The sequence below is a fragment of the Mobula birostris genome, chromosome 14, assembly GCF_030028105.1.
Source record: "Mobula birostris isolate sMobBir1 chromosome 14, sMobBir1.hap1, whole genome shotgun sequence".
Taxonomy (NCBI): domain Eukaryota; kingdom Metazoa; phylum Chordata; class Chondrichthyes; order Myliobatiformes; family Myliobatidae; genus Mobula; species Mobula birostris.
In genome coordinates, this window is record NC_092383.1 from 21,180,642 (window position 1) to 21,295,744 (window position 115,103).

The 115,103-nt window shown below is 40.3% G+C and overlaps 1 protein-coding gene across 2 annotated transcripts; it reads right to left on the reverse strand.

The window, feature by feature from the left end:
- Window positions 1–10,104: 10,104 nt before the first annotated feature.
- Window positions 10,105–79,629, reverse strand: tmod2 (tropomodulin 2). Of its 2 annotated transcripts, XM_072278202.1 has the most exons (11): window positions 79,427–79,629; window positions 59,611–59,721; window positions 42,890–43,044; window positions 40,702–40,858; window positions 27,461–27,583; window positions 25,660–25,731; window positions 23,735–23,865; window positions 19,620–19,727; window positions 18,085–18,228; window positions 17,404–17,548; window positions 10,105–11,811 (listed from the first exon to the last, which is right to left on the reverse strand). In XM_072278202.1, exons 3-11 carry the CDS (start codon window positions 43,013–43,015, stop codon window positions 11,777–11,779), a joined length of 1,041 nt encoding a protein of 346 aa, XP_072134303.1. In that variant the 5' UTR covers window positions 43,016–43,044; window positions 59,611–59,721; window positions 79,427–79,629; the 3' UTR covers window positions 10,105–11,776. The 2 variants fall into 2 exon arrangements, with proteins under 2 accessions (XP_072134303.1, XP_072134302.1); XM_072278201.1 differs by lacking the exon at window positions 59,611–59,721 and having other exon boundaries at window positions 79,427–79,628.
- Window positions 79,630–115,103: the final 35,474 nt, after the last annotated feature.

Here is a 115,103-nt window from a genome sequence, read left to right on the forward strand (position 1 = left end):
CAGTTGTTGGAAAGCTGTTGGGAGTTGATTAAGGATGAGGTTCCAGGGTACTTGGAGCCACACGATAAAAAGGGCCAAAGTCAGCATGGTTTCCTTATGGGAAAATCTTGCCTGACAAAGATGTTGGAATTCTTTGAGGAAATAACAAGCAGGATAGACAAAGGAGAATCGGTGGATGCTGTGTACTTGGATTTTCAAAAGGTCGTACATGAGGCTGCTTAGCAAGCTAAGAGCCCACGGAATTACAGGAAGATACTAGCATCGATAGAACATTGGCTGATTGGAAGGAGGCAAAGAGTGGAAATAAAGGAAGCCTCTTCTGATTGGCTGCTGGTGACTAATGAACTGATTCTGCTCGGGTTGGTATTGGGACCGCTTCTTTTTATGTTGCATGTCAATGACTTGGATGTTGGAATTGATAGCTTTGGGGCCAAGTTTGCAGACAATATGAAGTTAAGTAGAGAGACAGATAGTGTTGAGGATGCAGGGAGGCTGCAGATTTGGAGAATGGGCAAAGAAGTAGCACATGGAATAAAGTGTTGAGAAGTAGACTGTCATGGGCTTTGGTAGAAGGAATAAAAGTGTAGATCATCTTCTAAATGGGCGAAATTTCAAAAATCAGGTGCAAAGCGATTTAGAAGTTATGCCAAGGCTTTATGAAGGCATTGGTGAGGCATCACTGAGTACTGTAAGCAGCTTTAGGCCCCTTATCTAAGAAAGGATATGCTGACATTGGAGCGAGTTCAAAAGAATTTCACAAAAGTGATTTAAGAATTTAAAAGCTCATCAGATGAGGAGTGTTTAATAGCTCTGGGCCTGTACTTCTGGAACTTAGAAGAATGAGGTGGGGAGTACCTCACTGAAACCTGTTGAATGTCAAAAGGCCCAGATAGTGGATGTGGTGAGGATTTTTCCTACAGAGGGGGAGCCTAGGAACAGAGGGGTGCCCTATTGGGGTGGGGGGGGGTGCCTTATTCTGTTTGTTGAAAGTCACTTCTGTTGTGATTGGTTAGTTTTGAAACTGCAGCTGCTTTTCCCATTGGATAGCTGTCTGGTGTCCGGTTTCAAATATCCTAGGTGTATAAAATAGCATGTGGAATGGGCTTGCTTTTTTAAGGCACTGTTGCACATGAAGATTGGGAAGGTATACTCTGCGCACACTTTTAACCAAGTATGTTTTTTGAACGTGCATAGGTTTGTTGAATATTCAGCTTTGTAGTGTTTGTAATTTGGGGAACATGAATGTTTGCTTCAATCTTTACTGTTTGTAAATAAATTAATATACCTATTTGATGTCAGTTCATTTCCTGTCTCACATGCCGGACCCACACATCTGATTCTGCATTACGAGGGCACACCAGAAACGAGGAGAAATTTAAGCCAGAGGCTGATGAATCTGTGGAATTTCTTGCCAGAGGTGGCCGTGGAGGGTTATTGAGTGTACTTAAGGTGGAGTGCAATAGGGTGTGAAAGATTACAGGGAGAAGGTAAGAGAATGGGGTTGAGAGGGAAATAGGTCGCCTATGATCAAATGGGAGAGCAGACTTAATGGGCCGAAAGGCCTAATTTTGCTTCGGTGTCTTATGTTAAGATGCAATATAACAAGTGCAAAATAGGGGAATTTTAGCTGGAAGATCATTATACAGGTTGACCTTCACTAATCCGGCACCATTGGGACCTGAGGAGTGCCGGATTAGGAAAAATACCAAATTACAGAAGGATCACATTAAGCAAAACTAACCGCCTCATCATACCTTTAAAATATCATGTAAATCAGTGCAAGTTAGATGATGAAACAGAAATATTAAATGAGTAGCAAGTGAAATTTTAATAAAGTAATATACTTTACAGGAATAGATAAAAAAAGGGTACAGGTAAATGTACAGGAATTAATTTATACAGAAAAGTTGAGCACCTCCGCCTCTAAAGTGAGACGTTTAATATACCTTCAGGCAAAGTTACATGTCTGCAAGTATGGGGTTGTCACCATCATCAACATCTTCATCTCGAAAAATGAGTGAAACATCAGGAACTGGTGCTGAAACTAGCACAACAGTTTCTTCAACAAACTGATGTTGGTGGCAGCACATCTGGGTGAGTTGAAGTTGATGGCACTGGATTTTGAAGTGTTAGCTCCCCTCTTGCACTTTTTCTAGCAATTTTTTGAACATATCTTCCAAGGTAAGCTGTTTCATATATTTTGGTCTCTCTCTGATTAGCTTATCCTACAGCATATAAACACCCATTATTTCTTGCTCAGTTATAAAACATCATTGCTCTAACCCTTTCGGCAATTCACTTGTCAACTTAGTTAGCCTGTCAATAGAAAGTCTCTCTGCTAGCAAAGCCACACAATCTCTCGATGCCTTATACCCTGTTAGTGATTCTGCATCTGCTGCTGTTAGTGTTCTTCTTGGTGTACATCTCCAATACAAAGCAGTCTCATCAGCATTGTACACCTGCTCGGAGCTTAATTTTTCATTGGAGACCAACTTGGCAAACTCGTCAACAAACTCTGCTGCTGCTTCCTTGTCTGCTGAATGTTTTTCACCACACACTGCACGGAACTGTAAGCCATGATGCTGCTTGCACCGATGAAGCCAGCTTTCACTATAGTCACACTCTTAATCTAGTCTTAGTTCTTCATGAAACACTTTTGCTTGTTCCTTGACCATATCCCCAGATAGTTCAATACCTTCACTACACGAAGATTAAACCATGTTATCAGCACTTTATCTAGTTCCAAATTTCTTCTGTTTTTCATTGTTTTTCTTACACACATCTGTTTCTTTGAGCCACTATCAGCAAAAAAAAAAGTAGTTTTTCTTTCTGTTTCTTTATATCGTACACTGTGGAAGAGCCAATGTTGTAACACTCGCACAAGCTTTTCACCAATACACCACTGTCCAGTTTTTTCAAGAGTTCAACTTCATCTTTAATGCATAATGTGTGGTGTTCTTGCTTCACAGCACGAGGTGCATTTCCTTTACTCACTGGGGCCATAATTGGGGCTAAAAAAGAGCCAATGATATTAATAAATGAGGGAAAGCAAGCAAGAATCGCCTGTCTGTGCTTACATGTGCATGCCAACACGTGAACAGATCTAGCGCAACCAAAACAATGCACAGCAGATTGGTACGGTGGCCCAGGAAATTTGAAATAATAGTTGCACAGAAAATTTGAAATCAGTGCCAGATTATCGAAGGAACCAGATTACAGGTAGTCGGATTAATGAAGGTCAACTGTATGTGGGTTGTGACCCACAGATCCAATTAGATCAAAAGCACTAAGGCAAAATACACCAAATGATGCTCGTGTAACATAACGTGAAGAATAAGAAAGTCTAAAAATATTTGAGCCTCATTGACAGTGTTATTCAGTTGCGGGTACCAATTGTCCCATTAACCTGGCGATTCTTGTGGTATATTTCTGATAGTTGGTGTTGGAGAAAACATCTGATAGCAAGTGGAAATATTTCTGTGAAAGCATGCTTGCTCTTCCAGCATGTCCAGAAATTGCTTTGAAGTATAGAAATTATTGTTCTAGTAATCCTGGAGAAACAGACAGCCTTACTGATTCTGCCCACCTCCCCTATCGGTGTTACTAATGTTACAGATGAAAAGCTCTGCTAAACCAAACTGTCTGCGTCTTTGGTTGGAATGATACCTAGTTGTCCGAGGTAATGCCTGGAGGTTGTTTCAAGGAAAGGCTTAATTGTTAGTTGCTTATGAATGGGTTTGCAACTTCCACACAATGTTTTCACAGAATGTGTGGGTTTAAGAAACAAAATTAATATAAACAATCAAGGATAATCTAAAATAAATGAGTTTGTAGCCAAAGACAAACTTTAATCATATTGAAGTGCATTTTCAGAGGGGAAGGCATTGAGGTTTTAATAAAAATTGTGTTCATAAAATAAAATGCTTTGCTTGTTTTATCTAGGTCCAATTCACATCAAAATATACAGTCAGCATTTCTACTTGTACCTTTACTGAAGATAGTCATCTTGCTATTTAAGCCACAATCTATTAATCCCATTAATTTTATCACTGGTCCTGTGGTTATGCATTATCAAGGGTAACCATACCACGGTTCAGCAGACTAAGCTCATTTATAGCACTGTAGTGGCTATGTTACTGAACTAGTAACTCATAATTCTAGAGTAACTGTGTACATACACCTATTGATGCTTCTGGACACATCTTCAGTGATGTTCCTGGAATCATCGGGTGTTTCTGGTCTTTCAACATCATACCAGCTTGTGTCCAGATGCCTAGCTACTTATGACTCCATGGCTCCCCTCTTTTGAGCCACAGCCATCTTGAGGCCCTCTCTGCCGCATCGGTGGTACTGCGGATGGTTCTCCTCTTCCTCTCTCCCTCGGTGCCCAAAATGCTGAAGGCTCTAACTAAGGAACGGGCTACAAACCCCCTACAACCAACCTCCACTGGGAGACACCTCGCTCTCCATCCAGCCTGCTGACAGTTGCTGACCAGTCCTGCGTCCCTGAACCGTTCAGTTGCCATACTGACAATAATTGTTGTCATGGCTTGCAGCTTCCTATCAACCCCTCCCTTTGCCGTTGCCTCCAGAATTTGGTTAACATCTTCATCAAACTGCTTCCACAGTGAAGTCGTGTTAGCTGCAGGCCATTTGATCCACCTCCTGTTAGACTTCATGTTAGAAGGATTAGTTTGCAACACTTGGAGGTTCCGGGCACTATGGGGTGACTCCGAGCCTGGCACCTCCTTCGTCTCACCAGGTTGGACACCTGCGCGTTGTGCTGCTCCTGTCAAACACTTCATCCTCGCTTGGTGGATCTTCAAGCTGCGATCGTTCTTGCAGATTTTGCCACATGCACACTGCTTCTTCATCGCCGTTTGTTCATTGCCTGGGTCTGATGTCGTTGCGTCCATCCGACTGGGGTGCTCATCCTCCCCCCCTCTCGGGCACCCCTGGGGGTATCTCAATCTTGCTGTGAAATTTAAATTCAGTAGATTTAACAAATTGGCTATTTAAAAATAGTTCAGTTGTGCTGACCATTAAACAGAATTATTGTAAAAACCTACCTGGTTCATTGCTGTCCTTCAGTGGAGGAAATCTGCAGTCCTTACCCAGTCTTGTCTATGCAATTCTAGACAATAGATTCTTAACTGCTCTGAAATAGTTCAGCAAGTTATGATATTAGTTTTCAAGGGCAATTAAAATGGGCATTAAATGTTGGCCTAACTAGCAATGGCCTCTGCTTTAAAATCTTCCCATACCCATTTCAGATTAAAAGGCACCAAGTGCAGATCAAAACTATCTTACTATAAAAATTGCATAGGTCATTTTATTCACATCAAACAGATTAACAATGACCAAATATTGAGCAAGAGATGATTCAAAGTTTGGCTGGTACACTGCCACGAGATCCTCTCCTTGCCCCACATTCATGTGAAGTATCTGATAGGGCCCTGGGTTCACATCTTAGCACAATGCTGGCATATCCAACAGTGCAACAGTAAAAGATGCATAAGAGTAGGCTGCATTATCTTGGTTAAATCCTTCATGTTTGCCTGTGACATCTATTAAATTTCCCAGAGGATAATTGCTCTAAAGAATGATAACTTTATCTGACTACACGAGTCTCTAATCTGATTAGAGTTGGAATAGTTCACAATTAACCCTTCAACATTCAAGTTGAGAATACATCCTTCAGGGCACTTATTCTTTTGCATACTTTACCCTTTTCTGGAAAAACTTAATGACATTGAGGCACTTGTTCTTGGAGTACATTCAGCCTGCATAACTGGGAGTAGGCAGAGTTACCAGAGCTAGGAAACGATGATCAATGAAGCAGAAAAGAAAAATACCATACTTGGAGAAGTACAAACTTGAAATTGTGTGTGTGAGTACACAAATCACATTAGACACTCCAGTTCATACTGTGCAAGTGTAACATATCAAGTAATGACATGCCCAGTTTTAAGACATTATCCCTGCAGTTACCTCATTCTCAGAGAATCTCAGTTGAAACAGAAACCAGTGAGGTCATCAAATTATTTGACAAACCATACAAGGAACTATTAAATGTGCAGTCTGATCTCCGTATTGGGGTATAATAAGATTATATAGGCAAAGTGATTATTCTCACAAGCTGTAAAAATTATATAAATTACTTCATAATATAGCATTAAAATGTAAAACTTCAATCTTTTCAAGTTCCTCAACAAGGATGAAAGCATTATTTAGACCCACAGTCAAGACATCTGACTGCTACTTGTTTCAGATTGATACAAGTATTTCTTTCATTTGTATGATAACAGAATTACCTATCATACCTCACCCAAAAGATGAATTACTGCAACACATTAGCACTTCCTTTAATGCTTACAGACGTATGACCTGTTTATACTTTATAGTCGCCAAACAATTGGTACTAGAACGTACAATCATCACAGCAATATTTGATTCTGCGCTTCACACACCCTGGATTACAAATATTAAATATTAAAAATAGTTAAAATTAGTAACTATTAAAATTTTAAATTATAAATCATAAATAGAAAATAGAAAAATGGGAAGGTACTGTAAAAAAAAACCCAGAGGCAGGTCCGGATATTTGGAGGGTACGGCCCAGATCCCAGTCAGGATCCGTTCAGCAGTCTTATCACAGTTGGAAAGAAGCTGTTCCCAAATCTGGTCGTACGAGTCTTCAAGCTCCTGAGCCTTCTCCCGGAGGGAAGAGGGACGAAAAGTGTGTTGGCTGGGTGGGTCGTGTCCTTGATTATCCTGGCAGCACTGCTCCAATAGTGTGCGGTGTAAAGTGAGTCCACGGACGGAAGATTGGTTTGTGTGATGTGCTGCGCTGTGTTCACGATCTTCCGCAGCTTGTTTCAGTCTTGGACAGGACAACTTCCATACCAGGTTGTGATGCATCCTAGAAGAATGCTTTCTACGGTGCATCTATAAAAATTAGTGAGGGTTTTAGGGGACAGGCCAAAATCCTTCAGTTTTCTCAGGAAGTAAAGGCACTGGTGGACCTTCTTGGCAGTGGACTCTGCTTGGTTGGACCAAGTCAGGTCATTTGTGATATTATTATAAATTAGGAAACATGGGAAACCTCATATGATGTAACTTTCTGCATGCAATGATAATAAGCTTACATTTTTATTCCGATTGCCCATAAAATTTTAAGGTTCAAATGAATCATTTTGGGAAAATTAACTACATGTTGCATTTTATAATTACCTAATCACACTTACCTAATGGTCGCACTTGATTAAACAGTGGAATGAATTTGCCAAGAATGCAACATGTAATAACAATCTGCTTATGTCAGCTGGAATGATTCAGAATGAGCCAAGACAATAACAAAACATGAATAATTGAACCTTGCATGTAACCTTTATTTTGAGCCTGGATAGCTGAAGGCAAGGGTTCTTTAATTTAGCGGAGTAATTAAAGTTTTATAATGGCAAATAGCCAAGTTTGAAAGAATAAAGATCAAGGATTATAAAGCCTGAAATTACATAGATGGAAACTGCCAAACCTCCGAGGGGATTTGAGAACCTGTATGGTTTAAAAGATCTACTCTCCATACCAGAAGCCAAGATCTGGTGTAACAAGGGTGCAGGATGAAAACCATGCCAATGTCAGACATGGTTATATATTACTGAATATACATTTGGTGTATTGTAAGCAGTTTTGGGCCCCACATCTAAGAAAGGATGCCCTGGCATTGGAAAGGGTCCAGAGGAGGCTTACAAGAATGATCCTGGCCGGGAATGAAAGCAATAATGTACAAGTGTTTGATGGCTCTGGGGCTGGACTTGGAGCTTACAAGAATGAGGGGGATTGTATTAAAAATCTACCAAATATTGAAAGGTCTAGATAGAGTGGACGTGGAGATGTTTCTAATAGCGGAAAAGTCTAGGACCAGAGTGCACAGCCTCGGTAGGATGGCCATTTAGAACAGATGAGGAGGAATTCTTTAACCAGAGGAAGGTGAGTCGGTGGAAATAGTTGCCACACATTGCAGTGGAGGCCAAGCCATTGGGTATATTTAAAGCAGAGATTTATAGGTTCTTGATTAATAAGAGTGCCTTAGGTTATGGGAAGGTGGTAGGAAATGGGTTTGAGAGGGATAATAAATCAGCCATGATTGGATGGCCTAATTCTGCTACTATGTCTTGTGGTCTTATAGTCTTATTTTCATTTGTATTTCTTCGGTATGCTGCAGTCAAGAGTTCATTATAGGAATTCTAAGTTGTTCACTTTAGCACATACACCTGTCATAAGCTTTGAGGCAAAGTCACCTTCCATTTGGAAGCTATCCAAAACAATGATTTGAGCCAACACCACGCAACATAAATAGAACCATTCTCTAAAAGGACTGCAGCTTTGGACCATAAACTATTTCTTCCTTACTTGTAACTTTTTTCCTGAACACATACAAAGCACATTTTCTTTACAAGCCTTCCATTGTACCTTATCTAGGCAACCAGTTAACTGATAGAAAATGGCAATTTAAATCATGAGACGAGGTACAAGTTCTGAAGGGCTTTGTTCCGTAACAGTTCATTTCTCACCCCGCCCCCCAACCCCCCCAAAAGGTACCGCTTGACCTGGTGAGTTCCTCCAGCATTGAGTTTTACTTCAATCCTGAGGGTACCCAAAACCAAGGTTTTGCTAGGCTCCAAGTAACTCACCAAGATGGTAGACCTCCAATTACCTAGACTTGCCAAGTTAGAACCTGGAAATTATTACATTTATTACAGGATGCATTCTATTACTACACAGAAGTGCTGCTTAAGAGTCTGATGCTAGACCACTTAATATTGAGTTACATACACACTAATGTAAAGATTTATAACTGGAATAAATAGCATACTTGCTGCCTAAAGCTTAATCTTCAGAAATTAACTTAACATAAACCATAACTATCTCAAAAATATGAAAATCCAGACAAAAATTAAAATGAATAGAAGATATAGAATTTAAATACACATCTGTGGTGTACAATTTCCGAGGTATAAACAGCAAGTGACTTTCAACAAGATGTAAACATTTTTTTTCTATTTTATCTGTATAACAGGTGGTGAAATCATGTCATAATTACTCAGCATTTCATTGATGACATGAGAACTAGTTCATTTCCATGGCAGGCAAACCCAAGTTGTCACTAAAATCAATAATCCCTTGAAAGGAGGCTCCTTGACATCACATGCAGATGCTAAAAGTAAAATTTCTTCTTAGAAACAAAGTTCCATGAAAAAGATGTGGAACCAACAAATACCCATCTTTTACAGTTAAGTCATGTTAATACATTGGTACTGTTGCCAGAAATATAGTTTAGTTCATTTATTAAATGTTATATCTTCCCAAAGCAACAGCTCTCAAATAAAAGTACATCTAGTTTTGACTCTTAATCAGAATTTATCTTAAAAACTTTGCCCACCTGGACTTCTAAAATTAGGATTGATCTATATGTAAACTGAGAATTGGGAAATTTGAACAAGAGTAACAGGAGCGGTCAGGGCCTTCTGAGGTCTACACATCATTTCACGTGGCCACAACAGGTGTTTCACAGGTTTACTAAGATTTCCCTGGGTTTTTAATCTTCCTTTCTGTTAAAGCCAATATTCTTTGCTGCTTGCTGAACCTGCCTGCTAGCTTTGTTTCATTTATCAGGACACTTTGATTTGCTTGGCAAATTAACATTCTACAGCCTCCCTCCAGTTAAACAATATTGTGCATTTTCTATTCTTCCCAACATGCACCCACAAACTCCATTTTCCATTTCTTTTCATCCTCCAAGCCTATCGATATTCCTCTATATACTTTTCATCTTGCTTTCCCCCATCTTTGCGTTGAGACGTGAAGGAAAAGGCACATGCTAATAATGTAGATTGTAAACAGTTAAGCACTAGTATTGATCCACTTGTAATAACTTGCCCATCTGATGACATGGCACACTTAACACCCAACTCAGTCTGCAAGTAGCTAGCTAATCCTCTTCCCTACTAATTTTGTCAACCAACAATATATGCAGTTCAGTATTATGGTACTTATCAAATACCTCCATATTTAACATAATTGAACAAAAAGTGAACAATAGAGTTTAAGTATCAACTTTATTACCATTCAGGTTTCATTGTAGAATGCTGTACATTTTAAATACACACAGCACTGTATTTTACATAAGCTTTCCTCCTTTAACAGATTAGCTCTGATATGCATTTTACTTAGATTGTAACCAATTATTATTCAAGAAACAGAACAATCCTACACCTTCTGTAAGGGCATTTTGCCAGTTCAGAAATAAGGACACGTGATAAAATTACGTCAAACGATCCATTTTTAGTTTGTGAGCAATTACTACAAGTCAGGTTCCCAATCATGATCAATGTGTTTTATATGATTAAGCTTAAATTTCAAACCGTTCAGTTAACAAATTTCTTTATAAAATCCCATTAAATGTATGCTTGAAAGAACCACCATGTCAATGCAATGCATCAGCTGACAGAAAACATTATGCATGGACTTACAAACAGTGACATAGCTTTTTATTTGTCATAACATAGCTTAACAAACACTTAAGGCCCAGGACTTAATCAGACAGCATTCACAACTTGGTCCTTTAAGCAACCTACCACAAAATGCAATCATGTGCATAGATTTTCTAGCATTCAAAATATTTCCTGTAATATTAGTCATGCTGCCACAGGTTTTATTTTAAATATATACACACATTAGACAAACCTTAAAATAATCAGCATATAAAAATTTAAGGGGGCATAAGGTAATTGTTTTCTGCACAGAGCTTTCAGTGCAGGTTGGCATGGATCTTGGCGTTTTCTTTAAACAAACCATAAACACCTGATGTGGGCATTTTGCAGATGTTTTCCGAATACTATTAGCTTTTGTACTTCATAGAATCTCACTTGCCTACTGAAACTGTATGCAGGCTTCAATACTTAACACATTAGGAGAATAAAACTGTCAGTCAGATTTAGATCTTTGGTTAAAATTATGACTAATGCCAACTAACTTAGTCCATTCAGATTATCTACAAACATTTCATTACTTTCTAACATTTTCCAAAGCAAATCATATTGGTAATAAAATTAATTTGCAGCAGAGGAATATCAACGAATTTAAGATTTGCAAGCAGCATTTTTGGCAGAAGTCCGAAGAACTGTATATTAAGACTTGATTTGAATTGTTCTTCCCACATTAATGTGAAAATTCAGATACCTTTAGTGGTCATGGTTTAACTCTGCACAGTATGGCCAAATCAAAGTCCCAAGACAAAATTCATTATAGCTTTTAATTAATACAAAATTAAAAAAAAGTATTTTGTCTAAGTTACATTGGAAACAAGTGCAGCACAAAAATTACATTTAACTGCACAAGGAACTACAAATTTAGCACAACTTTAATTAGTTTAAAAAAGATTAAAAACACGATGTTGGGCACAGTGCAAACTTCAAGTTAAACGTATTTCCTGTCCTGGAGATTTTAGTTTAACATTTTTGCATATCAAGATAGTTTGGTGCAATTCACGAGACCTCTGGGGAAAAAAAAAGTTAAAATGATGTTTGTGGATAAAAGTTATGTCAAACTACATTTATTACTAACAGTTTAGGAGTTAAATTCCAGTCTTTTCCCTTCTACCCAGACAGTAAATGTATGAATGCCTTGACCTAGGCTTGGCAACTTGCCCAATACACTGTAGTGGATCTTCCATAGGATGAAATACAGCACCAGGCAGACAGGCTCCAGATTACTGTTAATATGCATCTTTTTCAACTCGCTTCTTGCGAACTGTATTAAAAGCAGAAACAAAAACATGTCTGTAGAGGCTTAAAATAGTCAAACTTTTAAACAGACACTACAAAGTTTTGGAAACTTTGAATTTCTCTGGTCCACTAAGTATTAGAACATGCATTCAAACATCATCCAGACTCAGAAATTTTGAATGATAAGAAATAGGTAAAGCAGTGAAGTTAAGATGGCGTAAAAAAGACACGATATCAGTTAGTGCAATGCCAGAAAACGTGATTAGTTCAGCAATTCCAGTTTCTCCGTGCTCACACTTAATACCATTTGAAACTTCATGGCCGAACAGCTGGAAAGGTGCCTGAGTATAATTAACTCATATCCCAGAGAGGAGAACCAAGATGACAGCAACTATCAGGAACAAAAATAATTTAGCATGTAAGCGTGAATTTTTGAAGTGTGATTTCAAGGGGAAATCTCAGTTACATATACACCATTAGTTCATATGAAATGTTTTCAGGAAAATTACATTGTAGAAAATAGAAATGTAAAAGAATAATTTCATAGGTACATTATAATAGCAAAGATTCCTCCCAATGAAAGAAACAGAACTAATGAAACTCTAAAGGATCTTCAATTTTATATTTAAGGCCAAATGAACTTCACTCAACTTGGTATGTCAAGAAAGCTTCCATGATGAATTGTGCTAGAGGTTTACATTGTCACTATGCAGGAAATAACCGCACCATGCTATTTTAGTTGTGTATTTGGCTTCTTTTATTTTGGCTGTTTGGGTTAGCTGTGATTGTATAAAACACGGTCCCAACTGTTACTGACGAGATAAGCTTGAGACCCGAATTTCTGTCATGGGATCTGTTCAATTCATTCTCACATATGGATATGCCTGGAAATACCAAGATGCCCCATGTCAAATGAGGTGTCAATATGTTCTTACATTTCAAGATTACATATTGGCCAACTACTGTAATGTATTTGAGTCAATGGACTGACCTAGTGATATGACAGAACATGACCAAAATGCAAAAAAAAAAATACAAATAATCGCAGGGATGGACAAAACAGCAATGGTGGGTGTTTACTTCAAATGAAAGATGTACAATATCTGAAAAAGTGCAGGTAATTCCAAAATCTGACAGCCCGTCCCATTCCCTCATATTCTGAAGCTACTAATTTCAGTTAGAACTACACCAATTCTGAATATCCATGTCAATAATAGCAAGCACAAGTCTGTACACAGGTGTGAAGTCAGTACCCAATCTCATCATTTGACATAACACAGCAAGGATGACTGAACAGAAATTCAACTTTTATTTCCTCTGCTCCATTTGAGATCAGCTGATGCCAGCCAACCTACTGGATATAGCTGGGTTTTAGGAGAGCCTTGTCATTTCAAGTCAAGTCAAGTTTATTGTCATTTCGACCATAAACTGCTGGTACAGTACACAGTAAAAACGAAACAACGTTCCTCCAGGACTATGGTGCTACATGAAACAACACAAAACTACACTAGACTATGTGAGACAGCACAAGGCTACACTAGACCATGTAAAACAACATAAAAACTGCGCTAGACTACAGACCTGCACAGGACTACATGACGTGCATAAAAACAGTGCAGCAGTAAATAAACAAGACAATAGGGACAGTAGACGGCAAATTACAATAGAATAATAAATGATGTAGCTGTCAGTCTAAACTGAGTATTGAGGAGTCTGACGGCTTGGGGGAAGAAACTGTTGCACACAGTCTGGTTGTGAGAGCCCCAATGCTTCGGTACCTTTTGCTGGATGTCAGGAGGGAGAAGAGTTTGTGTGAGGGACGTGTAGGGTCCTTCACGATACTATACGGATACAGCGTGTGGTATAAATGTCTGTAATAGCGGGAAGAGACCCCCCCGCCCCCCGATGATCTTCTCAGCTGACCTCACTATCCGCTGTAGGGTCTTGTGATCTGAGACGGTGCAATTCCCGAACCAGGCAGTGATGCAGCTGCTCAGGATGCTCTCGATACACCCTCTGTAGATTGTGGTGAGGATGAGAGGTGGGAGATGGACTTTTCTCAGCCTTCGCAGAAAGTAGAGATGCTGCTGGGCTTGCTTGGCTATGGAGCTTGTGTTGAGGGACCAGGTGAACACCAAGAAATTTGGTGCTTTTAACGATCTCAACGGAGGAGCCGCCAATGTTCAGCAGAGAGTGGTCACTCCATGCTCTCCTGAAGTCAACAACCATCTCTTTTGTTTTGTTCACATTCAGAGACAGGTTGTTGGCTCTGCACCAGTCTGTTAGCTGCTGCACCTCCTCTCTGTATGCTGACTTGTCGTTCTTACTGATGAGACCCACCATGGTCATGTCATCGGCAAACTCGATGATGTGATTCTAGCTGTGTATTGTTGCACAGTCGTGGGTCAGCAGAGTGAACAGCAGTGGACTGAGCACACAGCCCTGGGGGGCCCCCGTGTTCAGTGTGATAGTGTTGGAGATGCTGGTCTCGATCTGGACTGACTGAGGTCTCCCAGTCAGGAAGCCTAGGATCCTTTTGCAGAGGGAGGTGTTCAGGCCCAGCAGTTTCAGCTTTCCAATCAGGTACTGAGGAATGATTGTGTTGAATGCTGAACTGAACTCTACGAACAGTATTCAAACGTATGTGTCTTTTTTTGTCCAGGTGGGTGAGGACCAGGTGGAAGGTGGTGGCGATGGCGTCGCCTATTGAGCACTTGGTACGATACGCAAACTGCAGGGGGTCCAGTGAGGAGGGCAGCAGGGTCATCTGAATTCCATTCTGACATTGCTGGAACAATACTTACTGATGACCATCAAGTCTGCCTTATATTTTTAATATACTTGGGTCAAAGTTAGACAAATCAGTCAAACTTGAATTGGTCTCATTTCCCCTGCAGTTATACACTTTGTTACGTACCCCGTAACTGGGTTGCCAAACCAGCAGAAATGGATCACTCGGTTGGAGTCTGGATTACTAGAACTAAGAAAGTTTTATTAAAGAAACAAGCAACATAGTACTCTAATCAAAAGGATAATGAATGCAACAGTTCAGCAATGATAAACATACATGTACACAGAATTAAGATAACAGGATCAATCAAGCTCTATCGTTGTCTAGGGGTAAATGACCAGTTTCAAAGTGACGCAAAGTTCAGTTCAATTTAGTTCAGTTCAGTTCGCAGTAATCGCTGCCGTGGCGATGGACAGTGGGGGAGAAGGAAAGAGAGAGCAAAACGAATGAATATTCAAAGCTTCCACACAGACCTTCGCAGTCAGCTTTCGGGCGAGTCCTTTGTGATGTCATCTGAGGTCACCGACCGTGACCCCTCCGTTTCCAGATACGATCGTTTCCCTGCGGTGAACTTGGCACCCAGGCAAGGGTGGACACACACCAGGTTCACGCCGATCGTGCCTTTCCACCCTGTGTGCTTATGGCCCGGTACTTGCCACCGACTTGTGAGAGATAAACCGCTTCCAGGGTCTTGTTACCTCGGGTGTCGTGTGTGTCCTGCCTTAGCAAACCTGTCCCTTTTTATCCCCCTGCTGGGGTATCGCCTGTCCATCACTTCAAACAGTTCAGGGTTCAAAGGGGGAGCTGATCTTGACAGCTCTCCTTCCTTCATTAACATCTCCAAATGCTGCTCCATTGTTTTCCTTATCTCTCTCTCTCCTGAAGACAGGTGGCAGACCAACTGCTGATTCCACTGGTGCCAGCCCAGCACAGCTACATCTTTATCTATGTGTATTCTTGCCACAACTTTAAAAGAGAAGAATGACTGAACACAAATCCTATTCTTCTCCTCCTGGTACACAACCTTCAACATACACCAAAGTTTAAAAAAAACAAATACTCAGCTGGCATGGTAGTGTGAAGAAAAGTAACATTCATATTTCATATTGATGAAAAATTCATCTCAGATTTTGTAACAGCCAAAGATTATTTCCAATATTTTGCTTTCATTTCACATTCCCAGCATTTGCAGCACTTAGCTTTTATCACTTGAGATGAATGATCATTTCGGCAAGAATCCAGAGGATTCCCAGCTTTGGATTTGAAATATTAACCATTTCTTTCCACATATACAACCTGACCTGCTAAGTTTCCAGCATTCTGCTTTTAAATTAGAAGATGACAGCAGACCCTAGAATTATATCCCAACATGTACCATAAAGGTCGTTGGCTGCAGTTTACCATCCATGCAGGACTTGTACTGTATGAGTACAGGACAAGGAAGTGGGCAGGAAATATTGTTGACACTACAGAATCAGCAAACTACCTTTTCCAGAAGCTCCCTTCTGGAAAGCACTATTGGGCTACTAAAGCAAAAACTTCAAAGTTCAAAGTATGTACACTCTACACAACCTTGAGACTTGTCTTCTTGCAGGCAGCCACAAAGAAACACAGAACCCATTTAAAAAAAAGCTGTCAAACACGCAATGTGTGAAGGAGAACAAAATTTGGCAAACATAAAACAAATAACACAAAACATGAACCACAGAGTCCCCAGAAGTGAGCCTACAGCCATGGAGATGAGAGGTGGTGGTGCAGGAACCCAGTGGCTACAGGACATAGCCACAGGGCCATTTCAGCACTGAGGTGAATGACAATAGTTGCAGGCCACAGCTGCAGTCAGTTCAGCACTGAAGTAAACCTCTGGGAGTAAAGAACTGAACAATGGTTTGTCCTTTGCCCTCAGCCTTGATCAAGTTACGCAAATAATCAAAGTAAAGAAAAACACATGGAACATGAATTGCAGAGCCCATTCAGTGCTGAGGTGTGTGAAGCCCATCCGATAGCTACAGGGCCAACAGCTGCTCCCAAACCTGGGGGCAAGGGACCCAAGATCCCTACATCTCCCACCCAATAGCAGTAGTGAGGAGAAAGGAGGACCAAACAAATACAGGCAGACGACGCTGAACATCTGTTTACTGCTCTTATTCTCGATGATTTAAATCTTGTTCAATGTTTTAAATGGGACAGAATAATGGAGATGGCTATGGGTTTGTCTTCCAGCATCAGGCCCCGACACAGTGTCCACCCCGGCCGTACCTATACTCTTGGGAGTTTAGTTTGGTTGAATCCACCAGGGGACTGCAAAAGCGCTAGATTGTTTAGTCAATTCAAAAGAACATGCTTAAAAGGGAAATTACAAACTGCAGTGATCACAGTTCAGAAATATATCTACAAGATTATCTAGCAGTTTTGTAAGCTGTTTTCAAAACATCACTGTTGGTCGCTGGTTCCATCTTAAAAGTTTCTTCCCTCCAGACTGTTTGTGATCAACATTCTAGTCATCCCATCCCCACTCCTCTACCCCAGTCACTGCAACGTAAACATACTAAACTACTTTTTGATAGTGCTGTTTACACTGAATACACGCTGGTATGAATGCACATTTTATTCCACATCCTACATAACTTGACGTTTATTTTCTTCTTTGATTGTCGAAACTTTTTATTGCATGTAATGCCAATGCAACACAAATTAAATGTATATGCCAAATAAAGTTGATCCAAAATTAATAAGTACTGGCAGTTTAGAGTAGAGAAACAGAAAATTCCCTTCAGGAATCAGTCTACTATGATATAATCAAAGGTGACTGTCGTGCTTACTTACCTAAATCATTGTTTTTAGTTATGGCTGCCGCTGCTCTTGACCGTGGTCCTTGTTGCATAAACTGATACCCAAATTTCAAGATTGAGGTGTTTGTTTCCAACATTTCTGCTATTTCCATTTCAACCGTTGCACCTAGTTGCTGGCGCTGTGAGTAGAAAGACATCTGATGAAAGTTGTTCACTATGCCACTCCTCTACTGCTGTAATGTGATAATTTTAGGGTTCAAGTAAGCTGACGGGAAGATTTAAGAGAGGAAACTGAAGACTTGGAAATACATTTGAAGTACTTCAGACATGGTATTGTACATTATTCATACACAAGTTAGCAATAGTTTTTCTATATTGTAACCATAGGACATTTTTTGATACATAAAACATTCAAACTCATTCAATTTCTATCTTAAAACTACAAAATTATGACAATGTACTGCATACCTTTGCAATTCCTCATACAATAAAATCTTGAAAGGGTTCACTGAGGAAGATGGTGATGCAAAGTTTATTTCTTGGCAGAAAGCATAATTAAAACCAAAACAAAGTTAAATGTGTACGAAATGTAACCAACGAAGGGTATTATTGTTTTGGCTTTAAAACAGTATTTTGGGCTACTTCAGTTAAGATCCAAGAGGAATCATGCAACACTGTTTTTACTTCAGTGTATTAAAGATGTGAAGCAGCTCACCTGATTATCAATCTTGATCTCCATTAAGGTTTCATTTTCTTTCAGTGCATCTATGATTGCCTGTATACCAGCACCAGTAATGAAGTTTGACTCAATATTTAAACTTCGTAGTGTTGTATTTACTCGGAGCATATCTGCTAAGGCCTTTCCAAAACAAAGTTTGATTAAGTGCCATAAAACAAAGTCTCAAAAATAAAGATTTCAATTCTAGTGCATAGGAAATACAGATCCCTTTGATTTAGGGATCAAGCATCAACCCAAGGTTTAGCATGCTCTTATTTGGATATCATTCTTTATTTTCCAAGTAAAATGAGAAATTTCAGTTTCCCAAATAATACTCCATTTGCCAAACATTCGCCCAATTCAATCTGCATCTCTTCATAACATTCTTCATACATATTTGTATCATTAGCAAATTAAGCATCTATACAATCGACGCATTTATATACATTGGAAAAATGAAGCCCCAACAGATTCCTTTGGCACCCCTATTGTGTCTCACCAATGAGAAAAGGCCCTCTATTCTGACCGTTTCCCATCAGCCAATCAAACTTATCCAAGTTATGCTAAAATGGTGCTTTCTATATTGTGAATATTAATGCTGCATTATGACCTTTGACACCATATTTTCTAGAAAGTCAAGTACTTCCATATTGACCAGGTCAATCTATACACAGCAGGCACCACTTGCTTAAAATGTCAAACTCCAGGCAAGCACATTTCTCATTTCACAAAAATCACATTGACTTTGCTTGATTGACTTGAATGTGTAAGTGTTCTGCTACAATGTCTCTGATGGCTTCTGACATTTTCCCTGCAATACAGATAAAGCTCTTTCTTAATTCAATGCCCATCACTACAATAAACCTTCCCTAAATTGGCTCCTTCATCATGAATTACAAACTGTATGCATTAATTCAGATGCAGTCCAGCAGCAGCCTGCAAAGTTGCATCAAAAGTTACCAACTCTTGTAATCCACACATCTTGCAACAGAAAAAAAAACAGTCCAATAGTTTTCTTAATTCCTTTTGCACCTGTGTGCCAATCCTTAGTTGTTTTTTTTGGGACCATGATTTTCAGTTCCCTTTTTATTGCAACATTCTGAAGTCCGACTCAAATGAAATCATTTGTACTATCCTTCCACTGGGCTCTTATTCCAACAGCCAGTTTCCTGTTTGTATTCAACACTCAGTCTCAATAATTCAGACCAAGAGAATACTGATACTACACTGCAGTTTTCTTAAAAGAACCCACTATCTCTGGAGTGTCTAAGAAAAATTGTTAAAAACAGATCAACTGCTGATATTTTAGCGTAAAATATTCAACTAAAATCTTTTTAAAATTATTACAGTTGCCTTAGTTTTGACCAGCTGTGGCTGTTAGCAGGCCAATAAAAAGTTGATAATACAGCATTGCTGAGTGTAGGCAACAATACACTGCCAAGATTTTATATTGTCATCTAGATTTTCACATTAATCCACCATTATAATAAATACTTCTTGTGAATATGCAACTACACAAAAATAAAACTTACAAAAGCAATGGGATCATTACTCCGAGTAGCTGCCAAGCTAAACTTCTTCAGATGAGAATTTTTTTTCAAAGCTTCCGCAAAATCCTTTAACGTTGGAATTGGAATATTCTAGAGGACAAATTCAAATAATTGATGAGATTTACCTTGTTTCTCTGACCTCACTGGTTGTTGTCAACAAGTCAGATTGATGGCCAACTGGCCCAGTTTCAAATACCTTAACTATATTTACCAGCTGTGCCCATGTTGAAAATCTGCTGAAAGCCCTAGCAATTTATTAGGCCATGATGCAATCCATTAGGATGCTCTTCGCTGTGCATCTAGATACGTTTGTCAAAGTTTTTGATGACATGCCAAATCTACACAAACTTCTAAGAAAGTGGAGATGCTGTTGTGCTTTCTTTATGATGACATTGATGGGCTGGTTCCAGCACAGATCCCCTGATATGTAAATGTCAAGGAATTTAAAGCTGCTGACTCTCTCCATCTCCGTCACAATCATTGGCTCATGAACTTACAGTTGCTTCCTCCTGTAGTCAATAATCAGCTTTGCTTTTGCTGACACTGAGTGCTGTGGCACCACAACCACATTTTCAACATCTTCCCTAAATGCCAATACACCATCACCTTTGATTCAGCCAACCACGGTAATCTTATCGGCAAAGTTAAATATGACATTGGAGTGATATTTAACTATAGGTATAGAGTAGGGCAGGAAGCTAAGCTCACAGCCCCATGCTGATGGTGAGTGTGGAGATGTTACCAATTGTACTGACTGGGTGGGACAGCAAGGAAACTGAGGATCCAGTTGCACAAAGAGGTACCAAGGCCAAAGTCTAGTGATGAATTGAGGGGATGATTGTGTTAAATACTGAATATGGAATTCCTCATAGCTTTTACAAGCCTCCGACTTAGCTGATGTTATGCTCTGGTTGTTGAAAAAGAACTGCCAGCCCTCTTTCCTTTCACCTAGTAACTTTGACTGGCCAAACCACAAATACAATTGTTGAAAGAGCTGGCATTTGAAACATCTTTTCCTCTTAGATAGTGAAGGTAAAAATAATTTTTTTTTGTTCACTGAATGAATTTAATAATTTACGTAGTACTGCAGTTTCAAGGCATCATGAGCTGCACCTGACACTGATCATTTCAGTACCTGAACATTGTACCTCTTGTGCAGGCAGGTAGCTGGGACAGCTACTTAAAACATTGAGAGTTGCTTCTGCTTTTGAACATTGCCTTAGTCCGATAGCAGTTTGTGGTGCCAAATGTGTTCTGGTGCTTTTTGTTTTAAAATATATCGCCATGTTGATTGAAAGGATGGGTTTGTAGGTTTGACAGGCTGAGCCAGCATTTAATGGCCTATCCCTTATGAAGATGGTGGTGTTGAGCTGACTTTTTGAACTGCTGTGGTTCTGGGGTCTCAATATATCCATGATGCTGTAGTGGGGGGGTGGGAGTTCCAGGAATCTTCCTGTCAGTGGCATTCTCAACTTTGGCTGGTAGAGGCTGTGGGGTTAGAATGCAAAATCTGAGGAGCCTTGGTGAGTTGTTGCAATGCATCCTGCAGCTGGTACAAATTGCTGCTCCCGTTCGCTGGTGCTGGAGTGAATGATTGTGGATGGATGTAAGTATGCCCCAAGCAGGCTGCTACATCCTGTATGGTGTCAAGCTTCTTGAGTTTTGAAGCTGTACTCAACCAAAGGGGGAGGGGTATTGTGGGAAAGTACTTCATCACACTCCTGGCTTGAGCTTTCCAGATGGTGGAGAGGCTTTGGGGAGGCAACTGATTCTCTATTCCTGGAGCCACGTTGTGTATATGACTACTCCAATTCAGTAACTAATCAATGTTAACCTCCTGGACAGAGAGTGGGGGATTCAGTGATGGTAATGCCATGGAATGTCAGTAAGTGACAGATTTTCTCTTGTTCAATGTAGTCAGTGACTAAGGGGCTGCACAGTAATAGAGCAGTCAGCGTAATACTTTACATCACCAGCGACCCAGGCTTATTTCCCACTGTTGTCTGTAAGGAGTAGGCGTATTCTCCATGTGACTCTGTGGGTTTCCTTTGGATGCTCCAGTCTCCTCCCACATTCCAAAGGCAAACGAGTGAGGGTTGGTAAGTTGTTGGCATGCTATGTTGGTATCAGAACCATGGCGACACTTGTGGGCTGCCCTTGATGCAAGCATCACAGTTCAGTATGTGTTTCAATCTACATGACAAATAAAACTATCTGGACTTAAATCTATCTGGCACTTGTGCAGCATGTATATTACCTGCAATCTATCAGCCCAGGCCTGGATATTATCCAGGTCTTGCTGCAGCTGTTTCAATAGTTGAGACATTCAGCACCATTCATGACTGTGTAGTCAAAGATATTTCTGATCTAGCAAATGAAGGTCATTAATGACATTCATGAAGATGGTTGGGTCTAGAATACTACCATCAGGAAATCCTACAGAAGTGTCCTTCTACACTGAGTAATCATGAACCAGGTAGGTCAACAAGGACACCAGGAAATCTGCAGATGCTGGAAATTCAAACACCACACAAAGTTGCTGGTGAATGCAGCAGGTTAGGCAGCATCTCTAGGAAGAGGTACAGTCGATGTTTTGGGCCGAGACCCTTCGTCGATATTACTTCCCACTAAGGAGATAAATCTGATTTGAAATGCTTTGTTCTTCTAGAAATGACTTTTCATGTTGGAGCTGGATGCAAGGCTCATTTCTAGAGTCTGGGATCAAACATACAGATGATGTTCTTGAAAGCCATCCAATCTTGAAGTTTGGAATATTGGTTTAGGAAAAGGCAGCAGCATTGACATGGTAGGTAAATTATTGCATTTGGAGGATTTTGCAAGGAGTGTTGGACAGTTTTTCAAGTGTCTCAGTGTACCTATTGTAGTTGCATTTGTGTTCGAAGACATGTGGGTGGAGAAAAGTGCCACCTTTAGATCATGAGCTTATTGTAGAATTGAAGGTTCTGAAGAGACCCTTGTTTTTCCTACCATGAACACTATCCTTTAACATCTGCCAGACGATGTTGAAGATGTTCTACGAGTTTGTGGTGGCCAGTGCTATCATGTTTGCTGTTGTGTGCTGGGGCAGCAGGCTGAGGGTGGCAGACACCAACAGAATCAACAAACTCATTCGTAAGGCCAGTGATGTTGAGGGGATGGAACTGGACTCTCTCACGGTGGTGTCTGAAAAGAGGATGCTGTCTAAGTTGCATGCCAGCTTGGTCAATGTCTCCCATTCACTACATAATGTACTGGGTGGGCACAGGAGTACATTCAGCCAGAGACTCATTCCACCGAGATGCAGCACTGAGCGTCATAGGAAGTCATTCCTGCCTGTGGTCATCAAACTTTACAACTCCTCCCTTGGAGGGTCAGACATCCTGAGCCAATAGGCTGGTCCTGGACTTATTTCATAATTTACTGGCATAATTTACATATTACTATTTAACTATTTATGGTTCTATTACTATTTATTACTTATGAAGCAACTGTAACGAAAACCAATTTCCCCTGGGATTAATAAAGTATGACTATGTCTAAAACTAGTTAATGAGAACGCCCAAGAGATACAGCAATAAGCAAAGTGAAATTTTAAAAAAATTTCTAATCACAAAACATAGGTCCAAAAAGTGCACAGATAACTTGCGCATGGATTCTTTAGGTGGTCTTAACAACACTACAAAAGGTACAAAGCACTGAGATCCATTAACAATCAATGAGTGTCACGTAAGAGCTTAAATAAGCAAAAGGTTTGCATCAATCCGTGGAAAGAACACTTGGAAAAGCTCCTCAATCAAGGCACTGATTTGATGCCATACCAGTCCATTTGCTACAATCTCAGAGCTAACCCCTTGAAGCTGAAAAGGTCGTCATTTAGCTAGAAAGAACAAGAGCCTTGGCTGCAGACAATATACAAAACATGGCAGAGGAGTACTTCTGTTAGGTTTCCAAAAGTACAGATGACAATTTAAATTAAATGGAAGTATTTTGCCAGCCCATAGCTTAGAATAGTTTATAAATGTTATTGCAAATAGAGGATTTAAATACAAATGTATTTTTCAAATAAAAATACAATATTCAACACCACTGCCTCCTACCTTAATATTATTCAGATTAACCTCCACAAGTCCAGGATCACTGGCTCTTATTCGCTGTAAACTTTCTTCTACATTTGTCGGGTTGGGAGGTTCGTCCATAACAGGTTTGACCTTCTCACCTTTGACAACATCTGGAAGGAACCAATCAAAGGAAGTCAAATGCATCTGTCACCAATTATCCTGAGCTCTTTAAAATGTTCAAAGGTATTGCTTTATGCAAGGAAAATTACTCTTCCACAATGCATTTTAAGCATTGCAATCTGAATGAAGTATTGCTTCAGACAGCAATATGGAGGTATCAAGTCAATGCAAGATTGCAACTGAAGCTGGTTTATGGCTTACTTCAATGGAGTCAGTACTATTTTCACTTTGTGTGCAAAGTTTAAAACATCTTAAGTGAATTACTAAACAAAAGTTATTCTAGTAAACCAGACTATTCTCATGTGCAATAATAAAAAGTAAACAAAAATTGTAGACGCTGGAAATTATTCCAACAAAAAGTCATTGCCAGTCAGATCACACAAAAAAAAATTAGTAGTTGCTGGAAATCAGAGTAATAGTGGAGGAACTCAGCAGACCAGGCAGCATCTATGGAAAAAAAAGTCCTGAGGAAGAGTCTCGGCCCGAAATGTTGACTGTTTACTCTTTTCCATAGATGCTGCCTGGCCTGCTGAGTTCCTCCAGCATTGTGTGTGTATTGTCAGTCAGATAACTGTTTCACTCTCCATGGAAGCCACTTGGCCTGCTCAATTCCTACAGCATTAAACAAAGTCCACAACAATAAACACCTCCATTTTGGTTCAACTTCAGGTTAAGTGAAATACGAAAATAATAGAGCAATTTGGGAGAGTTATCAGAACTTAATGAAAATCTAGGTGGCACACAGGAAAATTTTCAATGTGCAGAACACCTGGTACAGGTGTTACAGTGACCAAACAGGTCATCCTGTAATAACAAGTGCTGCACAAAGTCAGTGAATTACTGACAGTTAAAAGATTAGCAGTGATAGAATTTGCTGTGAATTAAGAAATGTCAATCTATATTAACTATATACTAATGACTTGAATGGAGTGACCAAATATATAGCAGAATTTGCTAACGAAAAGATAGATGGGAAAGCAAACTACAAAAGACATGGAATTTCAAATTTAGACAGATTATTAAAATCTGGCAAATGAGTTAAATACACTCTGGCAGGAAGAACAGAAAAGCAGAGTATGGCTTACACTAGAAGACTGCAAAATCTGGGTAAAATCTGGATCTGACATTTCAGAGGTACAGCAAATTATTCAAAAGATAAATACAATGTTGGTCTTCATTGTAAAGAAGACTGAGTACAATGATAGGAAGACTTTAAAGTGATCAGGTCTTTGGCAAGACATTTACCATCTTTAATTGCAGATATATACTATCATTCAAAGCAAATCAAAGACTCTTAGCATGCAGCTGAAGAACCGAACTGTCTATGCCTATACATTGGAAGTTTCGAAGAATGAAATTCAGTTTTGGGGTTGACAAAGGTAGATGCGGAGTGAATTTCCCTCATGGGGGAAAATGTAGAACCAAGAGGGCATAGCTTCAGAGTAAGACTGAAATTAGTAATTTTCCTCTGAGGACTGTATCACTTAATATATATTGAAACCCGAGTTTGGTCTAATGACAGTCATCAGTTATGAGGAAACTAGGTAGGAAAGTAGAATAAGGCCAAGATCAGATCTTCCATGGCTGGATTGAATGGTAGAATAGGTTCCAAAGGCTTTATGTCCCAATGCTGCAGAGATGTCTGTTATATAAAAGAACAAATTTCTTTAATACATAATGAAATCAGCATGCTGTTTCAACATGAAGTCCATGGTTTCTTCAAGAAATATGGGACAAATCAATTGAGAAACGATTTTAGATATTATTGATGTTCTCCAACTTACTGTTCAAACCCTTGTTTCCACCAACTGAATCACAGTAATGTGTGTTGCTCAAATTGTGCATTCCGAGAATAGCTGGAATTAAGAAACACTGCATTAATAAAATTTTTGATAGGTTTGATAACCTTTCGAACATTTGCCTCAAGTCAATTTTAAAATAAGCGATAGAAGCTTAAAAAAAAGCATACTGAAACCAAATTATTGTCAGTAACAAGTATAATACTAAAGTATGGAACAGATGGCTTACCTTCATTTAATTCATCATAATTTTGTATATCCAAGGTGCACAAAATATGGATTTCAAAATACAATTTGAAACAGAACACCCAAATGTAATTGGCTATCATTACTTTAAAGTAACAGGTTTCTAGAATTTCACTCTTTGCTAGGAAGTCATTGGTAATGTGAAGTCACTGCTATGCAACAATGAAGTATTACATGATTGTAGTTTCAGTAATCAAGTTTCCAAAATGTGCATGGGGGAAAAAAGAAATCAAAAAGATAATACATTGACATCCTAAAATTTGATACAATTATAAACAGCTTAAACAGTTTGAATACAGACTACATTCTGAGACTTTAAATTATCAATGGATGTAATTCCTATTCTACTTCTGCGATATTACACAGTATTATAGATTTTTGATTGAGCTGTTACCGCATGTCATTGATTTATCCTATTTGCTCTACCACTTGGAACATAACTCATTTCTAAGAGAAGCATAGATGCTTCCTTCACATCTCTAGTTAGGGTCATTTTGTCTTGTTTCTGTCTTAATTCATCTCCCCAACTCTTGTCCACTAGAAATACTTGTAACTGTAGGATAGCTAGTAAGAATCTGGTAGGGATAAGCATTCAAGTACTGTGGCATTGGATGCTGAGCACTTAATACGTATAACAACATTTCACTGAAGTTCATTGGAAAGGCTACATGATGACCACTTGTGCCACAATGCATTCAGTAATAGTGCACTCCATGTTGCTCAGTAATTAGTACAGACATCCAAGATTTAATGGAATACTAATTACCATTGAATTGAATGGCTTTTTCAGGCATTTCAGAAGGCACGAGTCAACCATAGTGATGGGCCATGAAACCCATAGGCCACAGTGAATAAATTTAACACATTTCTAGCACTAAATGCTGGTGGAACGCAGCAGGCCAGGCAGCATCAGGACGAAGGGTCTCGGCCCGAAACATCGACTGTACTTCTTCCTATAGACGCTGCCTGGCCTGCTGCGTTCCACCAGCACTTTGTGTGTGTTGCTTGAATTTCCAGCATCTGCAGATTTCCTCATGTTTACATTTCTAGTACCTCTGTGGACATTACTCATGAAGGGCTTTTTAATTGATTAGCCAAATTTAATAATTTAATTTCTGTAGCAGCCATGGCAGGATTTGAACACAAATCTCCTGATTGTTAGTTTAGGCATTATTATATTAACTTCAGTACTAAATGGATGATGCAATTTATGAAATACATTGCATCTCTGATAATCCTGCATCTGAATGATTGGCATGGCAACTGGTTTACCAGATGTGGTTATCCATACTCCCTCCAAACTCACTAGATTTTGTTTTCCAATGCACGCTTTAAACTCATTTGGCTCACTGAAAACTCTATAATACTGTAAAATATCTCAGAAGTTGGATAGGAATTACATCCATTGGTAATTTACAATTAGAACCAAACGAGATTGTGGATAAACAGAATTTTTGTCTTACACAGTTCCCCCTCCATTGCCGACCAAGGACAAAAACAAAACCTAGCAATGTACTGAAGTTCACTCAAGATATGTTACCTGCAAGATCACAGAGTTCAGTATCTGATGCACTGGTCAAAGCTTCTTCCAGTTCTGGATCCAAAATTACTTTCTCTTCCACATGCTGCTCCACAGGTTTCTGCTTGGGCTTCCATAATTTCCCTGTAACAAATTATTTGTAAGTTATATTCCAATATTCCACCTATTTCATATTACCTTTTAGATGCATACAAGTATTTTGAAATTCAACTGAACACCAAGGTACAATTGCAATTCCAAATGCAGCAGAAATTCTGCATCAGGTCACTGAAAATATTCTGAAATGGCAACTGCAGAGCTGTATTTAGTTTAACATAAATTTGGAGATTACTCATGCTTACAATATTCTATTACATTGTTTAAAGAGCTGAAACTGAGTGCAATGCATTTCATGAGACTCAGAAGTGCAGGTTTAGGAGACATCTTGGCTTGACTCAATATGCCAGCAATTCCACTTAGTTTAAAAACTCAGAACCAGGCTATTAATTGAAAGCATTCTTCAGTAATGAATAATGCCTGTCTCAAAACTGGCTATTTAAACAATTAGCAAACAAAATGAAGAATATTGCTGGGAAATAATAAATCTAACAAGCTGCAAAATGTAACAAAAGGGGATTAGCAATCTGTCAATTTGAGGATGATCACCATTGTGGCTCACTGACAGATCATGAGGTTCCATTATCTACAGATGCAGGTCCAACATTATGCATCCCTATTTGCTCTTATGTTGGTGCTGGTGAACCTCTATCCTGAACTCTTACAGTGCTTGATACAGGTACTTCCAATGTTGGATAGAGGGAAATCAAGGACCCAAAAATGGCAGTAGAAAAGACCAACTTTCTCTATCATATTATTGGAGAACCTGACAGTATTCCTTTGCCCTTCATGGCACAGGTATTAGAGATGCTTTAAATTATTCTTATACCATAGAATGAAACATTTGCTACACTACATTCTATAAGAGAAAAATACAAAATTCAAGGAATTAAAAATCTTCATGCAGCAGATGGCTTGTCACATGGGCAGACTGGTGAAGGGTTGCTTCATTATTTGCACTTCATAAGTTTATTTACTTCTGGTTACAGGTTTCATGGTATGTTACTTAGAAGTGCAAAATCATTTACATGTACTTCAAACAAATTTAACATGCTTTCCAAGTCTCAGTGTTTATCTTGACAGCCATGATTGATAGGTTTGCGCTCCTCAAAACTATCTTCTTAATAAGCAATACTCTTTCACTGTAACTACACAGTCAGCTAACTGTATAAACAAATAAGTATCTCTTCATTTTTTTTAACTGAACAATTTCTGCAACACATTAAATTACATTTGGTTGCAAGAGAATAAAAATGCAAAATCTTCAGTAAAAATTGGCATATTTTCCATCTGTAGCTTGATATTTTACCCAACTATCCCTTGATGCAGTAACTACAAAAATTGATATCAAATCATTTCCAGACGATAGACTTTAATACTAATGAGTAAACTCATGTTATCAAAAGAATATCTAATTAATGCAATATCTAGATCAATTAATTCTACATCACATTCAAGAATTAGGTATAAATGCCCATTTGTCAAACAGTACAGTGATGTGGCAACTATAGATTTTGAGTCGGCATCATTTACAACTTTCTAATGTAATACATGGATAGAAGCAATAAACTCGCCGTTCTTCCCTCAACACTCATTTTAACATTTAAAAGATACACTGAAGAAAACCAAGCAACACACAAAGTTGCTGGTGAACGCAGCAGGCCAGGCAGCATCTCTATGAAGAGGTACAGTCGACGTTTCGGGCCGAGACCCTTCGTCAGGACAGATGCTGCCTGGCCTGCTGCGTTCACCAGCAACTTTGATGTGTGTTGCTTGAATTTCCAGCATCGGCAGAATTCCTCATGTTTACTGAAGAAAACCAAATAGTTTTTTTCCCCCGTAGATAACACTGTCAATAAATGTAGCTTTATCAATCTCTGAAGCATTTTAACTAAATGGCTTTCTGGATAAAAGTGGTGCATTAGCATTGGAAGGGTCAGAGTATACACCAGACCACTTCCCCCTCCCCCCTCCCCCCACATGACCATGGTGAATGAGTATATTTAAAACAATTTACTACTGTCAAAAAGTTCAAATTACTGATTTTGCAATTGCAAAACATGGTACAAATTGAACAGGTTCAAGTGTCTCAAGTTAAAAAAGCAAAATCCATTAGCAGCTTTGGAGAACAAAATGCAGAGCAAAATCGGATTAAAATATACGAACAGGTTGTCTATTCAGTAACCTGATTAAAAAAACTACTTTTGAACCTGTGCTACTTGGCAATTGGTAAAGTTATACAATATACCAAGGCAGTAGAGTTTGATTACTGTGAAGTGTGCATCATTTGGACAAAGAATAGATTTATATTAGTTTGATCTTTAGTAAAGCAAAATATAAGCCAAATACTGGAGTCAATAAGCAACTTCAGCAGAAAGGTTGACTAGTTACCTGCCTGGCCTGCTTGCAAATGCTTGCGTGAATAATTCCAGTTTTTCAGATGCTCAGCACATTGAACAAACTTTTAGATCATGAACAAAAATTTTATACTCATTAGCAACTCAAAATAACCTGGATAAATAACCACTAAATCAAGTCAGCATCCATGATACAGGTTCTCAGACATCCTACCCTGCAAAAACTCATTTCAGGAAGGTAGCACCCCCCCCCCCACCCCGACCTCCAAGGGTGTATGTAATACTTTGATTAGTGATTTTATCTAATCTGTAAACCAAGTTGGGTATATACAGCAAATGTGACATTAAAATATGTACTTATATTATATCATGTTTATTCTATTACAACTTTAAGCAGGTCTACAGGGAGTTTGGCTTCATCATGTAGGACATCAATAGCGTAGCTACCTTAGCAGCTAGCCAGCTAGTTTAAATAACGTTAGCTATGCTGTAATGACACCTGTTAAACTCACCTCAACATGTCTTTTACATTTTAACCCACCATGGGCAATAGAAAAGTCACTGTTGCAAACTGCAGCGAGCAACACTGTCATTATTTTTGAGGTCGACTGTAAAGCCCGCCCACAGAGAAAACTGATAGGTCTACTTAGCAGGGATCCCCAACATTTTTTGCACCGCAGTCTGGCTTAATATTGACAATATTCTTATATTCTTGCGGACCGGCTGACCGGCGGGGGGGGGGGGGGGTATTAATCACGACCAGAATATAGGTGATAAGTCAATAGCATCATAACATTTTAAGTAACGTTTGGCTATTAAACACACAGCGCATGTTTTCCCCGTATGAACATATAAAATCATTGCAAAACACCAATATCGCTGAATCAGTGCGAGCCCTGGGCTTGTTTTCCTGCAGCAAGACGGTCCCATCGAGAGGTGATGGGAGACAGCAATACTTGAAGTTGGATCCAGTCTATTCCGCAATTTAGTTTTCGTTGCATTCATTGCGGAATACTCCGCTTCGCAGCAATATGATGTTGGAAATGGAAGCAACGTTTTCAGTGCTTTCGTGGCTATCTCGGGATATTTCACCTTGACTTTGATTCAGAATGTCGGCAGAGATGTTATGTCAACCATACTTCTCAGCCCGCCGTCATTTACAAGCTCGAGTTGATCTCCTTCCCGCGGTGACATAGATGACACGTGCGTAATGACCTCGCATGCATTCAAGTTCAACAGTGCGTGACAGGGAATGAGGAAAGGTGCAAATGACTCATATCGTTTCATATTGCCAAATCATATTGTTTCCTCACGGCCCGGTGGTTGGGGACCACTCTTAGCACGAAGAGAGACCAATCAGGATGCTCACTCTCCCTCTCCCTCCCAAAAAAAATCTATTTCCGGGATATTGTATATAATTTCTGGGCATCAGGGAGCCACTATCGATATGCAGGAGACTCCCGGAACTTCCGGGAGAGATGGGATGTCCGGGTTCCAGTTGCTTCCTCACTGCTAAAGATCTCTTCAAAATCTTACTATTTCCTCCAATTCTGAATGTTGTTTTGAAAAAATCCTTGGCAGTTCACACTCTGAAAATTAGCTGAATAAATACATTCCAAATTTTAACCTTATAAAGCCTACACGTCAACCATTAAGAATTTATTCATCTGACAAAAACTATCATAGACCAACTACTGTACAGCACAAAGACTTCAATGGTTGCATTGGAATCCTCAACTCAAGTGTGTAAAAATATATCGATGCCTCAATTTGTTCACGATTTGGCAAGAACCATTGGCACCAATTTACAACCAATGGCGTTGCCATTAATTGAAATCAAATTTAAAGTGAGGTACTAGTAAGAAACTAGTTCTTCAGGGGTGAAATACTACTTTTGCCAGCAATGCAGAATAGCTATTATAATCAGACCTTATATTTATTTCAAATCCAATGCTACTTTAAGTTTCATAATTATTGCTAGAAGCATTTATCCTACAACCCAAAGCTAATATACCTGCAACCTAAAATGAAAGGATAGTTTCAATTCAATACTATATTATATTGAAAAGACATTTATGGCAACCCTTCCATGTTAACAAGACATTTGGAACTTAATTTTGCAATTGCAGTTTGCTTTACACTAAGTTATGGGTAAATGAGGCATCAAAATTATATCACATTTCCAATTTAATGTTAGATTAGATTTCACACACCAAAACAAAAACAATGATAAAGTTATGGCATGAAAGGTTATGGACTAAGAAAATAAAAGCAGAGGAAAATCAATTTAGAAAACTTTACACATACCAACAACAATCCCTTAAACTTTAGGGAAATAAGATGAGGACACAGAACAGGCTCCAAAATCAAACAGAATATTCTGCATTAACTGAAGATAATTTCAGTCTGGTAACTGTAAATACCAATTAATCCAAAGTACAAAACCATCAGCTACTTCAAATGATAATCACAGGAAAATTAAATTTTATACAGCTGTTAACAATGCGCTTAAATTTTTTAAAAATCAGTAAACTCTTGCATCACTATTTTGCTTGTATCAAGCCATTAACATCTGCAATGAGGTCAATGAGCACAAATGAGGTGGAAATCAAAATGGAATGCATGACACAACCCGACTTTTTGCTATTACACACACATTGATGTGTGCTAATGCATATGATTTCAAAAGAAAACTGAATGGAAACAAAGTTTCTACTGAGGGATCTCTCACCTGAAGTAGTGGCAGCTGCTGCTGCTCCTGTGGTTGGCATTAGGATGAGCAGCAGAGAGTACTGGTTAGCAAATTAGAAAAGCCAGCAAAAGCAAAAAACAGTCAATAGTAAACATTGCAGTTTTTGAAATAGGAACTATTTTTGATGGAAATATTAAGTTTAAAATACAAGGGACAGGCTGTGCAACAATAACTAAAAAATACGCACTAATATAAAGTATATCTGGCCAAGGTAAACAGCAACAATTCCAACAGATAGCTCATGCATCATGCAGAATGCATCTATTCCTTCATTTTTCCATATACACATTCATTAGGTAAATCTACATTTTCGTTATATTCCAATGGAGAAAACCATACTGTACAAAAAATGCTTCCAATCAGCTACAGTAGGTCAAACTTCAAAGCTCTTAATCTTTCATTTAAGTAATATGTGTATTATTTAAACCTAGATTTCAAACAACTATCCATTTGTTAAAAATTGCTTCACAATTTTGATATTGAATACATGGTCTGAAAAAAAGTAAAGTTAATGGAGAAATTGAGATTATAAAATGACATTAGGAGTATTTCACACTATGAAGAGATAGAAAATTTCATAAAGCAGGAGAAAATTAAGGAATTAACACTGAAGCTGTGCTTGGAAAGGGTGCAAATAACAAACACTGAAGACTACAATTAAAAGATTGTTTTTGCACTCCTGAATAGTCAGGGCTATTAATAAACTGTTTTAATCTAGCCCAGTGGTTTTCAAAGTCAAGGTGCCTTATATTACACAGCATTTCTTGGAGACAAGGAATCATTCTTGAGCCAGAGTCGGATCCGTAATTAGAAAGATAGTCTAAAAACATCAAAGCAAATGAGTAATGGTATCACTGAAGCTACAGAGGTAAATAATGAAGCCAATTTATACCCTGCAGTATTTCAGATTAAGGAGTTGGTCAACACTTTACTGGTCAAGTCCATACTGGCCAACTTAAAATCACCTTCAAAACTCCTGTTCATTAAATGGAGCCTTTTAGATCTACTTGATCAGGCACATTTAATGGCCTGAGATCTCCAAAGGAGTACTTAAAACAATGCAGCATTCCCTCAGTATGGTATTAGTCTATCTGCTTATGTACTCAAATCCCACAACCAGATGATTTAAATTACTGCATATTGCAATTAAACCAAACATTCTACAAAACTTTAGATGCAACTAAATGATTCAGAGTGCACAGGAAAGGAGAAAAATCCAAGAGGGATAGGAGAGGATACATCAACACACTTGCGTCCCAAGTGGAAGAAGCCTCAGCAAACAGGAATATGAAACTATATGACACTACCAAGAAACTAGCTGGCAAATTCAACCAGATCAACACCCAAGTGAAGCTTAACGATAGAAATGTTCTAACTAAAGACAAACAGTTCCAACGTTGAGCACAGTACTTCAATGAGCTTCTCAACAGAGCACCTCCTGCAGAATCTTATTTAATTCCAGAAGCCCCAGACTTGGCTGTCAACTGTGCCAAGCCATAAAAGGAGGAAATCATACAGGCAAACAGGAGGCTAAAGTCAGGAAAAGCAGCTGGCCCAGTGTACCATCAGAGGCATTGAAGGCTGATATCCTATATACTTTGTTCTGCAACATCTGGGACAAAGATGCCACAAGAGTGGAAGCGAAGTCACATAATCAAGTTTCCAAATAAAGGTGACTTACAAAGCTAAAAACTACAGAGGTACATCCTTAATGTCTATAGTCCGAAAGATGCTAAACAGAATTATTCTGCAACACCTTCAATAAGCTTTGACAAAACATTAAGGGAGCTGTAAGCAGGCTTTAGGGAAGATTGCTCCTGCACAGACCAGACAGCTACCTTAATAGTCATAGAACAGTCAATCAAATGGAATAATTCCCTCTATGTCAACTTCTTCAACTATGAGAAAGTCTTGACAGCTTAGACAGAAACACCCTATGGAAAATTATGAAACATAGAATATCACAGAAATTTATCAATACATCAGGAACTCCTACAACATGTCATGCAAAGTCATACATGTGGGAAAACTGTCAGAAAGCTTCACTGGGGTGAAGCAGGGATGTTTGATTGCTCCTTTCCTGTTGGTAATACACTAGATTATGAAACAGACAATAAGTGAAAAATGAAAAGGAATCCAGTGGACTATGTGGCAGCAACTTGATGACCTAGAGTTTGCAGACGACATAGGACCTACAGACTAGCTCTGACCAACAGATGCTAGAGAAATCAACACTCTTGACTGGTAACTCCACCATGCTGAATCTAAGACCCAGTATAGATAAAACAAAAGTGATGAAGATAAACTGCACCAGCAACAGACCCACGGTGATGAGAGACACAACCCTGGAAGTGATTTTCTTCATCTTGGAGGCATTGAGAGCAGTGGAACAGATAAGGATGTCAAGGCCAGGGTAGTCTTCAACATCTTGAAGTATAAGCATCCAGTCATATAAAGGAAAACCAAAATCAGAATCTTCAACTCAAATGTTAAAACGGTACTCCTATAAGGCTCTGAAACCTGGAGAACAAAGACACTACAAAGAAATTCCAGGCTTTCATCAACCAGTGCCTGAGAAAGATCATAGAAATCACATGCACAAAGTAACCAACCAGACACTGTGGCAAAACACCAACCAGAAATCCATACAGATATAAATACACAAACAGAAGTGGAGGTGAATTGGCCACATCTCAAGGAAGTCAACCATCATCACCAGAAAGGCATTGAAGTGGAATCCCCAAGGAAAGAGGAAAAAAGGATGTCCAAAGAACATATGGAGGAGAGACATCGAGGCCAAAATTAGACAATGCGGACACTCCTGGTCCACTCATGAGAAACTGGCTCACAGAGGACGATGGACATGGGAGGTCGTCGATGGCTTACACTCCACTGGGAGCCAAGGGCCCCCAAGAAGAAATAACTCAGAAAATGGAAGAATCCAACCACCAGGGAGATTCAATTGGGAGAAGTGCGCAGACGCAGTAGCTAGTCATCGTGCAAGGCCTCTGAGAAGGTTCCGGGATAAAAGGGAGACACTGTCTAGTGGAACAATCGGAATAGTGCGAGATAGTAGTAGGGTTTTAGCTCATTGGGGCTTCGGTGAGGTAAGTTGCTTTCATATCTCTTTTTCCTCTAACTTAAGAATAGTGGGTATAACTGCAAGGCCAGTTTTCTGTTCTGGGTGTCAGATGTGGGATATCCGGGAGACTTCCACGCCTCCTTGATGGCCACATCTGTGCCAGGTGCATCATGCTGCAGCTCTTTAGAGAGCGAGTTAGGGAACTTGAGCTGCAGCTCGATGACCTTCGGCTTGTTAGGGAAAGTGAGGTGATTGACAGGAGTTACAGGAGACAGATATGTGGGTGACTGTCAGGAGAGGGAAGGAAGAGCATCAGGTAGTGGAGAGCACCTCTGTAGCTATCCCCCTTAGCAATAAGTACTCCATTTTGAATACTGCTGGGGGGGGGGGGGGGGAGGAGGAGGAGAGGGGTAGAGATACAACTTACCTGGGGGAAGCAACAGTGGCCGTGCCTCTGGCACTGAATCTGGCCCTGTGGCTCATAAGGATAGGGAATGGAAGAGGATGGCAGCAGTAGTAGGGAACTCTAGTTAGGTGAACCGATAGGCGATTCTGTGGACGCAAAAAAGCAACACAGAAGGTAGTATGCCTCCCAGGTGCCAAGATTCATGATGTTTCTGAATGCATCCACAATATCCTGAAATAGGAGGGTGAGCAGCCAGAGGTCATGGTACATATTGGTACCAACAAAGGCAGAAAGAGGGAGGAGGTTCTGAAAGCAGAATACAGGGAGTTAAGAAGGAAGCTGAGAAGCAGGACCTCAAGGGTAGTAATATCAGGATTGCTGCCTGTGCCACACAACAGTGAGTATAGGAATAGAATGAGGTGGAGGATAAATGCGTGATTGAAGGATTGGATCAGGGGTCAGGGATTCAGATTTCTGGATCATTGAGATCTCTTCTGGGGCAGGTGTGACCTGTACAAAAAGGATGGGTTGCACCCGAATCCCAGGGGAACCAATATCCTGGCAGGAAGGTTTGCTAATGCTATTGGGGAAGCTGTAAACTGGATTTGCAGGGGATGGGAATCAAAGTGAAGAGGCAAAGGATGGGGCAGTTGGCACACAATTAGAGGTAGCTTGTAGGAAGTTTGTGAGGAAGTATAGGCAGATGAGAGAGCAAAGACAGACTCAATCTAATGGTTTGAGAGTATTATAAACAAATGCAGATGGGTGGATCAATATGTGGAACTATGACGTTGTGGCCATTACAGAGACTTGGATGCCTCAGGGGCAGGAATGGCTGCTGAGTATGCCAGACTTTAGATGCTTCAAAAGACAGGAGGGAGGCGAAAGAGGTGGGGCATGGCATTGCTCATCAGGGATAGTGTCACGGCTGCAGAAAAGGAGGAAGTCATGGAGGGATTATATACTGAGTCAGTGTGGGTGGAAGTCAGAAACAAGGGGGCAATAACTCTACTGAGTGTTTCTTTTATAGACCCCCAATTGTACAGGGACATCAAAGAACAGATAGGGAGACGAATTCTGGAACAGTGCAATAATAGGGTTGTTGTGATGGGAGATTTTAACTTTCCTAATATTGACTGACATCTCCTTAGAGCAAGGCGTTTAGATGGGGTACAGTTTGTTAAGTGTGTTCAGGAAGATTTCCTGATGCAATATGTAGATAAGCCAACTAGAGGAGAGGCTGTACTTGATCTGGTATTGGGAAATTAACCTGCTCAGGTGTCAGATCGCTCGGTAGGAGAGCATTTTGGAGGTAGTGATCACAAAACTATCTCCTTCACCATAACACTGGAGAGGGACAGCAGCAGACAATATGGGAAGCATTTAGTTGGGGTGGGGGGGAATATCATACTATTAGAAAGGAACTTGGGAGCAGATGCTCTCAGGGAAATGCAGAGCAGAAATATGGCAAATGTTCACGGAATACTTGCATGGTATTCCGCATAGTCAGGTTCCATTGAGGCAGGGAAGGGATGGTAGGGTAAAGAAAAAAAATGTACAAAGGATGTGGAAAATCTAGTTAAGAAAAGCTTAAGAAAAGTTCAAGCAGCTAGGTATTGGTAGATTGCCAAGAAGGAGTTTAAGAATGAAATTAGGAGAGCTAGAAGGGACTATGGAAGGCCTTGGCAAGCAAGACTAAGAAAAAAACCCAAGGCATTCTACATGTAAACAGCAAGAGGATGAGTAGTGTGAGAATAGGACCAATCAGATGCAATAGCGCAACCTCTACCCATACAAAATATGCTCCATGTTAGAGCTTTAGAATTTTTGGACTGTGATCATGCAAAGTTAAGAATTCTAAAATCATACCATCTCTTTCACTAGTCTCCATTTGTGCAATTAGGCATCAAGTCTCTGGCTTATATAGGAGCTAGATTGGTTACCCAAGAATTTTACAAGCTGCAAAAAAGAATTATATGCCATGCATTGACCTTGTGAGGGCAGGCATGTTTTACATACCATCCAAATATTAATACTCAGTCTAATTCATTTTGGTACAAGAGTACTAATTAAATGGTTAGAAAAATGTAGAAGTTCTGTTTCATTTCTTTCAGGTTGCATAAACTCGAGTAAGCATCACAAGGGTGCAATACTAAAGTACATGGTTGTTTCTGGTTTTTTTTTATATATTAAAATGTTTAAGGAAACCCTGGAATTTTAATTAGTTTATTAGAGCAAAAACTCAGCATAAATTGTGATTTTGTAAGCTGCAGGACATGATTCCAGCAGTTCTACCCAGGTAATGTAAGCTTAGTAAAGAGCTACTTACAGGTAATAAAATCTAAATTGTTTTGGATTTTTTTCAATCCCTGGCTTCAGATTTAGAGATTTATTCTTGCAGTAATTAGAAGTTTAAGCTAGCTCAAAAAAAAATCTAACATTAAATACTGCTAATCTGTTGACTGCAAATTACAGGATCTCAAAGTAGTGAAGTTCTTAATAGGTCATCACACTGATTACTAGGATTTGGTAATGAATAGTAAAAATAGGGCTGTGCAGGAATCAGCAGTGTGTTTTATATTTTACAATTTGTATTCTTGCATGTTAGCCATTGAACTATTTGTAAATGTAACTGGGAACTAAAGTAAAACCTAAGTGGTCGCAAAGCATTTTTAACTGACTTGTACTTCAAGTAACATTCATTTATATTAAAAATACAGCTAAAGTTAATGTTTAGATGCACTTTTTCACTTAAGGAATATAGAATTATGCAGAAGGATTTGTTATTAAAGACAAGATTTTCCTCCTTAACATTCTAGCATAATAGACATTTTTAAAAAGCATGAAAAAAAGAATCAAATGCCTGATCCATAAGACACAAGAGCCTAGTGAGGCCATTCAGCCCATCGAGTCTGCTCCGCCATTCCATCATGGCTGACCCTGGATGCCACTCAACCCCATACACCTGCCTGCTCACCATAACCTTTGATGCCCTGACTGATCAGGAAACTATCAACTTCCACCTTAAATATACCCACGGACTTTGCCTCCACTGCAGTCTGCGGCAGAGCATTCCACAAATTTGCTATACTCTAGCTAAGAAAATTCCTCCTTACCTCTGTTCTACAAGGTCATCCCTCAATTTCAAGGCTGTGCCCTCTAGTTCTAGATACTCCCACCAGAGGAAATATCCTCTCCACATCCAAACTATCTAGTCCTTTCAACATTCGGTACGTTTCAATGAGATTCTCCCGTATTCTTCTAATTTCCAGTGAGTACAGACCCAAAGCTGCCAAACGCTACTCAAATGTTAACCCCTTCATTCCCAGAATCATCCTCGTGAACCTCCTCTGGACTCTCTCCAATGAGAGCACATCTTTTGAGATATGGGGCCTAAAACTGTTGGCAATACTCTAAATGTGGTCTGACCAGTGTCTTAAAGCCTCAATCATCCTAGCAAAATTCTTTTGAAGAGAATTATGAAATGAGTTTAGGAAGGTTAGTTATTACTTGCATCAAAATTCACATGAGAAAAAAAGTCTTTTCTTTATTAACTTAAGTAGAAGTTAAGTTGGTACTTAAGAAACAAAGCTTAGCACAGCCTGCAATTGTAAATAAACATGGTTTTCATCCTGTTTAGATTTTTTTTTAAAAAGACAGTACATGATAAATATTTGGTTTGCATTAAGGCATTTATTTCAAAGCCCTGAAATAGAAGTCTATAAAGATTGCTTGCTGTATACTTGTATACAAGAACAGACTACTGTCATGGGAAGGTTACTCTCAACAGCAGGCATACCTGGCAATGCTACTGGTTGAAAATGCCAGTGCTATTCTACAGTCAATTACTTGGAAGAGCATGAAATATGCATTTAAATTAAATATGCAGTTCTCTGGCATTTCCCAATTGCTCAATGTTAGATCTACTTCTGCACAAACTCATCCAAAAGCTAAGACAACCCCAAACTGCTGCCAACATTAAAAAAAATCCTAAATGAGGATTAACCACCTCAGGCCCATTATCCTTTTAAAAACACTTTCCTCAATTACAACACATCTATATACTGTAATTGGCATGCCTGATGCATAACAGGAATGTATCAAAACCCTCTCATTTGGATATTATGTACCCAAGTATGTTTTTGTTAATCAATAATTATGCTTGATTTGCAGCAGGAACTACGCAGGGGTTCTTTGTCTTAATAAAATACAAATGCCTACATTTCAACATTTAAAATAAAGAGCAAACCTTAAGGATTGAATTCTTTAAGATGTTAATTCTAACAATATTGTAAAGCAAAAATTCACAGAACATGATTTTTAGTTTCTAAATATGCTGAAATTTGACATTCAAATTTTTAAAGTTCACAAGGGAGGATTTGAATATTCTAATAAGATTAAATAAAATTCTTGAGTTTGCTCTAGTGTCTATGCTTAATTTACAGGCACAAGATTAGAAAAGTTAAAAACTTAAATCCTTCATTAAATCCCGCAAAGATGCAAACATGCAAAAAATGTCCAAGTCTGAACTCAAGTTGAGCACTGTACCTTTTTTCTCTCCAGTGAAAGGCACAAAATCTTCTCTATCTTTGTATTCCAAGGCCTCTTTCTCCAAGAATAAGAGAAGCTGTTCTCTATTAAAGGGGCCTGTTGGGGATTTAAGAGTCTGGTCCTTCTGACGATAGCCTGCTGGCAGGAGTGCATGCTAAAGTGGCAGAGAAAATAATATTTTACAAGTCTAAACAAAATACATGTATATAAGCCAAACAACATTCAGAGAAGATCAGAAACTTCAGCTTTTAAATTTTGGTGAGTGTTAGGTTATGAACAACTCTATCCACTCTTTGCTCAACTCCTTTAGCATCCTCCCAATCCTATCTCTAACTTTCAGAGTAAGAAACATCAGGATATCTGCTCTCCTATAACTTAATGTTCTCACACCAACCTTACTTTAAAGCAATGTGATGCTGAGAATAGGGAAAATGCCTACAGAGTTAGGAAGGAGTCTGAAAAGCAGGAATAAGGGTGGGAATCTCCAGATTACTCTTTGTGTTATGTGCTAATGAGAACAGGAATAGAAGGATACCACAGATCAATACATGGCTGAAAAACATGAGGCTGGGGTAACTTCAACAAAGGCAACAAGCGCAACAAATATTCTAGCAGTGAGGCACACCAGCACTGCTCAGAAGCGTTTAAATTAATTTGGTGGGGAGGAGAATGGGAACCAGAACATTAGAAACTGAAAAAAATTGAGGGAAAGGTAGATATCAGGACCAGCAAGTCTAAGGACAGGCAAAGTACATACTACACATAAAAGTTAAATGCGCTTATTTTAATTGAAGTGTTATTTATGAGCTAAGAACAGAGCACAGATCTATGCAAGGAACGATGCAAGACTTGTTTGAGCAGGGGCAGCAATATCTGCTTAACTATTTCAAGGTTTGGATGTTTCAGATGTGATAGATATAAAGGGGAGGAGTTGTAATACTAATCAGGAACAATATCACAGCTGTATTAGACAGCAAGGTAAAGGAACCTTTGATGAGAGAGGAAGAATTTAGTTAAGGTAAAAGAAAGCAGAATGAAATTTACGAAAAGATAATCAAACTGATCCCTTGAGAAATATAACACCAGAAAAGGATTCGGGGAGAGATCATGAGAGCCAGGTAGGGCCCTGACAAATCCTTGGCACATAGGATTCTGGCATCCCAAGGTGTGTTGGGGTGTCTGTCTCTCTCTGCCACCATGCTTCACAGTTTTTGATGATGTGCAGTGTTAGCCTGATACAATAGCCAGATAAGCCAGTCAGTTAACAATTGATAACACAAGTTCATTTAGTCCACAATCAATTTGTAACTGTTTATCCAATAGAGCTATCCATTGTTTACCCATCACCTTTACACTAAGAAAGAAGTGCTTGTGGATTAAGCATTTTAAGGACCATGTGCCTTATGACACTTCTACATAAGCATATCATTGGCAGGTGAAGTTTTCCTCATTGCAGCTCCCCACAATTTCAAACATTATATTGTTATTTGTAGTTCCCTCATGAACAAAGGAAACATTTTACACTGTAAACCTTGAGTTTACTTCCCCAAGCCTCCAAGCTTCTCAACTTATTTAAGGCTCATTTAACACTTTAGGGTGAGTTACATTATATTCTTCCTCCACCAAACTAATTTAAATTCATTCCATAACATTACAAATCCCGTGACACTGACGAAATGTAAAGAACCAAAAGCTGCAACTAAGTGTGGACATTTGATGGAAGGAGCAGAATTTTGGAAGGTGATCAAGTTAAGTGTATAAACAGACTAAAAAAGTTACTTGGTACTCATCTATAGCCTATATGATGGAAGTGCGCACATAATGCTCTGAATTTTTTTAAAATCACAAATACAATGTGTGAAAACACATTTGGAAAGATGTGGAAATCAGGTGGCTTCCATAGGTCAGTGACAGAATGGGAACAAATGCAATACAAATTAAATTAAAAAATATTCCTCTCCAGTAACAAGCTTGTTTTAGCATCACAAAGCACAACTTGTAGCCCTTCAGTATCCAATTGTAAAACTTCATTCAGTAGTTCAAACATGGCTTGCACTGTCGTTCAAAAGAAATTTCTGATAATGAAAGATCACAAATTTTTTCTTTCCAAAAACGTTTAGCTTTATTTCTGAAGAATCACATGGCCCAAACATGCTATGGAAAATGTCAAAAATTCCAATCCCACCTCTGGATCCAGTTCCTCAAGGGTATTTTCCAGCTGTTTCAATTCCTCCTCACTCAGTTTGCCAAGAAGTTCATCCTCATCAATATCTTTATATTTCTCCAGATCCTTTTTGAAGGGCACAGCCATCTCTTCAGTAGCAATTATATCACTTTATTCTGCAACAATATAACAATTCAATCTTTAACCAATTGTAATTTCTGCCAAGAAAACATGCAGAGATTTTAAACGGTAAAGATTTTAAACCAATACAAAGCTTCCCAGAAATGAAAATTTTAAAATTCCGAGTACAAGTGAGAGCCAATGGCACACCTTAAGCTTATTAAACCAGTCGAAAATATCTTGATTTAAAATTATTTGTGCCCTTAATTCCCCCCGAGTCAAAAGATCCAAGAAGCTCACTCGTGAATGAACATCCATGGCTTTATCAGATAGGAATTCCAAAAATTCACAAGCCATGAGATAAAAATCCCATCCAAATACCTGAACAATCTTAAAATTACAACCTCCAGTTCCAAATTTCCTTGCCAGAGAAAAGCCAAGCTCAGTGGCTATGCTGTTAGGGTCTCTTAAAGACATACAGTGCCTATAAAAAGTATTCACCCCCTTGGAGGCTTTCATGTTTTATTGCTTTAAAACATTGAATCACAGTGGACTTAATTTAGCTTTTTTGACACTGATCAACAGAAAAGACTCTTACGTGTCAAAGTGAAAACAAATTTCTACAAGTTGGTCTAAATTACAATTATTAAACAAAGTAATTGATTACATTATTAATCACTTCCTTTTAAGTCAGTATTTAGTAGATGCACCTTTGGCAGTGAGAGTGTGTGGATAGGTCTCTACCAGGTTTGCACATCTGGACGCTGCATTTTTCTCCCCATTCTTCTTTACAAAACTGCTAAAACTGTCAGATTGCAAGAGAATCATGAGTGAACAGCCCTTTTCAAGTACAGCCGCAAATTCTCAATTGGATTGAGGTCTGGACTCTGACTTGGCTACTCCAGGACATTAACTTTATTGTTTTAAAGCCATTCTTGTATAGCTTTGGCTTTAAGCTTGGGATCTATTTTCCAGCAAGTCAATGACCCCAAGTCACAGGTCTCTTGCAGACTGCATCAGGTTTTTCCTCCAGGATTTCCCTGTATTTTGCTGCATTCATTTTACCCTCTACCTTCACAAGCCTTCTAGAGCCTGCTGCAGTGAAGCATCCCCACAGCATGATGCAGCCGCCACCATGCTTCACAGTAGGGATGGTGTGTTTTTGATGATGTGCAGTGTTAAGCCTGATGGCCAAAAAGCTCTATTTTGGTTTCAGAGCATAGATCTTACCAACTAATTTCAGTCTTCCACATGCCTTCTGACAATAGCAAAGATTTCATGTGAGTTTCCCCCTCCCCCCCCCCAACAGTGGCTTTCTTTTTGTCACTCTCCCATAAAGCTGCAACTGGTGAAGCACCTAGGCAACAGTTATTACATGCACGGTCTCTCCATCTCAGCCACTCCAGAGTTCCTCCAGAGTTATAGGTCTCTTAGTGGCCTCCCTCATTAGTCCTCTTCTTGCACAGTCACTCAGTTTTTTTTTAAGGACACCTTGTTCTAGGCAGATTTACAGCTGTGCCATATTCTTTCCATATCTTGACTATTTACTTAATTGTACTCCAAAGGATATTCAGTGACCTGGATACAAGAAAATTTCCTTCTCCTGACTTTGCTTTTCAATAATCTTTTTGCGGAGTTACTTGGAGTGTTCTTTTATCTTCATGGTACAGTTTATGCCAGAATACTGACTCACCAGCAATTGGACCTTCTAGATACAGCTGTATTTTTACTATAAACAATTGAAACACCTTGAATTCACACAGGTCTCCATTTAACTAATTTATGTGACTCCTAAAAGCAACTGGCTGCAACAGTGATGATTTGGTATGTCACATTAAGGGGGGGGGGGGGTGAATACTTATGCAATCAATAATTGTGTTCTATATTCATAACTTAGATTACTTTGAGATCTGTTTTCACTTTGACACAAAAGTCTTTCTGTTGATCAGTGTCAAAAAAAAAAGCCAAATTAAATCCACTGTGAGTCAACGATGTACAGATCCCATTTCCAGAAAAGTTGGGATATTTTCCAAAATGCAATAAAAACAAAAATCTGTGATATGTTAATTCACGTGAACCTTTATTTAACTGACAAAAGTACAAAGAAAAGATTTTCAATAGTTTTACTGACCAACTTAATTGTATTTTGTAAGCATACACAAATTTGGAATTTGATGGCTACAACACACTCAAAAGTTGGGACAGAGGCACGTTTACCATTGTGTTACATCACCTTTCCTTTTAATAACACTTTTTAATCGTTTTGGAACTGAGGATACTAACTGTAGTAGATTTGCAATTGGAAATTTTGTCCATTCTTGCTTGATATAAGACTTCAGCTGCTCAACAGTCCGTGGTCTCCGTTGTCTGGTTCTCCTCTTCATGATGCGCCATTCATTTTCAAATAGGAGATAGATCTGGACTGGCAGCAGGCCAGTCAAGCACACGCACTCTGTGTCTACAAAGCCATGCTGTTGCAACCCGTGCAGAATGTGGTCTGGCATTGTCCTGCTGAAATAAGCATGGACGTCCCGGGAAGAGACGTCGCCTTGATGGCAACATATGTCTCTCTAAAATCCTAATATACGCCTCAGAGTCAATGGTACCTTCACATACATGCAACTCACCCATGCTGTGGGCACTGATGCACCCCCATACCATCTCAGATGCTGGCTTTTGCACCTTTCGCTGATAACAATCTAGATGGCCGTTTTCATCTTTGGCACGGAGAACGTGACGCCCGTTTTTTCCGAAAACTAGCTGAAATGTGGACCCATCTGACCACGGCACACGGTTCCACAGTCTTTTGGTCCATCTGAGATGAGCTTGGGCCCAGAGAACTCGCCGGCATTTCTGCATAGAGTTGATTTATGGCTTCCTCCTTGCGTAATACAGTTTCAGGTTGCATTTCTGGATGCAGCGACGGACTGTGTTGAGTGACAATGGTTTTCCGAAGTACTTGAGTATAAAAGTACGCTACTTTTATACCCAGTCATGATACCTCACCTGCTACCAATTAGCCTGCTTAATGAGTCTTCCAAACCAGTGTTACTTGAATATTCTGTGCACTTTTCAATCTTATTTTAACTCTGTCCCAACTTTTATTGAGTGTGTTGCAGCCATCAAATTCTAAATTTGTGTATATTTACAAAATACAATTAAGTTGGTCAGTAAAACTATTGAAAATCTTTTCTTTGTACTTCTGTCAGTTAAATAAAGGTTCACGTGAATTAACATATCACAGATTTTTGTTTTTATTGCATTTTGGAAAATATCCCAACTTTTCTGGAAATGGGGTTTGTAGAACATAAAAACTCCCAGAAGGGGGGGGGGGGGAGATATTCTTTTTCTAGGCACTGTACATTTCATTGCGATCAACTATTCTTTAGAGAACATGGACCTATGAAAAGCCTTTGCATTCAAAAGGATCTAAACCATAGACACAAATCAAGAATTAAAAGACAAAAACAACCAATGTACTCAGGTCCTTTACAACTGCTGCAAGACTTTTCCTTGTATATAATGGTGGTGCCTTTCTAACTGCTTGCTGTACCTGCAATAGTCAAGAATATTTGGTGAGCATGCGCCAGTCGTGCATGCAGCCTGGTACAGCCGTTCCCATCTATTCTTAGTTTCTTCTTCTTACTTTCTAATTTACGTTATTTTTTTGTATTTTTTTTCTCATGGTAACACGTTGAAGCAGCACCCTCTCTAACATGCTGGTAGAGATAGTTTTATTTGGGTTTTCTTTAGCGCTGGAAGACACGTGGGACAGAAGGTCACATTGTGTATTCCATGGACCAACAAAGACCGGCCGGCTTAGTGAACAGAGCGGTGGACACCCCTGCTGAAATCCGGAGGAAAACACACAGAGGGGGATCACAAAGCCAAGGAAAGAGGACCCGGTCGAGACAACAGAGACTTTTGGAGAAGAGGAGTTTGGTGGGTAATACCGTTCCAGCTGACCGGAAGTGCACTGAGAGCGGTAAGCGTAAAGGAGTTCAGTGCTTACTGTTCTGGCTAACAACAGATGGTGCAATCCAGGGTATATTACGATGGAGGAACATGTTTGCAGACTGGATATTGAACTTTTTACTGTTAGACTTTGGCCACATTCCACCGTGATACAACACTGGCGGCACGGGAGGTCGTTCCTGCCTGTGGGCATCGAAAGTGCAGCTCCTCCCGTGGAGGGTCAGACACCCTGAGCCAATAGACTGGTCCTGGACTTATTTTCCATCTGGCATAGTTTGCATTTTGTTGTTTGATTGTTGGAGTTTTTTGTATTGCTATATTTACGCCCTATTCTTGGTTGGTGCGGCAGTAACGAAACCAAATTTCCCTAGGGATTAATAAGGTATATCGATCTATCTATCTATCTATATTCACATTCTACCAGCCAATAATCCCTCACTTCTCCACAGTATACTCCATAGGGGAGGGGAGGAGAAGATGGCGGCACGACGCAGCGTGCGCGGCCGCTCCGAATTGATATTTTATTTATTAAATAGGGGCCGTGCACAATCCTGATTTGATGGAGACAGATGTGAAGCACAGAGGAACATCTGGAGAAACTTCTGAAATGCCTGCTTCGCTGCCGCTGCCACTGTGTGATCAAGAATCTCCGGAGGGGAAGGCCCCAAATCCTCGGCTTTGCCTATTGCTCGTTGCCAGGGTTGAAGCACTTGGCAGAGAGGGCTGGTCGGAGGCTCAAAGTTTTTGGACGGACTCAAGAGTCGGACTGTGGTCAGGGTGCTTCCAGGATGCTGCATCAGCAAATTTGCGGCGCTGGAAGCTCATGGCAGGGGGAGTTTCTCCCTTCAACCATCTGTGTGAGATGATGGGACTTGAGAGACTTTGAGCCTTTTTTTTTAAACCGTGCCAATGGTCTGTTCTTCATCAAATTACGGTATTGCTTTGCACTGTTGTAACTATATGTTATAATTATGTGGTTTTTGTCAGCTTTTTTTAGTCCTGGTTTGTCTTGTGTTTCTGTGATATCATTCTGGAGGAACAAATTGTATCATTTCTCAATGCATGCATTACTAAATGACAATAAAAGAGGACTGCGTGTCCTCATAATCTAATCTAATTTGCCATCATGTTTCTCATTTATCACTTCGTAACTTCAATGACACCCTTACAACTTACTTTCAACCATGTTTTGTATTGTTGACAAACTTAAATATTACATTCTTTTGCAAGTCTAGGTAATTAAGGATTCATCTAATCACTGACCCTTGCCACACACCACTGCATATAATTGCCATTTTGAAAGTTATTTATACTCATTTGCACGATATCCTAATTTTATAAGCCTAAAAATAGGTAATTACACCCAATTTTATAACCTAATGAGTAAACTGCCAATGCGTAACATTTAAAGGAAAATGTCAGTTAATTTCCCAAATGAGACCAATACTATACTGTAACTACTTAGCAGTAAACAAAGTTCTACAATTTAAATTACTATAATGAAGACATTGGCCTCACCCTACTACCTCCCCTCAACACAATTTCTTTATAATCTCCATAGCAGTGGAAGTTTACAGAGACAGGCTCCATTTTACCATGCACCTTACACAATACCATAAGGCTTGCAGGCATTTTCCCCGATGGCCTTCAGCTGGCTAATTCAAGAATTGCCAGAGATTAAAGCTGTGATAGAGTTGTGAGATTCAGTGCTACTTAGAGGGGGATCTTTGAATGGTATCATGGACTTTTACAGCCTCTATCTAGTTAAGAGCACTTATTGAATCTTACTCTACACAATATGGTTTCTCCTATTTCTGTACATTGTAATTAAAGTATATTATCAAAGTGTGTATACTATATACAATCTTGAGAATTATTTCCTTACAGGCAGCCACTAAACAAAAACCCAATAGAATCCATTAAAAAAGTCTGTCAAACATGTGCGGGGGGCGGGGGGGGGGAGGAGAACAAATAGTGCAAACAATAAAAGCAAGCAAACATACGGAACTGAAGTTCACAAAAGCGAGTTCACAGACACAAAGCCCTGCATCACTGCAGCCGATTCAGGAGCTCAATAGTTGCGGGCCACAGCCTCAGATCAGCGCAGTGATGAGTAAACCTTATGGAGCAACGAGCTGAACATCGGCCTGCCCCTCGCCTCTGGCCCCGACAACCTGACCTTTGCAATCTGGCCCAGCAAAATAGGCAACCCTTGGTTTTAAAACACTGGAGCATCCAAATATGAAAGGATCCATATTATTGAAAGTTCAAACAACAAAATTGTCCATTTGAGCATTATAAAACAGTATAAGGACTAAATGTTCAGTTTCCAAAGCACTGCTTTATTGAAAATATCATTTAATAATTACTTCTGATACATTTATAAACAGCTGAACTAATCTTCAAGCAAAAAAATGAAAAAAATCGTGCTCCTACATTGACAAAAGGGATAACAACTCTGCTGCTTTAAATATCGATGACGACTGCCGATTTAATCTTAAATTTTAGTTAGAAATTCAACAACTGCCAGTACCTTAATACTGAACACAACAATAAACAGGGTATAGCCTGCAAATGATTAAATCTTTGTATTACTCAATTCCAACATCTGGAATCATATCACAGCCAACTCTCACATCCCTTCCTAAAGTGTGTCAAACAAATAATTTAAAATTACAATGGATAGAAGTCCATTATTCCAAGTACACATTGGTGTCCCAGCAGGTCACGTTATACCAGAAGTTGTTCTTGGGTATTCAGAAAAGTTAAACTTTAAATAAGACCAAATTTGTAAAACACCAACAGATGATCAAGCCACTGACAAGCGGCTTTAAGGAAAGGCTTGACCAAGACTTCAAATCTGTTTGAGTTTCCACCTTTGAGCACTTCTAAGAAGCGCTGCCACAAGAAAGCAGCATCCATCATCAAGGACACCAACCACCCAGGCATGCTCTCTTCTCACAGCTGCATTCGGGAATGAAGTACAAAAGCCTAAGGTCCCGCACCACCAGATTCAGGAACAATTAACCTTCAACCATCAGGCTCCTGAACCAGCATGAGTAACTTCACCGACCTCAACTCTGAACTGACTCCACAACCCATGGATTCACTTTCAAGGACTCTACAACTCTTGTTCAGTATTATTTACTGTATTTATTTTTTATTTGCAGTTTGCCTTTTGCACATTGGTTGTTTGTCTGAGTGTGTATGCAGTTCTTCACTGATTCTGTCGTATTTCTTCGTTCCACTGTGAATGCTAGTTGGAAAATGAATCTTCAGGGTGGTATATGGTGACATAGACTCTTTGATAATAAATTTACTCTGAACTTTGCCTCTTACAGCTAAAGTCAGAGATTGTAATGAAAAGAATGTCAAATAGAACCAATGCAGGACACTGCTTACTACTTCTGTTGAAGAATATGAAAAATAATCAAACCCAATCAAGACCAACATCCGAGAAATAGTTTCACACAGTACAGAGCACCAAATTCAGCTTCGTGGCTCCAATGCTTATACAAACTTAAATTTGCCCAGTTTCATTCTGCAATGTCATTTTAATTAGCAGTCAAATGTTAATTCCAAGCAATTCCACTTCCCAAAACATTTAGAACCCATATATTCATTACAAAGCCTGCATCAGTCGCAGAACATAATATTTACAATTTATTACTCTTGTAACCACTTGTCATTGTGCCAAATCATCTTATTACATTGCAGTTTAGCCCATTAACTAGTGGGAGTATTCAAGGACATTTTCAACCTCTCACTGCTACAGGCAGAAGTTCCCACTTGCTTCAAAAAAAAAGGTAACAATCATACCAGTGCCCAAGAAGAATAATGTGGGCTGCCTTAACGACTATCACCCGGTAGCACTCACATTGACAGCGATAAAACACTTTGAGTGGTTTGTTATGACTAACAAGGACCTGGACCCATTGTAATTTGCCTTTCACCACAATAGGTCAACAGCAGATTCAATCTCAATGGCTCTCCACACAGCTTTAGATCACCTAGACAACACAAACACCTATGTCAGGATGCTGTTCATTGACTATAGCTCAGCATTTAATATCATCATTCCCACAATCCTGACTGAAGTTGCAGAACCTGGGCCTCTGTACCTCCCTTGGCAATTGGATCCTTGACTTCCTAACCAGAAGACCATAGTCTGTGAGGATTGGTGATACTATATTCTCCTTTCTGATGATCAACACTGGCGCACCTCAGGGGTGTGTGCTTAGCCCACTGCTCTACTCTCTGTATGCACATGACTGTGTGGCTAGGCATAGCTCAAATACCAACTACAAATTTGCTGATGAAACAACCATTGTTGGTAGAATCTCAGGTGGTGACGAAAGGGCATACAGGAGTGAGATATGCCAATTAGTGGAATGGTGCCACAGCAACAACCTGGCACTCAATGTCAGTAAGACAAAAGAGCTGATTATGGACTTCAGGAAGGGTAAGACGAAGGAGCACATACCAATCCTCAGAGGTACCAGAAGTGGAGAGAGCAAGCAGCTTCAAGCTCCTCAGTGTAAAGATCTGAGGATCTAACCTGGTCCCAACATATCGATGTAGTTATAAAGGTGGCAAACAGCGCTATACTTTATTAGGAGTTTGAAGAGATTTGGGATGTCAACAAATACACTCAAAAACTTCTATAGTTGTACCATGAAGAGCATTCTGACAGGCTGCATCACTGTCTGGTATGGAGGGGCTACTGCACAGGACCAAAAAAAGCTGTACAAGGTTGTAAATCTAGTAAATCTAGTCAACTCCATTTTGGGCACTAGCCTACAAAGTACCCAGGATATCTTAAGGAAGCAGTGTCTCAGAAAGGCAGCATCCATTATTAAGGACTTCCAGCACCCAGGGTACGCCCTTTTTTCAATGTTACCATCAGGTAGGAGATACAGAAGCCTGAAGGCACACGTTCAGCAATTCAGGAACAGCTTCTTCCCCTCCGCCATCTGATTCCTAAATGGACATTGAAGCTTTGGACACTACCTCACTTTTTAAAAAATCCAGTATTTCTGTTTTTGCACGTTTTTCAAAAAATCTATTCAATATATGTGATTTACACCCTAACCTTGTTATATGCATCTTCAGACTATGCGGATTCACAGTTATGTGAGGAACCTATTTCTACCAACGTCTCATTATGTGTGTCCAAAATTCATTTATGCGAGGAGCACTGCCTTCCCGCCAATACAAGTCACGTGCGCACGCTTCACAGTCTCACTGTTGGGATGAGAAGCACCGCTTTCCCGCCAATACAAGTCAGGTGCGCGCACCTCACAATTTCACTCCGGCCACTCTCACATTGGTTTTGGCAAGGTGTGGCTGCGCAATCTTAAACTTTTGTTGGTTTTACCTACGGTGCAGTGATTTTGTGCTTGAAATATTTAATTATGCCTCCTAAGCATCCGATGTCATGTCTTGGGCCGTCAGCCGAGCGGCAGAGAACCGCTTTAACACTTGAAAAAAAAAAGTTGGAAATTATAAACAGCACGCCATCAGCTGAAGGTTACACAGCTCTGGGACGCTACTGCTGGGAACAGAATCTTGCCTTTAAAGTACTTTTGTTGCTTGACAATGTGCCAGCCCATCCTAAACATTTGGACAGCATTCATCCTAACATAACAGTGCATTTCCCGCCACCTAACACAACATCGCTGATTCAACCACTCGACTGGTGTGATCCACATTCAAGGCGTACGTTTTTTTTTACGGCAAACTATCTCTGAGATGCTGCAAGCAACAGACAATTTTGAAAATCCCGGGAGTTTACCAACGGTGAGGCAATGGTGAAAGTCAGAACACTTGGCACAAATGGCAATGGACATGGACCCAAGTTTAGAATGGAGTCAGCATTTCAGTCGTTCCCTGCCGTCAACCCTTCTTCCCTACAAGCAAATTTATATTGAAAAACAAAATGCTGCCAAGCAAACAACCCTCACCACTTTATGCAAATCCCTGTAATCTTCTGCTGCCGGCAGTTCTAAGAGTTCTGAGAGTCTTCCTTCACCCCTTGCTATGCTTGATATTATCCTGACGACCACAACCATCCACCTTATCCATGTAAAGCTGCCCGACACCACAACCACTCATCTCCTGGAGCAAACACGCCTGCCACTGTTGTTGAGTACTATACACCAGAGGATGTTAACTTTCTATGATTTATTACACTGAATATTCCCTTAAATTGATTAAATATAATACAAATGTTGTCTTGTAGTACTGCTTTTGTGTCGTATTGGTATAAAAATATGAATAAGTTACAGATAAAACATTATTTAGGAAGCCCTCTGGAACGCATCCCTATTTACTCCATTTAAATAATTTTTCGCATTATGCGTCAACTTCGAGGAATGTATCCCCTGCATATAACAAGGATAGGGTGTACTTATTTATGTTTCATTTTATTTATTATTTTTTTCTCTCTGCTAGATTATGTATTGCATTGACCTGCTGCTGCTGAGTTAACAAATTTCATGTCACATGCCAGTGATAATAAACCTGTTTCTGATTACAAGACTTCAGTATTCATATCAGGCTTGAAGCCGTTTATCATCTTCCTTCATGTTTTGACAATTTTCCCACTTCAATACATATTTGCACGCTTTGGATCAGACTTTAAAAAACATTTACTAAATCTTAGAGCTCTCAAATTCACATTCCACTTGTACAATGCCAACATTTCTGACAGACATAATATTTTATGTATAATTCCTTATTAGATTGGATAATATCCCACTCAATATATAATCAGCATAGATATTTTTACTTGAACCATGCTCAGATTTTTGCTACACATTTACTATGCTCAAGTTTCTCAAATCAATTCAACTATTTGCAAACTGGCAGATAACCAATGTGTTAAATGCCACAATCCAAAAAGCACATCAGTATTTAGTTCTGAGGGTTTTAGTTGAGATTTAGTATTAAAAGATTAGAGCAGTATTTTTTTAAACCACGTGCTCATAAATGCAGATGAAATATGCTGGTGATGAAATGCACGTTGATAGAATACAGTTACATCTTGTTTATTTTGAAGAATGGAACATTGAAAAGTAGCCATGAGCAGGAATCAGCAAACTTTTAATGCTAGCATTCTTCAAAATTAGCAATGGCAAAATATACTGTATGACAATGACAGATGGAAAAAGCTTGCTGCAGGCTAAACAGGTGGAATTTAAGAATAATAAAACTTAACCACAATTTTATTCAAAAGTCATCTACTTATCCAACTTCTAACTGCTAATGTTCACACTCTTAATATTTCTGGGGTGTATGGAGGAGGGGGAGGAGAGGGGATGGAAAGAAAATTGAAAGTTGAAAGAAAAATATAGATTTATTGGAGGATCAGTTTCTTTTGTGGAAAAGTAATCTCATTGTTTTAATATTTCTAGTGGTGACTCTCCTTTAAAACATCACCCACAGAAACTATCTGCAACTGAGCATCATTTTGGAATTATGGAGCAGCCCACAAATTTTGATTTAAGAATACAGCACAGAATTTCAAAATATTAGTCACCCTTAAATTTTATTCTACATTTCAAACTTCTGGTCGTGATTTGCAAAGTTTACAAAAAATGAATTTCCACAACGCAAGGGTCCATTTACCTATTTACAACTTTAAACAGAAATAGGTCAGCTGCCAAGAAGGAGTAAAACTACAGATTAGACTTCTTTGAGGTTGGCATCAAGCCAATTAGAAAGAAACCCAATGACCACTAACCAGGCATGAAACAGATATGCAGATGAATAAAGCAACTACTGGAAAGGATTGTGCAAAGTCCTAGCCCCTGATGATTCTCTAACTTTAGTTTCTGAGCCTGACGAGAGAGCAACCTTCAGGAGGGCGAACTCACGAAAAGCATCCAGCCCAATGGGGTATCTGGCCAAGTACAAACACGATCAACTGGCTGGAGCACTAAGATTTTTTTTACCTCTTGCTTTGGCAGTCTGAGGTACCCACCTGCTTGAAGCAGGCTCTAATTATACAGAGCCCAAGAAAAATGTGGTAATCTGCCTCAGTAACTATCACCCAGTAGCACTTCACTGCACAGTGATACGTTTCATCACCAATCTTTCAAAAACCAACTCTTGTCTGAGAAGCGACTTGGATCTGCTCCAATTTGCCTACCCAAGCATTAGTTCCACAACAAATACCATTTCATGGGCTCTTCACTCAACCCTGGAACATCAGGACAGCAAAGATGTTCTTTATCGACATCTCAGCATTCAGTACCACCATCTCCTCAAAACCGATTAAAAAGCTCCAAGACCTTTGCCTCAATAACTCCTTGTGCAACTGGCTCCTTAATTTCCTTACTTGCAGACAGCAGTCAGATCAGATTGGCAACATCTCCACAATCTCTATCAGCATAGGTGCATCATAAGGCTGTGCTTAGTCCCCTGCTCTACTCACTTTACATTTACGACTATGGCCAAGCACAGCTCCAATGCTATATTAAAGTTTGCTGACTTCACCACTGTCGTAGGCAGAATCAAACGTGGTGATGAATCAGCATATAGGAGGTAGACTGAAAATTTGGCCAAGTAGTACCACAATAGCAACCTCTTACTCAGTATCAGCAAGACCAAAGATAAGAACTGATCGACTTCAGGAAGAGGAAACCAGAGGTCCATGAGCCAGTCCTCACTGAGGGATCAGAGGTGAAGAGGGTCAGCAACTTTAAATTCCTCAATGTGTTCATTTCAGAGGATTTATTCTGGGCTCAGCACACAAGTGCAATTACAAAGGAACAGCTATTACCACAGGAGTTTGCAAAGATTCGACATATCTATTACCTTTACTAACCTCGATAGATGTGTGGAGGAGAGTATATTGATTGGTGCTTCCATACTGGGCTGTGATGTAGCTAATACCCTTGAAAGGAAAATCCTTCAAAAAGGTGTGGATACGACCCAGTCCATTACAGGTAAAACCCTGCTCACCAATGAGCATATCTACATGGAGCATTGTCGCAGGAAGGCAACACACATCACAAGGAACCCCCAATCAGGTCCTGCTTACTTCTGCCACCAGCAAGGTGGTATAGGAGCCTCATGACTCACAGCACCAGTGTCAGGAGCAGTTATTGCCCTCAAACATCAGGTTCTTCAACCATGGGGACAACTTCACTCGCTCCATCAGTGAACTGCTCCCACAAACTATAAACTCACTTTCAAGGACTCTATGTTCTTGAAATTTATTGTTTATCTACAAAGTACAATTTAGTGCTGATTAACAAACCAAATATTACATGTTAGGAACATGGAATGACAAATTAAAGGACCTTCTTGAAAGCCAACAGAAACAATAGGGGGCAGGGGTAATGCATAAATCATTGAAAGTATCAAGGCAAGAAAGGATTCTGGGAGGAACAGCCAGCATACATGAACCTGGGGCGTGAGCCAATGTTCGACTCCACTTCATTGATTAAAGTGACAAGGGAGATTGAAACATGGAGGAGAATGCAGAAGGCAAGTACCAGCTGCCTGGCTTTTGATCACTGGTGGGATTGCTCTGCTGCCAGAGAAAGAAGCTGCCACTGTGCCCCGAGAACATTACCCAGGTTTTCTGCATTTTGGTTATGGACTTTTCAGTCTTATAGTTTTTAATATTCTGTGATTTTCGCCCCATCATTCGCGTTTTTTTAATGCGGGGAAGGAGGATTTGGAGGTTGTCGAATATGCTACCATTCTTCTTTCTTGGTTTCTTGGCTATCTGGAGAAGAACAACTTCAGAGTTGTATACTTTGATAATAACGAACCTTTGGCTAAAACAAAGCACCCTTTATTTTCAAGAACAGGGAAGAGGTCAGGATGATTTTCAATACAGTCACAATTAGGGTGATGTGCCTTGTCCTGAACACCATATTCCACCATGAAGGCCTTACAGTAGATGAGGTGGTTTACTAGAGTGATTCCAGGGACAGGGAACTCAGATTGAACAAGAGGCTGTGAGAAGATCAGAGAGATTTAAAATCATGTGTGGTCTAGGCAGATAGGGAGAAAATTGTCACTGGTAAAAGGATCTAGAACATGGTGAATGACAAAGCTAAAAAAGTCTTTTTCCCCTTTCTGTTGTACTTAGGCAAAAAAAAAGATAGGGTTGGAATGCATTGAAAGCAGTGGAGGCAGATTCATTGGTGATAGTCAAAAGGAATTGCACAAGTACTTGAGAGAAAAAAAAACTTGTAGATGTACAAGGACAGCTAGAAGAACTAGCTGCCTTGTACATGGGATACAGCCAAAAGTGAGTTAATGGGCAGAATTGGCTGCTTCCATGCTGTAACATTTCAATAATGTCATAACAGATAGCTCAGATTTTAGCTGAGACTGTTTGGCTGAACAGATGTCATAGCTAAGGAAATCAGATGAAACAAAGGAACTGCATGCTTCAGATCCCAAGAGAGGTTTGTTCTCAACTAGAAACCTTATCTAATATCCCACCCAACATTTCAGAAAAGAATGTTTGCCTCAAGTTAAACAATGATCACCCACTTAGTAAAAGTGACATTTCCAAACATCTGTTTAAACAATCAACTGATGGAACAACTGCCCTTCCAAAGCATTTGTTTTCCAGTGACCAAGTTTTCCAAATACAACAGCCCAATTACGAAACGAATTCTGTGAAGAGGGAGTATATAATAGATGCCACATTTGGCGAAGTTTTGAACTCCTTATAGACTGACATGTCATTGCTTTTACAGCTCAGATTTGGACAATTTCAGATATAAATTCACAATGTTCAATTCAATATCAAATGAATTACGCATTGCAAAATAATGAAAATTTCCCATAGCAAAGTCCCACAAATTTAAGATATTTAATTGAAATATTTTTTTCCTTCTAATAGTGGTGAAAGAATTGATGGTGATGCAAGCAGACTACAATCAAAGTGTGATGCGTTTTATGTCATGACTGGAAAGCTATGGACCAAGAGACACTGAAGTGCTATTTGCCTCAATATATTTGGCTTGGCTAGCACGTAGGCAGGGGTGAAATAGCACCCGTGCAGCAATTTTTGTGTATTTTCATTTTGCGTGTATTATAGTGTTTGATATTAGTATTCCATCATCTTCAAATTTTTGCAACACACAGCAGGCCAGACAGCATCCATAGGAAGAAGCACAGTCGATGTTTCGGGCCGAGACCCTTGGTCAGGACTAACTAAAAGAAGAGATAGTAAGAGATTTGAAAGTGGGACGGTGAGGGGGAGATCCGAAATGGTAGGAGAAGACAGGAGGGGGAGGAATAAAGCGAACAGCTGGAAAGTTGATTGGCAAAAGGGATACCAGACTGGAGAAGGGAGAGGATCATAGGACGGGAGACCTAGGGAGAAAAAGGTGGAGGGGAGCACCAGAGGAAGATGGAGAATAGGCAAGGAGTTATTGTGAGAGGGACAGAGAGAGAAAAAAGGAAAAAATAATAAATAAATAAGGGATGGGGTAAGAAGGGGAGGAGGGGCATTAACGGAACTTAGGGAAGTCAATGCTCATGCCATCAGGTTGGAGGCTACCCAGATGGAATATAAGGTGTTGTTCCTCCAACCTGAATGTGGCTTCATCTTGACAGTAGAGAAGGCCATGGATTGACATATCAGATTGGGAATGGGACGTGGAATTAAAATGTGTGGCCACTGGGAGATCCTGCTTTCTCTGGCGGACAGAGCGTAGGTGGTCAGCGAAATGGTCTCCCAGTCTGCGTCACGTCTCACCAATATACAGGAGGCCACTCTTGGCTCCCTTGGTCTCATCTCCCCCTCCCTCTTACTATCTCTTCTTTCAGTTAGCCCTGACAAAGGGTCTCGGCCCAAAACGTCGACCATGCTTCTTCCTATGGATGCTGTCTGGCCTGCTGCGTTCCACCAGCAGTGAGAGTGAGTGAGTGAGTGAGTGAGTGTTGCTTGAATTTCCAGCATCTGTGGATTTCCTCATATTTGCATCTTCAAATTTTTCTTGTTGAAACTAGATGTAGCATGTTTTGCTGCTTCTCAATGACCCAGCTGGCGGCTGCTCCTCCTGTGTCTGCTTGCTTTCCCATCACAGCTGCTTGAAATCCTCTCCCACGCACTTTTGCTCCTTTCTGACTTAGAAACAGTTGGTGTTACGATCAATTCTCAGAATGGAATCCTGTCATTACCTGGGACCTGCCTGCACACCACCTATAATTTTAACATTTGATTTAAAAGCAACTTCATTGTCAATATCATGTCTTGAAAAGCAGCACACAAATACCTTTGGGCTAAAAAAGTATCTCAGTACAAACAGAAATAAAATGATTAGGTCACTTCAGAATATATCATGCTAGTCAATATCCAATTTGCTCCAAGTTCTATGGTCTACAATAACTATCAAAATACACAATTTGAGGAAGTTGTCTAGTTTATTCAATGAGACAACCAGCTTTAATGCCTAACCCTTGTCATAATTTCAACTGTAAAATTATATACACCATGTGAAATGGATAGAAGTGGTAGTTAGACAATCAACACCTCAGGATACTCCAGAGAGGACTCACATTGTTGCGTTTACACTAGTTGATAAAGTATGCATTACAAAGATCAAACCACATGACTTTCATCTTTCAGTAAAAGTATAGTGTAGCACAATGAATGCAAATTACAGTACCTTTCAAAATGCACACTGAATGTTTAATGAGCAGGTTCCATCCTGGTGACACTGCACACACTTCAAATGTGCTCCAATTAGTTTTAATGTACATCTGAAAAACTTGATATTCTATTTGAAAAGAAATTGGATAAACTTCTTTATTTTCTAGTAAAGAAATTTTTGAGATATATTCCGGGTACGTTCAAATGCTTCAATCCGATTTCGGAATTAGCCACTGTACAGAGTTCACTAAGCTTGATTGGGAATCAAAGCTCTGACAAGCTAAGTTCAGTCATTATATCTGGTACTTCCTGTGGAATTTACAGGTGTTCCCTGTAATAAGTATTCTGGTTTTCCCCCCTCATGACAAATTTATGCTGACTGGTAGGTAAACTGGCTCATTTAATTACCTCTAGGGTGGCAGTAGAAAGAATGGTTCTAAAGAAATAGGTAGGGAATATAATTTGAGGCTGCATTGAGAGGTGAGAGAGACTTATTGAGCTAAATAGTTATGAAAATTGACCAAACTTCAGATAACTTAGCAAAATTAATCCAACCAATCCTATTTTGAACTTGACCAGTATTACATTTATGGAAATTAAGTGAAATCTCTTTAAGACAATTGCCATCAAGGGAAAAAAAAGCAGCTAGAGACTGCCAGAACACCTACAGCTTACTGGTGGTTAAATAAAAAATACTGACCGTCCCAGTAAGTCAAAAATTAAAATGTCAGAACCTAAAACACTTCTTTGTAATAATGTACAGTTAATGTAAATGAACACATTTAGGATGTAGACTGATTTTCCCCCTCAGTAATAAATATATATGTACAAAATCAACTTTTTAAAAAAAGTTGTAACCAACTCCTTAAAACTGTATCCATTTTTTAAAAAGTCACAATATTTCAGTCTGTTCATTTCAAAACATTATACAGCATACCCAAGAAAACAATCTGGACCTTAAGCAAATGCTTTTTAAATATGTCATGACAATAGGTCACGGCAAGACTTTGCCAAACTTTCAATAGTCCTGTGAACCCAATCTGATGCATCACTTCCCATAAAATAAACAAAATGCAAGCACATATACAGATGATTAGGAATAGAAAATTCTAAAATCCTCCAAGTGCAGGGACTTTAAATTGATTATTTTGCTATGATATTGAGTCTCTCTTTTACTGCATTCAGTGCACACATCTTCAGCCACTCCCGGCACTACTGTAAATTTTAAAATGACATCACATTAGCGTAATGCAATTTTTTATCCAAAAAGATCAGATTAATTTGCAAATTCATCTAATGGTTAAAAATGATGCAAATTGTTAGGAATAAAGTATACTTCATCCAAACCGGTTGTTGTTGTTTAAGTAGATTTAGTAATGAAAGTCCCAAGTCCGACCGGTCAGAATCAGACAATACTGGAATTATGTGCTGATATATAGCTCCAGAAGCATTTGATGATGTAGCTTACAAAATTGGATTCTTCTCAGATAGTTCCTTTACAAATTTAGGACTAATGAAATACTGCAGCTTAAAATAAGTTGAATCCTACTAACACATGGTAGTCAAAAGCAGAATGGAGATGGCAGGCTTCGACTTGAGTACAACTACTTTGATAACTCAGTTCAAGAACTAGGTGATCAGAGCACAGGAAAGTTTGTTGCTGCTGCTCGTGGCATAATTAAAGAAATATGGTGTGAACAAGTCAGTGGAAGGCTTATGCCAAGTGGCACTGCTGAAATAACTGCAGTTTAAAGTGAAGTGCTAAAATTTGTTTGAGTCTTCCTTGATGCTAAAGAAAGTCTCCTTTATCTGCAGGTGGGACATATTTAGAATATTATTGTGCTGGTCTATTGTTCATCTACCTAGACATTCATTGTACAAAGTATTTAGAAAATTTACAGGTAACCTATTGTTATCAACCAGACTACACCAGCAACTAATAGGCTGGCGCATCACAGAAGCAAAAAAAAAGGTACTTACACACATTTCTAATTGGCAGACTTGTCAATACCAATCAGAACAAAAGCTGAAGTCATATGACCTACAATGACCAACAAAACTGTATCTGCCCCAATTTCCTAAACCTTTCAATTATAATCTGCCTACTTGGCCCATGTGTTAAAACACCTAATAATGTGTACACGTCTTTACAAAACAAATGGGTTCTGGCTGGTGGATAGGACCAAGATGGCATGATTCATCTCACTCAGTACCTTACCCTAGTCAGGGTAATTTGCTTGAGTATCACTGTATATACAGGTTTCCCCCGCTATCCGAATGTAGAGCATTCCTATGAAACCGTTCATAAGCCGAAATGGCGTAAAGCGAAGAAGCAATTACCATTAATTTATAGGTGAAATTTTTTTTAGCGTTCCCAGATCCAAAAAAAACCTACCAAATCATACCAAATAGCACATAAAACCTAAAATAACACTAACATATAGTGAAAGCAGGAATGATATGATAAATACACAGCCTATACTAGACAACTGGGTGACCCATTGGGGCACCCTTTGAGAGAAGGGTAGTGCAGTCGGATGTGACCAGAATGAACATTAAATTTTCCTGAATGCTATTTCTTCAGCTCTTCTACCATTTGTTCTTTCTCTCTGATCCTGGAGTTGTGCGGCCCTGGCCTGATCGGGTTCTTGTTCTCTCCTCAGTCTGTGCCTATTGTTGTCATTTTGGAGACGTGCATGCCTGTCCTCCTCTGTCTCATCTTCTCTCATCTCTTTTGTCCTGACTCTTTGATCCTGGAGTTGTGCGGCCCTGGCCTCATCCAATTGTTGTTCTGTCCCTCTCCTTGCCACTTCCTGACGACATTTGGCGTCATCTCTTGACCATAATGTCCCCCTTCTCTTTCCATGCGGCATAATTAGGCTATCCATATATTTTTACCCTAATGCTTGACAGAAGATAGGAAGCAGTAACACCAAAGCCTCCAAGCTGCTGAGGCTGGTCGTGCGCATGCATCATGGTGTGGCGTTGCAGTCTCCATGGAAGGTGGAAGTGGCTCTGTGAGCATCTTGAGGTGCTGCTGAGGCTGGCCGTACGCATGCGTCAGGCTGTGGCGTCCCGATTTCCATAATGGCCAATCGGGTCTCGGGTGAAAGGCAACCTGTTGATTTTTGGCGAATAAGCAATTTTATACGAATATATGACCCTGAACTTTGTCTGCATTCTGTAAGTTAGCGCATTTTAATTTGATTTAGCCAAGTGCCGCTCTAATGCACCGTTTGCACTAATTGGAGGTCACAAACAGACAGACAGAGCATGAGAGTTTTAGTAGTATATAGATAAAGTAGAAATAATGTACAGTGTAGTTTCACTTAACAGAATCCGGAAGTTTGAGCCAAAATCGATTAGTCGAGAGAAAAAAAAAAATCGGCACATACACGCATGCACACGTACACGCTTTCGCATGTCATGCATGCACACACACCTGCCCGCACAAGGCTTCATGGTCATGGTGGTCTTTCTCGGAGTAAACACAAGTTTACAGCGAGTGTCTTTTTTCGTAAAAGTGAAAATCCTCTTTCGGTTAACGAAAACAGGTACTAATGTAGGAAAGAGAGGCAGCAACAACCAAAGCCCGATCTGCCATCTGGAACTACCTGTCCTGAATGCGGAAGAACTTTCAAAATCAAGATTAGACCCATAAGCCACTTGAGAGCCCATAAGTAGATCAACAGAACGAAGACCATCATCCTCAACCTCGAGGGATAGCCACGACAACGACTAATGTAAGTCTTTCATAAAAGCAAAATGTCGTAAACAGAACGTTCGGAAAGCAGGGGACACCTGCATCCTTAATTCACTTTTCTTGCTTCTCCAAATTTTTTTCATATCTTTACAAAATTTAAATACTCAGGCTCAGGTCATGCGTAGATTCATTGTGACCAGGGCAGGTTTTAACGTCATTTCTTTTCTGTAGTGTGCAAAATTATTGTCAAGGAACAATCCTATTAAACAGTTGTAAATTATGTACTTCATGAAAACCATATTTATTATTGTTGATATCATTTGTACTTTCACCAATGCCAAAAAAGGTCCTCAGGCATTAAGGGATTATGATTAGATCAGATAAGATTAGCTTTATTGGTCACATATACAGAAACATACTGCAAAAATATGTTGTTTGTATCAAGTCAATTCAACAAGGATCATACTAGGCAAGTGCAAGTGTTGCCATGCATCTGATGTCAACAAGCATGCCCATAATTCACTAACCCGTACATCGCTGGAATGCGGGAGAAAACCCAGTGCACCAAAAAGAAACCCAGATGTCACAGGGAACATATATTGTGGCAGGAACTGAAACCCAATCTTACAGCTGGCAATGTAAAAGCGATACGTTAACCAGTACACTGTGCTGCCCTACAAGAATCAAAGGATAATGATTTAGTGCTGAGAAGTGACACAGTAGTAAAGGATCAGCCACCCTTGAATTTCTTACCCAAATGGATATTCTGACATGCAAACATGGAAAGTGACTATCAATAAGATACCTGTTTGGAGGTGGAAAGAAAAATGAAGACTAAGATATGCATTTGTTGTAAAGAATAACAAACAGGGAAAACATGGTTTTCTGTCTCTTTCACCAATCAACTTCCCAACCCTTAACTTCATCCCTCCCCCTCCAGGTTTCATCCATCACCTGGTGGTCTCTCTCCCCTCCCCCCCCCCACCTTTTAACACCTACTCCTCAGCTTTTCTCCCCCTCCAGTCCTGCCAAAGGATTTCGGCCCGAAACATCAACTCTACTTTTTATCCATAGGTACTGCCCGACCTGCTGAGTTCCTCCAACATATTGTGTATGTGTGTTGCTCAGATTTCCATCATCTGCAGATTTTCTCTTATTAGGGAAAACAGGACCGGTTTCTTATCACTCAAAAGTTACTTCAATAGATTAATGATCAAACATTTGCAATGAACTAGCTGCAAAAACTGAAGTACCCATCATGGCATCTACGGCCGAGTACTTGCTACATCCAAGCCAAAAGGTGAGCTTGTCCCATTCAAAAGCCTGACCGCCTCCACAGCAGGGGCTCCCCAACTGGGGTCCATGGACCTTTCGATTTATGGTAGGGGCTAATGGCATAAAAAAGGTTGGAAACCACTACTGCAGACACAGTGAAATAGCACAATTGCTGATGGAGGAACCCTTTTTCAGATGAGATATTAAACTCAGGGCTCACTCAGATGCAAATTTAAGATAAAAACACTAAATCATGTCAAAGACTAGTTCTCTGAACTTCAATAAATATTTACAGCTCAGAAGAGTGGAAGAGTGCTTGTAACTCTTGCTAATGAGATAACATTGTACACAATCCATTTGTTGTGCAGCATTTTTTTAGACCTCTGCAGAAAGTGCCATATACGTCATTAGTATATTAGAGGACTTAGGCCTTTCACTCCATCAAGTCTGCTCCGCCATTCCATTATGGCTGATTTCTTATCCCTCTCAACTCCATTCTCCTGCCTTCTCCCCTTTGGTGCCCTTAATAAAGTACCTCTCGACTTCTTTAAATACTCCTAGAACCACAGGACTTGGGCCCTAAATTTTAATCACTCCTTACTCACTCACCCACCCCCAACAGACACTGTTCAACCCACCAAGTTCTTCCAGCCAATTGTGTATTGCTTTGGAAAAGATGTATCTGTTTCATCTTTAAGCACTCTGAGATCCAGCCTCCATTCATGAGTAGAGACTTCTAAATATCAAACACCCTCCCCACAAGACTTCCTACCCACCTCAGTTTTAAATGTCCACACCCTAATATCATATCTAAGACCCCTCCACTGGTGAAAAAGTGAAACAGTGAACACTGGTGAAGAGGAGCAAAGCATGCCCTTCAGCTCGTCTAGTCTATGCCGAACTGTTATTCTACCTACTGCCATTGACCACACCTGGACCATTGCCCTTCATACCCCTCCCATCTATGTACTTATCCGAACATCTCAATATCTACTTTAAAAACCACTCAAGATCTCAATAAAACTCCTTCTTCTACATCTCAAAAAGGAGTTTGATGGCCAATGGTGTCCCGCAAAGATCTGCTCTGGGATCCCTGTCTGTGCCTCGTTCAATATTGCAGCTACTCAGAATTGTTTTAACTGGCCATTTAGCCAGTTAAGAGTGATTCCAAGATTCATCCAAAAGGTCCCAGTTTAATGAACCAAATATTTGGAAATACATTAAAATGCTGTGCTAAAATATAATCCTTGAAACGAACTAACAATCAACAATTCAACATGAGGAACACACCCTTCTAGTTTATAATATTGCAAACTGACCACAAATCTTGCTACAGAAACATGCTTAAAGTTGCCAAATATATTTAAGTGGGAGATGGTCAATTTTAGAACAGATTTAAAAACGCAAACAACAGGGATTCTGCAGATGCTGGAAATTCAAGCAACACATATCAAAGTTGCTGGTTAACGCAACAGGCCAGACAGCATCTCTAGGAAGAGGTACAGTCGACGTTTCAGGCAGAGACCCTTCGTCAGGACTAACAGAAGGGAGAGTTAGTAAGAGATTTATCAGTTTTATCAAAATCTAGTTTTTGCTGCCTTACCACAGTGATCAAATAATTTATCCATCACTTTAAATTGATTTTACTTCCACAAAATTTGTATCTAAAATGATAACATGGTCTATATTGCTCAAAGTTATGTCGCCAGTTTCAACACGTTTTGCTATTATACACTATGCTAAAATTTCCCAAGCTGTTTTGTTATATTATACCAAGAACAAAAATATCTTCACTTCTAGAAAAGTTACTCCAGGATTAACAGTTAGACAAAGTTTGTCAATACAGAAACTACTTGAAGTGAAAATTTTGGCATCTTATGATAAACACTGAATACCATCCAAATTATCAATCACTGCTCTGCAAACAATTAAAGCTCAGTTAATAAAATGACTTGGTGCACCCTGGATCATTGCAGTTAGGTAATGGAAACATCCTTACAGAATTCACTAATTACTACTACAAAATATATGTTTTTTTATATTATAAAAACACACACACACACACACGGGGAAAAATGCAAAAAGAGTTCTGAATTTTTGCCAAGGTCTCATATTACAAATTTTTTAAAAATGCAAAATGGGCAGTTTTCTAGAAAAGTAATATTTTATTTGTAAGTGGGCTGCACTGAATTTCAAACTGTTTACAGACCGAACTTCAAAAAGAAAATTAAAATTCATGCAAACTTTTTTCAAAAATCCATGATCTGTACGCTTCTCTTTAAATGCCCAAAGAACACAGTTACAGTGCTGCTAAAAAGTCTGTGACCCCTGTAGAATGTTCTCTATTTCTGCATGTGACCTGCACCAAGCAGGTCCTAAAACTAGATAAAGAACCCAAGTAACACAAAAAACATACTTGTTCATTTATTTATTGAGAAAAATGATCCAATATTACATGTATTTGCTGAAAAAAGTATGAACCTTTGCTTTCAGTAACTGGTGTGGCCCCCGGTATAGCAATAGCTTCAACCAAATGTTTCCAGTAACTGTTGGTTAGTCTTTGGAGGAATTTAAGGCCATTTCTCCTTATAAAACTGCTACAACTCTGCGATGTAGGTGGGCTTCCTTGCATGAACTGCTTGCTCCAGGTCCTTGCACAACATCTTTATAGCATTGAGGTCAGGACTTTGACTCTGCCATTCCAAAACATGAATTTTCTTTTTTAAACCATTCTATTGGTGATTTGCACTTGTCTTTCCAATCATTGTCTTGTTGCATTATCTAACTTCTATTAAGCTTCTGATGATGAATTGCTACCCTGAAATTCTCCTGTCAAATGCCTTAATCCAATTTTGAATTTATTGATCCCTCAACAATTGCAAGCTATTCAGGCGCTGAGGCAGCAAAGCAGCCCCAAATCATGATGGTCTTTCCACCATTCTTCACAGTCGAGTTAAAGTTTTGGTGTTGGTGTGCAGGGTCTTTTTTTCTCCAAATATAGCGGTATGCATTTCGGTCAGGAAGTTCAACTTTTATCTCATCTGTCCACAGAACATTGTCCCAGAAACGTTGTAGAACATCCAGGTGATCTTTTGCAAACTCGAGACAGGCAACAATGTTTTTTTTTGGAGAGCAATGTTTTCCTCTGTGGTGTCCTTCCACAAACACCATCCTTGTGTTATTCTTACAGTGGACATATGAATAGAGACCTTAGCAAGTTCTAGAGATTTCTGCAGGTCTTCTACTGTTGCCCTTGGATTCTTTTTCACCTCCTCCAGCACTGCACATTGTGCTTTTGGTGTGACCTTTGCAGGATGCCCTAGGGAAAGTAGCAACAGTATAGAATTTCCATCACTTGTAGACAACTTCTCTTATTGCAAATGGATGAACACTCAGGTCTTTAGAAATGCTTCCGTAGCCTTTTCTAGCTTCATGCATCTCTACAAATCTTCTTCCAAGCCCCTATAGAAGTTGTTTTGTTCGAGGCATGGTGCACACAAACGTCTTTCTTAAGAACAGCAGGCTCTGTCAGTAACTTGTTTGTCTTTTTTTTATAGGACAGGGCACTTCTACAACCCACATCTCCAATTTCATCTCATTGATTAGAACACCTGACTCCAAATAGCTTTTGTAGAAGACATTACCCCAGAGGTTCACGTACCTTTTCCAAAGACGTAATATTTTTTGAGAAGTATAATTTGTGTCATTTACTTAATTGGGCTCTATCCAGTTTTGGGACTTGCGTGAAGATCCGATCACATTTTTGGTCATATTTATGCAGAAAAAGAGAAAATTTTACAGTGTTCACAAGCTTTTTAGCACCACTGCATTTATATTTGCTACCATTAAAATAAACAGACAATCTGCAATTCAAAGTCTTGAGCAATAATAAATAACATTACTAATTCTTCTCCAAGACCCATCCAGGTTATATCAATTTCACACACAAGATCTTCAAGATGAAGAGGCTACCAAGCATGCTGAAAATGAAGCTTTGTACCACTATCCTCAAAACCAAGCCTGTATTATTTACCATTAAAGGAAACTGCAGATACTCTGTGGGCAGCAACCATTAATAGATAAACACAGTTAATGTTTCAAATTGAAGAAGCTTCACATGAAGGGGGAACGATAAAGCTGGTTACAATCTCCAGAGAAGGCAAGGCAGGATGGAAAAGACAAAGAGGAACGTCTGTGATTAGTTAAGGTTTGGCGTGCTTTGTTGAGGGTGGTTGGAGAAAAATAAAAGTTGACAGGAATGTGAGGAGAAGTTACAGGGAAATTAGTGAGAAAATCAGAATGATCAAAATTCAGTAAGCCAAATGGTCTCCACCTTAGTAGTAAGGGAATATGGAATAATGGTTTGCCTCAACTTAGAATGTAGATCCATTTCTGAAGGCTCCAGAGGTATTTTAGTCACTTAAGAAAAAAGTTAAAAGCTTTGGTGAGGTCACAAACAGTTATGCAGTGATTGTTGCTCTTCCATGTATTCAATGTTGTAAAAAAAATCCTTGATTATCACATATTCTGTCACTTTTATTATATGATTATTATATCTCTGGCATGTCACTTTCTCATATGAACAAGATAATCCAAGCTTTAGAGTTTCAGAAGAAATACCATCGGCTCTAGAGGCCTCCGTTCTCATATTGCCTTTTCAATTTCAAGTCATTTCACAACACACTGGCAATGATAATGCTGAGAATGCACACGTGCTGTGAGATATGACTTCAAGACACGTATCAAAGTCTTAGGTGAGGAGATTCTTTGAAAGATTCCACACAATGGATGCAGAGTCTTTTCTGCACTCAAGAAACTCCATAGTTCCACTCTCAGCAGGGAAAGCCTTCAGTATTTTAGACCCTTCACAGTCTTAATACTGCTGTATTTGCAAATTAGTTCCTGGATCTCCTGCACTCTTTCCACCCACCATCTGTTCCTTAGGTCATAAGTTTGTAATCTTGGACCTCTGCCTTCAGGCTCCTATAAAGTTATTTTCTCCCCATGAGACCTGCAGCTTTCAAGAATGACTTGTGTTTTGCTCAGTTAGCTCACTGATGTTCTGGTCATTCTCAAAGTAATACAAGTTATCTGCCAGAGGGCAAGAATATTTTCATTGCTGCTAATTATGGTGGAATTTAGAGCAGTTCAGGTATTTGAGAGTTGACTAATTGTCTACCAGGTATAAACCGAGAAGAGCTTTCTTTGCAGGGTCCTTGAGATCATTGATTTCCTTCCATTTTTCATACAATGTTTTTGTTGCTGCTGTTGTTAGCTGAAGTAACAGAACAGATTAGGCAGTGGTTAGCCCTGTAATCTTTGGCACTAGCGATACATGCATCCTTGGGATCACAAAGTTCAAAGTAAATTTATGATCAAAGTGTATATTTATCACTATATACAACCCTGACATTCAATTTCTTGTGGGCATAGTCAATAAATCCGTGAGAATAATAACCATTATAGAATCAGTGAAAGCCCACACCAACTTGGGCATTCCACCAGTGTACAAAAGACTACAGTGTAAAACCCAAAATGAAAAAAATTGTAATAATAAATATCAACATCAGGAGATGAAGAGTCCTTGAAAGTGAGTCCAAAGGTTGTGGAATTATTTCGATGATGGGGCAAGTGAGGTTAAGTGAAGTTATTCCCTTTGGTTCAAGAGCCTGATGGTTGAGGGGTAATAACTGTTCCTGGATCTTGCAGTTTAAGTTTGAGGATCCTGCACCACTTTCCTGATGAGAGAAGAGAGCATGACCTAGGTGGTGGGGGTCCCCAATGATGGATGCTGCTTTCCTATGACTACGCTTCACATAGGCGTGCTCAGTGGCAAAGTACTATATCCACTACTTGTAGGATTTTCCATTCAAGGATATTGATGTTTCCATAGCAGGCTGTGATGTAGTCAGAGAATATATTCTCCACCACACATCTATAAAAGTTTTAGATGTCATGCCTAATCTTCACAAACTAAGCAGAGGCAGGAATTTAAATTTGCTGACCCTCTCCATTTCTGATCCCCCAGTGAGGACTGGCTCATGGACCTCTGGTTTCCTCCTCCTGAAGTCAATAATCAGCTCCTTCATCTTCCTGACATTGAGTGAGAGATTGTTGCTGTGGCATCACTCAGCCAGATTTTCAATCTTCCTCCTATATGCTGATTTATCACAACTTTGATTCTGCCTACAACAGTAGTGTTGTCAGCAAACCTAAATATGAGAATGGAGCTTTGCTTGGCCATAGTCATAAGTGCAAAGCAAATAGAACAGGGGGCTAAGCACACAGGCTTGTGGTGCACCTGTGCTGATGGAGATTGTGGAGATGTTGCAGACTGGGGTCTGCAAGTTAGAAGATTGAGGGTCCAATTGAACAAGGAGGTATTGAGGCCAAGGTCTTGAAGCTTAGCGATTAGTTTTGAGGGGGGATGATAGTATTGAATACAAAGTTGTAGTTGATAAGAACGTCCTGGCGTATGCAACTTTGCTGTCCAGATGGACCAGGATTGAATAAAGAGCCAATGAGGTAGCATCTACTATAGACCTGTTGCTCCAGCAGTCAAAATGGAGCAGATCCAAGTTGCTTCTTAGGCAGGAGTTGATATGTTTCATCACTAACCTCTCAAAACACTATTGCTGTAGATGTAGATACTACTGGATGATGGTCAATGAAATAGGTTATCATGTTTTTCTTAGGCACGTGTAAGTGAAGACTGCTTGAAGCAAGTGGGTACCTCAGATCGCTGAAGCGAGAGGTTCAAGATCTCAGTGAAGACTCTAGCTAGTTGATCATTAGCAGAGATCTTTAGTACTTGGCCAGGTACCATCTGGGTCAGCTGCTTTTCATGGGTTTACCCTCCTGAAGGATGTTCTCACATCGGCCCCAGACTGAAATCACAGAATTATCAGGGCTGTGGGAGTTTGTGATGCCTCTGCCATGTTTTGACAGTTACAGCAAGTATAGAAGGCATTGGGCTCATCTGAACTCGAAGTCCTGTAACCTAAGTCACTTAATTTTACTTTAACAGGTGATAGCATTTAAGTCCTGCCACAACTGTCAAGCATCTTTCATTTTCAAGTTTAACCCAGAATTGCCACTTCACCTGTGAGATGGCTTTCCAGAGATCATATCTGGATCTCCTGTAACTTTCTTGGTCAATGGACTTGAATGCCTCTGGCCTGCCCCTCAGCAGATTGTGGATCTCAAATTTCACCCAGGGATTCTGATTTGGGAAGGCAATGACTTTGTAGGGACACACTCACCTACAACTGTTTTAATAAAGTCTGTAACAACCATGACATTTTCATTCAGATCCACAGGTGAACTGAACACGGCCCAGTCCACCAACTTCAAGCAATCCCATAGCCACTCCTCTGCCTCGCTGACCAGCTCTATGTTGTCCCAATCTCTAGAGATTTGCTCTTTAGTCTCTGCCTGCATGCAGGTGGGAGGAGGGCAGCCAAGCAATCCAATTCACCAAACTGCTGTCTGAGCATAGAACAGTAGGCATTCCTTATCTCAGTAAAAGAGTGGTCTAGTGTGTTGGGACCTCTAGCGCCACAGGTTATATGCCCATGGTAACTGAGCAGGGTTTTCTTCAAACAAGCCTGGTTGAAGTCCCCAACTATGATCTGAAATGCATCAGGATGGACTGTTTCTAGTTTGGAGATGGCATCATGCAGTATATTCCAGAGGACTGCAAAATTGCAAATGTCACTCCACTCTAAGGAGGGATGCAGCAGAAAGGAAATTACAGACCAGTTAGCCTGACCTTAATGGCTGGAAAGATATTGGAGTCAATTGTTAAGTCTGAGATTAGGGAGCACTTGGTGACACAGGACAAAACAGGACAAAGTCAGCATGGCTTCCTCAGAAGGAAAATCTTGCCTGACAAACCTGTTTGAATCCTTTGAGATTAAAAGTAGGATAGATAAAGGAGATGCAGTGGATATTTAAAATTTGGATTTTCAACAGGACTTTGACAAGGTACCACACACAAGACTGCTTACCAAGTTAAGAGCATTGGCTGATTGGTAGGAGGCAGTGAGTGGGAGTAAAAGGATCCTCTTCTAGTTGACTGCCAGTGCCTAGTGGTGTTCCGCAGGGGTCAGTGTTGGGATCACTTTTTATCTGTGTATCAATGACTTAGATGATGAAATAGATGGCTTTGTTGCCAAGTTTGCTGATGATATGAAGATTGATAAAGAGGCAGGTAATTTTGAGGAAACAGGAAGGCTGCAGAATGACTTGGATTAGGAAAATGGGCAAGAAAGTGGCAGATGAAATACAATGTTGGAAAATGCATGGTCATGCACTTTGGTAGTAGTAATAAACGTGTAGACTTTTTTAAAACAGGGAGAAAATCCAAAAATCCAAAAAAAAAAGGGACTTGTATGTGCTTGTGCAAAACACCTTAAAGGTTAACTTGCAGTTTGAGTTGGAGGTGAGGAAGGCAAATGCAATGTTGGCAATCATTTCAACAGGTGGAGAATACAAGAGCAGGGATTTGATGCTGAGGCTTTAAGGCATTGGTGAGGCCTCACCTTGAGTTTTGTAACAATTTTGGACTCCTTACCTAAGAAAAAAATGTTCTGGCATTGGAGAGGGTTCAGAGGAAGTTCACAAGGATGACTCCAGGAAAAGGTCATTATGAGGAACGTTTGATGGCTCAGGGTCTGTACTCTCTAGAATTTAGAAGGATGGGGGGGGGGGAATCCCACTGAAACTTTTTGTATGTTGAAAGTATGTGAAAACACTTCCACCTTCTGCCTTTTCGAATCAGTACAGATGTTCCTGTGAGTAAGCCGCCTTCAGGTCTGATCGCCGTATCTGGCATGCTGCAAGTGAGCCATGTCTCGATTACATACCAAATACAACAATCTCTCATTTTCCTCTGATACAACAATCTCTCATTTTCCTCTGATACAGCAATCCCACCCTCAGGACCTCAAGTTTCCTCCCCAGTGATGAAGGTCTCATTCCTCAGTTTCATCCTGGCTTGGAGTCTTACCTGCACCCCACGCACCCCCCCCCCCCCCCCCCCAGTTTCGCTTCCAGCCATGGCAATGAACCTTCATCCACTTAAAGGTACCATGCCTTCTCGCTTGAGAGTTAAGTCCACCAAGTCCTTCAGAAGATCATGAAATCTGTAGTTCATTGTTGGTTTAAAAGTACATTGCTTACAGGGAAAATACATGTGCAGACTCAAGTGACTGAGTAATTCAAAAAGGGTACTGAATATTCAGAAGTATTTTAGGATAACATAGAATGTCACCAGTCTCGTTCATATTTGACAGGAAAACCCAGAATTAACCTTCTAGCTGAAATACCACTTCCTTGTCTTTGATATGTCTGTCTTCTGCTAGTAATATCTCACTCAGGGCAGCAATATTAATATCAAAGCATCCAAGTTCCCAAGCTCTGAGACCAATCTGATATCCAAGTCTGTCACTATTGCGATTTTCCATCAGGCTCTAACACATCAAGAGGAGTGGGTCAAAGACACTTATTCACAAGTCATTTTAATGCAAGGTGCCTGATGGAAAATCACTTAGCTCAATTTTTAGAGTGAGATCTCAGTCTAATAGCATGGAAGTCCATGGTGACTGGACACTAAACCATTGAATCCTTATTAAATGCACATGCGGAGATGGGCCTAGAAAACCACACACTTTTCCTCAGCTATCCACCAGTATCTCCACTTCTTCAACTTTATTCACCCAGTCGAAAGCCCTTTCCTCTAGTCCCAAGAGCAGCAGCAAGGAAAGGCTCCCTCCCACCCATCTCTCAACCATTCTGCCGATACTGAGTATAGAGTCCCAAATATTTGCAGACAGGAAGCTCAGTTGCTTTACCAATTTGGGAAGGTTGGATTCAGCCTAACAAGGGAGGTGTTTAACTTCTGTATAGAATGCAAGGGTAACCCCTCATCCAATACAGCCTGGAGGGACAAACCCAGTTTCTACCTGCCTGCTACCTCAATCCTCCATCTCATGACCCCTCCTGAACCTCACTGCCTGAATTAGACACATTAGTCTTACAGGTTCAATGAATTCAACAATTTCAAATGATCGGCCACTTCAATCTTTTGTGTCAATTCCCAATTCTATTTCTTGCTCCGTCACCTTTCTTGGCAATTGCCAGTTGTCTTCCCCCTTTCACTCCTTACCCACCAATTTTCCCCCCTTTAGCTTTTACATTCTTTTAGCCAGCTTCGCTGCCACCTTTACCGTTTCAACAATGTTGTCCATATTGCACAGCATATACTCCATGTTTTTGCCACCATTCCCGTTTGGGATTTTAAACATTTTTGATTGCTAACTTTTTCTAATTCTGAAACATCAGTGCAAAATATTACCTTGTTTTCACCACAGTTGCAATTGATTTGCTAAACACATTTGGACAAATTACTGGGAAATTAAACAGAGCTTGCAATCTCAATGAGAATTCAGTGCTTCACAGATCTGCTAGCTACAAATCACAAACTTAAATATTTTCCAGCAAAGACCGGATTGTCACAGATTGCAAGTCCAAGGAAACAATCCCATCAAATACACTAAACACAACATAGGATCTATTATGTACAACTGTCAGAGCTCTTTTTTCCAGATCAAGCCATCAATGGACCTAACCCTATGTAATTCTCTTCACACTTTCTCCAGGAGCATTTGATGACATACCTTACAAAAACAGGATAGGTCCTTTAGGACCAATGAAATACTACAGCTTAAAACATGTTGGGTCCTGATAACACATGGTAGTCAAAAGCAGAAACAAGATGGCAGGCATCAATTCGAGTGCAACTGCTTTGATGGCTCAATTCAAAACTAGGTGATCAGAGCACAGGAAAGTTTACTGCTGCTGGCTGTATAATACAAGAAATATGGTATGAAAAAATTAGGGGAAACCTTATGCCAAACTGCACTGCTGAAATAACTGCAGTTTAAAATGAAGTGCTAAAATATGCTTGAATCTTCCTGGATACTAGAGAAGAAAGTCTCTTTTACTTAAATCAGTTTCCCAGTGTTGAGTGATTGCATGTTGAGTTATGAATGGACAGTCTTAGCCAATAAAGCAGCTGAAAGAAACTATCGTATTCCTGTAGGATGAATCTTCCTCAATCTGCCATAACCCACCAGAACACTAGGAGACCACAATCAGGCAGTACGAATCAGTTGACTTAAACCTTTGTTTTTTCTTAGGGTCTGTATCTGACACCACCTTTAAGCACTGACAACTTGTACTTATAGATGCATCATGAAAAGAATGCAATGGGATGACGCAGCAACTGAAGTTCTGTATGCAGGAAGTATTCGACAGTCCAAAAACACCAACTACTGATAGACATTACATCCTTCCTGTTATCAAACTGTTGCTTTTTTTTTGCAGTTGAACCAGTAGAAAATTTAATCCTGTATATTTGAACTCTTAAACTACGTTCAGATCAGGCTGGCTCAAGGAGAGATGTGTTCTAATGCATGATTCTTTTTTAAAAATGCACAATAATTGTCAGGATAAAAATTGTATGAGTTCACAATGATGCTATAAACTCAAGCATGTGGGGAATATTTTTAGTCCCATGCTTTCTGGAGTCCAAAAATATATAATTTGATTAATATCCATTGAAATACAAAAATAGGCCTGGTGAACTCTGACCATCAGAAACAGCAAAACTCTAAATACTTACCCTACTTGTTTGTTGACATTTACTCGTGTGTTTACAAAGATCTAATAAAAGGAGATGCAACACCAGTACACAAGGGTAACAAGCACACAAACTGTTTTTAAAATATTCTATAGTCTTTCAAGTTACTACAGCAAAATTTAGCAAGTTCTAAGTTGAACACAAAGCTGGTTTCCCTATAAACCACCAAAATTTGATCCACAATGCAAAGCATTTTCTGAAGCAGCACGCAACCTCACAGGCCTGCATATTGCACCACAAAAGAAAAATTCATTGTTATGGACCTACTTTAGCCAGGCACAACCTTTCAACAGAAAAACTACTAATCAAATTTTAACTAAAATGCAAGATATAACCAGAGAGCAACTTAAAAATAGCTCTTTTAACCCCTGCAGTTAGTAGAAGGGGAGCCATGTGAATATATGTGAACATAACATGGCACAACTCGTATCTAATTATCCTTCATGCAACCCACATATTCACCTTTGCTGGATCTCAGGTGCCATACTGAATCCGTTCCTCAAAGAGCAAGTTGCCGCCAATTGTTCCCCCACCCAGAATTTTCTGCTTCATTGAAGAGGCTAAATTCTTCAATCCTACTGGTGTTGCTGCAGCACTTTCTAGCTGCTAGCTCTTGGAAAGCTAAAAAAAACAATTAATTTAGCTTAATAGTGGCAAACCACTGAATACATTCTGTTCTTTCCCAATTGCTCCTTCATTAGAATCTTTCTGAGCTCAGGCAGAAATGTCCGAATGAATTCCAAATTTGAGCTTGCAGCCAGCATTTGGCTTTCTTTCCCAAAGCACAACTTTTCACCTAAGCGCAACAACTTCAATCTCGTCATCTTTAAAAACAAATTGATTTGTTCAGAAAAGGTTCAACAGCAGTCTCATCAAGAGGCCCCACAGTTACTGCTCAGTCTTTGCCAATGTACAACGCCTCCAAGAATGTAAATTAAGCTTGAGGGATAAATACAAATTGGAAGTGCCAAGACAATAAAAATAAGCAATGCAAATGAAAACTTAAGGACTGCAATTAAACATAGAATGGAGAAAAGCTTCAGCTTGTACAAAGTACCCAGCAGTTCATTCCAAGATTATTCTTACTTTCTCTTCATGCCACTTCCCAACTTTTTAAACCAATCCCCACTAACATCTTTCGTCAGCTAGTTTAGTGGATACACTTTCAACCGAGTCAGATGGTCCAATCAAAAATACTCCACTGGTACACCAAAACTACCATATTCCAATCAAAACAAGCCATATTACAATATTCCAAAGAAAAACAAAAATTTATTACCATAGTATAATCTAAGGGGTGACACAGTAGCGTGCTAACGTAGTGGTTAGCACAACGCTTTACAGTACCAGCAACCCGGGTTCATTTCCCATCACTGTCTGTAAGGAATTTGTACATTCTCCCCGTGACCATGTGGGTTTCCTCCATGTGCTTTGGTTTCCTCCCACAGTCCAAAGACATAATGGCTGGTAAGTTAATTAGTCATTGTAAATTGTCCCCTGATTAGGCTAGGATTAAATAGGGGGATTGCTGGGCAGCACGACTCAAAAGGGCTGGAAGGGCCTATAACATTTTAATTCCTTGGCCTTTTACCAAACAGTAGGTCAAAATAAATTTCTTCACAGTGGTTAGCTCACATCATGTCCAACCTTGCTTTTCAAAGGCACCTTAAAAGTTTCATTTCCCCTACCCCAACTTTAAATTTCCTGTTTTGCAAAATGCAACAAGGCATCTTCAAAACTCAGATTTTATTTATCACATGAAAGTACAGGTTGCTCCTTCCTTTCTCCCTGAAGAAATTAGTTACCAGGTAGCAATGCATCTAAAAGGCAAATCAGAACCATCCAACTGTGCATCTATGGGGCCAAAGATTTTGCAGATGCTGGTGCATCACACACAAAATGCTGGAGGTACTCAGCAAGTCAGGCAGCGTCAATGCAGGGAAATGAACATGGGCCAGAGACCCTTTATCAAGACTGGAATGAAAAAGGGTAGAAGCCAGAATTAAAAAAGTTTGGGGGGGGGGAAGAGGAGCACAAGCGAGCAGGTAATAGGTGTACTTCAGTGAGTTGGGATGGTAAGAAAGTGGGGGAGGGATGGAAAAGGGAATATTTCAGAAACTGGGAAGAAGAAAGAGCTGAATAAGAAATCCAATAGGACAGTAGACCATGAAATAAAAGGAAGAAGGTGAGGAAACAGGAAGGTGGTAGTGTTTGTCAGGTCTCATGAGGGCAGGGAAGGAGTAAGAGGTGCAAAGGTGCCAGAGGGATAAGGAAAAAAAAGGAGGGGAGGTTTTACCAGAAGTTAGAGAAACTAATGCTGATGTCTCGAGATAATTTTGCTTCTAGGTTTTCAATGTGACAAATTATACACTGAAAAGTTCAATATAAATGTTTGTAAAATTCCAAATAGCCAAGAATATGAACTACAACCTTGAAGTTTATAACCTGAAATTGAATAAATGCCTAAACATTTATAAATCGATTTAATTCCTGGAGTAGGTCAATTAGCGATAACTATATAGCCTGTTTGCTTTCCAAGAACCCGCCCCAATGTTTGCTAATTTACGCCACAAGGGACGATATTAATTACCGCTTCCCCAACTTTCTTTTTGCTTTTGCCTCAACATCAGCCACAAACCAGGTCCACTGCAGCACCCGTCAGCATTCGGAGCGTATTTTAATCCCCTGCGCCAGCTCTGTTGAAGCACAACTCACTACCAGAATCAAGGAAGGGTCAAGAATAACTTAAAAAACGTGCTTAAATGTCACAATTCACACCCCCGCAGTGCGAGGTACAATTAAGCCTCAGCTGGTGGCGGTAAAAGGTTTTATTGATGGGCGTAAACAGTACATGTCTATGACCCGGTGGGAACCGACGCCGATGACCCTACCTATAATCCAGGAGACAACGGGACGAGATGGAACAGAGGGCGGGGCACATTGTGCAATTAGGACCGGTGGCGGGGGGGGGGGGCCTAATACGGGCGGACCCCACTCATTCAGCGACCCCACCGACGCGCTCTGACAGCCGACCCGAGGGGGACAAGACGGTACGCATTCTAACCTGGACCCGACCCCCTCCCGCCGTAACCACCACCTCGTATCAGACTGATGCTACTGGCCCGGGTGGAACAGCCCAGCGTCATTTACCGGCACGGCTGAGTCGAGCGGCGTCGCCTCAGCAGCTCGCCACAGGTCGGTAGATCTCCTTCCTCTTCTCGCCCCGCCGCCCTCCAGCAGCCTCGCTCTCGCCCACGGATCGCAGGAGGCGTGGCTCGCGCGCGCAACCTCCCCACCAGCTTTCTCGCCAGGCTCGACGTCACTTCATCGGCAGCCGCCTGCACCAATCGCTCCCCTCCGCCGTTGGTTCTCAAGGCTCGCGTCCGCCCCGCTCGCTTCTCTCCACACGCCCCCGCAGACCGGATGGAAACCAACCAATGGCAGGGCAGGTTGTGCGAGAGAGGCGGATTCGGACAGGGGAAGAAGGCGCATGCTCAGTACTACAGTTTTTTTGCGCAAGAAGGTTGAATCCAGCGAGGGAGGGTCCCTGGACTCTGGTGCGCCCTCTGTAGGTTGTATTAACTCGTACAACCGACGAGAAGGCTCAGTGTGAGTTTATGCAAGTTTGTGTGTTTCCAAGCTCCCGGAGAAAGATGGACATCAGTCCCATTCTGCGCTCTCTACCCCCTACAAAATATCCCTTCCCAAATGTATGGAATTCTCTTCAGACAAAAAATATTGAAACTGCTTCTATTGTAGAAATCCATGTCATGAAAAGTCTATGAAAATGGTTCATGAATTCTGATCCTGAAATTGTACAGAAGGCATGCACTCAATGATTCAAAATGATTCCAGCATTTTACTTGTTGCTCCAGATTCTAGCAGCTGAAGTCACTTGTGTTCCACTCACAAATTAATCATCTTTGTAACTTACACTGGTGAGCATATCCGGGATAAGCGGACATGGTTTCAAAAAGATCTCACACTGCCGTGAACTTTTGGAATTCACTGCCTCGGAGAGTTATTGAGGTGGATTCAATGAATAAAGTCAAAGATTGACAGACATTTGAATTAAAGAAAGGTTTGAGGACAGTGTATGAAAATTGTGTTGAGGCCAAAATTGGATCAGCCAGGATGTTTCAGCAAGATTAAGATCTAAAACTCCTCTTAAACGGTTATGTTCATGATCACTGCTGCATTGACATCTCCCCATTTTTCATAATGACAGCAACATTTTAATTCATTAGTTCATTCATTTATTGAGAAACAGCACAGAGTAGGCCCACCTGGCCCTTCAAGCTACGTCAACCAGCAACCTCCGATTTAACCATAGTCTAATCACAGGACAGCTTACGATGACCAGTTAACCCACTAACCGGTACATCTTTGGACTGTGGGCAGAAACTGGAGCACCGGGAGGAAACCCATGCAGTTAGGGGGAGAACATACAATCTCCTTACAGACAGCGGCAAGAACTGAACCCGTGTTACTGGTACTGTGCTAATCACTACGCTACCGTGGCAACCAAGAACCCGATTCACATCCTCCACTTATCCTTTTGGTCCCAGTTAGGCATTCCTCTTTCCTCAGCCACTTGCTCTTTAATACTGATAAAACATATCTCGATTTTCATTATGAACAGGAAATGTTGAAAGCATTCGGCAGGTCAAGCAACATCTATGGAAACAGAATTGGCGTTTCATGTCCGCGACCCTCCATCAGAACTGAAAAAGGGGGAAAAAACATGTTTTTATCAACACACACAAAATGCTGGAGGAACTCAACAAGTCAGGCAGCATCAATGGAGGAAAATAAGCAGTCGACATTTTGGGCAGTGACCCTTCATCAGGACTGGAAAGGAAGGGGACAGAAGCCAGAATAAGAAGGTAGGGGAGGGGAAGGTGATAGTTGAGATCAGCTGAGGGGGAAGGTGGGTCGGTGTTGGGCGGGGGGAAGAGGTAAGAAGGTGGGAGGTGATAGGTGGAAGAGGTAAAGGGCTGAAGAAGAATGAATCTAATAGGAGAAGTCAGTAGATCATGGAAAGAAGAGGGGAAAGAGAGGGAGGTGATGGGCAGGTGAAGATGAGAGAATGGGTGACAGGAGAACCACAATAGGGGATGCAAAAAGGGAGGGGAGGGGAGGGGAAGAAGTTACCAAAAGTTAGAGAAATTGATATTCATGCCATCAGATTGGAGACTACCATGACAGAATATAAGGCATTGCTCTTCCACCCTGAGTCTGGCCTCATTATGGCAGCAGACATGTCAGAGCGGGAATGGGAAGTTGAAATAGGTGTCCACCAGGAAATCCTGCCTTTTTCCAGCACACAGAGGAGTCCTTATACCTCCTCTGGCATCATCATTTGGGGCCCCAAATACCCCCTACTAGGTGAGGCAACACTTCAACTGTGAGTCTGTCAGGATCATCTATTGTATCACCGTGGTGCTCTCGGTGTGGCCTGCTCTAAATAGGTGAGGCCTGACGTGGAAGGACAGCTGCTTCATCAAGAACAAAAGGTGGAATTTCCTAGTCTGGAATCACAAACAGGCCAGACTCAGTAAAGGAAAAAGCAAAGGGCAAAAAGTAAATAGATTTGTAGCAACAATCTGCTAGTTTCACAGTCACCATTAACAAATCCAATATTCTTTAAAAGCCAAGATTTCTCTCATTAGCTGGCACGATAGGTTATGAGCCCACGGTTTTCAGATCTTGTAACTTCACACTTCCTTATGCAAAATAAATAGCCTTGTAAAGTTCAAAACTTTCTTTTTAATTGTTTACCATTCCACATTTCTGCAAAATCTGAAATTATGACCTATTAGTAAATATTGTATGCAGCATTTTTAGATTAGGTTATGAGGACACACACTCCTCTTTTATTGTCATTTAGTAATGCATGCATTAAGAAATTATACAATGTTTCTCCAGAATGATATCACAGAAACACAAGACAAACCAACTGAAAAACTGACGAAAACCACATAACTATAACATATAGTTACAACAGTGCAAAGCAATACCGTAATTTGATGAAGAACAGACCATGGGCACGGTAAAAAAAAGTCTCAAAATCTCTCAAAAGTCCCATCAGGAAGAAAAAAAACTCTTCCTGCCATGAGCTTCCAGCACCGCAAACTTCCCGATGCAGCATCCTGGAAGCACCCGACCACAGCCGACTCTTGAGTCCGTCCGAAAACCTCGAGCCTCCGACCAGCCCTCCGACACCGAGCACCGAGCACCATCTCTGCTGAGTGCTTCGACCCCGGCCCCGGCAACATGCAATAGGCAAAGCCAAGGATCTGGGTCCTTCCCCTCTGGAGATTCTTGATCACACAGTAGCAGCGGCAGCGAAGCAGGCATTTCAGAAGTTTCTCCAGGTGTTCCTCCGTGCTTCTCACGTCCATCCCCATCAAATCAGGATTGTGCACGGCCCCTAGTTAACACATATGATATCATTTCCGAGCAGCCGCGCCGAAGATTTGTACACATATTGTATATTTTGTAACTTCAAAACATTAAATTAATTCAAAGGGAAACATAACAGTCCAGGAAAACAGGTGTAGTCTGTTCTTTACTTTAAGTGAGGCACGTGATAATGTATGCAACATATTTTTACATGTAGCCCGTAATTAATTATTTAAACAAACAAGAATGCTTAATCAAAAAAATATATATACAAGATTTCTCAAATATTATTGAAATATTAAATACACAATACACATACACTTAGTGGCCACTTTATCAGGTACAATAGTGGGTGTTCTGCTGTTGTAGCCCATCCATTTCAAATTTCAATGTGTGCATTCAGAGATGCTCTTCTGCACACCACTGTTCTAACCGAAGGTTTTTTGTGTTACTGTCACCCTTCTGACAGCTTGAACCAGTCTGGTCTTCCTCCTCTAACCTTGCTCATTAATAAAATATTTTTCCCCACAGACTGGATGCTCACTGGATGTTTGTGTGCTTTTCACACCACTCTCGGTAAGCTCTAGAGAGTGCTGTGCAGGAGATCAGCAGTTTCGAACCACCCTGTCGGGCACTAACAATCATTCCACCGTCAAAGTCACCTGGATTGTATTTCTTCCCTATTCTGATGTTTGGTCTAAACAACAACTGAACCTCTTGACCGTGTCTGCATACTTTTATGCATTGAGTTGCTGCCACATGATTGACTGATTGTCAGGGCTGTAAGAACTCTCCTACTCCTCTTCAAAGTTGAGCTTCTGAATCTTTCACAACATATTGGGGTAAATAAGACTAATATATGTCATCCAAAAGTGCAGTCTATTGCTTCATTAAAGCTGCAGTGTTGGCTGTCACTGATCTCAAGTAATGCAGATACAAACCGCAGGCTCCAACGTGGGTAAGAGCTAAGTGAAAGTCGTGATCTAGCCATTGATAAAATTAATGTCCTAAAGACAAAAAGAACTAACACAGCTCCTCTCAGAAACTGCCCTGCCTGCTGAATATTTCCAGCATTCTGTGTTTCCATTTCTACTAAGCTTTTTTTTTTGGACGGGGACCCCTGGAAACATCGCAGGTGACCTGCTGGCACACAACAATTTATCCTGACATTCCACAGAACTAACAACAAAGTTACAGAGGTCGAGCTGGAGAACCTCCCTCGAAATTTTATCCCACACTGTTAGTATCTGAAAGGAAGTAGTAGCTATAGAAAGCAAAAAAAATCTGGCTCCCTTGCCCTCCATTTCCAGTCCTGAAGAAGGGTTTAAGCCCGAAACGTCGGCAGTTTATTCCTCTCTAGCAACGCTGCCTGATCTGCTGAGTTTCTCTAGCATTTTGTGCGTGATACTCTGGGTTTTGAGCATCTGCAGAATATCTTGTGTTTATGAATTGAATTTAAATGTGTGCTTCATTGTCTTATGTTTTTGCATATACTGTATAATTTCTCTCTGGTGCTTCCTGCTCACTCCCCTCTCCCCTCTTCCTTCCCCTTGTCAGTAGTTGTCATTTCAACATTTGAATTCAGTGAATGAAAGAGTTACATTTAACAAAGTAATAATGATTGATTACATTAGGAAGGCAACTATGGATATTTGCTGCAGAACAAAACCATTTCCGTTTAATCTCTCTGCCTTTAATTAGCAGCTTCCGTCTTGCATTTGAGTCATTGAAATGAGTCATTCTGTGCTCTTTTCTGAGAACGAAACAACATATTTACATGGTCCTGTGCCATGTGTCTCAGAAACCTTCCAAATACCTTCACTGATGTTTTTTGATACTATATATGAAGAAATGCTGAAACACAATTGCGAGATGAATGAACAGTTCACCTGTTTCTTAATGGTGTTGATTTAGAAAAGGAGGTTGTTTCTGGGATGAGGAAATTACTTACTCTTTTCTGTATTCTGCTTTGAGATCTTTAATGTTCACTTGATCTAGCAAATAGAACTTGATAATTAAGTCTCATTAGAATGCATTAAAGGGGCTGTAGAAATCCAGAGGCAAGAGTCTACAAATGCTGGAATCTGGAGCAACTGCATCTACTGGAAGAAATTGGCCTGATGCAGGGTTTAAATCCGAATAGGTGACATTTTTTTTCCTTGCACAAATGCTGCTGAGTTCTTCCAGCAGATTATCTGTCGCTGTAGAAATCCAGGTTGCTTTTGCTAATCCTATCTCTAAAATGCTGTACACTTTCAGTACAATATTGTTATAGCTCTATGTGAATCCTTCAATAAGTTTTCAATTCCAAAACTTTGGACTCATACCAGTGAGCTACTAGCTGAAACAGCATATCTCTGGATTCCAAACTGATAGGTCAAATATCTTTTGTTCAGCATCACACTGAAGCTGATTTTTAATTGTATTATTTCCCCTGTCCCTAATCTGAATTTTGGGTACTTCTAAGAGTCTTCTAAAAATTGGTGTGCTTTGCTTTATACTTAATCTTGTGTTAATTTCTAATACAGGTTGAGTACCCCTTATCCAAAATGCTCAAGGACAGAAGTGTTTCAGATTTCAGATTTTGGAATATATAATGAGATATCCTCAGATCACCAACATTTCTGACTCTGAATTTATGTGCTACTGGTAAGCAGACTTTGTCTTACACTTGTTCATCACACATATGTTAGATTTTCATCGGAAACATCTTTGGCAAACTCATCAATAAGTTTCTCTGCAACACACACAAAAGTTGCTGGTGAACGCAGCAGGCCAGGCAGCATCTCTAGGAAGAGGTGCAGTCGACGTTTCAGGCCGAGACCCTTCATCAGGACCCTTCCTGGGTCTCGGCCTGAAACGTCGACTTCACCTCTTCCTAGAGATGCTGCCTGGCCTGCTGCGTTCACCAGCAACTTCCAGCATCTGCAGAATTCCTGTTGTTTGAATAAGTTTCTCTACTGCTTCATGATCAGCAGATGCTTTATCACCACAAATTTATATAAATTTAATTCCGTGCCTTTTCTTAAATTTCTGTAACCAGCCTGTTGATTATTCACAATTACCTTCAACATTCAATCCTTTGCTTATTTCATGATCAGCATACCGTTAAGTGGTATATGTTCACTCTGACACTGACGAATCCACTCTATCAATACACGATCGAGATCTTCCTTTTTCTGCTTTATCCAGTTTTTTTAGATTATGAGGACACTCAGTCCTTGTTTATTATGATTTAGAAATGCATGCATTAAAAAATGATGAAATGTTCCTCAGGAATGATATCACAAGGAAGCACAGGACAAACCAAGACTAAAACTGACAAAACCACATAATTATAACATATAGTTACAACAGTGCAAAGCAATACAGTAATTTGATAAAGAGCAGACCATGGCCATGGTAAAAAAAAAAGTCTCAAAGTCCCGATAGACTCATCATCTCACGCAGGCGGCAGAAGGGAGGAACTCTCCCTGCCATGAACCTCCAAGCACCGCCAACTTGCCGATGCAGCACCATTGGAAGCACCCGACCACAGCGGACTCTGAGTCCGTCCGAAAACTTCGAGCCTCTGACTAGCCCCCCTGACACAGCCTCTCCGAGCACCATCCTCTGCCGAGTGCTTCGACGCCGCCCCGGCCGCCAAGCAACAAGCAAAGCCGAGGACTCGGAGCCTTCCCTTCGGAGATTCTGGAAGACACAGTAGCAGCAGCAGCGAAGCAGACATTTCAGAAGTTTCACCAAATGTTCCTCTGTGCTCTCACATCCGTCTCCATCAAATCAGGATTGTGCACGGCACCCTACTTGACAAATAACAGACATCACCACTGGAGTGGCCAGTGCGAGCTGCGCTGCGCCCCCATTTTTCTAGTTTTTATTAAATTCTCTTCATTGCATGTGTGAGGTCACTTCTCAGAGCTGTCTGTAGTGTGAAGAGATCTGTGCATTGCCTGGGAACCTCCCCAGTGCCTTGTGGAATTTTCCATTTGTGACGCCATGTCAGATTTCAGAGGTTTGCAGATATTGGAATTTCGGATAAGGGGTACACAAACTTTATAATGAATCATTTGTCAATAATTGGCATTTGGGTATTATACAGAGGTATTTTCACTAAGACAATATCATAGAGGCATAAACTTGCCTCAGCAGTTTAATGGTATGGTGGAGTATTTGCTGTCTGTTGTATTCCCCTCAAGGCACAAAACAATAAGGCCAAACAGTCAAAATAGGAGTGGAATGATTAATGAGTCCTAAAACATCCATTAGCATCAGCAACAGTTCTCAAATTACTGTCTTGTTGCTGTTCCAAGTCTTTTCTGTCCTATCTTAGTATATTTCTTTACTTCTTTATTTAAGATGCTACATAGAGAAAGCAATAATCAATGCATTAGCAGAGACAATTAAACCTGATGAAAGTGATAAGCTAACTGACAATGCAGAAATACTGTAATCCCAATCTCTGTTCATTAATATTGTTGTTATGTTTAAAATTTTGAAAATTAATAAAAAGATTTGGAAAAAAAAAAGAAATACTTGGAGGATGTTCAGAGAGGTGTTGAAGGGCTGAATTGGATGTTATCAATGTGTACCTGAGGAAGGTTGTATTAGAGGAAGCAAATTGTCAGTGAGTCATCATACCCTAAGTACTAATCAAAATCTGGACCTCTGTATCTCCCTCTGCAACTGGATTCTTGACTTCTTCACCGGGAGACCGCAGTCTGTGTGGGTCGGAAATAACACCTCCTCCTCACTGCCAATCAACACAGGCACATCTCAATGATGCATGCTGAGCCCACTGCCCTACTCCCTCTACACAGTGTGGGTAGGCACACCTCAAACACCATCTACAAATTCACTGATGACGTAACTGTTGTTGCCAGGATCTCAGATAGTGACGAGGAGATTTACAGAGTGAAATAGGTCGGCTGGTTCAGCGGTGTCGCAACAACCACCTTGCACTCGGTGTCCGTAAGACCAAGGAAATGATTGTGGACTTCAGGAAGGGAAAACCAGGAAAAACACACCAGTCCTCACCAAGGGTCACCAGCGGAAAGGGTGAGCAGCTTCAAGTCATGGATAAGAAGGCGGATGCAAAGTACACGAGGTGCAAGAACATTATGCAGGTTATGAGTGGAGGGAGGGATTCTCTGCACGAAGGTTTAAAGGGAACAGATAGGATTGATGAGAGGATGCTAAAAGACGAATGTAGCTACATGTATTAATGGAGGTAGATGATAAAGGCAGATGAGACAGTTTAAGGAGCTAGTGATTGTGGGGGATTATCTTTGCTTACCAAGATGATCCTGGTCTAATAAGCTCTACTGGCCAATGAGAACAAGGGTCAAAAAAGCCTTGGTGTGCTCCTACCAAGTAAGTAGTTAAATCATTTGAGCATGTTTGAGATAAGCGCAAATCAACACGCTTGGACTAAAGGGACCAGAACTGAGACAAGAACCAATCCGGGTACGAGTAAGGGCAATACTCGGGAAAAATAGTCATGGTGACAATGAATGAACAGATCATCACTACAGAAACTCGGTGTTGAATGGAGGGTTAGTTAAAGATATTTACTTAGTTTAATCTTTATTTAGAGATGAGCCACTTCGACCAGTAACCCATCAATTTAACCTTAGCCTAGCCTAATCACAGGAAATGTTATAACTAACCTACTAACTGGCATGCCTTTGGAATGTAGGATGGAACTGTGGAGCACGTGGAGGAAACCCACGTGCTCATGGGAAGGATGTACGAACTTCTTACAGACAGTGCCAGAATTGAACTCTGAACACTGAGCTGTAATGATGTCGCTCTGACTGCTAAGCTACCATGGCACCCCCACAGTATAAGGTGGAAGTTTGAAAGTGAAGCAATAAATGATTTCAAATGGAGTGCCGTGAAGGCAGAACATAATGGCGCTTGACGGTGTTAAGGAATGCCATTAATGGGAGATATGAGAGAGGCTGAAGCTGACCAAATCACTTGTAGGAACTCCTGCCAGTAAGGATGCTTCACTCATGGAAAACAGGTGTCACTACTTGTGAGCCAAGTTCCTGTCGAGGGCAAGTTGAGAGTGCAATAAATCATGAACTGAGCCTTGAATGACAAGCACTTCATTCACAGATCGACATATCCTGGAAAGTGATAGAGATGAATCCCCCGGCAGTTTAAGGATTAGTGGAGAAAATGATACAAGGAAATAGCTGGTAATTTTAGCCCCAGAGAGTGCACACAACGAGCAAGTCAGAAGGAAAGGAAAATGGGTTATCGACAACTGCTGCAAATGAGGATATTCTAGCAAGTTCTTCGATGAATCCTGTGAAGAATGCCAAAAGAATCACAGGAAATATCTTTGGGCTTATCCAAGGAGATAATGATAGCTGAAATGGAGGCAGCAATGTAATAACAATAGTTTTGGGATTGAGTGAAGTAAAGAATCTTCAGAGGAGAAAAAAAAGAGGTGACATGATTGGACATGAAAGGGAAGTAACTGGAAAAGGAGCCAAGAAGAAAGCACACCTACAATTTACTATTAGACTGTTAAAGTGATAGTCATTTTAAGCTTCGACCAAGATCATAAACATGTGACCTCACAGGTCAATCTGATTTTGGAGAGGAGGTTCTTGGTGGCTAAGTCTCCCTTATTTTCTTTGGACAGTGTTCTCATGACTTTTGCAGCTGTCTGTTGAAGTTAGGATTGTAGTCAGACAAGTTCAACTTTAAATCTTAGGCCTGTTTTAAGGGCTGGCTGGGTTTTTTTTCAACAATAGCACTATGTTGCTATTCTCAAGAGTAAACAAGTAAGATAAACAATGCTGAAGGAGAAGATAATCTGAAAAACCATAAATCAGCATTCATTACTGTTCTTTTCCTGCCTGGGTGTCTTAATTTTGAATTACTTTACCCTGCTGGAAACTTGCCATCTCCAGAGTGCCCTTTCTTTGATCTTTATGGTTTGGTGTAAGTACATATTTCTTAGCCTGGATATGACTATCTAGCAGTAAGCCAATATTTTTTGCAATTTCCTGTGGCTTTAGAGGCACTATCCCATTAGATCTTTATAATGAGACTCAATGATGTCATGAGCCAAAGCTGAACCATTTTTACTGTCCTCTGTTTCCTTCAAATAGTCTTCCCAAAGAGAACTGTTTAAAACTGAGGGAAACATGGATGTTGACTTGACATTCTTCGTTGTGGATTAAGGATTATTGGCTTTAGACAGGCAAAGTAATGTAAGAGGCTCAGGTATTGTGGAAATATGTGAATATAGCAGGAGTTAATTCAAACAAGAGAAGAAGAAGGGAAATTCTGATCTCAAACCTTAGCTGCCTTGCAACTATACTCACTCATGGGGAAGGCTTTGGGAGTAAACCCTGAGGGAAAAATCTGAGGTTGGAGTCCTTAAGGCAGTCCTACATTGAGTTCTCTGCCATTCCTTTGCGTTCATCGGGTGCATGGAGAAGGGGAGCTTGCTACATGGGCAACAGCTTGCTCTCCATATCGTACTGTCCAGGCTTGTCTGTCTAGACAGCTGGGATGCAACATCCATGGCTGACCCTGACCGACGGAGGCCTCACTCAATTCAAATCAGAACTAGTTTTCAGTTCATATTGTCGATTGCAAGCACTGTAGAAAACTGTCCTTTAAAGAACAGCACCATTAATATGGTTTGTGAACTGACATGACCCATTGAGATGTCTTTGTATGCATTAGGCTAAAATAAAGACAATACATCAAACCAGGCATCGGAACTTACAGCTAAGCTATTTTGCATCAGTTTGATGCAAAAAAGCTTCCAGACCATACTTACTTTGTCGTTTAGCACATCTTAGGCATACTTGCTCTGTCAAAAATCGGGATATTTGTATCCCCAGGTAGTCAGCCTTCACAAAATTAGTTCTGAGCATTTGGGTTCTCTGTCCTCAGAAGCTTTTAGACCATCAGTGCGAATTACTTTGTCCCAGCAAAGGTGTTTGAAGTGCCAGAGGTGTCTTATCAAGTACAGTTGTGTTCCCATTGTTTGCCTGACTCAAAATATTTAGCTAAACAATGTCAATGTAGCTACTGACTTTGTATTAAATCACTTTTGTGCTTAAAGTATAAAAGCCTTGATGTACCTTGAGCTTGGAAGGATACTGAGAAGGTCTCCAAGAGAATGACTTCTTGTTGTTATGAATAAAGACCTTCATTTCTACCAGCTTTTCCAGTGATTTCATCAAAGTCACAACAAATAATTGGACCCCTTAGGGGACTATTGAAATCATGAGATTATGGTGAGGGCTAGAGACTTGTACTTTTGGGAATCGTCCTAAAACAAAAGAAATACATTTTACTATCATGTTTCTAACAGGAACATTATGAATCTATGTTCTGCTGTGTGACTTATTCTGTTGCAGCCTACATGGTTGTTTGGAGAAAATGTAAGGCATAAAAAAAATCAGGATTTTGGTGAACCTGCTGTTACACCCTTCATGTAATGCAACTGTTCTGCAAGATACGTATATCCCAGGAGAACACACACATCTGCCTCTATCCACCTGGTTAAGCAGACACTGCAAAGCTTTCCATATGAATTTCCAAGTAAACCCACCAGTAAACCCAATACTTCAGCCCCCTGGTGTCCACTCCTGTCCCTTGTGAAAGCAATGCAGAAATAATTATCCTGTGGGCAGCATAGACAAAATGCTGGAGGAACTTAGCAAATCAGACAGCACCTATGGAGGGGAATAAACAGTTTTGAGTCAAACCACTTCATCAGGAATCCTGGTGAAGAGTCTCAGTCTGAAATGCCGATTGTTTACTCCCCTGACTACATGCTCTCTGACTTGCTGAGTACTTCCAGCATTTTGTGTGTGTTGCTCAAATTTACCAGCATCTGAAGAATCACTTGTGTCAATAATTACTCTTTGCTGCTCTCTCCCAATAGATCATCCTCTACTTCACATTTTCTTTAAAAAATACAATGGCCTCTGCTTCAATCAATCACAGTGGAAAACAATTCTATTGTTCAAGTGTTTGTGTGGTCTGCTGTTTATGGGGAGACTGCTAGTGAAGACTTGAATGTGCATTGTATTCCTTCTTTTATCTACTTCTCGTTTCCCTGAATATCATAGGAAAATATGGTGCACCCAATAGAATTCCCATCTGCAGGATTTTGATTACAGCAGCACTGTGCTGTATTTGCTAAAACCAGAAGAAATATGAGCCTTCAAAAGGAAACAAGCTGCCAAAAATTATCGAGTAAAATCAGCTGTGAAAAGCATTCATGTCACAGTGTGGCTGGTCTTCCTCTAAATGCTTGCTCTCTGTCAGTTGATGTTCCTTTCCTCTTGGCTAAACTGAGTGCTATTCTTAAGAGAGAACTAGGCAATTTCACAACACCCAAATGAGTCTTTCAGCCAAGAGAATAGCTAAAAGATGAATCACAACAGGTGGAGATGTCAGTGTCATACAGATTGGAAAAAGGCTCTTCAGCCCACCGAGTCTATGCTGACTACCAACAATCCATTCCATTTTATTCTCCCTACGTTCTCACCAATTACCCCCCCCCCACCATCAGCAACAACCCCCCCCCACCCCGATTCTACTGCTCACCATAATACATTGAGATATAGGAGCAGAATTAGGCCATTTGGCCCATCGAATCTTCTCCGCCATTTCAACAAGGCTGATCCACTTTTCCTCTCAGCCCCAATCTCCTGCCTTCTCCCCATATCCCTTCAGGTCCTGACTAATCAAGAATCTATTAACCTACACATTAAATATACCCAATGACCTGGCTTCCACAGCTGCCTGTGGCAACGAATTCCACTCTCTGGCTAAAGAAATTCCTCCTCATCTCCATTCTAAAAGACATCCCTTTACTCTGAGGCTGTGTCCTCTGGTCTTAGGCTCACCCATCAGTAGGAAATGTCCTCTCCACATCCACTTTATCAAGGCCTTTCAACATTTGATAGATTTCAATGAGGTCACCCCTCATTCTTATGAATTCCAGTCAGTAGAGCCCTGGAGCCATTAAATGCTGCTCATATGACAAGCTTTTCATTCCCGAGATCATTTTTGTGAACCTCCTTTGAGCCCTCTCCTCACCTACAAACGTGGGTCAATTTACAGTGGACATCTGTGACCTATGAACCCACAGGTCTTTGGGGTGAGGGAGGAAGCCAGAGGCCCTGAAGGAAATCCATGGTGTCACAGGGAGAATGAGCGAAGTCCGAACAGGCAGGACCTGAGGTCAGGATTGACCCAGGGACTCTGGAGTTGTGAGGAAGTGGCTCTGCCAGCTGCGCCACTCTGTGCTCTGCATGATTGCATGAAATAATCAATCTTTGAAAAGCAAAAGACCTGCAGATGCTGTAAATCTGAATGAAAAACCAAAGATGCTGAAGTCACTCAGCAGTCAAGCAGCATCTGTAGAGAGACAAACAGGGAAAGTGTTGTGGGTCAATGACTCTTCATTAGATCTGGTAAAGTGAGAATAAAAATACAGAGAGGGAGAGGGATAGAATGAAAACAGAACTGTAGAGTCCATGATTGCCCAAATAACAGACATGTTTTCTGTGCCGAACTGTTTTTTCCCTAGAAGAGTACGTACAGTAAATAGAGGTGACAAGAAAGGGAATTAGAGAGAGAGAAAAAAGACATTCTGAAACTGTCAGATAAATCACAGCCATTGAAAGAAATCAGTAATTAAAAACAATATTTATTATGTCAAGTAATATCCCATGTCCAATTCCAATTTGTGAATTTACAGCAATGTGGAAAGGTTTAGGTACATATACGTAACTAGGGTGCCTGAGGCTTTTTGCACAGTACTCTATTTGTCAATGTGGAATGAAGAGCAAGTTTGTAAATCTGGCGGGAGCAAAGGATGTTTTGGAATGGCGAGGTTGGTGCACCGCAGGAGGGGTGTGGGACAGGTGGCGGAGGAGGAGTGCCAGGGGCGGGGGTAGTGGGGGTGAAGATATACCCAACACTGAGACGGCAGGCAAGGTCATTTGATTCCAAACAATTGGTTTATTGATCATTACAGAATGTCTCTCTGGTGTTTCCCGCTCCCCCTCCTTTCCCTTCCCCTTTTCCCAACCATGTTTCTCCTCTCCCTACCTTCTTCCCATTCTCAGTCCACAATAGAGACCCTTATCAGAATCAGAATTATCATCATTTACGTATGTCGTGAACTTTGTTTTTTTTTCTGCAGCAGTAGTACAGTACAATACATAAAATTATTACAGTACTGTGCAAACGTCTTAGGCACCCTAGTTATAAATATGCGCCTGAGACTTTTGCACAGTACTGTAAATCCTGTCTTGGGGTCCCTGAAAGTGGCCACACAGGTCCATAGGGTGGCCAGCAAGGCATCTTGCATGCTTGTCTTTATTAGACAAGGCACCAAGTTCCAGTTGTGTCTCACTTTTACAAAAATCTGGTTAGAATGCATCTGGCACGTTGCATTCAGGTTTAGTTGTCCCATTATAGGAAGGATGTGGAGACTTTGGAGAGGGTGCAGAAAAGATTTACTGGGATGCTCCCTAAATTAGAGGGTATATGCTATAATGAAAGGATGGACAAACTGGGATTCTTATCTCTGTAGTAGCAGAGTCTGAGTGGAGATGTTTCAGAGGTTTACAGATAGTTATGTGAGACCTAAATAGAGTAGACAGCTGTATCTTTTCTCCAGGGTCAAAATGTCTAAGGGCATGCATTTAAGCTGACAGGGGAAACGTTCAAAGGAGATGTGCGGGGCAAGTTGTTTTACACAGAGGGTGGTGGGTGCCGTAATGCGCTGCCAGGTGTAGAGTAGCGGAGTCAAATATGCGACAGGTGTTACGGAGGCTCTTCAATCGGCACATCAAAGTGTAGAGAATGGAGGGTTGTGGGCCATGTGGATCAAGTGTCATAAGCTTAAATAGTTATTAGATGTTTGTGCTTTATGTCATATCTTTCTGTCTCCACCTTCTTACATGTGACTATGTATCTATGTATTTGCATATAACATATCTGACTTTTCAAGATGGTTTCTAGTTTTTACCTTTGTCTATTGCAACTTCCTTTTGCCATTAGCTTAGCTGTCAGGCAGTTTTTATTCTTTTCGTTTTGCATGACTCTCTTTCCAACAGCACAAAATGCTGGAAGAACTCAGCAGATCAGGCAGCATCCATGGAGGGGAATAAGCAGTCGTCATTCTGGCCGAGACACTTCATAGGACTGGAAAGGAAAACAGAAGAAGCAAGAATAAGAAGGTGGGGGGGGGGGGGGAGGGAAGGAGTCACCAAGTGAGGGGGAAGATGAGTGGATAGGGGACAGGGATTGAAGATGATGGGTGGAAGAGGTAAAGGGCTGAAGAAGGAATCTGATAGTAGAACACAGTGGGCATGGAAGAAAGGGAAGGAGGAGGGTCACCAGCGGGAGGTGATGAGCTAGTGAGGAGAAGGGGACAAAATGGGAACCAGAATGGGGAATGGACCCCCACTTGATTTCACCTATCTCCTGCCAGCTTGTACTTCCGCCCCTCCCACCCCACCTTCTCATTCTGTCTTCTGCCCCCTTCCTTTCCAGACCCGATGAAGGGTCTTGGCCAGAAACAGTCGACTGCTTATTCCACTCTATAGATGCCACCTGACTTGCTGGGTTCCTCCAGCAGCTTACTGGTGTTGCTCAAGACTTCTAGCATCTGCAGAATCTCTTGTATTCATCTCTTTCTAACACTCCTTCAGTGTGCCTCATTATGAAATAGCTCATTCTTTCCACTGTTGACTATTTGCATATTTTATCATTGATGAGTAAGGGTTCCCACAAAATCAGCAGGATCTACCTTTCAGAGAACAGACTGATTATGTATTTGTTCTTGATTTAATAATTCAATACTTGTGTTCCTTCTATTAACCCTCGCCCACACCCCCTATTGAGTAACGTTGTGAGAGTTGTTGTTATATTTGGACAGCATTTTATAATCTCCAGTGTAGAGCTTTGTGGTCTATTGGCTCACACTACATTTCCTGCGCGTCACTCCAATGCCTTTGTTTTAAAATCCTAATCTTGGCAGCATTTCATGTCAAGTGTTCGTGCTGTAAATGCCACTCCTGTTTGCAGGATGTTGATCTCCCAGTATAACTCGTCAACAGCTTAGAAAGCAGTGGTCTGGCAACTGTAATGCATATAATCAAAAGCGAACAACAACAATATTGCTGCCAGTCTACTGGCAATTTCTAAAGACTGGTGAATAATACTGAATTCTATTTTTAACACCAATGCTTGGGCAGTACCAGATAACAGAAATTCATTGTGAGCTGTTTGTATTAAATATGTGCATATAGTACATTTTACATTTCTTCTGAAAATCAATAAATTAACTTCAATGCAATCGAACTTTGGTAGCTGAGAACAGCATAAACACAAGAGATTTGCAAACGCTGGAAATCTAGAGTAACACAGTCAAGATACAGGAGGAACTCAGCAGGTCACCCAGCGTCTATGGAAAGGAATAAACAGTTGATGTTTTGGGCAGAGACCCTTCATCAGGACTGTTTATTCATCTCCATAGATGTTCCCTGATCTGCTGAGTTCCTATAACAGACACCAAAATGTTGGTGTACAAAGCAGTGGTAATCCCAACGCTCCTGTATGCATCAGAAACCTGGACAACATACCGACGACGTCTGAAGGCACTTGAACGCTGTCTTCGAAACATCTTAAATATCAGCTGGGAAGATAGAAGAACCAACGTCAGTGTGCTAAATGAAGCAAAAACAACAAGCATTGAAGCCTACGTCATCAAGAACCAACTAAAATGGAGCGGTCATGTTGTTCGGATGAAAGACGAACGTCTGCTGAAACAAGTCTTCTACTCCCAGCTTAAAGAAGGCAAACGTAAAAGAGGCAGACAACAGAAGAGATTCAAAGACGTCTTAAAAGCCAACATGAAGAAATGTAACATCAACATCAACAATTGAGAAACCAATGCCAAGGACAGGAAACTCTGGCAAGCCATCATCGGAGAAGGAACAGCAACTTTTGAAGCCAACAGATGTGCAGAATTAGAAGAAAAGAGAAGAAAATGGAAAGAGAGGCAGCAACAACCAAAGCCTGATCTGCCATCTGGAACTACCTGTCCTGAATGTGGAAGAACTTTCAAAGCCAACATTGGACTCATAAGCCACTTGAGAACCCATAAGTAGATCAACAGAACGAAGACCATCATCCTCGACCTCAAGGGATAGTCACGATGATGACAGCATTTCGTGCTGAGAGCCCTGTGGGCCTCGGAGGCTTGTCATGGGCTTCTAGGTTTCCCGAGCAGCTGTATGTATTAATTGTTGTCTTAAGCCCTTGTGTTTTAATGTTATCAAGTTAATTGTGACTGGCATGGGTTTTCCACATTCTATGATTATTTAAAGTGGACTCCCGTTTAGCGTTTTGCAGAGTCCTTGCGACTGTTGCTCAGTTATGCTCAGCAAGGATCACGGCACAAAATGCTTTAAGAACTCAGCAGGTCAGGTAACATCTCAGTTGGTATTCCTATTCATAACCTCTTGTTTCCACATCTACATGGGAGTATGCCATTCACTTGCTCCTGGGTTCCGTCATTGCCAGTGCTCACCGTGACAGAATCTGCTGTTCCTCCGCACCTGGGTTCAGTCGTTGCAGTTTGCACTGTGACATCTTGTCTGTGTCACAACATACAGTCTCCACTTAATGTGTGCAATTAATGCTGGTAACCATGGATGAATTGCTGGTAGAGAAAATTAAATGTGCCATGCCTATTTTACAGGCATTTAAGGAGCAGCAGATAAAGGTAACTCATCGGTCCTCATTCCATGTTACAAATACATTACCAAACATCTTGACACAGCTCCTTCATAAGCCCCTGGGCTACACACCTGAAAACAGGTCCTTTTGTGTCTGCTTGACCACAGTAGGTGGCACTCAAACTGCAATCAGCTTCCTTTGCTACTTGGCAGCTATGCCAGGAATTCTTATTGCTAACTCTGAACTATTTTACTAACCTCGACAGAAATCAGCTTAGAAATCCATTGTTGTCCTTCTCTTCCCATTCTTCAAAATGCTTTTAAGAACTCAAGTTGGCTTCTGAATTTTGCTGAATTAGGAATTAGTCAACAGTGATTGATTCCTGCAGTTCCTAAGCAAGTGGATGCCATCCAATTCAAAGGTAAGATGGTGGGTCTGTTTCTAAGGTGTGCGGCTGAGAGAGTCACAATACAAATATGGGATCCCACGAGATGTGTAATTCTAAGCATCTTTGCTTACAATAAAAGTAACTAAAATAATTGGAAAAAAATTCTCAGCAATATTCTTCACAAACCTAAATTGGTAAAAAGTATTAAACCAATCATCAAAATTCATAATATAAGATCATGTGGACTTCAAGATGACAAGACATTTGAACTGTGTTGATTTTCTATAACAGGTAACAGTGTCAGTGTCTTGGTCAGGTAGGTCCGTAGTACAAATTGCTAATCTAATTTGCGAATGTTGGTTTACTGATAGGATCTGAAAGACCAGATGTGGTCTGGCAGCTGAAGTATTTTTGTTTCATTTCCCATTTGGCCAATGCCTTAATTAATTAATTAATTAATAAGCTGCTTGCAATTCACCATTTCCCTGATAGTCAGCAGGTTTTTGTTGGTTAAAGGTAGGCAAATCATCTGCATGTAGTCATAAATCCCAAAGCTTTGACTATGATAGAATAGAATAGAACTTTATTTTTATTGTTCAAGACAACAAGATTGCAGTGCTACTCCACTCTGTGCAAATCAGATATTTACAGACCATGCTATATGGCTTAATTTTAAAAATTCCTATATTTACATACAACAAGCGACTTTGGTAGTTGGTAACATTCAAAGACCATTGGCATGACAGGGTGTAGCATTATTCAACTGCACCGCAGCCCTCAGGAAGAAGCTGTTTTTTCAGTCTTACTGTCTTGGCTAAGATGATTTTGTATCTCCACCAAATGGTAGGACATTGAACAGATAGCATCTGGGATGTTATGAGTGTGCCATATGCATTGAGAGTTGTATTTTGCCTCTAGCTCCAATAGTTGAGTCTCAATGATGTGCTGAGCCATCCTAATCACCCGTTGGAGTGATTTGTGATCTGACTTACTGCTGCTAGAGTACCACATATCATTCCATTTGTCAGTATGCTCTTTATTGCACATCAGCAAAAGCAGATCAGCAATTTTTGGGGCAGATTAGCAGTCAACATTGGGGCAGATTTGGTGAACAGCATTCACCATAATTATCTGGGAAAGATTGTCCAATTTTGTAAAGGGAAATAGAAATTCCATCTCTAAGGGGCCCTGTACTTCTCACTTAGCTTGTTTTATAAATATCTTAAAAAGTAGTTTTGCATGAATTTCAGATGCCTAACTGAATGCTGTTGAAAATACAACTTGCTATAAATCCTTTAACACGTCACAAAGAAAGGAAATCAAATTAGAAAATGCAATTTCCAACGTTATCTTCAGTGAATAATGACAGCATGCAAAAAAAGAGAATGCTTTTGTTCCTCTTTCCAGCTGACCAACGATAAACAATGCTGCTGGTAGAAAACATTATAACTCACTGTTGAAATGGTTAACTTACAAAAGTGATTATACTTCACATATGCTTTTCATCTCTAATGCAGTTAGTGTTGACATGAAGTTGGAAGCTTTTTTTTATATTGACACTATATCAATACTGGATTGTCAGGGGTTCGCAAACATTTTTTATCCCATGGAGCAATACTATTAAGCAAGGGGTCCGTGAACCCCAAGTTGGGAACCCCCACTGGAGTGTTAACACCAGCATTATGAGAATACCTGATTTTTCATCACCTGCTCTGAAATTAGTTTAACAAACTAATCAGAATGTGAAATCTTGTTTTCACTTTGTGCAAGAGAAGCTGCTAGAAATATTAATAATTCAAAGTTCAAAGTAAAATTTATTATCAGAGTACATACATGTCACCACATACAACCATGGCCATACTTAGCAAATATATAGAACTGTAAACAGGATCACTAAACAACAAATGCTGCAGATGCAAATATAAATAAACAGTAATAAATAACAAGAGTGTTAGAGCGATTTTGGGTTTGGCACATTTGCATTTGACTTCGGCCACCAGTCTTTGGGTCTGAGTATAAATTGTGGATTAAATTTGGAGTGGAGCTCTGAGCAATGGTTTCCTAAATGTCATGAATCTCAGACCAGACAATGCCGATTAAAATTCATTTGAATGGCTGTGGTGTGGGTACAAATCGGGAGGTGTGAAGTTTGTGTGTAGTTTCCAAGAAATTATTGTCAATACATTGTAAATATGGAATTGTCCCTTGATGTTCAGCACATAAAATATCGAGCCCCACGTTGGACCAGCCAGAGCTTTCGACCAAAAGTGTCTCCATATGCTGCCTGCTGTACCTTGTTTTGTCGAATAAAGAAGTTGTTCGTATCTATTAATACTTTGGGACATATACATTGGGACATTAAAGGGAATTTTAGATAGGCACGCATATGAAAGAAAAATGGAGGGCTTTGTGGGAAGAAAGGGTTAAATTGATCTCAGATTAGGTTAAAGTGGTGGCACAACATCTTGGGCCACAGGCCTGTGCTGTGCTGTAATGTTCTATGTTCTAACACCACAGCAAGACATTTTGCGAGGTTTTTATTATGTAAATAGTGGTATGTGTATATTCTATCTTAATTCAGAGTCCTGGTTCTGGTCATTTATTGTGGGTTTGTGAGGTGGCACAACACTTTACAATACCAACAACCGGGGTTCAATTCCCACTGCTACCTGTAAGGAGTTCTGTATGTTCTCCCTGTGACCAAGTGGGTTCCCTCTGAGTGCAGCAGTTTCCTCCCAGGGTACAAAGAACTACCGGTTGGTAGGTTAATTGGTCAGTATAAATTGTCCAGTGATTAGGCTAGGGTTATTTCAGGGCGACACAGCTGGAAGGCCTATTCTGTGCTGTATCTCAATAAATAAATAAAACATAGATTATTGAAAATGGAAACCATCTTTACTTAAGGTCACTTGTACCTTATCCTGAAGGAATAAGGGTAAAGCACAGGTGATTTTATATAAAAATGTATCCTTATCTTTTGGAAAGAAAAATAGAAAATCAGGTTATTATTTAAATGGTGAAAGATTGCAGTCTGCTGTGTGCAGAGGGACTTGGAAGTGTTTATATACAAACCACAAGGAGTTGATTTTCAAGTGCAACAAGTTATCCAGAAGCCAAATGAAATGTTTGCCATCATTGCCAGAGGGATTGAATTTGACAGATTGTTTAATTCAAGATCCAAGATTGTTTAATTTCCTGTACACAAGTGTAAAGAAAAACAAAATAATCGTTACTTTAGATCTGATGCAGCACAAAGGATACAGAGCACATAATAATAATAAAAATAAAAACACAATAAATATATATGCATAAGAGAGTTTGTAGACATAGATTGATTATATGTCATTAAAGTCTTCATTGGAGAATCGGAGGTAGAGAGGGTTAGCAACTTTAAATTGATATTATTTCAGAAGACCTGTCCAGGACCCAGCGTGTAAATGTAATTGTAAAGAAAACATGACAGCGCCTCTACTTCGCTAAGAACCTGCAGAGCTTTGGCATGTCATCAAAAACTCTGACAAACTTCTAGACGTGTATTGACTGGCTGCATCATGGCCTGGTATGGAAACGCCAATGCCTTTGAATGGAAAATCCTACAACAGGTAGTGGATTCAGCCCAGTGAATCACAAGTAACGCCCTTTAACCATTGAGCACATCTACATGAAACACTGTTGTAGAAAAGCAGCACCCATCATCTGAGATCCTCACCACCCAGTCCAGGTTCTTGTAGAAGGTACAAGTGCCTCTGGACTCGCACTACCAGGTTCAGGAAGAGTTACTACCCCTCAGCCATCAGACTCCTGAATAAAATCTGATGACTACAGTCACTTGCCCCACAACCAATTATCTCATTTTAAGGACTCTTTATCTCATTATCTCAAGTTCTCATTATTTATTGCTATTTATTTATATTTGCATTTGCACAGTTTGTTGTCTTCTGCACTCTGGTTGATCTTTCACTGATCCTGTTATAGTTACTACTCTATAGATTTACTGAATATGCCCGCAGAAAATGAATCCCAGCATTGTATGTGGTGACATATATGTACTCTGATAATAAAATTTACCTTGATCTTTGATGCTAGGCACAGGAGTGTCTGTGCATAAGGTGACTGATGGGAAATAATAAAGTCATGGTGGTTGGAGGTGTGGAGGGGTGGGTTAGTGGGTGGAGGTGTTGATCAGCCTTTCTGCTTAGAGAAAGCAACTGTTTTTGAATCTGGTGGTCCTGGCATGCATACTACAGACATCCCACCCTGCAAAAACTCATTTCAGGGAGGTAGCACCATCAATTTGCAGGAGACTCCCGGAACTTCCGGGAGAGGTGGGATGTCTGCAATAGAGTAGCTCCTTAGCAGCTAGCCAGCTAGTTTAAATAATGTTACCTATGCTAATGAACGAGTGACACCTGTTAAACTCACCTCAACATGTCTTTTACATTTTAACCCACCGTGCGCAATAGAAAAGTCACTGGTGCAAACAGTGCAGCGAGCAACACTGTCATTATTTTGACCCCTATTAGGCAGGGGTACACTTTAGGGTAGTCTGGGGTGACGTACGTTTCATATTTTCTGTTTTTGGAACACTCTGCCGTCGTGTTTTCTTTTTCTTTTCTCTCTCTCTCTCTCACACACATACACACACACACACACACACACACAAAAAATTGGTTTCCGGAACATTGTATATAATTTGCGGGTATCAAGGAGCCACTATTGATATGCGGGAGACTCCTGGAACTTCCGGGAGAGGTGGGATGTCTGCATATTATGAATCTTCCTCCCTGATGGGAATGAGACAAACTCAGTGAGCAGGGTGGGTGGGATTCTTCATCATGTTATTAGCCCTTTTCTGGCACACTTCTGTTGTGGTTAGGCTGCTGCTGGTGGTGACAGTTGTGAATACACATTGTAGAGCCTTCCTGTCGGTGGCATTGCAGTTTCTGTACTATGCAGTGATGCAGCTTGTTTGGTTGCTCTCTGGTGGGCATCTGTGGAATGACGTGAGTATGGATGTGCAAAGTCCAGCTCTCTTCAGCCTCCTCAGAAAGTAGAGACATTGGTGAGCTTTCCTGACCGTGTAGGATGTGTTCTGGGGCCATCAGAGGTTACGTGAGATGTGCACTCCCAGGAGTTTGAAACTGCTGAGCCGCCAGTGTAAAGGGGGGGTGTGAGTGGTGCGAGTTTTCCTGAAGTCAATAACAATTTCCTTTGTCCTAATGACATTTGCCTGGCACCAGTTCTTGAGTTCTTCCACCTCCTACCTGTAGCGTGTCTTATTGTTGTTAGAGATGTGCCCCAGCGCCGCCGTGTAATCGGCAAACTTGATAATGTGATTACTCAGGTGTTTGGCTGTACAGTCATATGTGAGTTGAGTGTACAGCAATGGGCTTAGTGCACAGTCCTGGGGACAGAGCAGAGAGATTAAGCTGCAACTATACACGGTACTGGTGAGGCAGCACCTGGAGTACTGTGTGCAGTTCTGTTCTCCTTAGTTGAGGCTGAGGAAGTTGTGCAGAGGTTCACCAGGCTGATTCCAGAGATGTGGGCGTTAGCCTATGAGGAGAGATTGTGTCACCTATGACTATATTCTCTGGAATTCAGAAGAATGAGAAGGGATCATATAGAAACATATCAAGTCATGAAAGAGATAAATAATCAAGAGGCAGGAAAGTTGTTTCCATTGGTGAATTAGACCAGAACTAAGGCACATAACCACAAGATTCAGGGGAATAGATTTAGGATGGAGAAGAGAAGAAACTGCTTTTCCCAGAGAGTAGTGAATCTGTGTAATTCTCTGCCCAGGAAATGGTAGAGGTTACCTCATTAAATAATTTAAGGCATATTTAGATAGATTTTTGTTTCACAGGGGAATTAAGAGTTATGGGGAAAAGCCAAGTAGGTGGAGCAGAGTCCACAGCCATGATCTTATTGAGTGGCAGAGCAGAGCAGGCTCAACGGGCCAGGTGACCTACACCTGCTTCTATTTCATCTGCTCTTTAAATTATCTCTGCAAATATAATAATAGCTGTCGTGTTCTTTAACTGCAAAACATAAAACTAATTGAAAGAAAAACGCTGGAGCTAGGGATAACTCGTGGACATTTAGTTTTACTTTATGAAGTGTTGGAGTGATGACATATGCCGTACACATACATTACTATTACATGTAACCCATAATGAATGATGTAAACGAAGAAAGCTTAATCAAACAATATATTTACAAAATTACTAAAATATTACTGAAATATTAAATGCACAACACTCTGACAATTAGTAGAACAGGCACTTGCAAAAAAAGGATGAGGCACTGGAACACAAGAAAAACCATAGCTCAGCAGGAAGTGAGCACTTGTTGTCACAACGCCTCCGAAATTCAGTAATTTCATCTGAACAGACATTATTGGGAATGCATAAATTAGCAGCCAGGGTGCCTAACAGTCCCCCTTGACTTGCAGCATAGAATAAGTTCATACAATTTAACAGTTGGGAAGTCTAATACGCCCTCTCAACTTTCTCTACAAATCTGCGGAAGACAGGTTGTGCAATGATACAGCGCTGGCCGCAACCAAACGGTGAAATAGAGCCAATCAGTGAACCTGCCAACCCCGAGGATTCCTCTTGAGGTGTTCAAAGCGACCTTGGCTTTGTATGTGCAATCAAGAACCACCTTAGGGGATTATGAGCCCTCACGTGATTGGTCAATCGCTCTAACTGGAATACTGTAAAGGTAGCTTGCCAAACACCAGCTCTATACCCACTAACATTCAGATTCCAATCTGAAACCTTGTCAATGTAATTTTCGCTATTGTGATCGTCTTCATCTTCGCCCGCCGTTCCTCTGCATGCGGCTACCATCGTTCCATCCATATCAACTCGCTGCCATCATCAACAGCCGAAAGGCATTCTCAGTTTGTGTTAATATTTTATTTTAATTAAGCCCCATTAATGATGGATAAATATGTACGGTGCAATCTTTATGAGTCTGAAGGCGGCGAAGCCTTAAGTTCTAATTCTGCTAAGAAACAGAAACAACAGAAAGTGTACCAATACAATCTTACATACCTGGAGTATGGTTTATTCCATCCCCGTCAGATCAGCAACACCCTATGTGTCTTATTTGTAATACTGTACTGTCTAATGAAGCCATTAAACCATCAAGGCTGCAGGAACATTTCAGTAAAAGACACCCTGAAAAGGCTACTTATGGTATTACTCAGCTCCAGAAGATGAAAGAAGCATTTGAAAAGTGTTGCGCACTCCAGTCATTTGCCAAGAAAGCTAGAAATGACCTTGATAGTGGTCTCATTGCTTCTTATAACATTTCTAAAACGATAGCAAACTGTGGAAAATCTCATACAACTGAAAGATTAATAATGCCTGCTGTATCAGAAGTACTCACCACTGTTCTCAAAATGGATACCAGTATCTTAAAATCAATTCCACTGAGTAATAACTCTGTAGCTTGTCGTATTGATGAAATGAGTGAAGACATTAAGTATTAACTATGCACAGAGCTTTGAAAAAACAGAAGTTGAGATACAACTGGATGACTCAACTGTGCGAGGCAACAAGGCGGTGCTAATGGTATACGTACGGTTTATCAAAAGTGGAAAAGTTTACGAAGAGATTCTCTTTTGTAAAAAGTTAAAAACAAAATATCAATGGAGAATCAATCCACCACTAGCTCAGGATGTATTTTGAGGATAAAAGTATTAAGAACATGATCTTTTGTACAACAGTTGGAGCACCATATATGACAGGTCGCCATCCAGGTTTGGTGGTATTTATGAAAAAAGAAATTCCAAGTTAGTTTGCAATCCATTGAGTAATTCATCATCAACTTCTCGCAGCCAAAAATCTCAGCCAGTGGCTTTTTTCAAGCGTGACACTTGCAATAAACAAAATTAAAGCTATCAACAAAATTAAAGCTCATCCATTAAATAGCAGAATGTTTCACCAGTTATGCCAAGATAACGATGAAGAGTCTGAACGCTTGCTTCTTCACACTGAAGTGCATTGGCTGTCTAAAGGCTGATGCTGAAAACATTTCTTTGATCCTCTTGACATTGTGGTTGATATTTTGCTCAAAGTCAACCAAGAGCTTGGGAAACAAGATTGGACTTCTACCTGGAGATGTAGCAAACCTAGCTGATCTGTATGACCAAATTAACATTCTAAATATGGAATTGTAGGGTGAGAATTTCTATTTAATTGAGTCAGAAAGTGCAGTGTCCATTTCTGTTGGAAAATTGGAAATATATAAGCAAATCATTGGGAGAAGAATGTTCTCTTAGTTTCCCTGCATGGGAAGTATGGCACAGACGGTGATTTGCAAGAGTACTGCTTACACCTGCAGTCACTGAAGAAGGATTTTCAGAACCGATTCAAGAATTTGAACTATCTGGAAATTCTGGACTGGGTAATTGACCTATTTCTTTGCAAGGTGGAAGAACAGGAAGAAAGCTTGCAAGAAAAAAATATCAAAATTCAGAATGACTAAGAAGCAAAAATGCTTTTCAAAAATGTTGGCTTTTAAGGTATGTGGCTACTCTGTCATACAAAGTTTCATGGTCTTTGGAGAAGAGCAAAACTGCTCTTCGTTGCATTTCCATCCTCCTACCTTGTTGAAAGAGGCTTAAGTGCAGTGAACCACAAACTCACAAAAAACAGAAGCTGCTTGGACATTGTTACGTGTGGGTACTTAGAGCATTTGCTGTCACAACTTGAACCAGATATTTCAACTCTTGCTAAAAACCATCAAGCTCAAGGATCACATTGATATCAAAGCTGCTGTACAGTGCAGAGGTATTGTGCAAGCTAGGTTTAAAAATAAATAAAAATTTAAAGCAGAATCATTTTTCTCATGTTAGCATATGGTAGATACACCTTTAAACTTCGGGGAGTGCTGGAAAGTATATTGTGTCACGTCTGCTCAACATGCTCTTTCCGTGTGTCCTACTTTGTTGCATTTTCTGCAAGTTTTGCTTTTAAATCTGCATTGGTCTGATGTCTGTTTGCAAGTATGAAGGTGCCTTAGGGGGCCATTGGCAAGTATGAAGATACTTCAGGGGAGCATGGAGCTAAAAGAGGTTGGGTTACTGTGTTATAGTAATCGACAAATCATAAAAAGGACTGCAACAGTGACACATCCTTTGGCCTTGGGGCATCCACCACTGCTTGAATTTTCTCAGCACATCCTTGTGCGTCAATGATGTGGCTACAGTAAGTGACACTTGGTTTAAAGAATTCACACTTGTTGTGCTGTGCTCTGAGCCCATGATATTCTAACATTTTAACACTGTATTGAGATATTGAAGCTATTCCTCGTCATCCTCACTGGTAACAATGATGTCATCCAGGTAACTTGCAGCACCTGGTCCATGGCTTTCTGCCAAAGTGCAGGTGCAGATGCTACTCCAAAAATATGCCTATTATATCAAGAAAGCTATTTGTGAGTATTTATGGTGAGAAACACTGAACTCTTCCATCATCCATCTTTAGTTTGGCCTCAGCTATGCCCAATTTGCTGAAGTGTTTCCTCCCAGAAAAGTTTGCAAAGATATCCTCTATCCTGGGCAGAGAATATTGATTTACTTTCAGTACTGAGTCGATCAGCCTTAAAATCACCACAGATCCTGACAGACCCATCCTTCTTGGCCAGTGGGACCACTGGCTTTGCCCATGGGCTCCACTCAAACTTGGAAAGAATTCCTTCAACCTCCATGCAATCTAGGTCACTGGCTGCTTTATCACGGATGGTATAAGGAGCTGGACGGGCTTTGTAAAACCTGGGTGTGGAATCTTATCTTTGATATGTCTGAGTTTTCCAATACCATCTTTGAACAATGCTGTGGCATCATCCAGTACCTTTCTTAATTCACTTTTAGTTGACTCTTTTGCAGGGGATGCGGCATATAAATGGTGGATGGATCTCCAATCAAGTTGTAGCTGTCTCAGCCACTCATGACCCCACAATGCCGGTCCTCTTCCTGTTTATGCCACATACAAGGCCAATGCAGCTTGTTGGTTGGTTGTATTTCCATGTTACGAATGTCATTCCCACAGCAGCCATCTTTTCTCCAGCATAAGTTCTTAGTTGGATGTCTGCAGGCATCAGTTCAGCATCTTTGAAATACCCTTCAGACTCTTCTTGTGGAATGACTCAAACAGCCGAGCCAGCGTCTAATCCCATTTTAATTAATTTGCTGTTCTCTTCTGCTGTAAGCCGTATTGCTTGTCTATTGTTAGTTTTCACATTGCAAATCTCAATGTTACCCAGTCCTGCATGACTCTCATCATTATCAGATTTTTCATCACCAACATTTATATTGGTGCTCTTTTTGAAAATGTAACTTGACTTTTTATCTTCTTCTCTTCTCTGTGCAGTCCATTTATTTTTGTCTGCCTGACATGCTCTTTCTATGTGTCCTCTTTTGTTGTATTTTCTGCAAATTTTGCCTTTAAACCTGCATTGGTCAAGTGTCCATAGTGTATGTGAGACCCTGCCTCAATGGTACCACAATTTTCTTCAGCCTGGCTGGTTTCTGCTTAGACGTTGCAATTTTGTTCATGCTCACTTTTATTCATCACTGTAACTTAATCGCATCTCGGCCTGCAGTTTCCATTGAAATAGCAATTTCAAGTGCTCTTTTAAGTGTCAGTTGTGCTTCAGTTAGGAACTGTTTTTGAATGCTTTGTTGTAAGACTTCACAATCTCTCAGTGCATCAATAAGCCCATTACCGAACTGACAATGCTCAGACAGTCTCCTCAATTCAGCCACATGTGCTGGAATGAATTACTTTTGATTCTGCTTATGAAACATGAAATATTCTGCAATCAACAACAGCTTTGGTTCTAAATGTTCCTGCATTACTTTCATGATCTCAGCAAAGCTCATTTCAGCTGGTTTTGTTAGAGCAGTTGAACTTTGAAGCAAACTTTAAACCGAATGCACTCAGCAAAATTGGTACTTGTTCCTCATTGGCTACTTCATTGGCTTCAAAACACTGCTCAATTTGTTCAGTATGTAAAGTCCAGTTATCTGTTCGGCAATCAAACGTATCTATCTTTCTGACCTAGCCAGCCATTTCTGCTCTTTTTGTAATAATTACTATCACCCAGTACTCACTCCTTATAAACCCGTGAAATGTTCCGTTTTCTGACTTTAAAAAAAGCTCAATCATGTCTTCCCTTCTGAAGAACATGTGCCGCGCTGCTTTCTTTTTTAACAGGACTGTCTCTGCACGTGCTGAGCTGTTTTCTCCTTTTAATTCAACTGTGTTTTGTTTTGGTTCAAATGTTTCACTATCTTTCAACAGGTTGATAGCCGTCTTGGGTTCGTGGCTGGGTGAAATAACTACAACTTCATTGGAGGTCCATCCACCATTTTCATGCTACATTCTCTGCAATGAAACCATATGAAAGCAAATTAAGAAAACTACTGAATGATGCCGTAACTGTCTCCATGTTGTACGTCACGAACGGTTACCCACAGAGGACAAACAGGTGTTGATGCCAACCTCTGTGTGCCTCTGATTGGAGAGCATATGGGACCAAGGAAGGGCCATGCCGCTCAGAAGAAGCATGAAAGTGACAAAAGCAGTGGTCTGACTACAACAGTTTTTATTGGCAACATATCTGAAAAAGCTTCTGATATGTTAAACTGGCAATTACTGGTGAAATGTAGCTTGGTCTTAAGCTGGAAGAGAGTTCAAAGAGCTTCAGGGAAGTTGCATGCCTCTGGGTTTTGTGAGTATAAAGAACCAGAATCAGCTCTGTGTGCATTTAGGTTATTGCATGTTCTTCAAATGCAAGACAAAAAGCTGCTTGTAAAAGTAGATGCAAAAGCCAAGGCCAAATCTCAAGGCTGTACAGTCCTGCATCACTCTCATTGTTATCGGATTTTTCATCAACAGCGTGCAGACTAGTGCTCTTTTTGAAACTGCGACATATCTTTTTCTCTTCTCTGTGCAGTCCATTCATTTTTGTCTGCCCAACATGCTCTTTCTCTGTGTTCTACTTTTGTTGCATTTTCTGCAAGTTTTGTCTTTAAACCTGCGTTGGTCTGGTGTATGTGAGCCCCTGCCACAATGGTAACACAGTTTGTTCAGCCAGGCAGGTTTCTGTTTAGATGTTGCAATTTTGTTCACACTCACTTTCATTCCTGACTGCAACTCAATTGCATTTCTGGCTGCTGTTTCCATTGAAACAGTGATTTCTGCTGCTCTTTTAAATGTCAGCTGTGCTTCAGTTAGGAGCCTAATTTGAATACTCTCTTGTAAGATTCCACAAACTATACAATCTGTCAGTGCAACATTAAGCCCATCATTGAACAGACAATGCTCGGACAATTTCTTCAATTTAGCCACATACGCTGAAATGAGCTGCTCTTCCTCTTGATTCCACTTATGAACCCCAAGGCGTTCTGTAACCAACAATGGTTTTGGTTCTAAATGTTCCTGAATTACTTCCACGACATCAGCTAAGCTCATTTCGGCTGGTTTGGTTGGAGCCTTTCTTTAAACTTGACTGTCTCTTAACCCTTGCAAAAAAAAAATGGACTGTGGTTTTATTAAACTCAAACGTCTCCCTCTCTCCCTTCTCCAAAGAGTAATTTGCTACACTCTTGTTTATATCTCAACTGTCATGTAAGTGCACCTCACTGAAGTAAAATTAAACAGGTTGGTAGCTCCAAAACATAAAACTAATTGAAAAAAAACATGGGAGCTAGGGGATAGCTCACGTGCATTTAATTTTACTTCGGTGAGGTATGTTCATATGACATGTTGATGTGATGACATATGCCATTCATGTACTTTTACATTAAAACCTGTAATGAATTATGTAGACAAACAAAGAATCAGGTTAGATCCTCAGAGATCTTGACACTTGAAGCTGCTCGCTCTCTCCACTTCTGATCCCTCTGTGAGGATTGGTATGTGTTCCTTTGTCTTATCCTTCCTGAAGTCCACAATCAACTCTTTCATCTTACTGATGTTGAGTGCCAGGTTGTTGCTGCAGCACCACTCCACTAGTTGGCATATCTCACTCCTGTACACCCGCGCGTTACCATCTGAGATTCTACCAACAATGGTTGCATCATCAGCAAATTTATAGATGGAATTTGAGCTACACAGTCATGCGTATATAGAGAGTAGAGCAGTGAGCTAAGCACACACCCCTGAGGTGCGCCAGTGTTGATCGTCAGCGAGGAGGATATGTTATCACCATAACAACTTAACAATATATTTACAATATTACTCAAATAATAGAACCATAGAACACTACAGCACAGAAAACAGGCCATTCGGCTCTTCTAGTCTGTGCCGAAACATTATTCCACTAGTCCCCTTGACTACGTCAGATGGCAGCTCGTTCCACACGCCCACCACTCTCTGAGTGAAGAAGTTCCCTCTAATGTTCCCCCATAAACCTTTCCCCTTTCACCCTAAAGCCATGTCCTCTTGTACTTCTCTCTCCTAATCTAAGTGGAAAGCGCCTATTCACATTTACTCTGTCTATACCCTTCATAATTTTGTAAACCTTTATCAAATCTCCCCTCATTTTTCTACGCTCCAAGGAATAAAGTCCTAGAACTCAGATAGAATTCTGAGTCAGATTAATTCCCTAGATAATGTTAGAGGAACAATAAAACAAATCTAAAGTTTGCAGTTTTTAAAGTGGATCCACAAGTTATATCACCAATTAACTACTTTGTATTTGATATCCAATAGATTGAATTTGGGCTCGGTTAATCTGACAAAATGCCAAATTGAATGCCAAGCCACGTGACTTACAATGTTTACAATCTCAAGTGTTTATAGTCTTGGTATGAAATAGTAAACTTAATCAAATGCAAAGGAAAAGAAAAATATTTATATTTGAAGTGCATCTGGAGCAGAGTAGATAAAACCTTACTCTGTCTTGAACTTTATTAGAGTAACTTGGAACCGCTACATGGTAATATTAAGCATCCAGATGCACCTGCATTCAATTTTCAGAGGTGAAAAGAAAATTAAGAAATAAGATCTCTTTAAAGAAGTGAAAGCAACAACTAGGAAATCAGCATGGCCAGAAATCAAATCAAAATAATTGGTTCAGGCTTTCTTCCAATCCTTTTATTGAAAAGCATGTATTTACAGAACAGAATTGTCTGCTCAAAGCTGGTGTCCATGAGACGCTATGGACCACCAGCAACAAAAATGGATACTTCTACAATCTAACATCATGACCTGACATCACTTTACCCTATCAACCCACTGAAATATTAAATACATAACATTAGTTAAATACTGGTAATTCAGTCAGCACCATTCCATATGCTTCCAAAACCACTGCACTGTGAAATGTGAGTTAATACAGAAGTGTAAAGGAGGATTACGATCACTATTATTTCCTTACTGATCGGAAGGGGACTCTACTTGAGAAATAGTACAATGAAGGTTCACAAGATGGCTCCTTGCACTAGCTGGCTGTGCAATGAGGACAGGTTGAGCAGACTCCTGCTGTTCAGAAAAAAGAGCGGCGATCTTATGAAAACCTAAAAAAAAAGATTCTCAGAGTTTTGACAGAGGAAATGTAAGATATTGTTTATTTTAAATATCTTAATACAAAGGTGATTTTCCTGGTTGTAACACTATCACCACTTTGCATTACAATTGACATATTTTTTGTTCTTTCTTGTAAAAAGTGTAAAATTTATGATTTTCTTGTGAATGTAGTGTATCTGATGCTATGTGCCTTCGATGCTACTGCAAGCAGGTTTCTCATTGCACCTGTGCACATGACAATAAACCTGAACTGACTTTGACCCTGATAACTCTGCTATAGTTACTTCACATCATTTCCCACTTACACATGTCTTTAAAGGACCTCACTTACACTGAGACTCTATTAATTTTCCTCAGAGCTCAACAGATGCAAGTTCTCACTCAAGGGGTATACGGATTGGTTCAGTGGCACCAATGAAGAACAACATTGATTTTCCAATTATTGTAGCATAAGGAACGGCAAATTGGGAGTCCAATAGGCAGACCTCCCATACAATTCTCAAATCTGTACTCATACATTTTACATCTCACGGGATGTACTAGCAGTGAACAAAGTACCATATAACATCCTTCTGGGATGTAACTTATTGCATACTATTGTTGTCTGAATCCGCCGTAGTTGTATTTGAAATTAATCCCATTGTCCTTTTCTTTAGCCTTTCTAATTATTCATTTATCTGTTTGAGCTCTCATTAGTTCACTGTAAAACTTAGCAAAGATTCAGTAAAAGCCTCTATTGTTTTATATTCTTTTGACTAAATACCCTGCTACTTTATTAACTTTTAAATTGTTTTACCCCTTCATTTAGCCAGCTGGTAGTAGATTGTCTCGTGCCATGGTGGCGTCATGGTTAACACAACGCTCTACGGTACAGGCGACCCAGGTTCAAATCCCATCACTCCCTTGTACGTTCTCCCTGTGACTGTGTGGGTTTCCTTTCTCACAGTCCAAAGACCTACCGGTTGGTAGGTTAATTGGTCATTGTAAATTGTCCCACGATTAGGCTCAGATTAATTTGGGGATTGCTGGGCGGCATGGCTCGAGGGCAGAAGGTTTTAAAAATAAAAAAATTTTTTGGAGAATTATTTGCAAGTTTAATTTATTTTAATCCTATTCATTGCACAGTGATGTTCGATATGTTTTTCAACAAGAACCTTCATGCTGATTTCGTTTGATCCTGATGGTGTAACATCTTTTCTGACACCTACTGGTTAAGATAGTCTTTGGTACATTGAATTACATCACTGATCAGTCATAAGCTAGCTATACTCAGTTACATATTGCTAGTTGGAGCAGGTTGGCTGACAACAGATATGCTTTATATCTAATGCATGGTTAAATTTTTTTAATTTGGTTAAAGCCCCATAAAACTTTAATAGTAGAGTAGCAGTATTGTTAAAGTGTGGTATCAAATTTGTTTTCTCTGGTGGATATTTGCATGATGCAAAATTAAAGTCACAGATTGTGCACCATTTGCATAGCTCACAGTTCCTACATTCCTCTTTTGCAAATGACTATACATCAAATTAGATGATTGGTTTGATCACCTTTTTGTCATGCAAGTTGCCTTCTAAAAATATACTGTAGATACGAGCAGTCTCACAGCATTCAGATCCATTTAATTATAAGATGTACGTCAAACATCTGATAATTTGTACACATATGGGGCGGTTAGTGTAATTCTGTTACAGCCCCAGCGCCCCAGGTTCAATTCCGCCGCTGTTTGTGAGGAGTTTGCATGTTCTCCCCATGACCCTGTGGGTTTCCTCCTGGTGCTCAGATTTCCTCCCACATTCTAAAGACGTGCTGGCTAGTAGGTTATTTGGCTACATGGGTTAATTTCTGCAACACGGGCTCATTGGGCCAGAAGGGCCTGTGACTGTGCCCTATCTCGAAACAGAATTAAGAAAAATACCAAACGTACGGTGAAATGCAACACACATAAAAGTTGCTGGTGAACGCAGCAGGGCAGGCAGCATCTCTAGGAAGCGGTATGGTCGACGTTTCGGGCCGAGACCCTTCATCAGGACTAACTGAAAGAAGAGATAGTAAGAGATTTGAAATTGGGAGGGGGAGGGGGAGATCCGAAATGATAGGAGATAGTACAGTGAAATGCATTGTTTGCGTTATCAACCAACACATCCTAAGGATTTGCTGGGGGTGGTGGGGTCAGTCCGCAAGTGCCCTCACACATCCGTCACAACATAGCATGCCACAAAGCTCGGCGGAGCAACGCAGAGCACAACAAAACGGAACGCAGCAAGCAACAAAACAAGCCCTTTCCCTCCCTCCCTCCCTGCCACCAAACCCAGAAGAGGCCTCCGGGCCTCCAGCAGCCTTGCGGATAATGATCCTCCTACTTCCCCAGTGGATTCAGCATTCTTTAAAGTTTCACAGCAGTCTCCTACATGATAGGTCCGGCAACCAAAAACATGGAAATGCAGATTTATAACTGGATAACCAGGGGTCTGGAGAGGTATCTTCATATACAGCTTGTGCTGCTGTCCAAGTAATTCATTTCATAGTTTATCACCCAACATTAATTGTTCTCTTAAGGTAGTGGTGAACCTTCTCCTTGATCTACCACGGGTCTGTGTGATGATGTTCGTATAATAGTACAGAGTAAATGAAAATAGGGTTTGAAATGTTGTAAAATTTAAATTTATCCCATCAGGATGTAATACAGCTTGAGCTTGTTCTTTGTGGTGTGACAGGGAACCAAGGTGTTTCTTAAATA

What these genes read in the sequence shown, in the direction of transcription:
- tmod2 (XM_072278202.1), bottom strand. Translation starts at nt 43,015, where the DNA reads ATGGCTGTGCCCTTCAAAAAGGATCTGGAGAAATATAAAGATATTGAT. An exon ending in TTTCACTGGAGAGAAAAAAG is followed by an intron (nt 27,584 to 40,701) that starts GTACAGTGCTCA and finishes AATTTGTTACAG; the next exon opens with GGAAATTATGGAAGCCCAAG. An exon ending in TGGAAACAAGGGTTTGAACA is followed by an intron (nt 23,866 to 25,659) that starts GTAAGTTGGAGA and finishes GGTTCCTTCCAG; the next exon opens with ATGTTGTCAAAGGTGAGAAG.